Source organism: Gymnoscopelus microlampas (genome assembly GCF_963454915.1).
Source record: "Gymnoscopelus microlampas genome assembly, chromosome: 9".
NCBI classification, from domain to species: domain Eukaryota; kingdom Metazoa; phylum Chordata; class Actinopteri; order Myctophiformes; family Myctophidae; genus Gymnoscopelus; species Gymnoscopelus microlampas.
In genome coordinates this window covers 21,188,806-21,332,984 of record NC_139946.1, presented here as the reverse complement: position 1 = coordinate 21,332,984, position 144,179 = coordinate 21,188,806, and the positions used below count along the sequence as shown (strand labels likewise).

Sequence of the window (144,179 nt, the reverse complement as noted above, 5' to 3'; positions counted from 1 at the left end):
AAGCCACAAATTTTAAATAATGAGCATAACTGTTGGCTGACGCACACTCAAATCTGCCCTTGAGGCGGAAATTCTGTAGTAAGCAACTCCGCAGCCGCAATGGCACCTAGAGTTGCATTTGCTTGAAGGAAGTTTAGGGGGGAGAGGATGATGATTATGAGGTATGCTAATTAACACTGTGACTACTAATTAATTGGAAACATCACGGTGCAACGTTATTTCAGTGGCAGGTATCATATTCGTTTCAGATGCAGTGGTTTTGACAGTAGTCTTTGGGGGAGGTATTGTTGGGGTCAGCCATTGGGAAGGTAGCCTACGGCCTACAATTTACAATTTAGGCATTTAGCAGACACTCTCATATGCAAACTGATTTACTAAGTGCAAGGTTGGCAAGGTAAGAGCAATGAACATCTGTCAAACATCATCAAGGTAAGTGGGCAAGGCATTAGAGTGCTAATAAAGGACAATGAGCACCACCTGAAACCATTACCCTTCTATTATACAACATTAAAATAATATATCTTCCTTCCTCTGTTACAGAAATTGCGTATGCATTGGCTTAGTTAAAACTTATGGGCTTTAACCACATGAACCCTAGCATTGCTTTTCTGGGCATGTGATAATAGGCAAACATTTAGCAAAAATTGATGATTGTTTGGCGAAAAGAGGCAAACATTTAGGGAAATGGCAGATCTCGAAGCTCACAATGCCTAGCTCACAATGCCAAGCTCACAACGTGATGCGTTGTGAGCTTGCTAATTTTTGCAATTTGACAGACAACAGCATATGTAGGGTTTAAGAGGTTAAAAATAACTCCAAAACCACTGACCTGTTACAGTATCTGTAGCAGGTCACTGATTGCCGCTGAACATAATTTATTACCCGTTAAATCCATTTGCTTTCATCTGCTTCATTTCTTTTTCATTTGCTATTGAAGACAGACCCATGCCAGGTTACCATGCACTCCATTCTCACCTTGTATGCCATGATTAGTCCAGTGTGAAACACTAATAAAGACTAACGATCATATGGTGGACTTGTCTAATTGGGTCAATCAAAAATGATCTATGGATGATCATAGTGGAGATAAAGAGATGGAGAGAGAGCGAGGGAGAGAGAGTAAAGGGACAAAGAGAGAGAGAGAGAGAGAGAGAGAGAGAGAGAGAGAGAGAGAGAGAGAGAGAGAGAGAGAGAGAGAGAGAGAGAGAGAGAAACAACAGAGAAAGCCTTCAGTACACCAGTAGTTCTGCAACATGGCATATCAACAGGCCGGCAGATCCGGCCAGTATATTTTAGTACTAAGCTGTGTGCTCTTTGATTAAAAACCCAGGAGTCGCTTGATAGCCATGTTAGTGGCACCGCACAACTCACTGCCTCTCATCGGATCTGACATCTCTTCATGCAGCCCTTCACGCAGCTCTGATGAGAAGCCAGCGGTTTAGTTAAAATGTGAGAAAGGTAGCCACACGTCCACACGGCCCTTCTGTGGTGGTCCCACAAGGTTTTTGATTCCAGCGGATTCACGGCCGACGCTGTGCATACTGATGGCGTTAACTGTGGGGGCGTGCAGCAGCCCTTTCAGCACTATAGTATGAAAAGCACAAATGATGCATTTGTGCTTTCATTAGGTATAATCTCGCCACTACAGTATTATGAAATATTGCATCAGGATTTCGCGAAGGCCTTGTTTTTCTCCCTTATTCCCATCCCGCCCTTTCCAAATCAACATACTCCACAATCAAATCCAGGGCCAGGGTATCAAGAATACATGCAAGGTGATTCAATTATGTGTCTGTGCAATAGAAAGTTTAGCTGTCATTCAGCTTGAAGCTAACCATGGCAGCTCTATGGTGCTTTAATAGTGGATGGTGTTATACAGTATAGGAAGTGAATGCCACTGGTAATATGATGGCCTTGTGGTTAGAGCGACATGTAATGCAGTGGTTCTCAAACAATTTCCTGTCAAGGACCCCCAAATTGATCCATATAAGTGTATGGACTCTGTATAGGTGGAGAGATAACAGTGGAGAGAGTGAAACCTATGATCTAAATAGGAATTCTTAGACATTTTCACATTGGACTAACTTCTGGTGAACTAACAGTGAAATAAACACCTCTTAACCTGGCATCCATATTTTGGGCAGTTCATTAAAGGCAAAAATGACAAGCCTATACCCACACATCACAGTGCAACGCGTTCGGACCTTTTAGCCCCTGCCAAGCCATGTAGGTGAGGAGCCTAGTTTCTGTAGTGTGAGGCCGCTTGATCTACAAGTACATCCCCCATAAATGATGTACAAGTTCACCCCCTGGACATGAGATAGTATGTCACAGGGACTTACCACCAATGACTTATGACTCGGCCGGGGACTGAACACTCACCCAATCTCAGAGCGGACACTCTAATCACAAGGCCACTGAGCTGCTTCTGACCTTGTAAATTTGTTTTAAACATTACAAAAATATATATAAAGTAGGGTTTCTAGTGGTTAAACTGGAATCCCTTCAAGGACCCCTGAATATGTGAATATACAGGCGAAAATATACATGGCACATGCTCACATTATCATTCATTGCCAGTCTCTCGGTATACAGGCGTGCATACGTGCTCAAATCTATATGGAACAGGCACTCATGAATCATGATCATAATATGCATTGACAAGTTGTAGTTACCACAGCAACAACCTAAAGGAAACCTATTCCCAATGTTTAACATGATGAACAAAAGCAAACGGATATATTATGAAAGATATGAAAGATGTGAAAAGACCTAATCAAACTGTGCTGTGGAATAAAAGTAAGTCAGACAATAGAGTAGCCTTGAACATTCCACACAACTGGGCTTATAGAAGCATAGAAGTAGCCTATAGAAGTGTGCTGCAGAGAGGCGCAAAGCATGTTGCAACTGAAGCACCAGTGTCATCAGTAAAAAAATGACAACACAGATGGTCTGGCTGTCCACAGGGGAAACATCATAGGCGCTCTACCTGGTTTAAATATAGAATAACACAATGCTGATTATATTAGGAGAAAAATTAGTTGGAATGAATTAACCCATTCAAACCCGGGAACGCATCTGTGTAACCACGTAAACCATTATTTTATACTTTGGCTATTTAAAAAAAATCTTGAACATTTGTGCAAATCTGTGAATATATATACTTTTAAAGCAAACTTTTTTTACTCAAATCTTTGCTTCTGGGGGTCCCTGGAACGAAATATTTTGAGATGGGGGGTCCGCAGCCAAATATATATCATTTTCAGAAAACTGTTCGGATTTAGAAGACATTTTGTAGAATCAGAACCTCAGGCCTTAATGGGTTAATGCAGAACAGGATGAAAAGATGATTTTCACAGAAAATTACAATAGAGGAGGGCATTATATAAACAGTATGCCATTAAACACTGTGTTCATACCAAATGTTATTTATTTGCTACACATAATGATGTTTGATAACCTACTACTGTACATTGTACTACGGTATAAGTGGGTACGGTTTAAATTTGTCATAATTTGACCTCGTGGTAATCTTTTACGGCGTGCTTTGTAGGAGGCTAGCCATCTATAAGAGGGTCGGTCTGTGTGTGTTACTGCATGTGTGTTTGTCCGAAACTAATCTTGCAAACCACTGGACCGTTCAGCGACAAAAATGTTGTGCACACACCCAGTAGGCTGACTTAGTACCGACATGCATTTCTCTCACATGATTTTTTGAAATATTTTATAATGGAAGCTAAGGGGGTTGCATACATCATAGATATGTCATACAGTTGGTGCCTACTGAGTTTGTCGTTTCTCACGCGACACATTTTCATGCGGCGCACCCCACGCAGCTGATTCATGTCGTGCAGCTAATGTTGTTCCAAATGCAACTACGGGGTGGCGCTTTGGAGTCACTAAACAGCTGCAGAGGCATGTGCCGACAGACAGACAGACAGACAGACAGACAGACACACACAGACACAGACACAGACAGACACACAGATGTATTATATTATTATTATTATAAATAATGTAGATGACTAATGTCACAGGCTGGCCACATGAAGTCTGAGATCTACATTGTATCTACAAGGTTCCCTTGTGAGAGATCCACATGATTAGATTTGTTTTTATAATTGATACATAGAAGCCTTTTATAAAACTAGAGGTTGGGGCCGCATACATCTAGAGTTCAGGCACTACGTGGACCTCACCCCTACATCGCACCGCCGATCCGACCAATATGTCTGAGTCATAGTGTCGGGGGCTTTGTCAGAGTACTCGTTGCACCCGTCTGTCTGTGTCCCTTTTGTGCACATATATGGAGATCTCTTTATCTGTCTGTCTACCTGTGTCCCTTTTTAATTACTAAAACTAGTCCATACCCGTCCAGGGATATGAGCACCCAAAGTATGTGCAGTTTGGATTATGCGCTGTGCAGAGACAGTATATCAGGGATGGAAAGTGACTTTGTACTTGGTACCTGCAACAGTTCCAACACACACGCACGCACGTCCCGTCGCATCGTCGTGGACCCACAGCAAACACACACATACACCCACTCATAAACAGTTCCAACACGCACACACGCGCGACCCGTCGCGAACCATCCCCCCCGCCCTCCACACACGCGCGGCCCCGCACATACACACACACACACTCACGGTCGCGAGCGTCACGATCCCATACACCCACACCCACCCGCACGCACGCACGCACGCACGCACGGACCCGTCGCACCTGGATTAGAACATTAGAACTGTGAATCTGCATGCTTGTGGCATGAAGATGATATCCAAAGCGCCCTCCCTCTCATGAAACGCAGTGTGTGTGGACATGGGCCATAAATGAAAGTCTTTTATACGTTTGCAGCATTCTCTGTCTAACAGTGCCTGTGCACAGTTTGCAGTTTGATCATTCATCCCATAGCTTGGGGCACTATAACCATGGGGACGGCTGTAAGCATGGCGACAATAGCTCCCATAGCCCAAACTCCGAATCTCCGGTGTTGACATAAAAGCGCTAATAAACAGCTTACATTTTGGGAAAGAAAAAAACGGGCGTCATCATTTGGTACATATGGTAATGGTAAATGGCCGTGTGCAAATTCTGATCAATTGCTCCAGTCATTGAGGAGAACCGGGCAGGACAGACAGATAGGATAATTATGATGTAAAAAACATAATTTATGAAAAACACAAGGGGGGTCTAATCTGGGCTAGAGGGGTATATTCTGGGCTATAATATAAAACACGATAGCCCACTTTATTTTGAGCTTAGTGTGAACATACCCTAATGTGTTTTATCTGCACCTTTTTTATCTTCTAAGTGTACTTGTTTTTAGGGTCGAGGGTATTGTCCATTTACTCTATTTGTTCTATTTCTAAGGCTCTTGTGCTCTTGGTGTATTGGTGTATTGTTGTATTGCGGAGCTACAGTACCCAAACAGGGCTGTGTAAGAGTGATTGAACAGACTGGACATGTGACTGCCACTGACAGCCACAAGGCTGTTAAATTTTTAACCAAACCTTTTGTACTCAAAACTAGTAAAAAATTAATCACTACTCCACATGAGAAGTTGCTCTCTCTCTCTCTCTTTTTCTGCTTTGGTCGCGGTCATTAATAGCATATTCGACGTTGCCCGGACAGCGTGTAATCCTTTTTGACTTTCCATTCCATTTGCCTGGAGGATAGAGCAGTTTAAAAACATTTCAGCACACAGGAGCATGGCTAACAGGTAATCTGTCTAATTATGGCCTAGGAGGGTTTCCCCTATAAAATATTGAAAAGCTTCCATAACCTCTGGTTCACCCTCCCAATGTACACAAGCCTCTGAAACAGAGACACACTTTTAACCCATTAGCTCAGTGTCTTCCAGCTCGGAGGACCAGACTATCACATGCTGGCTGACTGGCTGGCTAGCTGGCTGGCTGGCTGGCTGGCTGGCTGACTGACTGACTGGCTGAGTGGCTGGCTGGCTGACTGGCTGGCTGACTGGCTGTCTGGCTGATGGGCTGACTGGCTGGCTGGCTGCTGGCTGACTGAGTGAGTGGCTGGCTGGCTGACTGACTGGCTGATTGGCTGGCTGGCAGGCACAATGGCGGGACCTTTCAGTAGTGCACCGTCATTCAAGCAGCTCAAAAGCCGGCAAAGCGAGGAATTTAAATGTTGCTTCAGTCTAAACACAAACAAAATGTAATTGAATAACGGATGTTGTGGTTGCCTGACTTACTGTGGAATTTGTGGGTGTATTTCTGGGGGGGGGAAAGGCAACAGTCTTAAGCAGTCCTAAATTCACAGAAATATTTGGGATCCTGATGTACGTATATCTCTGCTGTTCAGCAGCAACCAGCTAACTTCAAAACGCAATTTTTTCAGGAAATGAAGAAAACCTTATATTTTTTAAAACAAAGCAATGCTGCCTCATCAAAGCTGGTATAGTGACTTTATATATTGTCAGATACTTGCATTTGTCATTATATTATCAACACTTTACCCAAATCCAGCTCAAGTGGAGTTAGGAGTTTTGTCCGAGCAAAAATCCAGCGTAAGTGGAGTTAGGAGTCCGAACAGCTGACAATAGCTCCAATCGCTGCCGAGGGAGTGGTTTCAAATGGGTCTTAATTCCCAAAAGCTAACAATGGATCTCCAAGCTCACAATGCATCACAACGTGTGAATTAATGCCCTGATGCTTCATGACACTTATTATATAGGCCTACAATAATAAACAGGACTTTAAATATCCTCCTATAATTTGACAAACCTCTGTAGTGGTTGTGGCGAGCATGCCGGTCGTAACTTCAGCATGGTACAGGACGTAATATTCCATAAACCATATAAATATAATTTATGAATTATTACAATATATAATAATATATTGAAACTTACGTCACTGTAATAGTAACGCGAGTTCTTGTCAGACTTGCAATAAATATCCCAATAGTATTACTGTAAACAGAGAATAAGGAATGCCAAACGCTTTCTTAATAAAAGTAGTCTCAGAAATGTATTAAGGTAAATAAATGCATAAAAATGATCCGAAATGCCACTGCATTTCGTTGTACATCATAACTATGTGATCTATGTGCTCTTTCATTCAACGTTTAATGACAGGCTGGTGCTGTCATCAAAGGCCATGACTTAGACCTATGCAGGTTCCAATCGTAGGCCATACTTTGAGGGAGGCTGGTATGTAACCCCAGGCTCTCCATCAAGATATGTTAACTACTAAAGTACCAGTTAGATAACTTAGAACCAAAAGGAAAGTATTAGTTCACCCACTGAAATGAGGGCTTAAATGTTAATAGATAAAGTAAAACATAGGATATCGTGTGGGGAAAGAAATGAACAGGTACTTAAATGACACAACGCTGTCTGGACATGAGAAAGGGGAAAAGAATGGATCATGAAGCCTTAGGGAGGAAGAAACCGACCCATACATACAGCATATCGTTAGATGTTGCCACAATTCACATGTTCGAGAATCATACAACCTGGCTGGCAGGCTTTTCACGACAGTCCTTTTTTTCAGAGTCCAGAGAGAGCCGTTTCAGGGGACAGCTCTGCCAGGGTGCGGTGGTAGAGATGATTACGGAGTTTAAGCAATGGACTGCTACGGCAGAGGACTACGGTAACCGGAAATGATCAGCGCTCGATAGATAAACCTGCCGTCGCCGCAGCCTATTTTACTACGCCAGAAGCTACCGTTCCACGTAGTGTCTACAACGTCAAAAATAGGTGAGCTGCATAGACGCGTCACCATGGAAACCAAAAAGGGGTGGGAACCCGTCGCCGACGGCTGCTTGCTTAACGATTTTGACTGCTACGGCGATTGCGTCATAGCAGCCGCACTCCGCCTGGCGTCGCCGTACTGAAAAACAGAAAGCTTAAAGTCCCTATTGTCATAGGACTGCGCCCAACACATCTTCTCCCACCCCCCATGTCCTTTGGGATCCGAGTAGAAGAGAAGAAGAGCAGGAGGACAAGAGCAGGAAGAGAGCGAGAGAGTGCTGGTGTCTCTCTCTTTATAGGTGTGGGCCGGTTGATTCATTCTTAACACATCGGGTGCCAAACACGGTCTGAACCGTGTGTTTACATAGTGGTGGTTCCGAAGCTTCGGTGCCGAACACGGTCTGAACCGTGATTTCAGTCTTTTTTTTTTTTTTTTTTTTCTCCGCGCGGGCGGGGCTAGAGCAGCTCTGGGAGCACCCATTGTAATCCTGCGAAGGAAGTGCCAGATCGCTCACCGGAAACACTTTTTTTCCCCCCATCCGCTTCCTGTCTATTTCCTACTTTGAAACGCCTATATCTCCGAATCTGTTTCCTGTGGGGAAAAACGGTCATGCGCGATGCGCGATCCCCCCCCCGTTGTAACCCGCGAGGGGAATGTTATGGTTCCAGCCTGTAGCCAGGCTCATGGCAGAACATGAATCGATGCTTTTTTTTGCGTGGATTTGCTTGTAACGCACGCGGAAACTTTAAACAGCAAAGCGCAGTCAATGGGGAGAATGCTGGCACCCACGGTAAGTTGTTATGAAAAAATGCTGGCACCCGATGTGTTAACCACTTAACCCCTATTTTATCCTTCGGCTATTCAAAAATCACCAATATACAGCAACTTGGCGATCTGCTCATTTTACAACAACTGTGACAGATTTTGACAAATCTTGAAAACTTTAGAAAAACTTTGAAAACGTTTTAGTAAAAAAAAAAGAAGAAGAAGGATGTAAGGGTTAATGTGGTTAAAGCATATTGTAATGACATGAGAGCTGCTTCTAAACAAGCTGCAGAAATAGACGGCCGACATGCTCCACCATTAGCTTCCTCTCAGCTGGGGGTGGCATCCAAGGGTCCAGGTGTAAGTATTTGACCGTTCGCAAGGGGAGTCTTCGTTTCTAAGATAAATGGAGGCGCCTGACATCAGCAGGTCATCTGTAATAAGTACTCGTGATTAATGTCTTTAAAGAAGAATCACCTCTGGGACACTTTAAGCTGATCGGGAAACCACGCTGCGATATGATGAATGTAGTCGCTTTTGAGTAAAAATACACACTTTGAAGCCTTCTGGCATATGGGACGGCTCCTTGCCAGCCTAATCGCCTCAGGATGCGTAAAAGATTGATTTATTTGTCTTAACAGAATACATCTGCAACCAAGTATTAATGTTTTAATTCCTTTTTTGTGCAAAATGATGTTTGACCAACATTAATATCTTTCTTTGATTAGGACAGAGCAATTATTCATGAGTTTGCTTCTTGACACTGGAGCTATGCCATGTCAAATTTGCTTAGAAATTATGAACCAGTCAAAAATCTGTTATGTCCACGGGCGATTTCACTTTTGTTTTTCTTTTGTCCCCTTTTCTCTTTATATAAACCACAGCGGCTCATTCATCCTGGTTGCAAGTCATTCCTCAAGCTCGGTGTGGCATGACATAAACACATACATCATAGGCAGACCTCAGCTATGCTGAACACCTCGCTTGGTGGTACACATTTGATAACACAGTAACTTTTTGCAGTGCCTCCTGATCAGCAAAATGGAATGATATCGCAAATAGTGAGGGTATCGATGGAAGCGTGCAGTTCGATGATTGAGTGTCTAAGTCAGTGGTTCCCAAACTTTTCCATGGAAAGGACCCCCAAATAGCCATAGTATCTACTCTCTATCTCTACAGTAGCTGACCCCCTATTGTGAAATAGAAAAACGGACATAGCTAAAATAATGATGGGACTGAGAGTTATAGTTGTCCCGCTACATGTGGCCTAACTTTTTAAACTGAAATGACAACATGAATTCCTATCAGTTCAGTTGAGAACCTTTGAGATGGAAGGGTTACTCAGGGCTGCTCAACAAAAGGTTGAGAATCCCTAACTGATATATTCAAGAGATGCAGCAGTAGTCTACAGCTCCAAGTGGCTGACTGCATACAGCCAAGTGACACTGTCAAGTGGAGCAAGGCCTTGCTGCGAGCTTATGCATTATAACCTGACTCGTGTCATGCGTGTCATGCTGCACAGATGTGAAATCCGAAAGACCTTGAATGAATGAATGAAAACCATTCATTCTCTCTCGCTCCTTATACTCGCAACAAATTCTACGCTCCGTAGCAGTGAAGATCCATCTCTTATCCTGAACTTCATGTTTCATAGCAATATATTATATATTCTCTCTCTCTCTCTCTCTCTCTCCCTCCCTAATTTTCTTTCTCGTAAGAGAGGGGCTAAAAAATGGAGAAGAAGCACTGTTTGCTGATCTATGGCCATCACTCAAAATGTCCGGCCTCCTGTTGGTATGAGCGCTGGGGTTGTTTGACCACCGCCGTGGTTGCAATGCCTCCCACACGGGGGAGAATGGCATGACATTTACCAGAGTTTCACGGCAGTAATAATTTTGTGTGTGTGTGTGTGTGTGTGTGTGTGTGTGTGTGTGTGTGTGTGTGTGAAATGGCAGAGCTTGAATATACAAGGCTGAAAGGACCCACGCTGGGGCCCACCGGGAGCCCTTTACACTAGCCCGCTAAGTCCATTCAGACAGGGTTAGTAATTACAGGAATGGAAGGGAGGGGGGGCAGAGCTGAACTAATTCAAACAAGGTGGAAAGCTCTCGCGGTCGAAATGTCGGTCAGCTCACTGTTGGAGCGCGCGTCAGATTTTAACCAAGCAATTATGAGTCAGATGTTTGCCATCCGTCTCATATACATAAGTCAGCGTGGCCAGCAAACGACATCCATACTGCCCTCGACGTGCACAATGATCAATATCATGGTGACTTCATTTAAACTTTAGTGGATTAATTATAAACATGCAATGCATCATGGAAGGAAGGAAAATATCCACCAGGGCTGTGGAAGTCGATGAATGGAAATGGTGGATTTACAAGTAAGGATTTCCTGTTCATTTTCTACCATATTATTCTAACTGGACACTACACAGTTGGATATAAACTGAATACAAATCCAACATGAAGATCACGCCGCTTTATCATCAGGCAGAAAACACAGCAATGCTTACTAATGTTACTCACCCCGTTGTGAGTACCCACCCCTTGACAGCCATTATTTGGAGTTGCCCACAAAGCAATGCCATTTGCATAGCATTGTGAGGAATATTTATTTCCATCGATGGGCATTTTTCCATGCAAAACATTGTCGGTGAAATGCTACAGGGAGCAATAATGTACAGCTCCAAGGCCATCTTTTCTGCTTTTAATTGGCTGGCTTCACAGCAGCATTCATAGATGTCTCTGTTGTAACACAAGGGGAAAACTATGAATACCACTGCCCTTTCTTTATTCCCATTGACACCGTCATTGCACTACGGTGACATACTTTTGTAAAACCCAGAGAATGCAATATGAGTTACTTATTCAATCTAGATAGAAGTTTAAATACATTTGTAAAACCCAGAGAATGCAATATGAGTTACTTATTCACTCAAGATAGACGTTTAAATACAAAGGTAAGGTTGAGATTGATCCTCTGCACACTCCGGTCTCTAAATGCCTCTTTGTGTGTCTGTGTATCTCTCTGTCCGTCACGTCTTTTTATTGTTCAAGTGAGGTGGGTGGTGAAAAACAATCTTTGCCGGGTGACGCTGAAGCAGTTATAATCAAAAACACATCGGCTTCTTCTGATATGAGAACTAACTGACCCACACACGTGCGCATGGAAATCAATCATCGCGACAACAGGCCTCTCTTTATTGCAAGAGAATCAAATAATAATCTAAGAACTTTCAAGGACCTTCTATCCCTGCATCCAACTTTTTGTGTTGTTTGCTGCTTTTCTTCTTTTGTTTCCCTTAATGTCGAAACACTTTTGAAACTACATGGAGTGGAAAAACATTGGCTGGCAATTTGTTCCTTTTCAGATAGCCTTTTCTCAAGTCTTACTTTGATACAGCAATTGGCTGTGGTGGCTGTGGAGGAGGACGTGTTTGTGAGTGCATGCATGCGCATGTGTGTGCGTGCGTGTGCGTAATAGGCTTGAACCAAGTTTCTCTTACCTCCACATATGATGCATGCAGATATGTTATCTAACCATAACAGTTGAAAAGATGCACAGAATAAAAGCAATACTGTAGCAGGCTCCTATGATACAGTACATGTAATTTCAAGTCTGCTTCTTTTTCATCTGGCGTTGAGGAGTTTCAACGTCAGGACGTAAGAGGCTATTCTTCTCGAATCTCAGTTCTACACCCGGTAACCGGAAGGCTCGCCCTCAGCGGTTCTTGTGTTTTGTATTTGTTTTACTGGGGTTAAGGTTAGGAATAAGGTTAGGTTTAGGCATAGTTTTACTGAGGTTACTTTTAGGAATAAGGTTAGGTTTAGGTATAGTTTTACTGAGGTTCCGTTTAGGTAATACCTGGTGGCGACCGTTCCGAGGTCGCCGGATTTGACCCGGGGCGAGTGTTTTGGGGCGAACGTTCTTGTATTCCTACACCCCACTGAACATGCACCCCGACCAACCTGTGTAGTCGCTAGTGCAGTGACAGAGATTGACCTTCCCGCTCAGTTTCCCACCTGCTAAAGCTTTCCCCCCAAACCGAAAGCCTGAGACACTACCGGAGACCTGTGTGGATTCAGGGTCCACATTTTATTGTGGTCAGTTGTTGGGTCCATATCTATTACTGTGGATCATCCCGGCTTTGTTTTCTCATTATGCGAGTGAATCCGAGAAGAGCCATGATCAGCACTGATCAGGAGAGAAACACATTAAGCGATACAGTATGTAAATTGTGTGATGATTAGACTGGGGATGGGGGGATGGGACGGGGGCTGGCAAGTCAGAGCGGAGGAAAGGTGCACGCTAAAAATGGATTCCTCTAGAATAGAATGTTTTGTAGTAATTATAATTACTGTGTTTGTCAGGTCCATTTAATACAAGAGCCGTTTCGGATCTCAGGTCTCTCTCCTCTGAGTCTCCTTGGACATGCACTAGTGTTTATTAAAAAAAGAAATATTGCTTCCAATCGGATCTCGAAACAAATTTCCCAGGTTCATTAGGGTTCGGGTCCATCATTAAAAGACAAATACACAATCCAATTTCCCGGGTCCATTAGGGTTCAAGTCCATCATTTTGGACCTATGAAAACCTCTACCACCTGCCAATGCGGACAACTTTATGAGTGCCCGGCAAAGCCGAAGACACGGCTGAGGATTCTAACCACTAGTCTCTGTGGTGCTGGGTAGGAACTTTAATCCCTTTGCAACCCAGACACCCAGGCTTAGGTGATTTTGGTAAGATTATTAAAATGTACATGATCGCAAATTCATATTATATACTCAAATTGGCAAAGTAGCTGTCTGTCTGGATCTCCAAAAGGTTAGATTTCGCTTTTAGTTTGCATGTTGCAGTTAGGTTTCGCTTTCGGTTTGCGTGTTGCCAAATCATGTGCGAGAAACAAGCACCGGTGTTGCAATGAAGGTCTACACGCTCTACTGTCTCTGTCTCCGATTTGCGTGGCTACTAGACGGGAGGGCCGCGTAGCGGCCCGAACCTCTAGTTTATTTACATAAAGCATGTACTTTAGAAGAACACCCCTCCCCATTAACTACTTGGCGGAATTACATCGAGATACAGAATTCTGGATATCAGCCAAGCAGTGTGTGTGTGTGTGTGTGTGTGTGTGTGTGTGTGTGTGTGTGTGTGTGTGTATGGGAGGGGGGGTGGGTGTGTGTGGGTGTTAACTATATGAGTTGGCAAGTGATTGCCTGAGTGAGTGATTGATTGATTGAGTGAATGAGTGAGTGAGTCATTAAGAAAGCAAGTGAGCGTGTGTGTAAATGCATGAGACGGAGAGGCAGAGAGAGACGGAGGGGGGCCATTTCCTTCTGCTCGCTTACCTACTTAATCACTGACTTTTGGTATGACTTTTAACAAGAGACTGGTATCAAAGTCCAAACATAATATATACTTTTGCAAAACTTGGACTAAAGGCGGACTCCTGGCAGCTGGATCCTCTGCTGACAACTGTAATAATAGCAAGCTCATTCTTGCGGAGGTGTTGCCCGTTGTTAGTTATGCAGTTAATGGATGGAGGTATAGGGTTTCTGGTTCCTGTTGTTGCGGAGGTTAGGGGCCTTTAAAAGCCACCACGAGCCAGTTATCCAGGACTGTTCCTCTTCCTGTCTGTAATGAATCTTACCATGGGGTCTCTCTGAAAAGTTACCCTCTGAGTGACAGGTGAATATAGTAGATGTTATTGAAAGGAGATTCTGCTCGCAGTGCAGAATGCAGATGCTCATCAGTGAGGGGAGGGGGGTCAAAAATGAACTTGCTGTATCTTAACTTACTTGGAAGTACAATGCACTGCAGCCATTGTACTGTGTCGATAAGTTTGTTATAGAGCTGCTATTTTTGCGTGTGTGTCACCTATAACGACATGTTCATAATAGGGACGCCAGGTTGACAGTGGTTAGAGGCAGAGGAGCATAGATACAGTACATGGTTCAGATACTATAATAGTGTAACATTTCTGGCACGCATTGCTTCATCCTATGTGGGAAACGCAGTGGTCCCTGGGTCGGGACCCCCACAGGTTGAGTACACAGTAAGGACTTTTAAGACCACAATGTAAGGACTTTAAAGACCTTTTTAATACCTCACAAAATGGAAAACAGAAAAGAAAAAGACCATTACTGCATCAAAAGTAATCAACAAACTGTACTATAAAAACTGGTCAAACATTGGCCAAAATAATTGTCAAATAATATAGGAAAGAGGCAAACATTGTGAAAATAGCAGAGCTTGTAGATCTGCTATTTTAACAATATTTATCTCTGAACCGAGTCAAACAAAATTTAATTCCTAAAATCCTACAATTCCAAGTGCTTATCAGGGTGGGGGGACCCCAGTTCAAATATTATTTTGGGTTCAAACATAATTATTTCGGGGGGTCGCGGCCTGAAAAGGTTGAGAAACACTATGGAAAAGCACCCCAATCTTACAGATAAGCTTAAAAAATATATATATATATTCCACTGTGAAACAATAGATCTGCAGGAGCTGATTTTGACACCCCTCTTTTACGCTGTAGGAACATGTCAATTCAAGTTAGCGTTACGATGTTGGAAAATAGGTAAAAAATACCATTATTTGCCCGGCACCCGAATTCTGGATGGCAACAATATGTGATCACATTCCAGAGCTACAGCAAAGGGTAAGGGCACAGATGGGGCTAACGTATAATATGACTTTTTGAATGAAAGCTTTTCAAGTTTTGCAGGACAGACAAATTACATTTGTAATTAAAAGTACATACGGCATAATACATCTCTTTATTAAAGCTGCTATCCAGAACTTATTTAATGATAAAACAAATATTATAACCAATCTGTATTGTACAGTATGTTGATAAAATATAAATAACGCATCTGCAGTGGTTGGAGAAATGTAGAGTCATTTCCCAAAGTCAAGAAGTACTGCCTGAAGTACATAAGCGCAACAGGGATTGCCTCTTGAAAGAGTGGTAGAAATATTTGTCTCTTATGCGGGGGCCATAGTTTGAATACCAGGGAGGACATAAAAGTTACGGATTGTAGCTTTAATGAGCCTAAGAAAGTAATGGGAGTGCATTTTGAAGTATGATACTGTATATGCCTGAGATCAAATACAATGGGCAGTAAAAACATTGAGATTCTGTTGGTAAAACATCATTCTGTGTGAAGTACAGAGAACTGCAGCATTATAATATAATCCATAAAAAAACACATTAAATGTTAATGGATTTTAATGATTGATGCAAAGATAATTGGAAAGTGTCGAAGAATGGAGGTGTTGGAATCTAATAGTTGAGCCGTGGCAGGAATTCAATCAAACTATAGCATTCACAAACTTGACACAAAAATGACTTTCCACGCAAACACAGAATGATAAAAAACTGGAATAATCCAACTGCAAGAAGACGCAATTCCTTTTAACTTTACCCAGAAGCGGTTGCGTTAAAATGAATGATGGATGGACTTTATGAAATAGTGTTGCCTGCGCTGTAATTGCCACAGAGCTTGACTAAAAGTTATCATATTTCAGAGGAGATGGATATGCACTTCTTGGGATGATGGTATCATAAGGACCATTGAAATGTTTCTTGCATTTAAAACACTTGCTACTTGGACCTTGGACTTGTATGTTGTTGGCAAAATGCAAAAAAAAAAAATTGACACACATTTTAAAATAACAAAAGTCCAAAGAAATGTGACACTTAAAATTGTGCACTACAAAGTACCTATGTTCAATCATCCAAAGTTCAAGAGAGAACAATATCTGTCGAACAAAAGTAGCAAAAAAAGCCTATCTACAAGCTCACAATGCGCTGTAAGCTTGTAGATCTGCTATATTTGAAACATTCTTAAAATGAAAGTGTTTAAGTATGTCTGTTTTTTATATATATATATATTTGATCAATGAAAATATTTACAAGAGCTTGTGACTAAATAATAACTACATTGGATCTATATCACAGTTTCTTTTTCTTAATTTCCTGAAAAGTAACGGCTTTGGACATACTACATGGCTTCCACCAACAGCAATGATATTCTATCGAAAAACAAAGCACCTGCTTTTGCACACTAAATAGCAGACTATTAGCATTGCAAATCAGACCTAGATGGTTTCCATGACTCTCACATAGATAAACAAATTAATGAACGTGTTCAAATGAGCAAAAAGCTGTGCAAAGCTGAATCTCTGTCTCTCTTGGTGTGCAGATTGAGAGGGTGTTTCAGTAACTCTGGGTTCGAAGGTGAGCTAGACTGGATATATGTCTTTTGCCCATGACAGCAAAGAGCAAGACTTGCTCTTACCAGGCCTATATAATCTAAGGCCCCACTCAAGAGCCAGAGGTGAATCAATTATAAGCTCTCCAGTATTTAAATTAGCTTTACCTCCAAGTCATTTGAATACAATAAATAGGTCAGTGGAAACTAAATTGATTCAGCACATCCCATGGGTTGAAGCTGTAGCTCTTGGTCTGCACACTGGACAAGTGGCCTACCTACCTACGCCGTTCATCACATACAAAGTGTATGGACGTCTAGTGCTCTCTATTGAAGTCTAGAGGTCAATTCACTTTATAATTGAATTTGGTCAACAGTCGATCCCAATTCAAACTGAAAAGCAGGGGAATTGATCTGGATTTGTGGCGGCTCAAAGCAGGTGCAAAGGTTGTTAAAATATCGGACTGGATTGAATGGGAGATTAAATGGGTAAACTTGTAGTCCTTTAGATTTGTATGTAATCTAAAGGACAATGCATCTTGAGTATTCCACAAAGTTTGAAACAGCTAACCTCACCACTACGCTGTATTCTTATCACACTAGGAAATAGGAACTGACCACATCCCTGAGGCAAGGAGAATGTTGTAGGTCTGGTAGTCAATTCCAGACGATTTATTATATTACCCAGAAAATATCTTATATAAGACAAATCACAGGTTGGTTGGGCTGTTCCCTGCTTTGCAAGATCTGGTGAGCTAAAGACATTGATTATCAAAAGCAACCAGTTTCCCCATCAGCACAAAAAAGAACAAATAAAATTAGAAAAAAATCTATCTTGATGTTCAAAAACAATTATCATACAGAAGGGTCTCTTAAGACACCTGAAGACAACAAGCTGCCAATCACACAGCCAAACACCTCTTTGAACAGATTGCTATTCTTGTCACGTCACGGTTCTTGTACTGTACAACACCGCTGCAGAGCGCCGAGACAACCTGCACCACGGTGTCCTAGATTCACAAACAAGCTGAAACCCATATGCAAAGCATGCATGCACAGAACATCACTCGCTTCAAAACTGTACAGCTCCTTGCGCAACCACACAACCAGTTAGGAATCAATATTGTGACAGAGTGAAACAAAGTGAGCCACATTATCAGCTTTTAAGAGTTCTTTAACCAACGCATTTTGTCAGTTGCTCACAACGCTCTCAAAGGTTGGCGCGGGGTGTAATGCAAAGATTATAATTGCCTGATCTCCATAACACTCACTAAAAGTACACTCCTCCCACATGCATATATCTTAAGATTATCATGAGGGCTGTTAGCAAAGACATTTACAACCACGCAAATAATTAGCACAGAATAGAACTATAAATTGAAGGGGACTAAGAGGGAGTGGGAGTGGAGGGGGGGGGGGGTGGAGATGCAGGAAGATGCTTCTGCCGGTGAAGGCCCCCCCCCCACCCCGTGTTGCCTGCCGCTATCGACTACTACGCCTCAATATCTAAATAGAGTTAATGATTATTACATGAACTTGTAATGTGTAAAGGGCAGCAAGCAGATGGTCAGATGGAAATTGATGATAGGTTTAGGAGTCATTAGTAATGATGCTCTCTGGCAGAAGAAGTGCTGAGCTGCAGCATTTAGGAGGCAGCGATGTGCTGTGTCGGCTGTCTCCGTGGGTCTGCCCGGGGACCGTCATGTGGCGAGGACCTACTGCTGTGAATGTCTGTGGATACAGTAACATCCTCAGTGCTCTTTTAGACACTTTCGGCCTGGATATCTTTGGGTTATGAAATTATAGGTGAAAGTTTTCACAACTTTTTTCAAATAAGTATATATATATATCTTTTTTTAAGATCTAAATATTTTCAAAAATATGTAGATTGGCTATTTTTTCTATTCGTCGGACAGTGAAGTAGGACTCAGGGAGTGTACACATGGATCCGTGTGTACACTCTCTGAGTTACAAAGGATAAATTAACACTGAGGATGTTACTGTGTACACTAAGTGAAAGATGATAATGCATATGTGTACAGTATGTGTGTGTGCGTGGTAATTGTCAGGTGCGCTGTGACATCAGATAACATCAGAGAGCATGATTATTAGGATTAGTTACATACCGGGTGTTTTACACTAAGCCGGTGTCTAGCTAATTTATTATTGCTTTGCCCTGGTGTTTCTGTTGGCCATTCCAAACTTGAGATCGTTAGGAATGCATGTTACCCTTTGTACTGTACATCTCTCATAAGGAGAATTAGATGGGTCAAAAATCATATACTTGCATTATTAATCTGATCCTAGATTTGTTGTCAAATAAAGCTGTTTTAAAGACATGTAAAAGCTACTATATCTGGTCATTTTCTTTAATGACCCTGCCTATTAGGCAATTTGACTTTAACACAAAATGGCTTTGTTTACTACCCATTGCACAGCATTGCACTTTACACCCTTAAGCTAGGCAATAGCCATGCACCTCTACTATGAATTAAAAAGCAATTGCGTGCATGAAGCTTAACATGATGCTATGATATTCAGAGCATTTCATGATTAGCAATTAGAGGTCATTGTATTATGGTGGGTACAATTCAAATCAGACTGAAGTGTCTATTCACTTACCTACAGTACAATATCTGGGGGCATTACGAAAAAGAAATATCCCTCTGGATTCAGACATGATTAATGTCTGTCGCAGGCAGGGCTGCAATGGCAGATTAGGCATGATTATGAGTGGGCTCATTTATTTTCAACATGTCATTATCTTTCTCAACATTGACTAAGCAAATGGCAAGTGCATGCTTATGACTATGGATGTGAGTTGTTTGTTTCGTCATTAGTAGCTCACCAGAAAAAGAAAAAAAAGGGGGGGGGGGGGACATTTGTCGATGAGGAAAACTAAAACTTAAAGTGCGATATTTGATTTCCTGTAGGATATGGAGCAGAAATCAACAATGACACAGTATATTTATTTTTTATACAAAGGATTGGTTGTCAAATTTAAGCACTTTATCGGTACCGGAAATTTGCATAAAATGTAACACAAGTTTGCTGAAGGAATCCTAACACATAATCCTCAATAGCTTCACAATAGTTTGATGATACACACATTTACAAAAAATGCACAAACACCCATCCCTAATGCATCACATGACTTCTGTTGTTTTGCTCAGTGTGGTTATTTACTCACTAAAATCTGTGGGACCAGACCCTGAAACACCTTTCTGACATGATAGGACACCTGGCTCTAAACAAATGGGACATTCTGTTATCAAGCAGTCGTTTCTAGTCATTGAATTCCTAAAGGACACTGTAACTGAGAGGGGAAAAAATCAATAAAATGCGGTTTAGGCTATAAAAGGCAAATAGGTGAAGAAATACCATGTGTTATAATATAAGAGTAAGAGCTCAGGTTGAACATACAGCAGCTCAAATGTATATACAGTAATAAGGTTTTAAGAAATAAAACAAACTTGATTGAAACTTGAATTGAAATTGTTATATATTTCCAGATGTATACAGTAGGCGTTTGCCCCCCTTTTCCCCTTACTTTTGGTAAAGCTCCGCCCAACTCCAATCTCTGCCCTCCCAAAGCTTGTTTTATGCTACGTAAGCTAACAACACTGAAAATGAGTAGTTTTCATACGACACCGCCGTGTGATGGAGTAAAGATTTAGCTTGAATCATCCTCAACTTTTCTATGGGAATGGCAACCTGATTCAGCAATATCTTGTATTCGACCTTCACTAATTCTTCACCAGTTATGTTTTCATCAAAAAAAAGTTAATTATGTTGACATCAATTTCCCAACACCTGTTTTGCTGTATTACTACGTCTATTATCATATGACCATTCTGGTAAATTCTGTTGAGCCTTGTTGAGCCAATGTGAATTATTAATACGTGTTTCTCATTGACTTGATTGTCCCAAATCAAGACAAATAGAGCGGAATAGAATCATAAAATATTCACTGGGGTGTTGTTGGCTCTGAGAAGGAAATTAATTCAATTGTCACTTTTTTTCACAGGGACGCAGGTGTCCTCATTTTAACACGTCAAATTGACCATGAACACTCATTATATCCAGTAAATAATAGATCCATTAGAGAGATTCCAATGTATTATTTGAGTGTTAACCAATGGAAAAAGTATGCCATAGTATTGCTTAATAATAAACAATAGTATACAAAATACTAGTGAATTAAAATCTTACTACGGTGTAATGTCTTTATAACAGGTGTAACAACACAACTAAGCACAAAGCTTCCAATGTAAGCATACAGTAAATGGTCAGGGCATACAGTAGGTGTTCTGTCTCAGAAGCAGCAGAATGTGATATTCAGCCGCTTGAAAGAACAGCCAGCGGCTACAGCAGCCAAAAAGCCAAATCTTTTAATCCTCCCGTTGCACCCGAAGAGTCAAAGTTCAAAGTTCAGAGTACTGACAAGTTAACATCCGCTAACTTAATCTGAGCTCTTTCCTTAACCTTTCAAACATTTTCCATACTGGATACTGCAACATATTGTTGTTTTCCTTCACCCTGGAATAGTCTTACTTAGACTTGGAAAGCTTTAATGTCCTCCAAGGGGCAATTTGTGTTACTGTATACCACAGTAGGTAGGAACATACAGTATAGACATTTAAAAGCACTATTTTGAACATTTAAAAAAATCTCCTTTTTTATATATATATTTATTTATTATACGTTTTTTTTCGTCTTTGCCCATAATAGGGACACCAGGGTTAATGTGGTTAAGACATAGTACAAGAACATACATAAACAACATTGCATCCTTTCTTTTATTGTTGACACTAATGCCACCTCAACCCCTGCTGTGCAATTACACACAGTGTTAGCTCCCCTTAATCAGCAGCAGTAGCTCGTAAACTAGTATGTATCAAAGGCAATGCAAACCACAAAAGGGTATTGTACAGTACGAACTCAAATGCAATTGTGTGAGGCTGTAGGGCTTTTTAATTCTTGAGTAATTCATTTATGCTTTATGATGAATGCTTTATTTCCTGGTGATTAATTTCTGAATGCTGGTTTAGGAAGCATGCATAAGAAAATAATGCATGGAATTAATACCATCCTTCTGGATGGTTATGGATATTTGTATTTTTGAATTGTTCTTATTTTTTACCCCATTTAACCCAATTGTGCCTCATCCTGTATGGAGGGACTCGCAATAACAGAAATGAACTGCTATTCTCTACAACATGATGACTTAGTGCCATCTGGTGTTAATAAAAAATAAATCATATTTATTGGGGTTATGATGTACTGTATATGCTGCCAAAGAGACCTCAGGTTTCAACTAAAATGACTTTGTGGATCTGCAAATGTACTCACAAAATCACATCTGGCACATCCTGTCCTCCTCACAGATGTCCTTTATGTTATGTAAGCATTGTTACAACTGCATTTAATAGCAGTCATCTCTTCAGTGGAATTGCTTAGACACTACAACTATGACAAAAGCATAACTGGAAATTAAATAAAAAAATATAAATAAAGAAAAAAGCACCTTTGCTCAAGCTAAACCTTGTAATACAATAAAAGCAATTATTTTCCATATATAAATAAGGAAATAATTTATTTAACATAAATATGTATCTTGATCAATGAAGTTGGATTCATTTAATTTAATACAATAAAGGCTAAATTATAAGCATCAGATATTGTAGGCAAAATTACAGTATCTATCTTCCATATGTCGAAGTCTCACTTATCCCTAACACCACAGCTGGCCAACAGTGAAAAATGGAAAAAAAAGAAAAAAATGTACAGACTATATTTTTCCTCCCCCAAATTCCAATATGGCGGCTGTTTCAATGAGTGTATGTTTCTACCATACAATGACATGTTGGATTGTGGGAGTTAGGTGTTCATTAGCATATCAGTGACACAGATTAACATACATTAACATACATTACAGTTGAATTAGCCATAGCATGCAGTAGAACTTGGAGGGGCATCTAAAAACAAGCTGCTCTGAAGTTGATTCAAGAAAGGACACATGCTCTCTGCTCTTGCATAGTAATCTGGTACAGCTCAAATATCAAGCCCCTAGAGTGGTACAGTAGAAACACTATGATGCCTGAGCTCTTACATCCAGCTTATTCATTGATTTTACATATTCAGCAAGTTCTGCATCCTTGTCATGCCTTTTATTCTCATTAGCGAAGTATTGGGTTCTCTTGTAATGTTATAGCATTATATTCAGCTACCTTACCTTGATCAATGGGACTGCTATAAGCTACAGCACTTTTATTAGTGCTTCAGCAAAAAATGACACTTTTAATATGGCCGCTTTAAATGGAGAATTAAGTTAGGAGCCAGAACAATTCCACAGTTATTGTATTTATCCAAAGAATGTGAATTGTAGGATCATAAAAGAATATACCGTTACCCATGTACTAATTAAACATTTACTATTGTAACAATGCTAAAGAATACCATGCTATTCTGAAAAGCCTCATCTTTATGGAGAACCCAAAATCAATCAACTGATAGCAAGCTAATTCTTAATTTAGACTCCATCGTATGACAAAGGATAAATCGGGAGGTTACCTGGTTGCTACCTACTATGTATTGCTGGTATTTGCTGGTATTTTCAACATCAATTATTATTTTGAAGTGTCCATATAGCTGTGTCAACCTAAGTGCCAACGGTGAAACTTCTGAATGACATAGCATAACAAAGGCAAAAGTTTAAATGTTACGCGATCCCTCCCTCCCATGGAGCCAAAAAGCTTCTGGACATTGAATCAAGCCATGTCTTCATGAATAACATATCAATCAAACAAGCTGAAATACCCTCCCGGAGCCAGGGTCCAGCCCCCCGCCGCCCCAATCCTCCTCAGCCAATATGGAGTAAATCCACACACACACAAAAAAAAGAATTGATAAATAGAGTGAGCGAGTCTCAAAGTGGGGGATTAAACTAACACATCAAATGTCACAGATACTATTATCAGCTTTTTGGTCATGGCTCACTTCCGTGGCTCGCTATCTCCGCGGAACACACAGCAGGGGTCCTATCACGCCACAAACAGAGACTGGCCCTCGGGCCCAGGTACTAGCAGTAATATCATGTGGAGGCGCTCATGGTGATGAGCAGATATAATTCCCGTCCTACCAATACTCATCATTAACTCCGGACTGTCAAGCATATTATTACCAGCCCCTCGTTTGAGCCAAGGTCATATCACTGGCAGTGTGACTCAGCTTCTTTTCCACACAGTTAATGCTAATATGAATGGCCTCCATCAAAAGCGCTATATAAAGAGCTCTTAGAATTCTCTTAACCCATTCAATCCGGGAACACATCTACAAATGTCTTCTAAATCCTGACAGTTTTCTCAGAACCGTATGTTGCTATAATATCAGTGGTTCTCAATTCTTTTCATGTCAAGGACCCCCAAAATTATATATATTTGGTCGTGGACCCCCATCTCAAAATCGTTTTGTTCCAGGGACCCCCAGAAGCAAAGATTTGAGTTACAAATGTTAGCTTTAAAAATATATATATTCAAAGATTTGCAAAAAAAAAATGATTTAAAAAAAATAGCAGATCTACAAGCTCATAGCGCGGCACTCGCGCCATGAGCTTGTAGATCTGCTATTTTTTAATAGCCAAAGTATAAAATAATGGCTATAGCTAAAATCTAAAATGACACTGATGTGTTCCCGGATTGAATGGGTTAATGTTGCGATGAAATGAAAGCCACAGCCGTGCAACTGGAATGCAAGTGGCAGAGCAACCAGCATCTCTTGAGAAGGGGCCGGTATTTGACGGACAGCTTCTCCACCGTGTTGTGCCAGGGTTGCGACATCGAAAGGAACTGACGACTTGAATTATATGGTCATTACGCCAGTCGGGTCTGGCTCTATGGTCCAGCTGACACCTCCAACAAAACACAACCCATCACATACCAAGCTTTTACCACTTGAGAGCACGATTGTGATAAAAAGCTCTCTCTGTTTTCTTTTCTTCCTCTTTTTTTTTGCTTTCACAGATGCCATACCCCTACAGTATTTGGTAAACTGTTCAAACTCTTCTGGACACTTTAAACCAGCGGGTAAGAATGCAGCAAAACTGCATGAGTGATTCAAAAGAAAGTCATTTATTTGTGTAACCATTTTCCCCAAATTGTTATATATTGATTATTGGTCCATGTTGCTCAGTAAGGATTGAAACACATTCACTGTTATTATGTCAGTATGATTCAGTTTTCAAACCTCCCAACTTTAACCAGTTAAGCCGCATTATATACTTAATCATGACAATGTTGCACAGCAAAAATACAAACACACGCTCACAACACGACGCATTGCGACATGTTGTGAGCTTGCAGATCAACTATTTTTGAAAGAAAATACTGGTCAAAGTAAGATACAAGTAATAGAACGATGAAACCCACTTTACCCCTCTTCCCATAAATGTTTTATAGTCTTGTATGGAATTTTGCTTTATATTTTGTATATTTTGCAAGCATTTTGAGATTCCCTGTGCATGAAGTGTGCGATACAAATCAAATCACTTGCCTTAGGCGCAACTGTCACATAAAAGTTTTTTATATGACAGTTTTATTTCAATTTCATATGTTTGCACCCTGATTTCTAGCATGCACATGACATAAAACCTATGATGCAGCATAAATTGTGTTATTAGCCATCTTAAGGCCTAGAAGACAGTTTAATTTCAGAGAATACTGCCATCTGTACTTTATAAATATTTAATGACAAACATTAATTTCCGGTCCAAAAGTGATGTACACCACAGAGCGAGGCCCTTCGACTGTTCTTTTAAGTTATCTGATCTACATTCAGCTGTCAGCGTGTCCTCATATTTCATATTTCTCCCAGCCATGTGCCTGAATTGTACAAGTTAAAATGCAGAGGATATTTTAAGACATGGAACAAAGACCTACTGTAACTGCAAGCACACTGTTGGAACTCAGTGACAAGATATAGAGAGGAGCGCTTTGCCCTCAGTCCTCCCTGTGCTTACTAAATAATACAGGAGCCATGCTGTAATTGCTGTTTTTTAATATCATTAATTCATAATGACTGATGACCTGGAGGGATGTTCGCATTATGAGTCAGTAGGATTCAAATACTGTACATGAGTGCAGACCACTAATGTGGACCGTCCATGCCAAACTGTACACGTTTCTTTTTTTTTTTGCCATGCCATATTCATGAAGCCTGTTCATGTGAATATAGAGGCATTACATTTCCAATATACAATGAAATATTGCTGCAGATATCACATTTTACGGAAGCCGAACAACTGTTAAATATTTATAGGACTTAAGTTACCTACGATTCAGAAACTTGGTTTGTTTAAATTTCGTGCCATCAATCATTTTGTAAGAACCGGATTAATTGTTTTCATATGCTCTTCCCATTTGCATGAAAGTACAGGTTTACTGTAAAATATACAGTTCCACTTATTTAACCAATCAAAGTCTGTAGACATAGTAAACTGGACCTGAGTTGGTGCTGACCAAAAATAGCCAGTACAAGCTCTGAGCTTGTAGATCAGCTATGTTTGGCTAATGTTCCCCCCAGAATATGGATGTGGGGGTTCAAGTGGTTAACACCACAGTACATAACAACCACAGTCATAAGAACATCCAAAATTGAAATTGACCAATTAACTGGAAAGACATAACTGCTATTTTTTTCAATGCAAATTATATTGATTAGAGTGTATATAACTGTTGTAATATTAACGTCATTGTGTACAATAAGGTTTTCAGTGCATATGAATTATATTTCTTTCCGCAGAGTTCAGTACTACTTTAGTACTACTCCATATTCTACTTTGAAGGTATGCTGATAGTATTTAAGCTCTATTCCAGCACCTAAAAAGAGGGCTACTTTGTCTTGATACAGCGGATAATAATATACTGTATCAACTTACTAAACATTGAATGTTAACCGTTGTGCCTTTGAGGTCACTGAAGTAGGTGTTTCCGTAATCATTCACACTTTCAAAGCAGTGCCTGATTCACTTCATGAAGCAGGTGCTGCTGGGAATGTTTTGGTTTCAACACTGAAGGTGCTCCATCACAGAAATTGCACAGAGGTTTTAAATTCTGAATAAATAAGCATGATCTTGCTGAGATGACTCAAATCAACCAATATTCATTTGAACCACACGCCCTTTAAACTTTGACGTACAAAGAATGCAACGTGCTGAGCCTACTTTCGCCTGCAATGACATGCCCAGAATAGGGGCGTCAGGCTGAAAGACGTTAATGCATCTAACATTTTACCCTTTGGTATATCCTCACCTTAGACACCAAACATGGAGGTTAGAGTCTATGGTGTTTGAGTAGCTTTGCTTCCTTGGGGGAACTATTTATGCATCACACAATGGCTGCACCAGAAGAAAGCCTGACAGCCTTGGAGAAATGGGGATGTCAGATATCTGACTGGTTTAGTTTTCTGGTTGCATTGAGCTCTGTGTGGTTTTGGCCAGGGAATAGTGAGGCCTTGGAGAGGCTCAATACAGACATTTTGCTGATGTTCCATCGGCTCTCAGAGACAGTACATTTGACATTTTGACACCACTGCTATTAGTTGTGCCTGTCTTCACCGCTGGCGTGTCAGTCAGAATGAGAAAGATATTGGAAACCAAGGTCAGAAGGTCTAATAACGCTTGATTAATCACCCATGAAGGTCTCGCAATTAATTCTTAAAGAGTGGCTATTGTCTTTAAAGGGTTCTGGACATTTATCAGATACCTGGTACTTATCCAATTATTTTTGTACAAGCAACATGTCTTACTCTTTACAATTAGGATGTGAGGAGGATTTGTTATCCAAGTCAGGGTAACATGCATTACTGGCAACTTACTTCAAAATTAAAGTAAGGAATATATTATTTCATGCATTTTTTTTAATAACTACTTTCTAGAAGTACTGTAGACTCTAAAAGCTCATGATTCTAATAAGCTCTCTTGTTTCATTGACAATATGTTTTCCTACTACAGCAAATGGAACCGTGGTTAAATTGTTTAAATTGTTTCCTCAGATTTTGAAAGGGAGCATTGTGACAATTTAATGTCCCATTAAAATAAGAAAACCACATATTCGTTAATTAGCATAAATATACTAGAAAGATTACTCTGTAACATTACAAAAATGTTGAGAACAGCAATTGCCGTATCATTGATTTGATAAACAATGCTATTTAGCCTAGCCAAAATTGCGCAACCAAGTACTCAGGATATTGTGCCTATAGCTTGCCATTTAAATATTACCAACCAGAATTCATGATTGTACATTAATGGCACTAATATACAGCTGCCATGGAAACATTTTCACCTATTTTCATATTTACTCCCAAGACAAACCCAACATCGTTTTCCGTCCTCTACTGGGAGTATATAGTTCTTCTGTTTTCTCTCCATATCATTTATGATCATGTTATAATTGCACAATTTCATTGTGCCATGATCCTTTCAAATATTTAACACAGATCTTATGTAGAGGTTGTTCTTAGTAGTGCCACTACACGCCTCTGTAGTACAGTATGTCTCAACATGTACTCTCTGAGAGCGAGCGAAGGGGACAGTGGGATTGTGCGTAGGAGGCTATGTGTGTGTGTGTGTGTGTGTGTGTGTGTGTGTGTGTGTGTGTGTGTGTGTGTGTGTGTGTGTGTGTGTGTGTGTGTGTGTGTGTGTGGTTTGGGAGGATGGGGGTTGAGGGAGGAGGGGGAGGGCTTGTGATCTTGCACGCTGACTGAAACTGCATGCAAGGCCGCCATTCTAAGCCACTTAACAAAAGGGTCCGTCCAGCGACATGGCATGGCATTGAAATGACAGCGCTGCCCTTGCATTGTGTGACATGTCTCAACATGCCCTGGAGCAGTATCTCTTTAGCTCCTAGAGGTCATGGAGGATGGATGCACCAGTAATCTCTGACACTCACTCTGAGATGGGGGGGGGGGGGGGGGGTTGAGGTTGGGGGTGGATACTGAGGAACCGACACAAACTGGGAGCTTTAGATAATTTGGCCAGCCACCAGTGACCTCAAATGCGGAGACATCTCCGGGACCCATTGTGCTCCATCAAGCAAATCCTTCTTACTGCTTGGAGACTTTAGACAAGGAGACGTTCCCCCCACCCCACAGCGCTAAAGCCCCAGCCAAGAACACACTACTATATATTAATCTGATATTGTCTTTTTGTTGTTTAGGGAATAACGGGGTGGAGAGGAATGATTGATCGGTGGGCTTGAGAGACTCATATTGTCCGATCGGTCCATTTAGTGAGAGATCTTTGGATGTCTCTCCAGGGGACATGATCTCACAAACCCGAGGAACTAAAGTGTCATCATATACGAGTGCTGCAGCATTTCCTCTACCTTCTAAAGCAGTGGTTCTCAAACTTTTTCACCTCAAGGACCCCCGTGTCAAGGACCCCCCCCCCATACAAAATATTCAAAAGCTTTCAAAAAGATTTCAAGATGTTTTGAAAATGGCAGATCTACAAGTTCCAATTTGCAACACGACTACCTGTTGTGTTGCATCACGACAGTTTGTGAGCTTGTATATTGGCTATTTTCTAATAAATAGCTGATAGCTGATCTGTATAGGGTTAGTGCTTTAACTGATTTTGATGTGGACCCCCTTAAACCCCCTAAAAGACCCCTGGGGCTCCCCGGACCCCACTTTGAGAACCACTGTTCTAAAGCACCATCAAGCACACACATCTAAAACTATAGGTTACGAATGTAACCCCAGTTATTTGATTATTTATGAGCGAGATCAGGGGGGCGCTCTCCCATAAGCGAGACATGGAGTGAGTAAATATGAAAAATAACCCAGCAACAGCTTGCTTAGAAGTTGAGGGACAACCGTGATTCATTCATAGAAACATATTGGATGAATGATGATCTTGTTGTTCCATACTGTTATTGTTAGCACAGTCTGCGGGGCATGCCACATCAACATTTCACTCCTTGTGCTTGTATGGGTGAGTGACAAATAAACCCTCTTGAATCTTGAAATCTTGATGGATTGACAGTTGAACAGTTTAAAAATAGCCTATGCGTCAAAATACACCCTGGAGATTTAACTGGAAACTGGTTTAAATGCAAATGTTGCTGTAGCAGTATATTCGGTTTCTCGCTCATTAATTAATAGCTTGGGTAAACACACACAGAATCAGGCATCAAACCGTTGAGTATAGGGTTCGCCTCATATTGAGCCTTCAAACGGCAAGTCGAAACGGACTGGGTTAAATAGCGTCCTGACTGCATCCTTCCCTGAATCCCAAGTGGGAATATTATCAAGGAGGTTTGTGGTTTCATTGATTTCAAGACTGCAATCATCCTCCATCTGATGTAGTGGGCTGTGTGAGGAGGATAAGCGAGTCTCCTAGGCCCTGCTTGGCCCTGCTCCGTCTGATGGCAGGACAAGTTGGAGATAACCTCGGCACAAACCATCCACCTAATGAACATAACACTAGGTTCCCAATAACACTGTTATCACTCCTCATTTGGCTCTAGACAGACGATTGATAGATGAACTGTACAAACTCATTCTACTGATGTTTATATTTTACATAAAATCAAATTAATTTATGTTTTTGCTTAACTGTCTGATGTTTGTTTTAAAATGCAAATCATGTCGTGTTAGTTTCACTAAGGTAGCCTTTGAACAAAGAACATCAGTAAATGAATGTACAAAATAATTATGGAGATTACATTGATCAATCAAATGTACAATCAAATGTACTCATCATCAAAAGTTTTAAGATAGCTCATATTTGCCTGTGATGTTTTTGTCTTACAGAGCAAATTCTTGAGAGTGACACCATTTCAATATTCCCTCAGCTGAAATTGCACACCGGACAAGACATCTATAACAGCAGGAATCTCAACCTCACTGCAAATTATCTTTGTACAAGGCACTAATGGCTCTACTGACAGGAGCGAGTTTCAAACCATTAAGCAATTTGCGGTGAGTAAGGGCACACGGAAATAAATCAAATTCACGCGCTTTGAGGCTGAAAGTTGTCAAGATAAGAGGGGAAAGAATACACCCTGTTATTCTGAAGAAGAAGAAAAATAAAGAATAACTACGTTCAGGGAAATCAAAGCTCTGGCACATTTGGTTTTATGAAGCCTTAATGAATGATGATGTTTACTTCAATGGTCCTCCCTCTTTTGTGGAAGCATAAACATTTCAATCGACTTTACTTGAATGCTAAATAATTGAGAGAGAAGAGAAAAAATCCATTGTCTCTCTATTCATCCTTCATTCATCATGTTTGTATTTAGGTTTTAGGTCAAATTTAATACTGAGAAATATGCGAGAAAAACTGCAGCTAAAGTTTTGGCGCCTTGACATGTTTATGATTCAGGAGTGTTTATATATAGTGCTACATGACTTCCACCATGAAAATAAATATGATGAATTCATCAGCTCTGCCTTAATGGGCATGTATTTATGGAACTGTGAAGGATTCCAAAGCTCAAAGCTAAGTAAGCCCTGTGTGGTGAATGCTGCCAGACCTCAATCCACAAACCTCTGGGAGCAGCCTCTGTGAGAATCCTTACTTGTTTCCTGCGGCATTGTTCGGCGCTGAGCATGCCATTCGTTAGTGCCACAAAATAACAGAACTGCATACTGTGGTAGACCTATTATTATTTTATCAGTCACAGTAACCAAAATTTCCACCCAGGAAAATGAAGCACATTGTAGAGTTGATCAATCATAAAGCTCAACATATGATATCAAACAGAGATGACAAGTTCAAAGGTGAACTACTGTAAGTGATTTTTATTTATTTATTTAATTATTTGTTTTTGTTCAAATAAGTTGTGTATGTTCAGTAGGGGGGGTCTCCCTGTCTCTCAAGCTCTTCAGTAAACAGGAAATGCATTTTCAGGTTGTGATACCAATTGTATCCAATCAGGAGAGAGAAGTTATACAGGATACAGGATAAACAAGTGAAATTTGAAGTGATGATAAAAATAAATGATCAGACAAAATTGGAACTGGAACACTGTAACATTGGTTCTCAAAGTGGGGTCTGGGGACCCCCAGGGGTCCTTCGGGGGGGGGGGTTCCAGGGGGTCCCCAGCTAAATTTGTTAGTAGCGTCACAATCATTTTAACCACTTTAACCTTTTATACTTTGGCTGTTCAAAAATACCAGATATACAAGTTCATAGCGCGCAAGCTTGTAGATCTGCTATTTATTTAAAAAAATGGAATACTTTTTTTGAAGCGACATGGCACAACATATTTTCAGATGGGTGTCCGCAGCCAAATATATATCAATTTGGGGGTCCTTGACATTAAAAAGTTTGCGAAGCACTGCACTATAAAACTGAAGCTGATTAATGGGTACTCTCTCCTGATTGGGTGAAATTGGCAACTCACCTGATTTTTTTTTCCTTCTATTTATTAGAGGATTGTTTACGAGCCGGAGATACAGGGAGACCCCTGTTACTGAACCAATGATTACTATCTATATAGTGCTTAAAGGGATATTTCGCTTTCAAATAAAATACAAAAATATATATAAAAAATAAATGGCAAAAGTAATGGAATAATCACGGCCCCCTCACACATTAGAATTTCCTTCTAATGCGTGAGAGGGCCGTGATTGTTCCATAACCTTTTTTCATTTATTTTTTATATTTTTGTTTAATGTTTATTTTATTTGAGAGTGAAATATCTCTGTAACTATTTCCACAAAAAAAAAAGAAAAACATATTTTAACCATAGAATATCACTTACACTACCTTTATCTACTTAAACCCTATTGGTTGACCGGAATCCCCCAGGTGTACATACTAGGCCTCCTCCTGTTTTCACTCTACACCAATCTTCACAGAAAATAGCCAATACAAGCTCACATTGTTTGGTGATCTGCTATTTTTGCTGAATGTTCACCTCAGAGCAGGTTCATGCCCCCCCCCCCGCCAATAGCAATAAGTTACTTTCTACCAATCTGAAGTTTTTTCTTCTATCAATAATAAGACATACCCTTAGTCACCAAATAAAACGCTTAAATTCACCGTGCATAATGAATACATGCTAATGAAAATTAAAATTACATAAACTGTATTAATGCATTTTAATAGTCACTTCAAGCTCATTTCAAATATTCTAGGTAAGATAAATATATAATTGCTTTAAATATCATTTGTAAGTGGGTCCAGAGGGAAGATATCCACTTCATACGAACTCTAGTACGGTCCTCACTTTGGACTTAATGGTTTGTGGACTCTGTTACACTTTGTCATCTTTTACATCATATTGCTTCTATTGTTTTCTATTATGTCTGCAATTGTGTTTTTTTTTAATTTTTTTTAAGTTTATCTATTTATTAATGGTGAAGGCGTGTGACCACACAGGAAGGGTGCTACAGTATACACAAACTTTACTTTCTATATACTGTACATATATATGTATCGTAATGTAAGGTTTAAATTGTTAATTGTGAATTATGGCATTAAGAGTGCTTCATGTAGAATTTGTACTGTAAATGCTGAGGGGAAGTGTGGACAAAAAGATGATCAAAAATAAGAAAACCTAAATGAGGGTTTGTTTTAAATTCAAGTTATCATATTGCATATACATTATTTATAATTTGTAATTAAAATAAATATCAAACTAAGCCTTTAACTCCACTTCAACCCTTCTTTTTCTTTATTCTGTAATAACCACTAACAAACACATCTATTTAGATAAGCTGCAGAGAAACTTTTAGATGGATCCATTTCAGCACATTTTCCCAAAGGAAAAACAGAATAGGTTTCCCCCGGCCATGACCAACTTTCAAACTTAAAAAGCTCATTTGTTTTAATAAGCTCAAACCAAAAAATAGGGATATTAAGATAGAAACATACCAGAAGAAAGCACTTACTAGAGTGGATAATGAATAAATTAGATACATGCAAGCCAAGCTTTTTTTTCTTTTCCTTTTTTCTTTTGAGTGAAGATGTTCTACTTCTGTAGGTTTGCAACCACAGGGGATAAAAATCACTTTGCTTTCCCAGTCCCTTAGGCTGGTCAACAGCCGTCCATCCGTCCACCACACACACTCCTCCAGCCACAGCCCAGAGAGCACATAACCACAGCAGACATACTATTCACCACCATTCTGTTAAACACGCAAAAAGCACCATTTTACATCCTTATTAAAGACAACCGAAAGTACCCTGCCATTAGACAGGAACTCCGGTACACAACTCCATGGTAGTTATCCAACTTAGCAGCAGCAATATCACCACAATGTCAACAGAAACAATCATCCCCTGCAATAATGTCGAAAGGAAGCGCCCCCAATCTATCTTTATTAAATCAATATGGGTTTGATAGGCTTACCTGCCGTGCAGTGCTTTGGCCAGGGTTGGAGCTGTAAGTGTCTGGTGCATTGGGACACAGTGAGGTCTCTGGTTCACTTGTTGTTTGTCGGGGATGGGGTAGTTTGCTGTGTGGCTGCAAGCGACACTCCTAAGGGCCCACTGTGAATAGAGGTCAGGATAATAGACACACTCACACAACAAAGACTGATAATCCTGTCTCGCCCCACGGCTCCCATGTTGCAATCAGACATTTTAAGGGCAGTTAAGTTGCAGCGAGGGGCGGCTGAATGAACCGCGGTTAGGAAAGACTCCCAAGCTCCCATTATGGACAGTAACCGGTGTCAATTCACAGCAATTAGACCACTCAGATGTGTCGGCAGACAGGCCTCAAATTAATAAATAAATAACGTCGACCACAAGTGCTGGCTGATATAGCCTTTTGAGCCATCTGAGGCTCCCCATGGTCTATTTGAGTGCACAACACTCAGACCTTCAAAAAAGGGGGAGAAAAAAAAAGTGAGGTAAAGCCCCTCCTCCCCACTTATCCTGGATGACCTTTAAGTGAAATGCTTGTCTTTAGGTAGCAAATACTGCTACCTAATCTAAAAAGTTAGTAAGCGTCAAGTAGCACACACATACTATTTTAGTACCACAGACCAGTCTGGATAATACTGTAAATGTTAAGGGCAAAGGCCAACATTTTTATACTTTTGCTTTAAAACCAGCTATTTTCTGAGAGCAACACGGTCATACAACAAAGTATTATTCAGGCTTATATCTGACTTGGAGCAATGTACACAGCAATATCATCATAACAGAAAGATATACCTGCCAAATCGAACATTTAGACAGACTGAACTCGATGATCTCAGGCTTTAGAGCAAATCATGTCAGAATGCTTGCCTCAGGCTTACCACTGTAGAGTAATGGAGTCTCTCTAGGCTTACCTCAAAGCTTGACCGATACCTTTGAATTAATATTCTACACAAAGGCCAAGTTTGTTACTTGTGAAATGAATGTGGTATAGTCAAAAGTTGGTTTAACTGCCATAAAAAGTTAATATCATTTTGACAGTGCTTGACTTTAAACAACATACTGTATCATGATAACTGACTGAAATATTTATGCAGGAGCTGATGGTGGTGATCATTTTCAGAATTACTGTGGGAGTAGCTCAGAATTTTCATGGATTTGTTAGACCATTTTATATGGTTATGTTTTGGAACAGTACACTGTACATGCCTCTTTTGACTTTGGGCCTGACACAGCACTATTAATAGAAAATATTTCAAAAAAACATCAAAGGTTTGCAGCCCGAAGCCTCTGAATTTTCCTACAGTCACTCAAAAAAAGGGGAAGTCATTATTTCTGAATAAAGGCTCACTGGAGACTTGCTTGACTGAGTCCTCTTGAATGCCTCTCCTGTCAGTGTGCATAGATAATGTGCCAACGGCCTTTGATCTGTTCAAGGTGATAACTTCACAAGCATGTGGACAGTGTCCAATGAAGGAGGGGATTCTGGTCTGTCCAGAGATGTGTCAACAACTGTTACTATCAGAGTAATGCACTGAAGCAAAAAGCTACTCGATGATAGGAGATTTGTTTTAGAACCAGAGAAAGAAATGAACAGATGAGCGTTCACTTCTAAATACCAATGATGGTTACTCTACACAAATGTGCTTATTATCATCATAGGCAACGATTTTTTTTTTACCACGTAAACCGTATATATTTAGTTGACCGCAGTACCCCAGGGCTCTATGCTAGGTCTGCTAGAATATTGCTCTAACCCCTCTTTGCTGAAAATAGTCGATCTACAAGCTCACAACATGATGCAACACCATGCGTTGTATCTGCTATTTTTACTGAATATTTGTCCCAGAATAGGGATTCATGTGGTTAAGTTCATAAATAATCTTTCATTAAAGCCCATTACACATACTTCTAAATCTACCCATGTCTTGAAGCTTGGCATTATCAATGGCAAGTCAAATGAGAGGTTGGGGGCAACCCAATCCAATGGCAGTAATTCAGCTATTATGAGATTTGACTGAAAAGTGAGAGAAGTGTCCATTTTCCTCTCAACAGAAGACAAATCATATTAATGACAGCTGTCAGGCCGGCCCTTAGCAGCCAGGGCAGACACTCTAGATTGTGTCCCCCTCCACTCCGCCTGCGCACATGCACAGAAGCCCATAAAAGCCCCTTTCTGTGTGGGCAGTTCAGGGCAGATTGGGTGACTGTGCTGCCTGTACGGTCAAGACCCCGACACAGTTGAAATAGAAAGGGGAAAAAACAGAGAGAACACACAAAGCAACCCACTCAGAGGTCAATTCTAAAGACAAGCCCTCCTTTCAGCCAGGAAGAAAAATATGAGCCTGGCCCACTTTTCAATACGACCATGTGAACCAAAGTACACGGGCCGGATTAATTCAAGGGGTCACTGTGTAATGATGGGCAATATTAAAAACTGCTAGAACTCCCCTTTCATTTCAATTTCAGGTTTCAGCTGAGGCAATGAAGAATGTGACAAGGTGATGGCACAAGCCTCAGTAAGCAGATATACAGAATTTCTATTCAGCTTTGTGAAGTGATGTACAGTAGGAAATGAAACCCTTAAACCCTACAGTGTGTACAGTATACTGTATACTAGGGTCCCACAGGGCTCTATACTTGGGCCGCTCTTTTTTCCCCTCTACACAAAATGTCTTTGCCATAAATAGCAAATCTAAAAGCTCACAACACGTCGCAAGTTCGCAACATGATGCATTGTGGGATTGTAGATCTGCTATTTTCGCTGACAGTTCACCCTAGATTAGGGATGCTATAGGTTAATTAAAAACCACAAGCAACGCAACAGAATACTGTGCCACAGAGTTTCTTTTGGTTATGTCTACAAATGCAATTACATCTTTAGTTCATTCCATAGCAGTGGATGAAAAGCAGGTTGGGTTTTTTAGCCCAGGGATCTTATTAGTAGAGCCTCCCTGGTGGTTGAACTGTCAGGGAATAAGGAGGAGAGAGGGAGTCTCTTCCTCTCCAGAGCTGGCTGTAGTGTCATGAGCATCCTCTGCTGGTAAAGCAACACTTCAAACAGCCAGGCCTCTAATGAAACCCACCAGTGGCACAGTACACTAATTAATACACAACCTGCATGAATAACCCATATGCGTACGCTCAATGTTCAATCTGGAAAAAAATAAATAATGATATCTCACATTCTATAGAGTGCACTGCTGAGAAAAACCCCAAAACAAAACATCCTTGTGGGAATAATGGTTTGAATATCGATCAACCCGTTAGTTCATGCTATATGCAGATGATAGTGCACAAAACATTGTGTATTGTTCGCACGGTTGTGCAAATGAAGACCACATTTGTGGAGGCTGGGGAAATAAAGCCAGACATTATGTATGAGCCTTTCATTTTGAATGCGCTAAAAGAGTAAATAATGTCACCAGTGGGACTGCAACCCCTCATCACTGTTGTGTGGTGAAAACCTCAGGATTATAATCTTGTGAATTTTCATCAACTGAATTATATTATTATATTTCATGGAGTAAATAATACCAACCGTATGCTTTTGAAAGCCTTTGTATAAACGCCATTTTGCAATTAAAAGAGATACACCTGTCAATCTAAAAGTAAGACTACTCTTAATTCCTGGTGAATTGTTATTTGGAGATACTAGGGTTATCACTCAAAAATGGCAATATGCAGCAACGGTAATGCAATAATGTGCAGTGCGTGAGAGTCCTGCTCTGCTCCTGCTCAAAATGTCCCTGTAGTTGACTTAAATTTGAGGGGGGAAATGTATAAATACAATTACATGTTTATGTAGTTTATGAATCCATATACAGTATGTTTAATTGTTTTTATATTTATATTGACGTCTATTTTCTTTCTGTCTGTGTGTCAATCCATCAATTTATTTATTTATTAATTGGTTGAAATTCTTGGGGACCAGATTTGTTACACATAAGGTAATGCTCAACTAATAAAAAGCAGAGTCCTCCCTCTCGGAGTTTACGGTCCCATAAATCCGGTTTACGCACAACAGTGATTGTGCGTTCTCTGGACCTTTAAACCAAGACTCAAAACACACCATTTCTCCCATGGATAATGAACCTTTTTAAACCATTCTCCATGTCATGTACGCCCCCTTTTCCTCTTCTGTTCTTTGTTATTTTATGCGGTTTTAACCTTCTTTTAACAGTCTGTTATATTGTATGTGTTTTTTATTCGCATTCTGTACAGCAACTGTGGTTGTTTTTTTTAAATGTGCTTTATAAATAAAAATGGACTTGATTCTAATTGGCCACTAACAAACACCATTAACCACTTTCAACCTGGTGGCATTTCTTTATAGGCGAACATTTGTAGAAATTTCACACAACACATAAAACTCAAAACATAAATGGTGTATTATTACAGCACCTTCATCCAAAGCCCCTTACAGTGTGCATTACATTCATTAATCCATTCACACACTGACTCATCAGGAGTCACTCAGTGTCTTGGTCAAGGACACTTCCAACCGGGAACCCTCTGATTCCGAAGTGGCTGCTGTAGCACCTGAACCACTGCTGCCACATACTGTATGTATGCAACAACTGCCTTCTTATATGTCGCACAAAAATAGTAAAAAATAGCTGATCTACAAGCTCACAGCAAGTCGCGGTGCAACGCGTTGTGGGCTTGTAGATCAGCAATTTGTTTGTTTATTAATTTGTTTATTATTTTTACAAATATTTTGAAAGTAATAGTAAAACATATTGAACTAACGAAAAGTATCAACAAGAGCTTGTGACTAAATAATAATTACATTGGATCCATCTTTTATCCAATTCTCGAAAAGTAAGAGTTTTGGACATACAAGGTTTATGCCCGACAGCGACGATGTACAATAAACCGACACCAAGAATGGGAATGGTGACGTGTGCCCGTGCTGCAGGCACATCATGTACTGTACTGCATTTAATCCCAGGACCCCTGGCAGGGGATCTGCTTGCTGGATGGAGGCTGGCTGGGCCTTATGAAAAAAACGCCACCATCACCACAATAATAACTCATTGTCCAGAGCTCTCCTGAGCAGTGGAAGTAATCTTTCAATCTAACCCGTGAGGAAATACAGATATTTTGTGAAAGCACATGAGGGGATTAGGCAGGGTTTGGTACCTCCTGGGGGTACTGGGCCTGTGTCATGCTGCGAGCGCGCACACACGCAGCACCAGGGGCCCCATGGAAGCCCGTTAAGGATGGAGAGGATTTGGGCCCGTAGCAGCATCATTTTGATAAGACCCAAACAAAGCCATCAGCATGGGACCTGTGTAGGGGGTACAATGGTTGATTCTGTCTCCGCTACTGTATTTTTCTCTCTCCTTCTCCATTTACACAGTCTAACGAGGGAGAGTAGATTAATCAGAAATGTACAGGGGAAATACTTTTGGTTGTGGTAATGAACAATGTCAAGGACAACAGATTATGTTTCCAAACTGAATTTGCATAGTTTTTTGGGCTTGAATCCATAGTACTGATACCATACTATGTGATACTGCAATGTGCATCCCTTTAACCACTTAAGATCTATTTCATAGCGAAAATACAAGCTTATGTGTCACAGCTCAACCACATTTTTGGAAAATGTCTGCCAATTTCTTTTAATTATTGAAAATGACAAAATAACAGTAATAATAAAAGGAAAAACAGATTTTTTTTTTGTATATTTCCACATATGGTGTCATACACAAAAGACTGTTGCCATGTTCAAAATGCTTTTTGTTTTTTTAAACAGTATCTTACTCCTCCTAAGAGGCCACACAGAGGCCTTAGTTATTAGTTCTCACAACTGACACACACACACACACACACACACACACACACACACACACACACACACACACACACACACACACACACACACACACACACACACACACACACACACACACACACACACCTATTAACCCTCTCTGTGGCTCACAGTTCTGAGTTAATTCCTAATGAAAAATAAATTGAGTTCCTCCCCAACACTTTCATAACATTTGCCTGGCAGAATGAATGGGCCGCTTTATGAGAGAGGACACACTGTTGTTAATGATTTTATAAGAAGGGAGTCCACCTGACATCCTGTTTTCTATTACTAAGCTTTATTCAATTTGTGGAGCGCCCAGCAGGTGACCTAACCTATGAAAGGGCGTTCCAAATGGAATTATCAGGCCTCCTTGAAATTTTATAAATTCAGAATTGGCCTCGCCACTGGGGGGTCTCGTATGACAAACTAATGGTTTCACCTTTAGCTTTGCATAAATCAATCGAGCCAAAGGTTAGAACACGTCATGCCAAGGCATATCAGTGCTGTTTTGAAACGTCAGAACATGCAGCGATGTTGGGAAGTGTGAATGGCAGGTGCATGAAGTCATCGTTTGTGCAACCTGACTGTTTGTGTGTGTGTGTGTGTGTGTGTGTGTGTGTGTGTGTGTGTGTGTGTGTGTGTGTGTGTGTGTGTGTGTGTGTGTGTGTGTGTGTGTGTGTGTGTGTGTGTGTGAGAGAGGCGCACGTGCACGTGTGTCTGTGTGGGCAAAATAATAACATACAATACTTGTTAGTATTAGTGTATTATTATACAATTATATGACTATATACAACTAATATTGAATAAATATTAAAAAATGTTGATCACACAACTGAAGGAACAGGATGAAACTATTATTTGACAAGTTTGATCTAAAACATCTACATTTATATGAATATGTATATTTCACAAATCTGTAAAGCCCGGAAGTTTAACGCGCAATTTATACTTTATCCTACTGTCATCAGGCTGAAACTAGCAGACCTACAAGCTCACAACACATCACAGCGAGCGACGCATTGTGCGCTTGTAGGTTTGCTGTTTTCGGCGCGCGGCACTGTCGTACGACCAAGTCGAAATCAGGCCTAAAGCCGCACGGAACCTTTTGTTCTCGTTTTCCCGTCGGAACAGACGCAGCCGGCTTCCGCTGCCACTCAGTTCCAGTTGGTGACCTAACAAGAGGTTGACAGCGAGGGGACAAAGAGAGAGCCAATCAGTAACACTTGTTGCACCTGAGAACATGGAAATGTGCGAGAGAGTGCTCCGTTTGAGAATAATGGGAAAACATTGTCATGTAAAGATGTGTGGAATATGGATAAGATCACTCAGCTGTGATAAATCTCACGCAGGACAAATGCTTTTTATGAGGCATCGAAGCGTAAAAGGAAATTCATTTGTAAATTGCGCACAGGTCTTTTTTTTTTTTTTTTGTGCTTCAGATTCGAGTTGCCACAGAGCAATGGCTGTTTTTTTCATACGTACACAGCTGGCAATTCATATTTAAACATAATTAAATATTTGTCAATATTGTAATCCGGTCAAAAGTCTGACTTGAATAACTCTATTTTACTTCTACACTTCTTTTTCAGTTAAATAATATTGTGCCTATATAATACTTACAGTCCGTATACATCTAAAATCTTTATTCGGGTAAAACGTGAGGCAAAAGGCGTTTTAAACATTCAGAAACTGAGGTCAAGTCCTGTGCAGTCACTTGGACCAGACATTGTCAAACAGTTACAGGGGCCATCAAGCAAATAAATGCACCGTAATGAAAATTCATGCCACTTTTCTTTTTATTTACTCCATATGAACTCTGGGCCACCTTTCAAATAACTTGAGCATTGAGAATTGAGCATTTTATTCTGGTCTGGTGAGTTGGTCAGCTGCACAAGACATGGACCATTTAAAAAAGAATTTCTAAAATAAGCCAGACCAAAGATGGCTGACCCAATTCCTCTCCCAAAACATTCCATCATAATCACACTCAGGAACTCTGATCGTACTTTAAAAAAATGCAGAAACCTGTCTCAAGTGTGCTACTAAAGTCAGTCATACTCTCCTCAGGAAAACCCTTCTGACCCTGGAAATGTGACAAATAGAAGCTACGCTAACCTCAGGCACCTCAGTCTACCAAATGGAAATGGGCAAGCTACAGTATAAAGCCTGTAACCATCCATCGTTATCTTGTTAGCTATTATTCTATAATAACTTCTTTGATTAATCGAATAATCAAGAGGCACGTTTTCAAAAATATTTGGAAAATAATCATAATTATATATACACTGTATATTTATATATATATATATACAGTACCCTATGTGTATATCTCTCAATAGATAGATAGATAGATAGATAGATATTAACCAACCAAAGATTATTTTATACGTCGTCGCATAGCGTCGTGCAAACATTTTGAAAATAGCTGATCTACAAGATCACAATGCATCGCAATGTGACACATTGTGAGCTTGTAGATCGGCTATTTTCACTATTGTTTTGAAGCAAATTGTTTTGAAGCGTTTCGCCTAGAATGACATGCCCAAAACAGATTATTAACAATTATTTTATTAAGTTATCGATTATCGATATTTTTTTATAATCGATGAAATCAATTTGTTTAATTAACTGTTGCTTCCCTAGCATTAGATCCCTTTGATTTGGGTTGGTTGATCACCTAGGCTACACAAACGATGCAAATATTATGACATTTTATTTAGAATTGCTTATAACAAGACAAAGGGCTTCAAAGCACAGTCAACGGCGTGGTGGGTGGGGCATGGCGACGGACCTTTGGCATTTTCAGGACAGGAAAATTGATAGGAAGTTGAGTACACATGGTGCAGCTGCAAGATGTGTAATTCATTCATGGCCAATCAAATGTCCACTTTTCATTACTTTCAACCACATGAACCCTAGCAGCAACCCTATTCTGGGGAGAACATTTTCAGTTCACAACGCGTCGCAACATGTCACGTGAGTGTGTAGATCGGCTATTTTCTGCAAAGAGATTTGGTGCAGAGGAAACAAAGTAGGGGGACTAATATAGACCCCTGGGGGACTCCGGTCAATGAATAGGGTTTAGGTGGTTAAGAAAAGCGTGCTGCACTCTTGTGCATTGGCCTACGGTTACAGTGTCATGGAAGAAAAAACGTAGAAACATAATTTCTAAGGTTGTTTGGGAGAAGCAGAGTCATCATCAACAACAACAACAACAACGAAGAGCAGATGATTACAATATTGGGGGGGAATTCAGTTAACCAAATAAAAACGGGAAATCATCTGTGTCATTTTATATTTTTGCGTTGGCTATTCAAAAATAGCAGACAAACAAGCTCACAGCACATCACTTCATGCATTTAAAAGTTGCCACATGTGGGTTAGAATGTACCAAAATATTTGGTACATGCATGTAAACGTTGCCACACGTGGGTTAGAATGTACCAAAATATTTGGTACATGCATTTAAACGTTGCCACATGTGGGTTAGAATGTACCAAAATATTTGGTACATGCATTTAAACGTTGCCAACATGTGGGTTAGAATGTACCAAAATATTTTTACCAGCTTGAGGAATTCATATCAAAGTGAAACAGACAAGCATAACACACTGTATATAAAGTGGGCGCACCTCCGGCAGCTAAATCGACGGAAATAGCACAATAGACGAGTGCATGGCTGTATGCTGGAGATCCTCATTCACTGTAAAATTGTAGTGTGCTGCTGATTTTCAAACGACACACTCCCTACAGCACCTCTCCTCTCACATCACATCACGGCGAGTCCCCAAATACCACACACACGCAGTCAAGGAAAAATCTGCCACTGTACCACGCCTTGTCAGTTTGCCCAGATCCGCTGCGTGCCTCACACCAACGGCCTGCCCCCCAAAAATAGGGCCCTGAGAGTCTAAAAGCCCTGTTAGCGGACCCTAGAGGCTGTGCTGCTGCTTACCCCAACCAGACCAAAGTGGTTTTGAACCGATCGACATCCTCTCACTGGAGGGGCTACAAATGGAACATTTATAATGATTTTATTGTCGAATTGGGGGAGTACACTGTATGCTAGTGTGGTTTTCAAACTTTTTTCATGTCAAGGACCTCCAAATGAATATGCTTTGTGTTGTTAAAATGTTTCAAAAATATCTTTTCAAGATGTTTTGAAAATAGGATATCTACAAGCACACAATGCGTTGTGAGCTTGTAGATCGGCTATTTAAAAAAAGCTAAAAGTATATAGATCTATAGTGGTTAAACTGATTTTGATGTCATTAACTACTGTAATTTTGCTGGGGAACCCCTGGAATCCTCTCAAGGACCCCTGGGGATCCCTGGACCCCACTTTGAGAACCACTGCTGTATGCTATTTATACACCGAATGGTTAACAAACACACTTTCTAAACAACAGCACAAGCTTTGAAGTTAAATGAAAGTAACAAAAATATACTAAGTGCCTTTAAAAACAGTTAGCAAGTGGATGTTCTGTCCTGAGGGGGGCGCTACAGGTAAGGTCATGGTGACATCTTGTTAAAGACCAAAGTGTTGGATAGGCAGACATACCCACACTACCATCCTTAGAGCCTAGATAGGTACGTAGACAGACACACGGCCAGATGGCCTGCCGGCCGGCAGGAATAGATAGATGGCTTATGAAACAGAAGACAGATACAGTGCATATAGTAAAGCCAAAGTAAAAAGATGTTAATGGCAGTTGCCTTAGCAGGCCTCTAAAGAGATGCCAGAGAGAAACCAAGTTGCAGTCCAAGAACAAAAAAAGCCTCAAAGCAAAAAAGGCGCCTGAGTCATAAGCGTGAGCAAGAGTCATTAATCTAGCCTCGCTGCGAGGCAAAATGTACAGTATAAAAATATAGCATGTAAAAAAATATAATGCATCTTTGTTTAATAATGTGTCTGCTGCATTATAATCATAAATTTAGAATTTCACGGCCAATTCACACCATATTATTTAATTACTTCTGCATGCTTAGTATAATAACCTTGCTCTGTGGAGCACATTAATGTATTGGCTCAATCTCTGCTTAGTCAGTGTCTAAATATAACCACAGGGTGGCAATGTATGGACGACACTCACTTTCACAGGGTAACAACGTATGGACGACACTCACTTTCACAGGGTGGCAACGTATGGACGACACTCACTTTCACAGTATCCTGCCAAAAGGACAGATGTCTATTGCATGTTTCCACTGACATACATTCAATGCCAGTATATACTGGGGAACTAATTCAAATAATGGGGCATATGACAACATATCAACCTGGTTTCTAGTAATGTAGCACTAGCAAGTGTATCTTTTTTTTATTTAAATAGCCAATGTACAAGCTCACAGCACATCGTAATGTGATGCATTGTGAACTATTTTCACTATTTTCAGAGCTTTTCGAATCTCGCCCCTGACTACTCCATATTGCAATAAATAAAACTGATACTAACACTAAAACTAATAAAAACTATACGAAGAAATGTCCGTAGTGATTATTCTATTGATTACTTTTTCAATTAATCGAAAGCAGTGTTATTTAACATAAAAAAGTATATATCAATGAATTGATTAAGCATTAAAGGAGAGTGCCGGTCATTTTAGGTTGTGTGTTTGATGTGTCGTTGATTGTTTGTGCAGAACGACATGACGCTGGTTGCTTGTTTCTCTCACACACGCCAGGTTCTGTGAGAGAAACAAGCAACCAGCGTCATGTCGTTCTGCACGAACGGTAGCTCATGCGCGACATTCAGCGCATGTTTGAGTATCATGAGATGCCACGATGAGCAGTAGTAGAAAAAACAACAACTTTGCATCGGTTATAATAGACGATTTTCACTCTTACACACGTCTCCCATTATGCCGCTGTAAGGGGTCTGCAGAATGTACAACAGGGGCAGATCTGGAAATATTTAACGTTCCTTTGTATGTTGGTGAGTGACACATCAAACATACAACCTAAAATGACTGGCACTCTCCTTTAAGCCCTATTTTATATTATATTGCACAACGGTTTTGAGTAAAACATTTTTTTTTACATTATTGTTAATTTATTTGTAATGAATTACATTGATTTGTTTGATTAATTGTAGCACCCCTATCATCTACAGATACTAACTTCGGTGGCATTGCGTCTCCCTCTGAGAATGTGCAGGAACAGTCCATCACGGACACAGAGGATATAGCCTTGGATGGGAAAAGCCTTAATGATCGGGTGAATTTCACAGAACGATACGGCTTTGATACGGCAACATGAAATATGGCTGCTGCGTCACGCACTTCCACGCTACAAAGTAAAGCGTGGCCCTGAGCTCTGCTCCCATTGTGTGGATGTGACAGGAAGTGGGCCCTGCCCTGACTCCTGAGTCCTGAGCACTGTTAACAGGTCATGAAACGACTGGCTGGCTCTTGTCACAGCATCAGTGAGGGCCAGCAGGGGGACAGAGCAGGACGCAGGTGGTGAAGACAAACTTATGGCCAGCATACATCATGAGTCGTGCTGGAATTGACCAGCATGTAATGTATCACTCAGCAGACTGCCCCGGTCAGGGGGATGTATATGCAGTGGTGTAAAGTACATTTACTCAAGTACTGTACTTGAGTACACTTTTGAGGATTTTTTTCTTTACTGGAGTATTTCCAATTTTCAATACTTTTTACTTCTACTCCACTACATCTCGATACAAATATTGTATTTTTACTGCACTACAATTATTTGAAAACTTTAGTTACTGGTTACATTGTAGATTTTGATTATTATTACAGAACGCAAAGCGACGTGTTGTGAGCTTGTAGATGTGCTATTTTCAAATGATCTTTATACATTTAAAAACTTTTGGAATGGGACATTCTACATAATGAGTACATTTACTTTTAAGTATACTTTGATGCCAATACCTTTATACTTTTACTCAAGTACATTTTAAATCCTGTACTTTTACTTTTAACAGAGTATTTTTACATTGCAGTATTGATACTTGTACTTAACAAATGTGAGTACTTCTTCCATCACTGATAATATGTATGAAGTAAAAATAAATAAATCAATGCAGCAGTACTGGGTTAGAATCAGGGGAATCATTTGGGGTCCTAGGGGATGGCAAGCAATATGCAAATTGTTGCATATTAATCTGATTTTAGAACAGTGATGAGTGCATCTCAATCCATGTCCATCCATCTACATATGAAACAAAGAGATGTGTTTTATTGTCTGCTACCATATATTCATTAGCAGTGGTGGAAGAAGAATTGGGAATTGGGATTAGTAATTTACTTGAAAAAAATGGAAATACTCGACTAAAGTAAAAGTACCTTTACTCGAGTAAATATACTTGGTTACTTTCCCCCACTGGTGAAGACAAACTTATAGCCAGCAGCAGTTATACATCATGAGTCGTGCTGGAATTGACCAGCATGTAATGTATCAGTCAACACACTGCCCGGGTCGGAGTTCTGTAATATCCACAATGCAGTACTGAGAAGTCATTTGGGGTCCCAGGGGATGGCAACTGCCACCCTCTAGCGTTTGCATTTAACCTCAAATTCTGTCTGTTTATGGATATTTGCTCCGTTTCTGAATGGCCATCCATATGTGACATGTGACACATGTTAAAGGGCATATAAGTGGCGGCCATTTCGTGGTTCCGCAGATAGAAAACCCATTCATTTTTGCCATAGAGATTTCAAAACATATTTATATAAATTATTTCAAGCCTGGAACCAAGCCATGGGCTCCTGGTCAATCATGACCATAAACCATTTGATTCTGTGTCAATAAATATTTGAATATTTAATGATATTATATAATATATAGTATTTATTAATAAATTCTGTGGTTTTCAAAAAAATTTTTTACACAGAATCAACTGTTTTATGGTCATGATTCATCAGGAGCCTGGATGGCTTGGTTCCAGGCTTAAAATAATTAATATAAATCTCTATGGGAATAATGAATGGATTTTCTATCTGTGGCACCACAAAATGGAAAAAACGTTACATGAGGGACTTATATAGTGTGGAACTACAAAATGTACTTCTATCAGTCAATGCTGCCTGGGGGTAACCCATTACCTAATAGTATTTTCAAATATGACAAAACATTGCTCACAAAGATATTTTTGATATCACATATCAAAGAAATAGGTCCCGCACACTGTCTGGAACTTGCAAATATATATTTATATATATATAAAACTCTGTATTTAATAATATTTGATACTGTATCAAAGATCCCTTTGTGAACATTTGGGTCTTCCCGTTTGTCCTACGCACCTGTCACTAACCTTTGATGTGCATCGACCTTCTTCTAAAAATATGACTAACAAAAAAATGACTAACAAAGTATCCCTTGTTGCATGCTATTAATAAACTTTAATACATTGTCCTCAAACACTGACTGGTTGGGAGAAAAACAGCCGTTCATGTGCATAAATATAATTCGAACTGCCGAAGATCACAGGAATGACAGCCGTGTATTTCTGTTTTAGGGTGACTTCTCCCCCTTTGAGTTAGGAGCAGGGGGGGTTGTGTCACAGCGGTGTCAAAGTAGATGGGTGGCACTATTTTGGGTATATAATGATGTTGTAGAATCCCCCCCAGTTATATGCCAGCTGGCTCATCTGAACCTGAGCGCTGTGCTTGCTTTGTCTGTTAAATCCAGAGCTTGCACTGAAATATTTAAGAAGTTCATGAGACAATTGCTGCCATCTGTGCCCCGCTGTTCAGCCCTCTCGTTTGGCTCACCATAAGGCCAGCATCTAAGCAGAAATGTGTGAGAGAGGTGTCAAAATAGTTTTCTCCCGTGTGCTACACACCACAAATCTCAATATCCAGCTGAATAGTATAAACATCACCTTTAGTTCGCTCACGCACAAGCCCATGCAAAACTGCTGCTGCACAGACTGGCGAAATTTCCATATCCATGCGGGAGGATAGGAAACGAGGAAACATTTACACAAGACTGCTTCGACATAGTTGAAGAGACCTCTTTTGCCTAGGTGTTTTTTTTTTTTTTTTTACAGTGTCATTGTGTAGCAAGCAAGGCTCCTGTAAGAGCTTTAGGAATTTCTCAATAAATTTCTGATTTCCTGAGTCCAAAAAGCATTGGAGGAAGGGTGCAATCAGCCCAGGTTTGTTCTAGACAACATCCCTTCCTTCCTCACTGTAGCAGAGTGTCAAAGCGAGACATTCAGATGTGTCGCTTGCTTTTCCACCACCAAACACTTTCCCAGGACAGCCACTTTTCTCTGAGACATAAACAGTGAATGCCTTGCCTAAGCAATTCAATCTGCCTCCACAGATTGTGATACAGACAACAAAGAACTTATCTTCCGAGTGGAGCCATTCATCGATGAATGTGTTTGTGTGTGCCAAACAGAGGGAGACAGCATGAATAGACCTCTGTCACACCTGAATACTTACTTCTCTTTTATGACTCTTGTCACTGTTTCTAGTTCTTGAATTCATCTATTTGCCAACTGCCTCTACCAATTAAATTCAATCTCAAAAGCAACAATTCTAGTTGCAGATAGTGTTTAATTTTGTTTTACCTGAATATCAATCATTGTGAATATCAAGTAGAATTCTGTCTGTAAGAGTGAATTTAACTGGCAGTTACAGTTAGCAAACACCTGAATTCAAGAACTTGTGATAATGTTTGCTATGTACAAGTTCATAGTTTGGATTGAGTGACAATCTCCTCATGATTCACAAGCATTAAAAAGATGTGATGAGGAAAATGTCTGCAATGTGCACAGTGGCACAAAGTACCATTGGTGCAATTCAGTGAATTCACAACAAAGAATACAATTAATGTAAATACAATGTCAATATCAATATAGAGACCTATAGACTTAGTAATAGATTTTAGTCTAATTTAATGAAACTGGCTTTAAACGTGCCATTAGCTGGCTTTTAAACTGGCAGTGGAAGTTAAGATAGAAGAACAGGCATTCTGCCATCTAAATTGCTGGTTCATTGTTCTTATCACATCGTTTTGTTGTTGGTGAGTCAGTGTTTCACCATGAGAGTGTTGCTACCCACCCACACTCATTTCCTCCACAGAGAACTCATTTTTACATGGCTGGTGTCAAATGACCAAAAATAAAACCAGTAGCCATGTTGTTTTACAGCTTATCTTCAAAGACACACACTGTATGGACTCACAGCAACAAAGGGCCTTATCCTAAGGTTTACATTGCCGTTTTTTATACATCGGTCTATTACCACAGTCATGCTGAAAGAAATACACTATCATTTTAGGGCATTGTGCTGGCACAGCAATGTGAACAATGGTAACTTGAACAATTTTTCAACAGCTTTGAAATATTGCACATGATCTATTCAGGGTTGTACCACAGTATGTTATTGGTCAGATGTGAAGAATTGAATCAGGACACAGAAAGACAGCATGTACATGAAGAGGTGAAATATTAGGCTAATGTAATGCCGATCTACATACTCAAATGCGATGCCTTGTGAGCTTGTAGATTGGCTATTCTTGCAATTTGAAGTACAATTAAGTATAGCGTTGAAGTGTTTTTTTTTTAGAATATTTGCTGCTAGTGTGATGATAGCCATTATGAGTCAAAACAAGTTCACACCTTGACACACACCTTGACTTTTCACCATATTTCACCCTATTATTCACTCTTTTGTGGCAGCCTCCCTGACAGCAGCTTATCAAAAGCATTAAATGATGCAAATCCCTAGGGAGCCCACATCTATCAAATGTTCCAATACATAAACCGCATTAGGCCTTTAATTAACTGGTTAGACCGCAAATCCCCATCATTATTAGCCTGATGAATGTGCTGAAAAGATTCCTGGAAGGATTAAAAACATGGACGGCGGACGCATCTCCTTTGAAGAGAGTTTAAGATGGCCACTGAGAGAGAAAGAGACACGCACGCACACACGCGCAAACACACACACACACACACACAGGAATATGTGCGGCTTTGTGTACAGTCCTTGAGGAAGGGAGGGAGTCGTCCTTCAGTGAAGTCACCGAGGACTGATTTGGCCAATGTTTACTTAGCTACTGTACACGTTCAGCTGAGAACAATAATACAGGGGCAGTGCAAAATGGCCGCTGGAGTCACTATGTCAACAATGTAAAAGAGCTCAACATGAACTCCCGTCTCCACTTACAGTATGTCTTGTGCGAGCAAAATATGGAGAAAACCTCATACAGCAACTTTCTCTTTTTTCTTTTTGTGTCCATTGTGGGTCGGGACGGTGGCGTGTGCACTGGCCTTTTTGTTTGTGAAAGCTGATTAAAGTTCAGGACAGGAAGGGCCAGGTTTAGGGAAACAGGAAACCTGATGCAAGGAAACGGCCCACGTCACCAGCCAGCCCCCACAGCCACTGCTAAAAGTAAAATCCTGTCCCAGCGAAAGTATGGAGTCTTTACTCAAGTCCCAGATGAAACTTGTATTATTAACAGGTAAGTCAGCTTATCCGTCAGCCTCTCATACTAACTGTACAACAGCTATACTTGTAGTATGCCAGGCCTCCTATAGCCTAACAAGTACACGTCGTTGCTTTAGCATTTTCCACGTTAACTGTAATGTCTTTTTTTTGTGTGAACGGGACTGATGTGCCTTTGTGCTATGGATGATCGAAATTCGCTTTTTATTGTGATCGAGACATATTCTAAAATTATACCTATATAGGCCTACAGCTTAATGTACAGAGCATGTCAGTAACATTCTCAGGGTTGGATTCTCAATAGGTTAAAAGATAAAAAAATGGAAAATAAATACATTCACAAACAAGCTCATAGCGCGTCACTTCATGCCGTGCTATGAGCTTGTAGATCTGCTATTTTTGTAAAATCTTGAACATTTGTGCAAATCTTTGAATTTATACATTTTTTAAGAGAACAGGGGTCCCTGGAACTAGATATTTTCAGATGGGGGTAGTACATATAATTTTGGGGGTGCTTGACATGAAAAGGTCTGAGCACCACTGATATAGCAACATACATTTTTCAGAAAACTCTTAGGATTTAGAAGACATTTGTAGAATCCGCCTCAGGTCTTAATGGGTTAAAACATGTTTTGTAATGACAAACGCACTTTTGTTCACCAAGCATGGCTCTCCAGTCTGGTGGACCCATGCAGCTTCTATGACATTTGTGACTCGTGCCATCCGCTTGCTACATGCAAGGCCCTGAATGGATCAAACGATGCCTGCCTCTGTAACCATGGATACACCGGGGATGGAACCACCTTCTGCAATGGTGAGCATAAATATTAATATACTTTTTTGAATTAATGAGTTTGCTGTTTTCTATACATATATTTTGTAAAGCACACTGGCCTTCTTTTTTGTGGGAGCCTATATCGACATATAATATTTTAGCACAGCTTCCATGACACAAATATTCAGAGTTGCTCATACATGCAAAAAAGTTAAAGTTGTAATGTAAAAAGGAAAAAGGAACCTTGTGATTGCCATAGAGAAAAGGGTAATAAAGTCCCGGCCCTAGTAATAATAGGCTACATTTTAGAATGGCCTTATTTCAGTAAGCAACTTTACACTGAAAGGCATTAAAATATATGCCATGTATTGTTTAAAGTATCTTGTGCATTGAGTATTCTTAATGCATGCGTTGCAAGTATTCCAGAGCTGTGTTTCCCCCAAAACAAATCCTGGTGATAACACACTGTGATAAGGTTACTGTAAAATAAATTGTTAGATATTATAATGAGCTTGTTTGAATTTGTTATCATTGTATGTTTATGGCCAGTAGGAACCAGGAAGGCAAAATGTTTTCTATATGAAATAGAAGTTTGTAAACAACTAAGCTCTAGGCTTGTGCAGTACAAAGATGTGGTGCAGGCAATTCAAGAATAAGAAGGCAGAATATGCTTTATAGCTACCCCACATCAGGAGACTTCAAGATAAACCAATTTTCTACGGTTGTTGTGGCAACACAAATCAGTCGTTCCTCTGTGTGCGTTTGCCTCAAAACCTTTTTACAATGTTAATTGGATATGAGCTACTGAGATGTTGCTTTGAACACTAGTGTGTACACTGTGCAAGCTATGGTGAATCATCTCCCTGTATACACAGAATTCTAACTGGATTAAGCAATTTGACCGCAAAGGAATTAACAAAACAAGGACTAGAGATCTCTTGGGTTTTTTTCAAGTGTAGGCTACAATATAATTTTATGTATAGCAAAACTTGATTAATTTCACATTTCTCGTTCTGCTTCACACGATCCTGTTCATGTACATATTAATGTAACTTCAGACAACATTTTTCTTCCAACTAAATTTTTTTCTACTTCATGTCATCTTGTGTGCATAGTTTCTTGGGGACATGATTTGTTCTGTGGTGGTACTTTGTCATTAATTGTGACCACAAAACTAGCCGGACTCGCACTTTTTTTTTACTGTTTGATGACAAGATGTTGGCTCCAAAAACTCAACGCGCATGCGTTAATCAAAGAGAAAACATTACAGTGTAGAATACCCCTTTCTTTATCTTCACAGCGGTGGGTCAACTATATTTCACTTTGTCTTTCAGCCAGCATTGTTACTCTTTGTTATGTTTCTGTCCGGTTTTGGCTTAGAATTCCTGGAACCTTTTTTTTATATTTCCTGACCCCGATCACAATCATGAAGGGGTTCACATATTTCAAGGGCCCAAATGTAAATCAAACTGTCAGTAATATAAACAGCACAGCCGCTGATTTCTAAACAAAATGGTGTTATTAAATTAGAGATGAATGACCTTCCCATAAGTCGTCATTTCCCCCAAGTTTCAAAAATGAATTGAATTATTTTACAATAATTAAGTACAGACCTTCAAATTAAGCAATTACAATTTAAATTAAAATATTGCACTGTGTGTTATTTGATGCTACATTACCAATGTTTCAGGCCATAAAGCAGCAAGTGCCTTATTAAAAAGGTTGCTATTGAAAACAAACAAATGTAGAGTAAACCACTGGTTCTCAATGTCCGGTCCAGGGACCACCAGGGGGTCCAAATGGACCCTTACTGGTCTGTAACGCTGTGAGTGTATAAATGGAACCAAATGGACTCTTATGGGTCCATTTGGTATTTTACAGTATAGCTTGGGGTCCCAGAGATAACCCATTGTACGCATTTTGAGTTACAAATCCGTAAGTGTCCATTTGGACCGCTGGCGGTCCCCGCACCTGACGTTGAGAACCAGAGCAGGAAACTGTATAGCTCTGATATCCTACCCCAAGACAGAAGCTGACTGTCTGAAGTAGATCAATCGGTAACACTCACTCTTAAGAGCTCTTTCATCCAAGCAATGAACTACAAAAGCACAGTGAAGTCTACACTTAAGAAAAAAGAATAGAAAGGACAACATCAATCCATTTATATTATGAAATTCCTGCAGGTGTTGTGTTTGTGTGCAACAGCGAGGGGTTCAAAGGTCTGGAATGTCAGACGCTACTTCCCCTGATGAATATTGTTGTCACCTCCAATTCCGGGGGCAGAGGAAATCCCTTCCCGGATGGACTTTGCACACAAGGTGCAGCGGGGAGGAAGAGCACGGTGTCCATCATACCGGGACAAGAGAACACAACACAACAGTGGAAAGTTTTAGCAGGTCACTTCCAGTAACTTGGAAAATGAAGGTGCATTCAAAATGAAACTAGAGCAGCAGTTCCCAAATGACTATTAAACTTCCCAAACGCTGATTGGAGCAAAAGGCAACATCCGCAACAAACATTGTTTTTTTGTGTGTGTGCTTTCAGCTCATATAAAACAAACAATGACAAACAACTGAACAATTCCAAAATGTAAAATGAAGCCAGACACGCCTAAGCCAGAACGCCATAGTTAAGGCCAGGATAAGAACAAAAGTCCAAATGCAAGTCAAGATCAAAGCGCTTCTAATCTGTCACTGAAGAAAGTTAAGTGTTACTTGAGACCATTACCAGAATAACACAGCTGAATTGTATTGGAGTGCCGTCCATTTTGTCAAACAATACTTCAGAGTGGCTTTCAGTAGAATGTAGTCCAACATGTTATGTACTGACGAAAGATCAATGTACGCAGGGATGGCAAGTTTACTTTAGAAAAGTAATTCAGGGTTCAGATAGCTGATTACCCTCCTAAAACTGTATATAAATCAATTTGATTACTTAACCACATGAACTCTAGAGTCCCTATTCTGACTGGGCATGTCATAATAGGCAAACGTTTGGCGAAAACAGGCTAACCATCGCAGAAAAAAGACGATCTGAAAGATCGTCTATTTTCGGTGTGGGATAAAAATAACTTGACCCTGGGAGACCCCGATTAACGAAGTATAGGGTTATGGCGTTAATCAAGTTTTTATTATTTTTACCTGTTTCTTTCCCATGCTTTTCTCCTTGCTCTCCTTCCCTCTCTCACCCTTTTTTTCCTGCAAACTACAAATGGCAACAAAAAAAAATCACCCACTTCTTTACACCTGTAAACCTGTGATTTGACAATACAATGATTCTGATTCTGTAATGTAATGTTTTATGTTGTGTTTAATGTTGAGACAGTTGAAAAACTGAAAGCAAGTCGTTGTATGGGACACAGAAGAGAAGAAGGCTCTGGTGGGATTTGATTTTGGTATGGGTATCAGAAACAATACGTGGTATGTGAACAAATCAGTTGAGGTGCCAGGATGCCAACCCATTGTTATAAAAACGAAAACAAAACAGGAGTCGCACCCCCATCTCTCAAGTTGTTGGTACAAAAGACAACAACCCTGTATGCTGTAACACGTTACAGTACATATCATATCCCCTCTCTGCTCTTACTTTCCTGTCGAAATAAAGCAAAGCAAGAAAGCAAAGGCAAAAAGAAAAGAAAAATTCTGTTTTTTTTCTTTTTAAGAATAGTTATCATTTTATTTCCAAATTGGGGTTATATCATTCTGGAAAGAAAACTATTCATGTGAAGGCTGTTTCTACATGGCTTTCTCCTCCTAAGAACTAACCCAGTTTATCTTCTGCACTGCCCCGTCTTACTACAGATGACAACGAGTGCCAGAACGTGACAAATATCTGCGGGGACAAGGGGAACTGCACTAACACGGTTGGCAGCTACCACTGTACCTGTGTTCCTGGCCACGCGTCAACAGGAGACGACGAGTTCCTACCCAACGATGGCACCGAATGCATCGGTAATGTCACAATCAGAATCAGAACCACTTGATTTGTTGGATAACGATGCGCTGTGCTGCCATGCAGCGTAGAAGTCTCTGGCTGCCAGAGGCCCTTACAGTGTTAACAACATTGGATGATGACAGCTTTTACCAAGACTCACCACTTGTCTTTTAAACCATGCACAGTACAGGAGCATGGGGATATTTATGAATGTTTGATTCTATTTAAAGACGATTAACATATAAACGTATTACGTTATATTCATATTATTGAATATTCATGTTAGTAACACTTAAGTCCATTAAAATGACCTCCACGAGTGCGTGGCCAGTGCTCGTGTGATTTTGACTTGTTGGCAAAGGTGCAGAGATATGTTGACAACTGCAGTGGTACAGTATAGTAACAGTAGTGACACACATGGTACTGGCATAGCAACACATCAGATGTACAGGTCCACGAGACAGTGCAAGAAGACATACAGTATATCATTATATGCATTTAGACATCTGTCTTCAGTTACAGCTCGTATTTAAGTAATACGGCACAACTGTGTATAGGTTTAGGTGGCATCGTCATAATACTGTATACCCATACAGTATTGTTTGAAGGAATTTGGGGCATTTCTGTACTATTAAGTTAACTCTTAGTACATATTTTACTTGACAGAGCAGCATACTGAATAGTGTGCACTGCAGAGGAACAGTAGGTAATATAAAGCTGTAAGAGTGATCGATTTACAAGGTTCTACTTGGAATCCTTTTTGCCCCAATTCATCGTTGCCAATTCTCCCTATGTGTATAGTCACTGTCTCTGCCAACCCCCCCGCTTGATGGAGACCACATGTCTCCTCCAGTACACATGGAGTTACAAGCCGCTGAATTCTTTTCACCTGAGAGTGAGGAGTTTCACTGCTATTCCTCCCAGTTCAACCTCCTTAGTTCCACACCCATGCTGAACAACCTGTAGGATTCACTAGTGCAGCAACAGAGATTGCTTTCCCCTGCTGACTCCCCACCCGTAAATATGGCCAACTGAGTTAAGTTGGAGCGCCCGGCCAAGCTGGTGGCACTGTGGAGGAACTTAATCCCAGTCTCCATGGTGGTAGGCAGGAACTTTACAACTGTGCCCCCCAGACACATGGCAGAGTCTAGGTCTAGAGCAGGGGTCTTGAACGTTTTTCAGGCCAAGGACCCCTTAGCTGAGAAAGAGATGAAGCAGGGACCCCCCGACTACATATTGTATAAAAGTGTGTGGCAGATTAAACTTTTCAATAGATTTCATAGATAGCTTCATAGACTTGTTTGACAGCTCTATCGTTGTGTAGTGTTGTGTTGGATTGTGTATTTTCAGACAGTTAACCACTTAAACCCTCAAAATGTTCCCCTCAGAATAGGGATTATTTTAAAAAAAAGTTCCTATGTGAGCTTGTAGATTGACTATTCGCTGCTAATGTTCCCCACAGAATAGCGATTCTAAAAGAAAAACAGTTCCAATCAAACAGTTCCAATCACAAAGATTTGGCGCCCGCCCGCCTCTTGAAGACCCATGGTCTAGAGGATTAAAGTTACTAATCCCATATAAAATGCTTTAATTTGTTTTAAATGTTTGGCATCGATCATTGTGTGAGAGCGAGTGTCACTTCTTTCTTATAACAGTTTTCTCATTTTGAAATGGCATGTCTTCACCTGTGTCTTTCAGATATTGATGAATGTACAGAAGAACAGGTGTGCGGGTCTTTCTCTCAGTGCCATAACACAAAGGGATCTTTCTATTGCACCTGCCAACGAGATTACCTACCCAGTTCAGGCGCCAAGTACTTTCATCCCGACAGTGGTGCAAGGTGTAAAGGTGGGTGCACACATGTACAGTACATGAATGCATTCAATTAAGCATACAAATGCACAAAACAACACACACAGCAACATATACACATGCATATTGGATACATAATGACCTACACATACAGATGTACTGTACACACTCAAACACACACTCTCTCTCACTCACACACACACACACACACACACACACACACACACTTTTGTATTACTATACTTGTGAGGACATCGACATTTTAGGGCCGTGATTTTATGAATTCCATTTGAAAGCCTTTTGCCATTTTAGCAAAAGCAACGCAAGCATGAATCAGGCATAACTCCAACCTGAATCGTTTCGTAATTGTAAGCCTATACTCCCGAAATCATTTTGAGCATAGAACAACCATTTTTCTTGTGAGGACCAGGAAAATTGTCCTCAAAATGTCTTTGTCAAATTATTCTATATTCGTGAGGACATTTGGCCCTCAAAAGTATATTAATACAGTTGAAGTACACAAACACACTTTGTGTATCGTTTATTTTAAGTCCATCGGCCCTACTTTGTCATACTTTTAGTCATAAGACGCCACGCCCTATTTCTCTGTCCCTCCTTCTGTATCCAGCACCCACACATGCATCTGTATAGGTGCTTACGTAATCACTGTTATTCACTCACTCATACGCACACACACACACACACACACACACACACACGCACACACACGCACGCACATGCATGCGCGCTCGCTCCCTCAGGTAACTGAAAGGTTTGCCCCATGACGCAATGTTAGGTAAACGGTGCAATCCTAAATCTATGACAGATATGATTATCAGTGGAATCCAGAAATGACAGCAGTGACAGCATCAGTGGAATCCAGCATTGCAATGTCCTTTTCACAGTAGAATTTCCGAAAAATATATTTTCTAAATATCAAAGAATCCGTTCTTATGAATTGTTTTTGTTTTCATTGTTCCCAGAGCATCCCAAGATAAACTGCCATGACAGCGCCAGATGCGTCACACAGACTGTCAACAAAACCCTTGCATATGTGAGAACCTCTCTTATGTTACAGCAGTTGTTCTCAAAGTGGAGTCCAGGGACCCCCAGGAGTCCTAGAGGCACTTCCAGGGGGTCCCCAGCTAAATGTGGAACAGTTTAATTTCCCTATTCAGATCTGTTATCTCCTCATCTACAGTTGAGTATAGACTGTTGTAGAATTGTGTACTACATCTACACAATATAACAATAAAAATGTTCTCTTATGGCACAAAATATTTTCAAATGGGGGTCCGCGACTTAATACCTATCAATGTGGGGGTCACTGACATGAAAATGTTTGAGAACCACTGTGTTACAGTATTTGAGCGAGCACACCATGGTAGAACAAAACAAAAGAAAATATACATTCTGACACTGCCCTCTATTGGCAGGAATTATGTTGTGCCATAACACTGAACAGAATTCCTTTAACTTTGCGGATCCCACAAAAAGGATGTACTATAATGTACTATAAAGCAGATGGAAACTATAAAGAAGCTAAATTCCTTTTTAGTAATGCTGCCTTTTTTTCTGATGCATCAACATCTGTAGAGTTTTACTCCAGCATGTGCCTATACGCCGATACACATCTTCCTCTTTGGGGAGGTCTGCATGTCTGTTGCATTATTCAGATTTAATTCATCCTTATGTTTGTCCCCTGGGCAAAAGTAGCCTTTTGCCAAGCGATCATTGTTAAAAAAAAAGACATGCTCTTGCAGTTCATGACCTGCCCGGTTTAATGAGGTTTGAACAAGAACAACTTGAGTCGTGGTAGAAATATGTAGATGCTGATTAAAACAAAACTGCCTGTCTTTGATTTGAAGATGAGCACCATCACGGAGCCCCAGAGTCTGCTGGGGGAGATTGCCAACCAGACATCCGGCGCGCTGACCTCGGTGGAGGTGATCTCATACGTGGAGGCCTTGTCTCTGTCCACATCCCTGTTGAGGTTGGGGGGGAAGGATCTCGGCGCCAAACCATTCATCCTCAACTCGACCCTGACTGTAATCTTTTTTGTTTACTGTTCTTGGTCACATGCAGCGACGTTTGGAATGCTGCCTCGCCCGTGATTACACTTTGATTTAAGGTTTAGGATTACCATGCATCAAATATGATTACACATTGAGAAGTTTCAGCCTAGCTCTCTGATTGGTCAAAGATGTGTTCTGAAGTGCTGATCATTTCCATAAAGTTTTGTTTTAAAAATGTGTTCTATACATTGCTATGCAAAACATTTTAGTCAGTGGAGTACATTTACTCAAGTACCGCATTTAAGTACAACAATTTGTTTCCAATACCTTTGTATATTTACTCAAGTTAAGCTTTGAATACAGGACTTTTACTTGTAACAGTATTTCTACATTGTGGTATTGCCACACACACACACACACACGTTTTCGCCCACCACTGATTGTAATAACTATAGGGAGCTAGTTATGGATATTCCTGGCTTTATTCTTATTTGTTTTAGAAAAAAATGATGTCTATCAGCTAATTTGTTTCAATCCGTACACATGCATACACTAGCTAAAGATTGTAGGAATACACTTGTGGCTATTCACTGCTCTATGCAATCGACTGAGATGCTAATTGTATGGCTATTTATTCAGAGAGAGCATTTTATCTTATCTTTTTGTTTTCGACAGAAACTTGTGAGCGCTGTGAACAACTTGGTGGAGAAGGATGAGCTGGTGGCCTGGAACAGGATGAAAGCAGAGCAACGGGATCACACCATCACCAAGCTCCTGCACACAGTGGAGGAGAGTGCCCTGGTTCTGGCCAGCAGCTACAAAACTCCCACCGAGCTGCAGATCAAAGCCAGCGAAATGGGTGAGAGATCGTCATTCGTGCGGACAGTTCTCACTGGCGTTCGGGTGATATTAAATTGCTATTTCTGATGTTGCCCTCTCCGAATGTGGCGATATGTGCGTTTTGGATGATTATCATTTTTCATATCCTGTCATCGCCACCCCCCCTCTCCATCCCCACCCACCCACAGAATTGAAGCTCTTCACCTTTGATGTTCAGCAGACGCTGAAGCCTACGCTGTCCGTCTCCATGGGAGGAGATCATATAAATATAACTCCAAAGTCTACAACGGAGGAAGCTGGAAATGGTAATAATTAAAAAATAGCTGGATGGCTAGACAGACAGACAGACAGACAGACAAACAGACACTGTACTAAACACATATATTAATATGGATACTGTAGACAAAGACACAATGTAACAGATAGATCTAGATACTGTGAATAGAGTCATAATGAATAGATATATAGATACTGTGGAGAGGTAGATGTACAGTATAGAGTAGATGGATAGATTGACAGATAGGATACGGTAGATGAAGCTCAGTTTCTCTAAGCTCTCACAATGTCTGACAAATAAAAAGTTTGATAAAATGACAAAAAAAAAGTTACATCCCCTGTGTCATATCTCCTTCCCCTCCTCCTGTCCGTCAGAGAGCGTGTCGGTGGTGTTTGTGAGATATGACAGCATCGGTGACATCCTGACTCCAGGCACTGACCCAGGTGTGACTGACTACTCGCGCTCTGCTGCGACAGGGGAAATCACTGTCAACTCCCAGGTCATTGCAGCAGCCATCAAACCCACTGACGTGTACCAGCTTGACCACATTACCTTCACTCTGAGACACAACGAGGTGAGGTTTTATACATAGCACTCAGGGCTGACTACATCGATTTTTCATCTCCACGCTCCCTGTACAGCGATGTACATAACTTACTGCTAGAGTCCACTTTTTTGCCGCATGCTTGCTGAGCTAACAGTGTAGTTTTGCTTCAACCCCATGAGAAATTGTACGGGTAGGAAAGAAATCAAGTTTTGCTCTCTTTTTCAGCTGTCATCAATTAGAAGGGGATGGTCTCTTGACTAGTCCGTTGAGAGACATTAGGGTTTTCTCTTACAATGCACTTATTTGCGCCTACTGTGTAACAATCAAGAAAGTCTGCAGTAACTTTCATGGGACTTTTGCAACTGCTACCTCTGTACGTTAACATTTTATGTAAGCTAAAAGAAAAGGAGCGTGTCTCTTCTCTTCTCCGCTGCTTTAACCCAATCCTAATATTATTATGTGCTGTATGATGTAATTTGAAAAGCATTTTATCTTGTACTGCTCATAACATCCAACCAAGTTTGGAACTCCATGAAAACTCTGTCACGTATCCTGTTGACAGCTATCTGTGTCAATCCGGAGCCATCACTGCTCACTCTTTACTCTGGAGAAACGACTTTGTTATCCCATACTGGGATTCTGAAATAGCTTTGGCATCTGCAGTCCCCAGACAAGTAAAAGTTGAACGAAAGAGGAATATTTTGCACTAAAATGTGTGTATTTTAATTAGAGATCATAATAGAGTAATGAACTGTACAGTAAAATGAAAATCTATTCCTTATCGGACCCCTGGGGTCTTAGCTTTGCAGGGGTATTGTTGCTAATTGAATAACTTATTAAATGTTCCCCATTGTTAAGCTGAGTCATCATGAATGATCTAATGGGCCAAAGCTGGACCAGGATTCCTTTAATTACGCAGGTGGTCGGGCAGAGCTGGAAGTTACACACAAGGTTAAAAACTGGAACTTCTGAAATTAAACTATTCAAATAGCACTATACTGTAAAAGTGGGCACACACATCCCAAAAGAAAAGAAACACACAGGATGCTGAACAGAATGTATATAGTCCATAAGAGAAATAATACATAGTTTACAAACTGCAGGGCTCCTGTATCATATAATGTAATGCACCATAGAAAAAAGTGACATTTCTATGGTGCATTAAATGTGCTTTGGGTGACCTGCAGTGTGCGAACTGTATATTCTTTCTCTTTAACTAGTCCAACTGCAGCAATGCCTGAGGTATCAAGGGCCATGTCTACTGTACAAGGATCTCAACTAAACAAAGCAGACATCTCTTTATTGAGTATGCTTCAAGATCCTTCTTAAACAATCAAAACCCTAAGTAAGATTAGGTCCAACAGGTTTAATGTATTTAGCACAGTTAAAATTGCAAAACTAATGAAGGCTTTCTCATTCATTCTCTATCCCCACAAAGGCTGTACACGCCAAGGCTGACATGACAACGTGTGCCTTCTGGAAGTATGATCCCACCAGCCTTCAGGGTCACTGGGCCACTCAAGGCTGTGAGCGAGTTCAGGCCAACAGCACTGCTACCACATGCTCCTGCAATCACCTCACACACTTTGTCATCCTAATGTCCTCGGGACGGGCCAATGTAAGTGGCCATGTTTTAGAAATGTTATGGTTGCTCTGTTTTCACTGAGGCTATAATAGTAGTAGGTGGTTGCCTATCATCTTGATTTGTCTTGTTTGTTTCTTAGTTTTTATTTGTTTAAAAAGGTTGGCTGTTTAATGCATAATTTATACTTAGTTGCGCACCCGACACCGGCACGCAACTAAGTATAAATCAGGCTTTAGAAGCCCCTTGGGCTTGCACGAATAGTTGGTTTCTTACCTATCTTTCGAGTTTCTATTTTTCTTCGTCTTATTGGTGTTTTATCACTTTGTTTTGTGTCAATAAACTAAGTTTGAACCAAACAAAGAAAACTACCAAAGTCACTTAAAAGTATACTAGTAACTAGTAATACTTCTAAACCCAGTCATAACTTTGTGTTGCGATGCATTCTTAGATTGTAGAAACTTATATTTTGATGCCAATACTTTTCTACTTTTACTTAAATCATATTTTGAATGCAGGCCTTTTATTTGAAACAGAGTATTTTTTATACATCGGCATTTCTACTTTCAGTGCAGCTAAAACATTAAGTACTTCCTCCACTGCTTGTGCTCTCAGTTTGTGGCAGACAGCGACGTCCTGACAAAGATCACCCAGCTGGGGATGATCATTTCCATCATCTGCCTGTCTATGTGCATCTTCACCTTCTGGTTCTTCAGTGAGATCCAGAGCACCAGGACCACCATCCACAAGAACCTCTGCTGCAGCCTCTTCATGGCCGAGTTCATCTTCCTGGTCGGGATAAACTGGAACACCCATAAAGTAAGTTCAGCCGAGCGTTTCCAGAACACAGGTTGTGACTATGGGGAAAGTAAGAGTGCGATCGTACGTGTGTGTGTGTGTGTGTGTGTGTGTGTGTGTGTGTGTGTGTGTGTGTGTGTGTGTGTGTGTGTGTGTGTGTGTGTGTGTGTGTGTGTGTGTGTGTGTGTGTGTGTGTGCGCGTGCGCATGCTGTACTGGGCCATCTCCTCTGCATTTGATTACTTATGCGGTCAGTCATCCTTGCCTTGTTGTAATATTTCATAGTGGTCGGACTGTCTCCTGGCAGCATGGCGAGATAAAGACCTTTTTTCCCCATCTCTCTCTCTCTCTCTCTCTCTCTCTCTCTCTCTCTCTCTCACTCTCTCTCAGACTATGATATAATTTCAAACCGTACAGTAATTGCAAAATACACATCCAACACATCAACATAGATTACACACATTAACAAACAAACACAAAAAACAGATGTAGGCTTACATAAACTGCAACGGTAATTATTCTGACATATGGACTTCTTAAACTTGGCTTACTGATCCACTCTTGCCTTAATTCTCTCTCTCTCTCTCTCTCTCTCTCTCTTTTTTCAGCTTTTCTGCTCAATAATTGCCGGGCTGCTCCATTATTTCTTCCTGGCGGCCTTTGCCTGGATGTGCATCGAGGGGATCCATCTGTACTTGATAGTGGTCGGCGTCATCTATAATAAAGGCTTCCTGCATCGTAACTTTTACATCTTCGGCTATGGAAGCCCGGCAGTGGTGGTGGCCATCTCAGCGACACTAGGCTCCAAGTATTATGGTACCAATAAAGTGTAGGTAGATTTTTTTTTTAGTTATTAAAGATGTTCGGTCGAGATGTTCTATATCAGCGGTTAGTTCTCTAAAGCTTATTATCTCTGGATCCATTCCAGGTACAATGGTGTAAAAATCTAAACCAGCATACAGTATTTTAGTCAAGGTGGAAATCCAATCCCTACAATATTTTTAAACTTTTAAACTTTCTGTGTTGCGACATCCTCTGTCAATCAATGTGTGATGTTTTTTTGTTTTTTTTGTATTGCAGATGTTGGCTGAGCACAGAAAACAACTTCATATGGAGTTTCATTGGGCCTGCATGTTTGATAATTCTGGTGAGATCAGAAGCCTCGGTTGAATACTAAAACATTTATAGAATTAATCAGGAACGGATTGCTTCAAAGAGAATGAGTCATTTGAATTTCTGCGTCATGATTTGTTTTGCTTCATCCTCTACTCAGGTTAATCTATTGGCTTTTGGAGTAATTATTTACAAAGTTTACCGTCATACTGCTGTGAAGAAACCAGAGATCAGCCACTATGAAAACATCAGGTAGGCCTGAGTGTTTGTTGTATGAAAGGAGATCATAATGTCAAGAGTCCAGATCGATGTTTTGAAGTATTATTATTAGGGCATTATTTTAACTGCTTGCATTAATTACCATATCTCTTTGCTGCTTCACAAAGGACAATTTAACATCTACCCATAATATACTAAAGTCAAGGTAGAGTACAGCAGGTCAAAGGCATATCTGAAGAATTAAATTCATTATCTGCTAGATTATAGCATCATCTTGGAAGCATGTACTTAATATCAAATTAGTCGTTAGTCATTTGTTGCTTTAGAAGAAAGACACTTTCATCATGCAACCCAGACTGTTTTGAAGTCAGAATAATGACCTGTAGCACATGGTGACCACCAGGTCATGTGCCCGCGGTGCCCTGGCCCTTCTGTTCGTGCTGGGGGCCACCTGGACGTTTGGCGTGCTGCACATCCTACATGAGACCACTCTCACCGCCTATCTGTTCACCATCACCAACGCCTTCCAGGGAATGTTCATCTTCATCTTCCTCTGTGTCTTGTCCAGAAAGGTAAACAAGCCTACTCTCTAATGATGGGTCATCATTACTTTGTTTTGTTTTTCTGACATTGACCTGAACTAGGGATGCAACTATCGATTGTTTAAGAACATTATAAATGCATTTTACTGTGCAATTTAGTCATTATGCCAATTCCCCCCATATATTGTGTGTGGGGTTTGATGGGTCTGATGGACTGTGCCATGATGGACTGTACTATGAAAGTGCAACCGAAAGTGCGACTATGAAAGTGCAACCATTTGTAAGCTGTATATGTATCATACACTAAATTGTTGAAAAGATATATTTATTTGCATGTTGTTAAACCTCATATAAAGAAGCTAACAATAAAAGCCTGCCAAAGATCGTCGTTATCTCCCACCATCCTAATACTTGAGCATTTAAACTAAATGAAAAATAATATGTAGTACGTTTTAAAAATATATATATATTTAAATAAAAAATAAAAAAAATAAAAAAAAATATATATATATATATATATATATATATATATATATATATATATATATATATATATATAAATATATCCGCGATTTGATGTTTTACGGCACATTCTATCAGACTCACATACAGTACAGTCACTGTCAGTGCCAACCCCAAGCCTGTGCATACAGTGTAGACATTTTTGGGAGAAAATAAAAGGCCACTCGCGAGTCGCACCGGCACACACTATTCTGACCCTCCATAATCACACACTACAGCATGTTAATACCATGGTACCTGTTTAAATTCTACTGAAACTCATTATGCCATGAAGAAAGAGGTTTCCAGAGCATAGCTGTTTTGAATGCGATACAATTAAAATGTACATTTACAGGACAATATTATATCAAGTACAAGTACTATACTAGCGACTTCCTCCACTCATGATGTCATGATTATTAATACCCGTCCCAGACAGCTGCTTTTTCAGCAGTTATGGAGAACTTTTCTCATTTTAAGTAATTTCCATTGTTAAATATCTGAAATTGTCTGAAACTGTCCCTTATCTGTAGCCCTACCTTTAAGGGGAAACATACTTTACTATGAAATATCCAAGAATTCCATTCTAATCATTGTTGAGCAGGGCAGCGACAGTTTGGGGAAACAGGCTGATTACCGTTTTTGAGGTTCTGTGCATAAATTGGAATTGGAAAAACTCGGCATTTATCTTTCTTCTCCCATGTGTCTTTCCAGATTCAAGAGGAGTATTACAGGCTTTTCAAGAACGTGCCGTGTTGTTTTGAATGCCTAAGATGAACTGAAGCAATCAAAGCCCCTTCACCCTCCACTGCACAATAGTCAACAGCTTTGCAATAATCTTTATCTCCTGCATCTCAACACATCGTACAGCTGAAGAGATAAAAAAAAAATAAAGATTTCTAATTAGCAATTTTATGTAGCACTGGTAATATTAAATGTTATTGTTGTTGTCAAAAGCTGCCTTTCTATACACAATTTTATCAAAATGTAATGTTTAACTATTTTTCCATTGCTTTGTGATACAAGACATTTTCAAAATACAAAATAATTTTTTCTTGTATATTTTTGGGATGTAAAATTACCTTGCAATTATCTGCATTGCATTTCAGTTTTTTCATCCAGCCCATTTCATTGCTACTTGTTGATTCTTTGTTTGTAAAATTAAATTCTAAATTATTTAAATAAAACGTGGACAAAACATTTGCCATTTGTCATTTTAGGGCACGGTCACACCGAAGTTTAAGTCTTCCTATGAGGGCGGATTCTGCCAATGCTTTTCAATGGGAACGGAGCGGTTTGTTGCCATTTGCGGATTTCTGCAAAAACATGCTCTGTTCCCATTGAAAAGCATTGGCAGAATCCGCCCTCATAGGTAGAATTAAACTTCAGTGTGACCGTGCCCTTGTGGTGCATTTTTAACCTTCCTTGAAAGAGGACCACTACAGTAATTCATCTTTCACCATATGAAATACATGAGCTCATTTGGGATCACAAACCTTTATAAAGGCAAACAGCCCCATCTACTGGACACAGAGAGGAACACCATGGCTACATTGATAGCTTGATCCCAGGAACCGAGAAATTGGACTTCATACCTATGTTCCTACTATGAATAAATGTCTCTAGAACCATAATTATTATATTTACTAATAGGAGTCATTTATCTCCATTTAACCAGCTGCAAAAATACTATAACAATTTAGCCATTTAGCAGACTCGCTTACCCAAAGTGACTTATAAGTGCATGATAAAACTAAGCCAACTATGTTCTCTAGCTGTACCTGCACCCATGCCTACAATGTACTAGGTCTGCAACTATCAATTATTTGATTAGCAATAATTATATCGATTATATTTGATTAATCGAATAATAGAAAAGTGTGTTTATATACGTATTTATTCATCAACAAATTGACACAAAATAACTGAGTTTTTATAATTTACTACATAAATTGATTAGTCTGATTAATTATTTAAGGCCTATTTTATACTTCATTATACAACATTGCAGCACAGTAATTCTGAAAATAGCCAAATTACAGAGTTGCTATTTTCTGTATTTTTTTGTAATGTGTAAGTGTTGCACCGCCAAACACTACACTATTTCACATAGAGAAAGAATCTCAGGGTAACCTGGTGGCCACATCCAGCAAGGATTCACAGGAATAAATATCAGGCACTAGCTTTGACCCACAGTAAAAATAATTAAAAATAGGTAACTACAAATTAAGTAATTGGATTACATCAAGACCTCTGCCCAGATAGAAATCTAAACGTTATGATGTCAAGTCAATACATATAAAGATATATGTATATATAAACATACAAAATAAAGTAATCCCTTCACACACACACATACTTAAAATAAAGTCTATTAAAACTCCATCTATCCATAAATTCACATAATACAATGTCTAAATTCCTTGTGGTCATTACAAAAAACAAAAACATTGACACACCAGTGAAGCTGAAAGTGCAAGAATAAAACACCCCATTATTAGTTGATGCTGAAACAAAAAATAAGCGTAGAGGAAAATTAAGTAAAATGAGGCCTAAAAATGAAAGATGTATGAACGTCGAGAGAGCCGGCTCATAAGTATAATCACACAAGGGACTGGTGCCTCATGCAATCAGTAAGTAACCCAGAAAGACAGTAAGCAGTAAGAATAGGCACTCATACACGGCTGATTGCTTCCTGATGTCATCACCCTTCTGCCCCCATGTTTCAAAATTGCCGTCTCCTTCTCTCTGGCCCTCTGGGTTCTTTATCTTTAGTGGGCACTGGAGGCTGAAAAAAGAATCTCGCATGAAGAGGGACAATTCACCTCACTTTTTGACTGTGTCGTGGCCTGGAAGCGAGGCTTAGCGGCACTGCCAGGGGACACAGGCACAGCTTTCTAGCACATTACGTTCCTTCACTCCACCTGACTGAACCTCGCATGGGGAAACGATCGGCACGGAGAACAGCCCACCGTGTGCAATGGTCCATTAAACCGTGAAGAATCTGTTTACTCGGTTTTGTGACCAATTAAAATAATAAATAAAGATTTTCCACACAACTCTTGCTTTATCTGTAGTGACTGAAGTCAATCAAGCTTTATATCCCCTAGGTTTATTCCAGGAGAATTGCCTAGAACCTGTGTACAACTAAGCAGAAATTCCTTAAATAAAATAACTTTTCTAATACAACATGTGTTAGCACGTTTAAAAATGCCATCAATTTCTATATAAATCTCTGTAATCAAGTATCTAAGTAGGTCATCGTTGCTGGGGGCAGAAACCATGTAACTCCATATTTCATCTCAATGTCCTACTATCTTATACTTCGTTATATGACAGTGTCATGCTAAAGTAGCAATAATAACCGATCTACAAATGAACAATGCATTGCGATGTGTCATTATGTGAGCTTGTAGATCTGCTTTTTTTAATCCATTTTTGAAAGATTGCCTATATTGCCATGCCCAAAATAGGGATGTCAGGTTGAAAGTGGTTAGATCTGTCTGTGGATTGTATAAATATTTAGCGAATGAAAAGTCTTAAGAGCTTGTACATCGGATCCATTGGAACACAAGTTCTTTTTTCCATTTTGTAAAAAGTAACCGTTTTGGTTTAGTTTATATTTGACTATTTAATTTTCACTATATCCAGCACATGTCACTGATGTCGTACCGACAATGTCACTGGTCAGAATGGCCTTGACGGGGATACTTGCCTACATACCTTTGTCCCCATTGTGTTTACTTTATGTCTAGGCCAAAACTGTCTGCAGCCCATGCAGCTCAATTTCCTCATTGATAACAAATCATCACTGTCAGGTAGAAACCTTGTATCTCCATATTTCTACTTATTATCTTGTTTCATAAATGAATGCCCTTACTTGCAAAAAAGTAGTAGAAATAGCCGATGATCTGCAAGCTCACAATGTGTTGCGTTTGTGGCGCATTTTGAGCTTGTAGATCTGCTATTTTTGAAACATTTTGCAAGTGAAGTTTTAAAAGTGAAAGTGGTTAAGTGGCTGTGGCAATTTTAAATATTACACCAATGAAAAGTATTATCAAGAGCTTGTGAGTAAATATCTACATTTGATCCATTGGAACACAGGTTCTTGTCTCCATTTCCTTAAAAGTAAGGCTTTTGGACATACAAGGTTTACACACCGGTTACAATGGTGGTCCTGTATATAAAAGCAACCTTTTGAATGACAGGCCCCCACTCCTGGATTTTACCATGCGGGGGTTACTACTGTGTTGCCTTGTGGCCCTGGCTAGTAAGTTGTTACTGCTGTTACATGAATACTTATTCACATTATTGTCATTGTCATTAAAATCTTGTTTGTTCTAATAGGAGATGTTTCTATATGCCCTTTTGGTGTATATTATTTATGTAAAATTGCAAAAGACTTCAGAGGATTAGTTTATAAAATCCCACAGTTTTCACCTCCCTTCCTGTTTTTTTTTATCATTATACCTGACCTTTTATTAAAGTATCTCTACAGTATGTTTCATCGTAGAGCTACAAGTATTTTTGTAATTGCAGTTTTAGATTATCATTTATGGGTAGCGAGTTTATGACGGTTCAAGAAAACCAATAAGAGAATCTGTAATCTGTACGTCAGGATTAAAACATAGTTTTTTTTGTGCACTATTGTACTCTGACCATGATTTACTTCACTCGCAAATAACCAACATTCTAAAATGATAATTGCAATTTATTTTCTTTCTTTCCTTTTGAAGCATGTGAGAGCATCCGTTATGGTGAGTTTGCTTTCATCATAATAATTCACTGACCTGAACCACAGTAAGTCACTGCAGTGTGTTTGCTTTATTTGTACATACAGTAGATGATGCTTTTGTCTCTGTACTTCTACCTTGTAATATACAAAGAAAGGCATCTTTTATAGTATGGCTCCTAGTGGCCAAGCCATCTAGAAGAGGGTCTGTAAGTCCGTCTGTGAGTCTGTCTGGGGTTAAAGGAGTAGTTCACCCAAAGGTTTTCTTATTTTCTATTTCTTCAATTACACACCCCCATGAAGCCTTACATTCATGGAGATGATAGTTTTTGTCGCATTCCTGAGCCAATAACTTGATGACACCATGAATTCAAGGCTTTATGTACGGGGTGTGTAATAAATAAGTAATTTTGTGGGTGAACTACTCCTTTAATCTCACAATCCTTTGGACAGATCACATGTTTTATATATTATTTTATTTAATTGGGGTCAACAACGTGATAATTGTGTTATCCCCATGTTAAATAGGGGGGGAATTCGTTTTTAAAAGATGATGCATTGTGAGCATATAGTGCTTGCCAACGTGTCGTCACCACGGGGGCCGTGGCATAGTAGCTGCAGACATACTGGTGGGGGTCAATGTTAAGTCAACCTGTTTATACCCCACCAAGATGTCCGCGCTACCAAATGACACTTGTTGACGCCCCCTTCAGGGTTTTTTGGTACGCACTTTAGATCAGCTATTTCTGCCAATACTTTTTACTTATTTACTTTACATATTTTTATAGTATGATATTGCTACTTTTACTTTACGGAAGCCATGCCATTATTAGACCCTGTCTTGTTTCATGTGAAAAAGCTAGGGTTTCACTTCACTATAATTCACTGTTACATGTTTACATGTTATGTGATGTGGCGTTTCTATTTTAGTCATTTTGTTTCTTTTGGTTACAAACCCGATTTCTCTTGTGGAAAACATTTATATCTGTTATGAAGTCAACTGATAAATCATGATTCAGCACTGTGTGAATGAATTTCAGACCTAGGCCTGAACCATCAGAAAACCTACGAGTACAAATATGAGGGAGCAGTGAATATTGGACGAGGCACGCCAAACCATGCAGAGTCAGGAGTGAGATTGATGTGCAAGGTCAAGATCATTGGTGTCTCTGGCTCTGCACAAACCTTCATGCTTCAGGTAGGATCTTCCCTATGATTCATCATACTAAAGTAACAGCTTTCAAAGTAATAACATTGAAATTAACATTTCAAAGTGTTCGAAAAGTAAGCTGTCACTGACAGATTTACGGCGAGCACAGGAGGAATACGGAAAACCTTTGCTGAATCTGTTCTGTTTTACTGAATACTTTTGCTGAATCTGTTACTTACTGAATACTTTTGCTGAATCTGTTACTTACTGAATACTTTTACTTCAGGGATATTTAAATTGGGGCAAACACGCAAGTTGGTCTGGGGATTTGTATTAGTACCTTCTAGCCCACATCTCTAATCTCTAACTACTAACTGCACCAACTTTCATGCTTCAAATGGGAGGTTCCTCACTAAGTTTCATCATACTAAAGCAATAGCATTCAAAGTAATAAAGCTAACTTTTCAAATTCAGTGCTAGAAACGTTTTTTGCCAGTACATGCCGAATATACTAAATACTTTTATGAGCTGTTTTTTTTTTACTTGGAGAATATTGAGTTTACATGGGCCTGGTGATTTGATTTAGTATTTAGAATGTGTTTCCAACTACAGTAGATCTTCTTTTAAACACCTCTGTTGTTTATATATATATACATATATATATATATATATTGTTTTTTAAATTATATTCCCCGTTTCAAAGGTTTCAGATGTAGCCTTCGAGGAGTTCAATGGCTTCCCTAAGAAGAATGCCTTTGAGGCCTCTCCAAAGCTCACCAAACGCCTGGCTGCCCAGCTTGTCAAGCCCTTCGTGTTCCAGTATGGCAACGGACACGTCGACAACATCCGTGCTCCTGCTGACGTCTCTGACACCATTGTCAACATTGTGAGAGGCATACTGGGCTTCTTCCAAGTCACTGTCAAGACCACCCAAAGAGTCTACGAGTTGGAGGAGGTACAGTGTATGATGAGGTCACAATTGGCTTAAAGTTAAATTAAATGGGCCCTTTTATAGATATAACAAAAAATTCCAAATACAATATAACAAAAGATGCAATGTCTATTATACTAGCTTCTGCATATGTATACTGTATATGTATGTATCAGTATAACCCTAACCCTGTATCTGAGGAAAAAGTAGACTATGTCTGTGCCTGCAGATTAGCATCCATGGAATATGCCAGAGTAACTACATAGTTGAGGACGACATGGCAACAAAGGACATGACCATCACTCAAGTTGTCGATGTCAGTAAGTGCGACAAGAAGGCGGCAATCTACAGAGGAATGGCCAATGCAGTAGTCGACAAAATATCCAGCGAGGTCAGTCTATTTCACCCATTACAGTTATACTGTAGTATGTCTGAACCCTGATGTGCGCCTGTGTCACACACAGGAAACAGCCCATCTACAAGTGTGTGAGCCTACAGATTGTCTACTTTCGGTGCACGACATGATGCGCAACAACGTTATAAATCAGGCATGATTCTGTGAATGAGCAAAAAGGAAAGAGTCAATTGTCCTTGTTGCTTATGTCTCCCATAACAGAGAGGTGAATCAGTAATTTCCACTGTGAGATATATCTACACAGTCAAACCAACAGCAGAGGGAGGACTTATCACCAAGGCGAACGCCCTGGAGCAACAGCACTTCACCCCCTTCAACGTGAAGGGTGGCACCTTCAAGATGCAAGCAACGTAGGACAAACACAATGTGTGCATATAGTATTCTTTCCATTGCTCTTTATGGTTTTCTACAAAATGGCAACTGTGTGTGGTTCATGTGCTTATCTCACAGGAAGGAGATGGTGCTGCTTGGTGTGACTGACACCGTTGGTAAACCCAACGTTGGTACTGCACTGGAGAACAAGGGCAACCTGGTGTACAAGTTCATCAGCAATGATGCAAATATCCCCATTGTGATGCAGAATCTAGCAGACCCTGCACTTAAGGTACTGATGGTATTTTGGCTTTGTTTACAATAGCAATTGCTGAGTAAGGAGCTCAAGTCCTCCTTCAGCTCAAAATAACAATAAAGTGGAAGCATGTTGAAGGATCTGGAGTGCAGAATTAAAAACCATGCCAAAAATACTTTCAACTAATGAGGCTAGCCACACACAAACAATGAAGCAGGACATATTAGGGCTGGGCAATATATTGATATACGTGAATTTGTGAAATACGTACCAATATTGTGATATGACACTATCGTTTGGGATTTGGGATATCATAATATCGTAATATATTAAGAATAGTTCAAATAGCCTTTGACTAGCTCACAGGGTACAATATTTTCTCTATTTTTGAAAATGTTTGAAACATTAAAAATAATATTGATATCACAATAGGATATCAGCACAATATCGTAAAAATGTTGTGAAATTTGATTCCGTCCTCATCACCCAGCGCTAGCAATTATAGAGAACCAGGGCTGGGCAATCTCAGAAGATCAATCTCAATTTATAGCATGAAAAATAATGAAAACGGCCATGTTGGGACAAGCACACTAACACCAAGGTTAATGGTCTGCATTTCTATATTAATCTATTGCTGTAGTATGCAAATTCATTAGAGCATATGGCAAGAGGGCATGGCTCACAACACACAGTGTGTCTCTCACACACACACACACACACACACACACACACACACACACACACACACACACACACACACACACACACACACACACACACACACACACACACACACACACACACACACACACACACACACACACACACACACACAGTAAGCCTCTAATCTATCCTGTTCTACAATCAGTCAACAAAAGCATGATGATGGTAATGACCTATCAGCTGCTTTAATTCAGGACCACAAGAAACATTTATGCCAAAGTATCATTCACACAACAAATAGTCCACAGACATTTGACCCAAAGCAGAACAACAACCACTGTGGCCACAACTGGTAATGGTACATTACACTAGACAGTCAGTATGACCGGTGATTTGGTTTAACACATCACTCCAGAACTGACGACAAACTACTGAACACCTCAAACTACACAGGAAACCAGCCATTGTGTTGTGGCAGTTTGAAACCCAGGGCGAAATCCACACCATTACTCGTTTGTTAATATTAGCTTGTTACAGTAAATCGGTTGTTTCCAGCCTGTGACAGAGTATAAATGAACACAGCTAAGTGGTGTCGGACCTGTGTGTAAAACTCAGACCAGAGTCGGACAACCCGTGTTGACCAGTTTACACCAACAGAAAACACATTGGTTTTATCCAGGTTGTTGCTTCAGTGTGAAAGGCTATAGGTTCTTACCTTGATTATCTTCTTGCTTCTTTCATCATTGTATCCATAAGTCCACATCTCTTCATGGCCCTAGAGAATTGATTTTATTTTAGTCAAACTACTATGTGTACTCCAAACATAATCACACCCCTTTGATTTATCAAAAAATATGTTCTTTACAGCTGCCATGCCTGCTAGCCATGCAGTTAACACTGAGCCCATCTGTTTAGCTTTTTCCATATTGTAATGGATAACTCGTTACTAGTAAATATTATGTTAGCAAGATTGTACAATGCCAATGTGTTGTTGGATTTTTTTTGGACTACTTTACTTTATCTCTCACGCTCACGCACGCACGCACGCACGCACGCACACACACACACACACAGACACACACACACACACACACACACACACACACACACACACACACACACACACACACACACACACACACACACACACACACACACACACAGATTGTGAGAATAAATGGTGTTAGACCTATTTGTCAAAAAATAAATAAAGTGTCATATTTCTTCCCACAGGCTGTAGAAATGATCAAGCGTCTGGCTGAAGCCAATATTTACCAGGTTGACAGTGCAACAACTGAGGACACCATTAAAGTGTATCAGCTCCTACGCGTGGTCCCCTCTGAAGGCCTGGAGGCCATGTGGAGGCAGCTGGCAGGACATGATGAACACAGGTGAGCTTTCAGGTGATATGCTGTGGTGAGAACAAAATGTTTCATCCTCAAATTAAGATCACAATAGAACAATACCTAGACAGGGTTTCTCAAAGCAGGTGCCATGACGCAAGTCCAGGGGTGCCGCAGAATCACTTATAATATTTGAAATTTATCAATATCTTAAATGTATCAACTTCTGTTTAACCACGTAAAACGGACCCGAGTTGCACTGTACTTGGTAGGTTCTTTTTTCAATCTGCACCAAATCTCTTTGCCAAAAATAGCAGTGAAAACAAAGACACTTTCAAAGCACTATAAAATGTTTATCACTGACTGCAGTACTGTACATTGTGGGATGCAAGGAAGCGTAGTGTCCCAGTGCAATCACTCTAAGCTACTTTCACTTGGCTTTGAGCCGATAATGAGCCATTCAATTGTGCTAATTGGCCAGTCTTATCTTCTTGAGTTCAGGGAGAAAATCAGCTCACTACATTAAAGTTAATTAATGTCCTCTTAACATTTAAATCATAATGCCAATTGGGTGACTACTAAGGGATGCTTTCATTGCTCATGGTGTGCACATTGAACCAATCAATGAGTTTAACTACTACACTAGGCTATTTCACAACGTACAGGAGTAATATACCAATCAATTAATTACCCATACATTTTACAATGTACAGAAGTAATATACTGTACAGCAAAAAGCATTTGACTTGTTTGTCTTTTTGACATTGCTTTCTCTTTTGTTGGGTTTGTAAATATGCATATCCTCAAGAGTTAAAGCCATGCATTTCTATACAATCCATGGCATTACCTTTTACCTGTGGTTAGGCGCTGGTTTCTAGACATGATCGTTGAGGTCAACGACGCCAGAATCCTGAAGTTCCTGGAGCTGAGGTTCAAGGCTGGAGACTTGACACCCACTGAGGCTGGACAAACTCTTCTGCTATCGTTTAACCATCTTCAGGCTGTCCCCGACTTGGTTGAGATGGCTAAAGTGAGCTCTAAGAAAAAATGTGCACAGTGTAGAAACATGTTACCATGATATTGCCATACTTCTTCACAGATAGAAAGAAGTGACAAAATAGTTTTAACAGAAAAATGTCTTTGTTTTTCTTTAGGACATCCTGGCCATGCCCTTCAGTAGGTCCCATCAATATCTATGGCAAACTGTGGTGCTTTCATATGGCTCTCTGGTGAACAAACTCTGTGCCTATTCTGCACCGTGCCCATCGGCCCCTGTCCAGGTAATTAAACAAAAAACTTCACAGGGTCTAATAACGATGTGGCTTACCTGTGCAATCTTTAGCTATGCATAGGCGTGCGCGCAAAAAAAAAATTGAATAGAAATTGAATAAAATTCTTTATTAATAGAATTAATGAATTCTTATTTTTTCCCCTCAAAATATTAATGAGTTTATGTGATGATGGAAAACACAACTGCATTATGCTATTGTTAGTCACATTTATTCAACATTGTGTTAAGCTTTGTACCACTGTACCAGTGTTAGATTTTATCAGACATTTTAAAATGTAAATCCAGTTTCAATCGCCCTTGTTAGTTTTCATCATATTTAGTCAACCTCAACCTGTTTTTATTTAGTCAAGTTTTAGAGGACTAAAAGTCGAGCATTTTAGTCTTTAACTTAGTCCAACAAAACATTAAGTATTTACTATTTAGTTTAGTTTCAGTCAACAAAAACGGTTTACATTTTAGTCTAGTTTTAGTCAATGATAAATCTTTTAGTCTACTCCATTCCATGCAAACTTGCCATTTTGCCACAATGATCCCAGTACAACCAACCCAACACTAAACACCTGGTTATAGAACCAATGTCCAGTTCTACCAACTGATCCCAGTACAGCCTGACAACCTGATAATAATGTAGAACCAACCCACACTGATCCCAGTACACAGCCAACACCTGGTTATAGAACATGGGTCTTCAACTGGGGGTCCGGGACCCCTCGGCGGTCCTTAGATTTACAATAGGAGGGCCACCAAATGTTTGGGTGAAAGTGTGTATTTGTGTGTATTTATTTTATTTTACATTAACCACTTGAACCCTAGCATCCTTATTCTGAAGGGAACATTTGCCAAAAATAGCAGATCTACAAGCTCCCTATTTTCGGCAAAGAGAATTGGTGTACAGGGAAAAAAGAGTGAACCAAGTACAGAGCCAAAGGTCAAGTTTACAAATTACTAAGTTGAGGTACATTTCTGAAAATCAACATAATAGAAAATATAATGTGTAAACAAACAAACATCATGAATTTACACATCACTGATGATAGTGCTGTGAAATAAGTCTATGAAGCTATCTATGAAAAAGTTTAATCTGCAATAGTTATACAATATGTAGTGGGGGGTCCCTGCTTCATCTCTCTGACAGCTAAGGGGGGTCCTTGGCCTGAAAAACGTTGAAGACCCCTGGTGTAGAACTATATACTGATCAAGTAACATCCTAACAAGACAAGACCCCCCCCCCCACCACCACCACCACCAAACACACACACACACACACACACACACACACACACACACACACGCACGCACGCATGCTGTGTTCATGCATGTTGCTACAAGCTAGGCTAACGTTACTATTATTGGGTTCGGTTTGGCTACATGTTACAGGTACGTTAAAGACAGCTGACATTGCATTTGCAACATACATTGACCATTTCCACTCACATTGATTTTCCACACAATTCCTGGGGGCGGAGGGGCGGGATTCTATCCATCACATCAGTCAGTTGAGTTCACTGTTCTTTAGTCAAATAAAGCCTAATTATGTTCTGTTATTGTCGCTTGGCGAACGTAAACTTCATAACGTTGGATGGATCATGTTGCAAATACCACGACTCAGCGACAGAAGATAAACTTCGATGTAGTTTTGTTTTGTAACTTTTGTAACTGGGAGCGCAATAACTGTCAATTCAACTGTGTGTGTGTGTGTGTGTGTGTGTGTGTGTGTGTGTGTGTGTGTGTGTGTGTGTATGTGTCGCTGCACGTGCAAGCATCTGCTCGTTTGTTTTGTTTAGTGGGAAGAACGCTCGTCCCAAAACACGTTCGCCCCGTGTCTAACGTTGGCCTCCGTCCGCGATACAAATGGAGGCGAGTGTGATTTGGGGCGAGGAACGGTTACCACAGTGCTTTCGTCAAACTCAATTGCGGAAATGATATGAACAATATTATGAATATAATCCTATAGGCTACATAATATATTGGAAATTACAAAAAATAAATATAATAGCAGATGCCTTTACTGTAATATGGGCGGCTATTTGTATTTATTAAAAACATTCCTGAGCCTTTGTGTGTGCATTGCAACATTGCATCATTTTCACCAGATTATTTTTGGCTCGGCGGTAAAGATTTCAGGCCCGGTGCCTGAAATGGACTTCCGGAAACCCATGCCCAGAATAAGGACATTAGGTTCATGTGGTTAAGTAGGCCTAGTTAAGAAGAAAACACAAAAACAAGTAGGGCTACAACTATTCATTATTTTTGTACCAATTATTCTATCAATTACTTTTTTTGGAGGGGGTTCTAAATGGACCCTTACAGGTCTGTAACTCTGAGTGTGTACATATGGAAATAAAAGTGTCCATTTGGTTCCATTTGTATTTTGTACACTCAGTTATGGGGGTTCTTGAAATCAAAATACTTAGAGAATCACTGATCTAGTCCATCCAGGAATATGATGACACCATGCAGCACGTCTTTAGTGACAATTGTACTGAACTCAGCAGCACTTAGCTGAAAACACACACACAGTGACACACGTGTCGTTCGGAGCGGCTCCGAACCGAGTTTTGAGCAGCACAAGCAGCAGGCCTACATTATCATAAATAATGAATGTCATAAAATACTTTATCAAGTCAAGGCAATAATGTTCCTTGTAGTAACTTTGCTCGAGCAAATTAAACAACTGACTTTCCGCCTGGCCAGACCTGTTCAGTGGGAGAGGATAATGTGGCATCCAGCGAAAACAAAATTAGGCCTACCTAGTAAAAAAAAAAAAAAAAAGAATGTTAGCTAGCCTAATGCCTTCTCCACCAAAAGTTAATAGAAATATACTTGAAGACACAAGAAATATTAAAGTCACCTCTTGGCCAGTGGTCCTTGGCTTTGTCCTGCTATAATCGCTGAAGGTTGCATTAATTTCACTCAGCAAGGGATGATATTTTCAAAGTGGCGTGATTCTGACCGAGGAGCAGCGTTGCCAGATTTTGTGAGAGAAGCCAACGGTCTATGAAAACAAGCCCCAAAAGAGTTTGAGCACTTTAAACCTACTATTATAGCCTATACACATCGGCTATTTGCGACGCGTTGTGAGCTTGTAGATCTTTTCTTTAAAGGAGACACACCATGAATTTAAAAAACATATTTGATATTTAATATCATATGGTGTATGTCCCTCAAACCATTTTCAAAAGGTTTGAGCCTAAATCAACACTCAGATATACTCATCCCAAGTCAATTCTCTCAAGCTTATAAAGCACTTTCAGCTGCAATACCAAAACGTCCTGTTGGCTAGGGGGGTGCTGTACTGCGGTACTGAGCAATTCTGTCTGTCAAAATACATGGGCAGAAAGTTTGGTGAGGTAAGCAAACTTGCCATTCTGAGATGGCCTGTTCAGACACGCCCATTCTGAAAATCTCTGAAATGAGAATGAATGACTGAATGTTAAAAGAAAATATTTTTTGGGGTACAAGAGACACTGGGGAGCCAAAAAAATTAAAAAAAAATAAAAAAAAGTGAAATTCATGGTGTGTCTCCTTTAAAGATCTAGAGATACATTTAAAATAAAATTGAAATATTCTAAAAACATTTTAGCACAAATCTGGTATGGCTGTCCCTGGCACAAAATGTTTTCAGATGGGGATGCGTGGATAATTACCATTTGGTGGTCATTGACATGAACATGTTTGAGAACCACATGGGTTGAACAACATTTAAGAAACAAGCCCAAATAAGCTAATTCACGTTAGAAACCAGCCCAAAAAAACGCAAACCACAACTACCAATATTTGCAAGCAACTTTACAGAAAAACAAGCCCAAAGTTGCTTATAATAAGCAGACATGGCAACATTGCTAAGGAGTTCTCTGGTCCTCTGTGTCCCATAGAGACACACGGGCGGAAACGGAAGGCCTACAAATTCACGCCCACTTTTGAGACAGTGCCGCTACTCGGGGTCCGTTAGAACAATGAACTGCAGCTCTCAATGCAATCTCTATGAGAGGCATTGTAAAATACCGTCATTTCACTGGTTAACTACTGAAGCTGTAGCGATTTTTTTTGTGTTCTAATAAACTGTCCCATTTGTTTAATTTGTCCTTTTTAATGTCCCATATCTGTCATCTCGATATACTACCCACAATATACTATAATATACTCCATCAGTGTATCAAAACCGCTAGCATCGGAGGTCTTGATTTTTTTCTGTCGCATTATAATACGTCACGCATTCATCCCAATATATTCCGAAAGATGCGACATTCACAGCGACGGCTTGAGCGACTACGACGAGCGCCCAGTGTAATAACAGTGTATGGTGTGAACTGAGTAACACAGACTGGCACCTTTCTCCTTTACTGCTCCATTCATCTACTACTGCTGAAGTGGTTAATGTGTGTTCTATAATAATAATCCAAATCTATAAAGTAACTTGTCATTTTAACTAAAGTTTTCAAATAATTGTAGTGGAGTAAAAGTATAATATTTGCCTCTGAGATGTAGTGGAGTAGAAGTAAAAGTACTGAAAATACTCCAATAAAGTATAACAAAATACCCCCATTGTCCGTCCGCAGAAGACCGCATGGCTAATTTATATTCACGAGGATATGCAAATTAGCCGGTCTCAGTCCGCAGGCTAGCCACGTCTTTAGCCACCATCCGGGGAGAACATTCACTGAAAATAGCCGATCTACAAGCTGACAACGCGTCATGCTGTGATGCAATGAGCAACAATTATGCTCCCATCCATGCTGACAGAAACCCAGGCATTATGATATGCCTCGGTTACCTTCCAGGAAGGCTTAACCTTGGCCTTAAGAATGATGTGATTCAATCCCTCTGGTTCCAAATGAAGTATTGGCTGCACCCATCCACTTGTGAAGAAGATATGAGCATCCAGGGATCGATGGTTCTTCATTGTGTGGGTTGTATAGACCCCTGAAACCATTCAGAAGAAGTTTGGGAACTCCACAAGTGGAAAAAGTATTCAAATGTTAAAGGAAACACTACAACTGGATTTATGGCAGTTTAGATTTACAATATCAAGAAGTCAGACACAATCACCTGAGGAGCACAGGATTACATAGGATTACACTGCAATCAGTCATTTATTATATTATTCCTATTGATGCAGCTCCCTAAATTGAAATAAATACATTGTATGAAAACTGCAATAAAATAGATGAATTCCTAGGCATGATATGTGAATATACACGCACAGTGCCTAGTATGTATCTTTTTTCTAAAATACATTCATCACATGACAGTCTTGATCGCAATGTCGTTATAGTCACTGAAAATCCTCCTCTAAAGCCTGTACTTCTCCGCACATGGACAAATGCAAAATATAAAGTTCCAACCTTGTAGCCGCGGATGTTCACTCACCATTCGGAACCTGTGTGCACTGCATTAATCAGTATTTCTCAATAAATATGTGTTTTAATCCCGTCTGTGTCGGAAGTTCCCTGTATTCCGTAATGAGTGTACTGGCGGAGCGCATCAGGTGAAAGCTGGTATTACACTCAATGCATAAGAGGAAATTGAACGGGGTTCAGGCACAGACTGGATTAAAACACTTATTCGTTGAGAAATACGGACCAATACAGTGCACACATGTTCCGAATGGTGAGTGAACATCCGTGGCAAGGTGAGCGCTTTATATTTTATCTATGGCAGTCTTCCAATAGGCTATTAATACAAACCTGGAGAATCCACTAGATAATTGACGATGTCGGGATATGTCACGTCTGGCCATTTAGTTGGGTCATTTCCCCAGCTACTTTTAGGCAAGTCGTAAGGACAACACGCTAAACCTACTAGTTGTAATTTCTCTTTGTACCGTCGGAGCTCCGCGGCAGGTAGAGAATTCATATAACAAGCCATGTTCACATCATTCACCACATACACGGAGAATCGTCTATTCAAAACCGGCGCCGCTTGTAATGATTAACGACAGACACGTCACGGAAGAGCGACAGGTTATCTGTCTGTCAGCTCCTCTCCACTCTGTTAACATTATGGGTAACCCATCCGACTGGCAAATTAAATGTGAAACACTCCATCTATTGAGAAAACAAGAAGATATGTTGACAAAGACACTCCATACATTTGGAAACATATTTTTATTTAAATCAATATCGTCTCCAGTTAATGTAGGAATATTTGAAAAGTAGGCTAACTCTCATGTCCTCTCATAGGGAATGCATTGAGAGCTGCAGTTCATCCTTCTAACGGACCCCGAGTAGCGGCACTGTCTCAAAAGTGGGCGTGAATTTGTAGGCCTTCCGTTTCCGCCCGTGTGTCTCTATATTACTCCGTCTCCGTTTCAGGTAGTTCTCTGATTAAAGCCCCTCCACTGGAGGGAATAGTCCTTTCTTGTTTAGTGTCAGTTTTATTTGGAATTTTAACATAACGATTGCATCGTATTTTTAGAGTGTAATAGAGTATGTGCATGTTTCAACCATACAGGTTTAAAGAACAATTTCTCTCAAACTCAAAAGTGTGGGAAGTTCTGTGAACTCTTACAAGCTACATAATAGTCTATATTTATATGCATGTATTGCATAAAATAAGTCCTAAAGTAAATGTAAATCCTATAGAATTCAATAAATTATAGAATAATAATATAATTACAAAATATGGGCCTAAAATGTTGGTGCCATATTATATTCGGTTCCTCAAGTGTGATATATGATATATGATATTTCCCTCTACATTTCTTCTACTTTTCTGCCGAAAATTGCCGATCTACACAAGGGACCACAGCACAGCTTGTAGATCTGCTATTTTCACTGAATGTTAGCTCTAGAATAGGGATGCTTGGGTTCAAGTGGTTCTATCTGGATGACAGCATCAGCCAAAATGAAAGTGTAACAGTGACTAATTTAATTGTTATTCTTTGCTTACTGTCCATGCTATTGTGCATGTAGCCTCTGTTGGACATGGCCATGGATGGTCTGAAGAACCGCTCAGAGGAGCACATGGTCCTTGCTCTCAAAGCCATAGGGAATGCAGGTCACCCAGGCAGCATTAAGACCATCATGCGCTTCCTCCCTGGAGTGGCTGCCTCCCCTGTGGAACTCCCTCCCCGCGTGCTGAGTGCTGCTGTGCAGGCTATGAGGCTTGTAGCTGCTAGAGACCCTCACAATGTAAGAACACTAAACTGTAATCCTCAACTTCAATACCATCATTCGTTTTATTTCAATCAGGTGCATGCATGCACAGGGATGGTGCAGGATCACTACTAGAGTATCAATTGTCCCAATCAATTGATTAGAATGTGTGAAAGATACTAGGAAAAAGTTCTTTAGTCACTGAAAATGTTGTCCACTTGAGCATAAGACTCCAAGTGCACTAAACTTACAGTATATAAAAGGAGTTGGAGTTGATGCAAAGATACTGACAACTTGAAAGTTTCAACTGACACATATATAAAATCCAGTTATAATGTGCGGACCAAAGGACCAAAGGGCTAAAGGGCCACCCCACCATGAGGACATTATTCTAAATAGAATGATATTTAATGCATATTTCATCTTATTGCTGGCTGCACAATCAACCATAGTTGTGCTGGATTTCTTCTCATTACTGTGCTCTTGTTTGTTTCTAGGTCCAGGACATTACCTTGAGCCTGTTTGTGCAGACTGAGCTTCCTGCTGAGATACGCATGCTTGCATTCATGATCCTGTTTGAGACCAAGCCCCCATTGGCCCTGGTATCCACAGTGACTGCATTCTTACTGGAGGAGAAAAACCACCATGTTGCTAGTTTTGCGTATTCTCTCATGAGGGGCTTTGCGCGATCAAGCACTCCCGACAATCACTTCCTGTAAGCTTGAAAATACAACTGATATTTAAAAAAGAAATCACAGTGCGAATCAGGAGAATTGGACCCAAACGCAAAACGAGAAGCAGAGGCAGAGCCGTTCAAATGCAACCAAAACCAGGAGGAATAGGAGAAAATCAAAGCCCAGGGATAGACAAGAATCAAAACACTGGACATAGGATTTTTTTAAACAAAAAACATGAATAGTAGCCTAATGCAGGTGTAAGACCGTTGTGTTAGTATCGTGTTATAAGTATAATGCATAGTTTTATATGCATTTCGGGGGTTTTGGGGGGTTTGCCACGCACCCAGGATAGATGTCCCTTATTTTAATCTCTGGAAGTTGGCAACCCTAACCCCATACCTTAGCTTTTGCTGAACTGACGCCACTGCACACCTATCGAACACAACAGACTGAAAAGGAACAGAAACACAAACACACATAAATAGACACTGGTGAACATAATGGGCAACAGGATAGGTTAGAGCTACGGTTCACAAAGTGGGGTCCAGGGACCCTCAGTGTTCCAAATGGATCCTTACAGGTCTGTAACTCTGAGTGTGTACACATGGAACCATGCAAACTGCTTCCATTTGTACATTCTCAAAATTAAAGGTTTGAGAACCACTAGGTTAGAGGGAATGAACTGAGGTCTTGGGAACAAGGCCGCAAGGACTTTTTTGGACGGACCTTTTAGACAAAGTATTATAAATGTAATTGTGATGTCTAAAAAAAAAACAGGTGGACAGGAATGTGCGAGTGGCTGAAAGAGAGAGAGAGAGAGAGAGAGAGAGAGAGAGAGAGAGAGAGAGAGAGAACAGAGGCAGAGAGAGAGAGGCAGAGATGTCCAGGAATACGTTTCCACTGGCTGGAGAACATGGCCAGAGTAGCCAGGAGCTGATGAGGAAGGATGGCTGGAGCGGGAAGAAGAGCAGACGATGACAGTTACTGTCTGGCTACACATTGTTGTCATTGACTTTTCTTTTTGCCCTCAGCTCAACAGCCTGCAATGTAGCTGTGAAGATCCTGGCCCATAAATTTGGCCGTCTCAGCTATCGGTACAGCAAAGCTGTTCGTCTGGATTGGTTTAACGGTCTGTTCAAATGAATGAACCATAGAGCAGAGCATAATATGCTATACAAGTTAAATTCACTTTCAGAATTTCATTCAGTCATTTTATGACCATTTAAATGTCTTTTTCAATCAAGACAACTTCTTAGTTGGCACAGCCACAGAGATCTTCATGTTGAGGAGTGCTACAAGCATCTTACCAACAGAGATCATGATGAAAGGAAAATTCCATTTTATTGGAAGAATTTTGCAGCTTTTGGAGGTACAGTGGAGCTCAGTAACCATAATAATTTACAGTAACATTATGTAAGTTACGTCTAAGTTAATGTGTCTACCATCTGTGACATATGACTTATCAATTTCCCATTAATTTTAAAGTTTGGTATCCGTGCTGAAGGAATCAAAGAGCTGTTTGATGCCCTCATGCCTGGATTCCAAGGAGATCTCAGCTTCTCTGACTTCAAAGCTCTTCTCCATGTGGTAAGTCTATTCTACAAAAAACATATTTTTCAGCTTTCAAGTACTGCAAATCTTCAAAGCAAGAAAGACATCTATCAGGAAAACTTATTTGCTTTATAGAACAAAAATTTGATTGAAGAGTTGATCGTTTTTGTTTGGGTGACTGATGAAGTTGTGCCATTTTCAGCTGCAAGAATGGGAAAAGTTGCCGGAAGACAAGCTTCTCCTGTCCGCCTTTGTACGGGCCTCTGGACAAGAGATGTTCTTTGCTGATTTGAACAAAGAGGCCATTAATAATGTCTTTAAGGTGAGACAAAGGTTTCCTCTCACAATGGATCTGAGACTGTACTCATATCCCTGTTATTATTTTTTTGTATTGAGATTTGGAACCAGTGATGGAAGAAGTACTCACATTTTTTACTTAAGTAAAAGTATCAACACCTTATTGAACAAATAGTCTGTTACAAGTACAAGTTTGGTATTCAAATTCTACTTGAGTAAAAGTACAAAAGTATTGGCATCAGCAGAAGTCCCATTTCACAAGTTTTCAAATGTATAATAATCCTTTGAAAATAGCAGATCTACAAGCTCACATGTTGTGACCTTGTAGATCAGCTATTTACAAATTGCCAAAGTATATTTATATATAACATTTCAACATTTGTCATGTACTGTAGTGGAGTAGAGGTAAAAGTATTGCAAATTGGAAGTACTCCAGCAAAGTAAAAGCTATACTAGCTTCCTGGAAGATCATCACTTGTAAATATCGGTAGTTGCAAGTTGCGTTGTTTGTTTGTTTTTTAGTTTTTTTCCCCAATGTTTCCAATGTGTACCCCCAATCCCCATATTGGATATTAGAGATGTCCAATATTCCCTCACAATTGAGGAAATCAGTAAGCACACATATTTTAAAAAGGCTACTCTGTAGCCTTTTTTTAAAAAATATATATATTTGCTGTATAGTTGCATCTTTTAGGCTTGTTTTCATAGACAATGGTTTCTTATTTCTCTCGTGAAATCTGGCAGCTCTGATAGGAACTCGTCCCAGAGAGGAGAGAGGATAAGTAGGCTATATCATGTATTAATAAACAACCAGACACTAATAATGGTCCCTTTCTATAGTGAGGTCAGTTCTGAAAGGTCAATTTGTATCTGGCCTAATTGTTAAAAATGTTTACATTTGGCCTTCAGTCAGTCACGCAGTACAATGGACAACACGCAAAGTTAATTCTTGCAAAACATTAAGACATTTACAATTTTACGAACAGTAATACACATTCATGCAAAGTGCAGAACATGACCAAAGACATAGGTACAGTACATAGTGGACAATCTTACATTTGTGAAATATTAGGGCATATTTGACAAATGATAACTGTAGCCTGTGGTTGCCAGAGCTAGCAACCTGAAGTCAGTGGATCCTAAAAAAGGTGAGGAGAGTCAATAGAAGTTATGTGCATTAGGCTACATACTGTAATGTCACATACAATTATCCTGTCATTCATTGTACAACTATTTGCAGGCTATCAGTCCTTCTGCAGCCAAAGGAAGCCCTGTGTGGGGTATGATAGATGACCTACAGAGGGGCATTTTGTGGCACAAAACCAAGGCATTGCTGATCATGGAGACTCGATATATCCAAGCCACCACCCTGGGTTTCCCACTGGAGATCAGCAAATACTTGGGAGCTGTCAATGCCATCACAGTCAAAGGTAATGCTTCAAATTCTAAGAAAAGATACATATCCCCAAAGATATTGTAGAAGCAATATTGACTGATTTGGGTGATTACTGATTTAATCTGACCTGGACCGATATTGACTGTTTCATCTGTTTGTGTATAGCCAAGGCCACAATCAATCCTCCACTGACTGAGAATCTGGGTCAGCTTATGGCTTCTGAAATTTATTTGGAGACAGATGGTTTCATCGGGTAATTATATTCAATGTTCTTTGTATGTAATGTGTAATTTGTATGTTTTGTGTAGCAAGCTAGCGGCTATACCTGTAGGGTAATAGTTTTATTTCATTAACGGTTAAATATACCAAACACATATAGCTGCAACATCCTGGTATGGATTTATGCCTGAGGACCTGACCTGTGCTGTCTTCTTCTCTGACCTCACTTTTACGTCTCTCTTTAATGTTCTGTTAATACAAGCCAACATACTTGAAACAAAACATACATCCACTTTTCTTTACAGTTCCACTCATGATATGTGGGTGTTCCATGGAATCAACACAGAGCTCTTCCAGTGTGGCACAGAGTTGAAGAGTAAATTGCCAGTCGCTGTTCCATGGAAGTTTGCAACCAAGATCAACATTAAAGAAAATAAGTTTGAACTTGACTTTCCCCCTTGCAAAAAAGAAATTGAGCTCTTCTCACTCAGGTATGATGTGCAACAGGTTTTTTATATAGTTTTAGGCTATATTACATAGTTTACTTATTAAATGCAAATCTTAAACTTACTCTTAAAATAACAGATACCAACAAGGCGGTTCCCAAACTTGTACATGCCAAAAGACCCAATAGCCATAGCCTCTGCGCCTGCCCTATACAGTGAAATGGTGTAAAAAAATAAATGGACAGAAAATAGCCAATCTAAAATATACATTTAAATTGTTTATTTATGGTACAGTATGGTTCATTATGGTATGCAGTGCTAAGCAAGAAAACTAAAAAACAGCCAACATATCAACTTGCTGCCTTCTCTTTCCACCCCTCAGCTCCGATGTGTTTGCAGTCTCTAGGAACATTGAAGATATGGCCAAAATAACCCCAATGATGTACAATGCCATTGACACTAAGGTTGCTGAGGTCACTCAAGCGGTCCCTGCAGTTGTGACATCCGAGTCAGAAACGGTATACCATTACGCCTATACTTCAGCTTATCAACCTGTCCTTGGGCATTTAAAAAAATAATAGAAAAGACAAATCTCATCTAGGGCTGCAAATATTGATTTGTTTTGGGGAAATGTGAGGAATGTGAGAACACACAGTATACCCTGGTGTTTTTCATCCATCAGATTGTTACATCACTTCCCTGGCACCCACATACCAAGATGTGTGCTGAGAGTGACCTCTACGGTGCAGGCATCTGTGTGGAGTCTGAGCTCAAGCGAGACCTTTACGAGGAGTACCCCCTGTACTACTTCCTGGGATACACACATGCTGCGTTTAAACTTGTTCCAGGTATGAATAGATAAGTCTGAGCAATCTTGGTGTCAAGGTTGGTATAACCAAGACAATATACACACAGCAAAGTGAAATAACAGTGAATGTTGGCAGCAGTGGTTCAGGAGGTATAAAGGCCGTCTTGGAATCTGAAGGTTCCTGGTTCGATTCCCGGCTCACTGTAGCACATAATGTGTAACGGTGTTCAGCCGTTGCTGTCGTTATGAATGGATAAATGTGAAGTACATTGTTAAAATGCATTTGAGTTGTCGGGAATACTATAAAAGACGCTATATAAATGCAGTCCATTGACCATTTAATGCACAATGTGAGAGACAAGAGAGCTACTGTACAGTACATATGAAATCCAATGAAACAAACACAAATACATCATTAGTGTCCGACTGTCCATAAATACAATTTGCACTGTGGCTCAGCAGCAGAGCACGAATACTGTCCCATACTGTACAGTATGTGTCAAACCAGACTCCTCTTCTCTTCTTAACTTGTTCCATCCTCTTTCAAACATCAGCCCATGCAATCAAACCTGTTGACAAAATCCACATTGAGGCAAACGCTGCTTACGCTGGACCAAACAACACACATCCAGTGAGTATGCTCAGTACGCACCAACTGCTGAAAACACTGAAGAGGCTTTCCCAGGTATACTTGGCTGCACTTGCATGGCTATTATCACCAGCACACCTTTTCAACCTCAACCAATCAATGTTTGTGTACTTTTACCACCACTGGTTCACAGGAAGCCACGAGGAAGTTAAGTGTCTCATCTAGCAACCTCACAAGCAGCAGAGGCCAACAAGACATAAAAGAAGAAGTAAATTATTCCTTTAAAATGCTTCGCAAAGAATGACCTGTCAGCTGGGGTTTTACTTTAGATGTTATGTCTGGCAACAAGTACAGACACCAAGAAAAAGCTTGAACGCCTTTGTCAACAATATTACAAGGGGAGAATTATTTTTCTGAGACGAAGGCAGTTTCAACCAAGCAGTTTAATTGTCCGGACACATATTCCAATTATACTGGGTCATTGCCGCAGCAAAGTTGAACTATTATGCCAGATGTCACTCCAGTCAATTTACTCCAGTTCCGAAGCAAAGTTATGATGAATAACCAAAACATTAATACTATACCAGGACCACACCACAAAAACTCAGTGACCTGTTTTATATTTCATACTCCATCAAAGGGCATGCAGTCAACACCTGAAGCTGTGTTCAACATTAAAGCCCTGGCGTTGAGTGGCAACGCGAAGCCTGATGGATATAACACAGTGGTCTACTATATGCCCGAGGCTCTGGTGGACAACGTTCAGCTGATCACCTCCCAGGTGGCAGATGAGTCAAACTGGAAGATGTGCACTGATGCAACAGTGGATACATGCCGCGCTAAAGTAATGGTAAATAATAAAGGACATGTGTGTTTGGAATTCTTTATTTAGATTAGCGCTCAATTTTATCAGTAAACCGTACAAACTACAGCTGATCACAAGCCCATGAGGGTCCTTCTGAAAGGAGAAGGATAAGAGAGTCTTGCCAAAACTAATATGGTTCATATTCCGAAAGTCAATAAACTTCATTATTGACCAAATATGTGTTAAAAGTAAAACATGTCCCAGAGCTATACTGTTGCTTTGGGATATGAGCTATATTAGTTTCAGCAAGACAGACCATAATGTGTAAGTATGCTAAATGCATTTTCTGGTCTTGGAAGTTTCATAGTATAAGCTATGCTGACAATAAGAAAGTCAAATGAATTTAATTTAACCACCACCCTATACAGTGCCTCGTCAAACGAATGGCCTAGAATTGCAAAAAAAATGCAGATCTACAAGCTCAAGCTGCTATTTTTGCTGTCTTAAATACGATGTTTTTATTCGCCTTATAATGACATGCCCAAAACAGGGTCACCAGGGTGAGAGTAGTTAATTCACAAACTCTTCACGCAGGCTCTCATCCATGATGTTCTCTTGTGTGTCCAACAGGCCCACATGAAATGGGGAGCCGAGTGCCAGACCTACGAAATGTCCATGAAAGCTGCCAGGGCTGCACACCTGCCAGGCTCCAAGCCAACGCTCCAGGCCACTGTCCACTGGGCCAGGATCCCAGAGACCATGGAGGACATGGGCAGAAGGTACAGTAGAGGAGGGGCAGAGTTGTTCTGGGTGATTTTATTCTGAAGAGAGGTGAAATGGGGGAAGAGAAAGGGTGAAGAAGTAGGAACCATGCATGGGAGGACAGTGAGGAGGAAGTAGGATTTAGGAAATTGCGGCTGGCAGGAAGGAGGAAGGATGTGGAACGTACGTATACACGCACGACGCACGTCATTCTGGGTGATTGTGTTGTGATGGTGGAGTAACCACTTTCAACCTGGCGTCCCTATTTCGGCATGTCATTATCGGCAAACAAGCTTGCAAAGCATGGCATCAGCTATCTTTGATATTTCAAAACATAAAAAAGGAAAAAAACATCTATTTTTGCTGTTATTGTCACATCACATCCATGGCCTAATGAACGTGTCACATCACGTTGTGTATGTAGCCTACTTCGTACGACAAAGTATATAGGCTTACGTGGTTAAGGAGGAGGAGAGGGAGGAGGAGGGTGTTCGGGAGAAGAGTGACAAGCAGACAGATGAAGGATGACGTCTACCGGTATGTAAGTATGTAATGGCACCGGGTGACAGTGTCACAACAAGCCGGAAGAGGAGGAGGAGGAATGGTGAGAAAGCAGACGAGGAGGAAGGAAAAGGTGGGAGGGATATAAAGTTCTGGGGGATTGAATCGTATTGTGATGGCAATGAAGACATAGACAGAAGAAGAGATGGGAGAGGGGAAGCAGAACTTTTATATGCACGCGCACGCACGCACGCACGCACGCACAGACACACGCACGCACGCACGCACACACGCACACATTTGTATTACTATACTTGTGAGGACATCAACATTTTAGGATGACTAATGAATGCCATTTTTGCAATGTATTGCCATTGTTAACACCTAACCCTAAAGCCGAAGATAGCGGATCTACAAACTTACCACGTGTCACAGAGCTTGTAGATCCACTATTTTCGGTGTGCAACGTGACACCCGCACGCAACTATCTAAGTTATACTAACTAAGTATAAATCAGGCGTAATTCTAACCCCAACCCAAAAACGTAACCTCGAAATGTCTCATCCTGAACCAACCTGAATCATTTCCTAATTGTAAGCCTAACTCCCCACATATTTTCTAACCATAACAACCATTTCTCCTGTGAGAACCAGCAGGAACCATGTATGTCTATTTCTCTCAAATTCTACTATACTTTTGGGGACTTTTGGCCCCAGTAAAGTACACACACACGCACACGCGCACACACACACACACACACACACACACACACACACACACACACACACACACACACACACACACACACAGCGTGTTACAGAGAGAGAGAGAAAGCGCACTCAGCGTTAACATTCATGACAGAAAATGCGCACACATTTTATGGCTAAATGAGCTTTCTGCCTTTCCCCAGAATTGAACAATACATCCCAGGCATGGCATACTTCCTTGGCTTTTACCAGCAACATGGCAGAAACGCCAAGCAGGAGGTTTCTGCACAAGTTGTGGCTTCCTCCTCGGCAGACAGCATAGATGTGAAGATCAAATTACCAGAGGTGCGGGTGGAGCACAGTATATTCTCAATTTTTATGCATAAATCATGAATCCATGCTTGGCATCGAATTGATCGTGACGGCAGTATTTACATTTTTCCCCCTGTCATTTGCATGTGTCTTGTCATTAGTATACACTGCAGCGCCAGGCTGTGCCCATGCCATTAGCAGTTGCCAACTTCCAGGATGTTCAGCAGTACCCCACTAACACAACATTGGATGGCACTGGGTGTCCATAAAGACAAGTGAGATACATATAACTTTGCTTGATTGGGTGTAACTATATTCACTATAACTTCTGTTTTTTGTCTGTGTTGTGTTTCTTAATAATACAAATTAATCTTACAATAAATGCAGGGAATCTCTGTACGTATGTACGTCTGTAATCCGGTATCTCGAGAACCGTTTGACCGTCCGACTTCAAATTTGCCACACACGTCGCAGGCGACCCGATGGAGAGCAGTGCCTGGCGTCGAGTCGGTCGGATAGGCGGTTGTCCAGAACCGCCAGGAAAGGCTCTGGCCGTGGCCCGAATGAGCCAATTGATTGCCATGACAACCCAAGCCTAAGCTTGACTATGCCAATTCTCCACACATTCTCCACAGGCGTTTACCACTACTGCACAAGGACTTTCCAGAACCGCCGACCCCCCCCCCCCATATGCCTATATTTTGCCATGCCCATAAATGCCCATATACTGATGATATAAGGGATCTCCATATATGGGCATAAAAGGGACACAGGCAGACAGATAGATACAGAGATCTCCATATATGGGCACAGACAGATAGACAGACCGTTACAACAGGTATTGTGACTTTCATAAGGGGTATTACATAACGGGGTGGGGCATGCATTCCCTATTTATATTATTGTCTCTGCCAGGCCGAAAGACATGGCGAGAGAGTTTGTTTTGCACCCTGTCCGTCCGTCCGTGTGTCCATCCGTCCGTCCATCTGTCTGCGAGCAGCTGATCTCTCGCATCGTTGAACCGCTCCCTGCGAAACTGTGCACACACACTCCCTGGATGCCAATTCAGAACCTCTGGCCCAAATGTTTCACATGGGCCTGTTATAGCGCCCCCAGGAGGCCAATTTGTGCAAAACATTTTTTTTAATATTACTCCTACAGATTTTATCTGATTTTCCATATTCCATCCTTATTGGCTAAGATTGGCTTCCAAAGTTTGCAGGATTGGTTCGTTTTGACCAAAATGCCTCAAATCATCAACGCAGCATGCGATTTCCGTGAAATTGTGTCCGATTGCCGTGCAAAGCCTTATAAGAAATGGTGCCCCTTTTCACATTGGCATATTATAGCGCCACAAGGAGGCCACAATAACCTACTGTAGCTGACCTGACGGAGACCTGTGCTCTGAGGACTTTTTCTAGTTCCCAACTGGTGTCGTTCCAGAGCAGGCTGGCACCCAACGGTCTAGTAATAATAATAATAATAATAATAATAATAATAATAATAATAATAATAGTGTGCCCTTTAGTTGTTGCATTTGCTACAGTACATTTGCACATATGTAGAATTTGTCCTCTGCATTTATTTAGGAGCAGTGTCTACCATTAATGCGGTACCAAGGGACCAGTTAGGGGTTAGGTGTCTTGCTCAGGGGCACTTCGACACAGACTGGGTGGGCTGGGGGGCAGACTGGTGGTGACCTTCCAATTATAAGACAGCCTCTCTACCCACTCAGCTGAGGCCACCCTAACTTTTGTTCTTAATATTCAGTGTGTGGGTGGATGACATTTAGGGGTGCAACAGGTTGCTCACCAAAAATAGCAGATCTACAGTGCAAACTGTTATTTCCGGTACACAACACCAGCACATGTATACTGTAGCTGGTATTAATCAAATTAAGTATAAATCAGGCTTTACGTGTATGCAGTTTGTGCTTGTTTACAAAATATCATGTTTTCTTGCAGAAAGACAACGTGAGCCAGAGGGAGCCAAATGTTCAAAAGTGAGCGGGTAACATGAGGACCATAAAAGTTGCATCAGCAATTTCACTGCCTGTGAATTTCGGAGTATTGTCCTTTAGAAAAATATGGTCTATTCTTTTTTTCTCATCAATTTTAATAATACTGCATTTTCCTTCTGACAAGCAATTGAGTATATTCTTAAGTTCAAAGCTTTTTCAATATATTATATATAAAAAGGATTGTCCACATCCATGAGTGTTGCTACTACATGCAAAGAATCCCCAACTTAAAATGCACAGCTGCATTTGTCATTAACTTTTTTTTCTTGTTCTTTACCATTGCTACTACTCCCAATAGCCAATGTGCATCTCAGGTTTTCCCTGTTAAATATGACCTCAAGTCAGATAGCTTGGTTCTTTCTGAGCTCATAAGGAAATACTGTATAACTGTTAGTGTTAGCCTATAGTTGCTGAATACTTTGCAGAATCTCCATACAGCGCAGTTGTGAATGATGAAATTCCTGGAAATCATCAGAGGCTTGTTTCTAATAACAATCATGTACTCTTATTCAGTAGCCTAAATGTGTTACTATGACAACATGGACAGATTAACTTTTTTTTATCTACAGTATGGTGCAGAGGAAGCAGTATCCATTTCCTTTAGACAGATGTTTTACATTGAAATGTTCTGGAGGCAAGATAGAAAATTCACACTAACTAGCTAAATTAAACAAAATTATCGTACAAAATCTGTATACGACTAATAAACTTAAAATTTACTAGTGACCTTTGTAGATAACCAAGAGGTCTTAAAAAAGAGACGGGAAAAAAACAGACTTCATATGGCCACCCTGGGACGTCAGTCCTTCATGAAGTATCTATGACGTTGGACTCTAAATTTGGGAAAGGTTCAGCCCGATCCGAGCCCGATTGACTTCCATTATGTCAATTAAAGTTAATTGACATAAGATTATCTCCAGACTAACACACCAACTATACTTTTGGCCCTCAGTTCTTTTAAGTCACTGGCACTGCTATAACCTTTCTGTTTGCCGTTGCCTTTTTTTCATTAATTATTCTTCTGCACTGTAATTTAGCTTTTACAATTTTTCTGTTTTAATTTACTTTGGATTTTTTTAAATTCAAATGTCCTTTTACATTGTGTCCTGAATAGGCATTTCCTATTAAGGAGATGGTTGTTTTAATTTAATTTTTTCCTCCCCCTTTTCAATTCAAATGTCCTTTTATGATGTGTTTCCTTTGCTTAATGTTTTCTGTAAGCACATTGAATTGCCTTGTGGTTGAAATGTGCGAAGCTATACAAATACATTTGACTTGAGTTGCCTTGCCTTGCTTTATTTAAAATATACCCTTCGGACGGTAAGATTATCAAAGTCATTGATGACATGAAAAACGCGTCACGATGCAACGCGTTGTGAGATTGTAGATCTGCTATTTTCAATATATAAAAAAAAAGTCTGGTATGGGGGTCCCTGGCACCTGAAAATGACATGAAAATGTTTGAGAACCACTGGTTTAAACAACATTAGGAAACAAGCCCAAATAAGCAACTGCACTTTAGAAACAAGCCCAAAAAAAGCATTCCGCAGCTACCAATATTTACAAGCAACTTCACAGAAAAACAAGCCCAAAGTCGCTTATAATAAGCGGACATGGCAACACTGATGGAAACAGGCTCATGTGTACCAAGTCTGGATGACCTCCTCTCTCTGTTTGTTTGTTAAAGTGATTTAACAGGAGAGATTGCCCAGTAGCAGGGATGTGTAAATGTCACGCTGCCCTTAACGTTTACTGCTGTCGTCACACACTGTTACACATAGCCTAGCCTTCTATAAAAAGTGTCTGATGTTTATGGGATCAGAGGACAGTAAGGTTTTAACTGTAGTTTATGTAAGTTTTATGCAAATCTCATCTTGCTATAGGCTACACAGTAAAATCCTGAGTGTTAATTTAACTATGAGAGTGTACACATGCAAAATGGACCCATATAAGTCCAGTTGGTTTACTGTGTGTTGAATACAATCATCTAATTGTGATATGACAAAAAAAAAAATTGGCACTCAAAAGCCAGCCCACGCCAAACCACATAGAAGTTTGTGTCAAAGCAAATGCATTGTGTCACTGGCCACAAGATAATGACTGCATCATAACAAAAACTGTTGTACTGAAGTACTTGCCATCCTGCCAATGCTGATTTAGCCAGATGGAGTCCGATCAGAGTCAAGAGGCATTCTCTGAACAGGATGAGCACAATTATAATGGCACCATTATGTTCTATTTACATCTCAAGTATCCCGCGGCCTTTCCCACTGCCATTTGATGAACTGAATACCAGTCTGTTACAGTTCAATGCCAAGAACAACAGAGGAGAACGTGGATTCAAGGCCACCCTGACCTTGTTCCAATGTGACATGGTCAGGTGCAGTGGTGGTATTCACATTTCTTACTTAAAATAAAGTATCAATACTGGCTGCATTGTAGAAATACAAGTAAAAGTCCAGAATTTAAAAAAGTCCAAAATTATTAGCATCAAAATATTAAAGTAACCAAAGTAAAAGTACTCATTATGCAGAATGTCCCATTTCACAGGTTTCAAAAATGTATTAAAACATCTTTTTGAAAATAGCAGATCTACAAGCTCACAACGCATCGCGTTGTGAGCTTGTAGATCGGCTATTTTCAAATAGCCAAAGTTTAAAAAGGGCTGAAGTGGTTAAAGTATGTTTTGTAATAATAGTCCAAATCTACAAAGTAACTAGTAACTAACATTTTCTAATAATTGTAGTGGAGTAAAAGTATAATGTTTGCCTCTGAGATATAGCTAGTGGAGTAGAAGTACAAGTACTGAAAATTGGAAATACTCCAGTGAAGTGAAAAATACCTAAACATTTTACTTAAGTACAGTACTTGAGTAAATGTACTTAGTTACTTTACACCACTGGTCAGGTGAAACTGGTGAAAGAAGCATTAGAGAGTGAGGGATCAGGTCATTTGTAGATCGCCCTCCTCTTCATTGTTGCATGCAGTCTGATAGCTACAGTACATGCCTCGTTAGGGGAGACCGTCAGCCGAGCTAAAAGCCATCAGAAGATTGCCGTTTAATGAAAGCGTGGTTGCAGAAATGTATGTCTAATTGTAGCTATTATGCCATATTTTCTGCACAGCATACACTATTATCGCTGGAAGCCACTTATTTCGCTGGAACAATGAAGGGTCATGAGTGAAAAGCTTTATTCCAGAATGAGGAATATCTACCTTCATTTGAAATAAAGTGACTTACACACACTTTGCACTTAGAATTGAAAATCAATTCTAAGTGCAAATCAAAATATTGAAAATCAAAACAATTCATGATGTGATGAAAAGTAAAGAAAGGACAATTTGTGAGTTGTTGTTGTACGAAATAAGTTACAACACAAGAATTTAAAAGTGGATGGGCATGGGCAGTGTTCAATTTAGCTCCATGTATGCATTGCAGTTTGAGCACTAGAGGACAGTGTTTACCAGAACACTTTCTGGCACAAAAAAACTACAGCTTCGACTCCATTGTTTATTCAGTTCACAAGGCCATGCAGGGGATATTGACGTTTACAAGGAAAGTAAATATCACACTTTGGTGGAAAACGTGAACCACTGCACTCCAGGTGGCCTTTAGCTTGGCCAAGTAGTGGACAGAGTGACTGGCTTGTACACTGAAGGTCATACATTTTATCCCCATACCAGTTTTTGGGAAATTTGTAGGATATGTGTTCATAAAATGTTCATAAAAGCACTAATCCTTGATTCATGATTTAACAAACCACAGTAAAGCAAATGTATCACTCTGTTGATGTGCTTTGTTATAAGAACAGCCGGGCAGAGACGGCACGGCATCCATATTAATCCTCATATTACAAGATGCAAGGGATGGAAATAACCTTGTCTAACTAATACTACTGTATGAGTTCAATTATGGTTTTATGTCCAAAATAGTCACATTCAGAGGATATGCAAATGTGTGTACACAAGAACAAGGCTCCTCTGGGAACTATGCCCAGCATGGGAGCTGTTATTTGTGTCAAATCTCAGCTGGCGCATATTGCTGAACGGAAAGCAACTTTTGGTTATGTTTTAGGCAAAGTTTGTGGACGTGTGCCAACTACCCTGGGATATGTAATGCTTCTTAACATTTGATTCACATTTTGGAGATTGTTGGAGTTATAATGTAGAAGAGGACCTTGTTGGTAGGTATATGGATTCTCTTCTTTTGTTACCAATCCACAGCTCTGATGTAGAAACCTAGTTGGGATGTAAGAAAGGTGGGTGAGTGTTGTAGCACTGTGGTTATTAATGGGTGCCTCACATCTTAGATGTTATTGTATATTCAGCTCTACATGCCTTAGAAGGTTTAGAATCATCAACTCACACCACACCTGTTCTTAACACTATACTCATCAACTCTCACACTACATGACACTGCACCCAACCTTAAACCTAACCTTAACCCCACAAAAACTATGCCTTAACGCTTAAACACTCATCTGGTAACAATTCTTTTTCCTTCCAAGGTTAAACTCAATTTAACAGTGGTCAGATAGTTCATTTGGCTCATCGTTCATGATAGATTTGATGTAACTTTTGGCTGTTTTCTTAAGTTGTGGTTAACATGCACAGGAGCATGCAGTGACCCATATAGGCCTTTTAACCGATCCTAATATGCCTTTGTCACAGCAGCCATATTGAAATGAATTAGTAGGTTAATGTTACATGCTGTACAGGTGTTGCCAATGATAGGCTCCTAATTAAGACTCTGTTCCATTTAGTGTAGCAGAGCATTTCTGAAAGGCCATTTCCAGTGAGAGACCATACACAATAGCAGCACCCTGACTGTTAGTATAATCGGTAACACCTGTACAGGATGTACTGTAATATTACCCTAGTATTTATGTAAATATTGCTGTTGTGAAAAGGGTCTGAAAAATGGTTCATCCCCACTTTCTCTCAGGAGCCTGCCCTGCAAGATCTGAACGATATTCCACCCAAGCAACAGCCAAGATATGGATGGTTTGATTAAAAAGGGAGTAATGTACCCTTTTATCCACCTAATTCACTTCACCTGTTGCTGCTCTCATAATCCTAATCCATTTATCATCCATCTTTTAGAATTAAGCAAAAAAATGTATAGGCTCGTGTCAGTCTGCTATGGAAGCCCATTTCCACCTCTGAATAACAATTAAACAAGGCCTGAATTGTGATGTTTTATTCTTTTCTTCCTGCAATCTTGCAAAATACTTCTAATCTCAGCATCAGTTTTAATTCTTGCAATTGCAACTTTTCATCTCAGGATTATGAGGTTGTGTGATAGGCAAGTTACTTTCAAGGTTCTAATCTTTACTCAACTTCAACTCAATTTCAAATGTACATGTGTAAGAAAGTGGGTTCTGTATAAACTTCCACAAATAATATCAAATATACATAAGGTGTGTACTCGAAAGAATATATAGAACTACGGCAGAGTGCCTAACCTAAGTGCAATAAGAGACACCACTTAGCAGCAAGTATGTATTAAATGTGTGGGAATGGAGTATATTCACGGTCACATACTGTATATTCACAGTCAAAGTGTTAGTGCCAGTGTGACAGCAATGACATGCATTCACAGTAATAAAGTGATAATGCCAATTTGATGGCCTGTGTCTACAAGACTGACATGGCGACGAGGCTCAGTGCCTGCATCAGCAGTTCATTCAGCAGTCTGACGGGCCTGACTGTGGAAACTGTTATTTTGTTGGGTGTTTGATACAGCAGTACTGCCTGCCTGATAGCATCAGTGTGTGAAGAGATTGTGGTTGGGGTGGTGAGTGTCTTTGATGATCTGCTCACACGCACCACTTGTCGTATAGCCTGTCCTGGAGGACATATGCTCAGTAGGCACTGGGATGTCTGCACGCGGCACGACGCTGCATCAAAACGTTAGGCACCCCTGGTTGGAGCTGTGTATCTTCACGTAGTCAAGTGCCCGAGGAAGAGGAGAGGGCTACAGTGCACAGTCCTGAGGTGCTCCTGTGTTGAGGGCCAGTGAATCTGATGTGATGCCGCCCAGTCTCACCATCTGGCTTACGGAGTCCGGTATCCCTTCACATGTGTCAATTTTAGTTTACTCTAATTGTAAAGGACATGTCCGACGTTCGTGTCTGTTCAACCTGGGTTGAAAATACTAAGTGTGAAAACGCACAATAAAGCCATATTCCTAAAAGTATTGCACAGATTCTGAGTCACGACTACTAATGATGGTGATAATCTGTGGCATGCACCCCCCTCCCACCCCTTTTGTGTTACTGTTGTAGGTGCCAAAGTGCCCCTTTAAAACGTCAAATCAATGTTTTTTTCCCCCCTCACACGTTGCCTGTTTCTATCATCAGGCTGAAGAAGGCATGTCCTAAATGATATCATTTTGGCAAAAAAGACACAAAGCAAGACACTTGTGACAGATGTTCATGAATATGTGTGCCAGTCCTTTCCTGGTTGCCCCTGCCCTGGCCTTCTCTCCCCTCCAAGTGCCCTGTCAACCAGTCTTTTCCCAGTCTTCCTCTAAAGTCCAGGGAGGTGACATTTCTATTTTTCGTCCCTGACCCTGTACGTATACATGCGCACACTGGTGATAATTATAATTTCAAAGGCCCTATAGTCTTAATAGAACACATATAAGTCACGCTGTCTATTTTCATGTCTATTGGACCATGGCAACAACATAAACAGCTGAGTGTTTCCTTCACGTTTGGCTGATTGGATAAACACCAGCTGGAATTAATGACCATTTCTGTCTCGAAAACCCAGTATTTCAGGCTGACAGAACAGCAGGCTCAACACAGAGTTATAAATAGTCATTCTTCAAAACCTACAGCAGCGACACCCCCCTACTTTTAACTGCTGAGGTGTGACAATCGCTTAAGAGAACAATAGAGTAGACCTTTTCAGTGCCATAAATTCAATGTTACCCATACCACCCACCCAAGAATATCCAACCAATTTTGGTCTGAAGGGACAGAAGATGATGCAGTATGCCAAATTGTCAAGAGGGGGCAATGTTGCTCTTACTATTTGTTAATGGGTGTATTGTAATGCTACTGTGCACTCTAGATTTACTTCTTGTGAATATTTTATGTTGTAGGCTACTGTATGGATCAGTGCCATGATCTGGTGTTCCCACTTGACCTAGATATTTAGATATGCAGCCTACAACGTAGTATCACTGACATAAAAATGTACTACATACAGTAGCCTACTGCTCTTACTCCATTTCAAATCTGAATATAAATGTCATGTGTCTTATGAATGATCATGGTCTCCAGAACACTGTTCATTGTATTAAGCCAATTCTGTCATGTTTTGCAAAGGCAATTCCGTTGGTCGCATCTGTTCAAACGACCTCATTCCAGATGGGCCCGGGCTATTCGCAAAAAAAAAAGACCAAAGAAAAAAGAGAACAGAAAAAAAGAAAAGAGAAAAATAAATAAATAAATGAAGTAAGAGGAGGAAAAAAAGAGCTTAAAAATGTCTGCAGCACTGGATGGCCATACATGGTATAACAAGTTTATCTTTTCTCTTCCAAAAGTGCCAGGGGATAGGTGATAATGGAGCAGTGGAGAGACTGCACACAGCTAGGAGCTACAGTACCTCAGTGGTTCAACCAGTAAAGAAGTACGATGGTGTGATGATGCGTCTTCTTCGTGTGCAGTCTTACAGTCTCCCTGTCGCTTCAAAGAGATAAAAAAAAGGGAGGGGCGAGGGGTGATCCTTCTGCTTGTAAAGAACCGTTGCTATAGCAACCTCACTGTTCATCAATGAGTCTAACAATAAAGGGGACCAGGGTCTCTCCACTGTATAGACTGTGTACACATGCACTGTATAATATCTGTCTCTCTCTCTCTCTCTCTCTCACACACACACACACACACACACACACACGCATGAATATACTGTACCTGTACACGTGCGAGCACGCATGCACGCACGCACACACACACACACACACACACACACACACACACACACACACACACACACACACACACACACACACACACACACGCACACTACTGACAATGTGCAAACAAATAACAGTGATTTATACACACATGGGGGGGGGGGGGGGGTGAAGGGGGGAGTTTACTCCCGGTCTCCAATCATCATCTGTAAATGGCATCAGAGTTGTTGGTGTCAAGGGGAAATGATCCAGACCTCCATATGTTTTGTTATATAAATAAACACCACATCAGGCGTATAGCCTATTAGAAGGAAATAAACATCCACACAAAGTTGTAATCAGCAGCGGGTGACATGACAGCATGATGTGGCGATTAGAGCGATAGATAGTGTGAGTGGAAGGTCAGAGGTTTGATTCCTGCAAAGGTCAAGGAAATCCATCCTTGTTGACACGTCCTTGAGGAAGACGCTGAGGCCCCCACTGTACCTGCTGGGGGGAACGCTCCCTCTGTGTCAGCTGACCCCTTCTTGCAGTGATGGAAGAAGTACTCACATATTTTACTTAAGTAAAAGTGTCAATACTGCAATGTAGATATACTCTCTTACAAGCAGAAGTCCTGTATTCAAAATACACTTAAAGTAGCAAAAGTAAAAGTACTCATTATGTCGCGATGCGACGCAATGTGAGCTTGTAGTAGATCGACTATTTTCAAATGGCCGAAATATATGTAGGGCTGAAGTGATTAGTGTGTTTTGTAATACTAATCTAAAATCTACAAAGCAACTAGTAACTAAAGTTTTCATATAATTGTAGCGGAGTAAAAGTACAATATTTTCCTCTGAGATGTAATGGGGTAGAAGTAAAAGTATTCAAAATTGTAAATACTGAAGAAAGTAAAAATACCTCAAAAGTTTACTTAAGTACAGTACTTGAGTACATGTATTAGTTACTTTACACCACTGCCTTCTTGTCAACATACAGTACAAGTGGGTGGGGGTGACTCTTTTGGCATACGTGTGGATCTCAGAGAGATAAGCCTAACTGAAAATAGAACTGCAATTTCCCCATGTGCCACATGGTGTGTTGTGAACCATTTTCTGAATGAATGCAGAATACGTAAAGGATTGAGTGGAAGGTAATTGAGTAGAAAATTCAAATTCGCTATTTTGTTCGGTGATATACTAGCTCTACTGTATGTCTTCCTGTGATAACATTCAGTCAAATATTCATAGGAATCTGCACTCAAGTGAACGAAGACCATAGACCATAGTATACAGCACTCTTGTTGTGTAATGTGTGTGTGTGTGTGTGTGTGTGTGTGTGTGTGTGTGTGTGTGTGTGTGTGTGTGTGTGTGTGTGTGTGTGTGTGTGTGTGTGTGTGTCCCACACACGCGCACACACTCACTCACTCACTCACACACACACTTCAGTAATTGCCATGTTTTTAAAAACACATTAAAATACTTTCATTTACGCTGATTTCCCTTTTCTTATTTGGACAAAATAACGATCCCTTGTTTTCTCACTCTTCTAATGGTTACCCCCCAAAATGTCATCATTAGAGGACTGTGATCTGTATTTGATCTCAACATGTCTGTATCATGTGCCATTGTTCGGTTTCATATAATGGCCCAAATGGCAGTGCTACAGTGCAGTGCTTTCAGCCCCATCTAAAATGCTTTAATCATGCTTTGTTGTTGTCTTTTGAGCGTGGCCATGATATGTTTTGTATACGGGAAGGATCATGCAGAGATAACACCCCATCGCTTGACAAAGATAGCAGATCTACAAGCTCACGACAACGTGTCGTTTTCGACGCTTGCCACCGTTGCATGACGAAATATAAATCAGGCTTAATACAGCTTGGCTCCTCAACATAATGACTTAATTTGCTCGCCAAACTTTCGGAATGCAAATTGATCAAACAGCCATGATGCAATACCTTGCAACTTATCAAATGTGACTCAAGGTGGATAAAATATTGTGATGTTAGAGGAAGACACAATATCCTACCAGTCACCTTCATAGGATACACTGTCAGTGAAAGGTAGCATCATTAATTATTATGCCATCATTTAAAATGAATGTGAACATTTTGTGATATAATCCAATAATGTACAACTCTGGACACCCTGAGAGTTGTGGCAAAGAGGATGTGATTTAACCACTTAAGCCAGCTGGGCCGTGGTGGGCCGTGAAGATATTGCAAGTGGGCCCCCAAATAATTGACAAAATACTAAGCTTTTAATGATGATAAAACATTTATCTAAAAATATGTACTGTATAATGTAAAGCAAAAAGTCATGTGGACAGTAGTGCTATTTTTGCTATTCTTGACACACGCACACACACACACACACACACACACACACACACACACACACACACACACACACACACACACACACACACACACACACACACACACACACACACACACACACACACACACACACACACACACACACACACACACACACACACACACACTTAAGTTGTATGTGTAAGCGATAAATATCATAATCTGTCATTATTGCTTTGACAAGCTTTTTTGTCACTCATGCAAAGTGTGCCAATTCAGGCTGCCAGTGTGAATTTATCACACTAAATGGACAAAACCTGCATTGTTCATTATTAGCCAGATAGCCACCACCAAAGGGCTGCTTTTCTCCGCTAATAGACTACGGTTCCAGTTCCCTGGACAAGGGCAACAAAGAAGAGCAGACTGCATTCATGTTTTCAAGGTGAGTTGAAATGATAAAAACCACTCTACTGACAAAGGTGAGGCTAATAGAATGACTCAACTAACTGTTCCTTCAAGTTTGGTCACGAGAGACATTTAGCAAGCATGTGACTGCCCTCTGTCTTTCTCCTCTGTCCCTCTGCCTGGGTATTGTGTCTTGTATATGTTCATAGTACCACAATCACCAAAAGAGAAGGCAATTGACACAATTGGCAGTTGTTCGTGGGTGGGAAGCCAGTAGGGTACTGTGTCCTTGACGATGCACTAGTCGTGAATCCTACTGGTTGATTGGGGCATCTGTTCAGCGGGGAGTGGAGCTGGGAGAGAAAGCAGGACTCTCCCACTGAAACCCCTCACTGTCAGGTGAAGAGAAGCGGCTGGTGACTCCATGTGTATTGGAGAAGGCATGTGGTTGTGTACAGCACACCCTCTCTAGGCCCAACAGTGGTTGTGGGTTGGCAGTTACAGTGCAGGGACCACCGCAGGACATAAAAACAGAAAGACGAGGTCTAATGACGGCGTGGCTCCCATTTGGATCTCAGACTGTGTGTGGTCAGTCTGCCATGACATAACTGTGACATACTGTATGATAGGCCTGCCCTACTGGCAGTGTGCACAAGAAATGACACTTATTGTTTCTGTGGCATGCGATATTAGCTCTGGACAAACAAGCAAACAAACAGACCTATAGATGGTTAGCCTCCTGCATATCAACTCTGTAAAAAGAGAGAATATTTAAGTTATGTTATTTGGAATGGTTGCATGACTTGGCATAAAGTCAGGACCACTGCCAGGCATTTGAAATAGCACGAGGGCATTCTATTCACTGTGCTGAAGCCATTATTGGAACCCATGTAGAACCAATTTGTCGCTGACTTGTTAAGAATGACTATATTTGAAAAGAGATGGCACAGTAGTCAGTATGTCAGAGAATATGCTATCTTCAGCAATAACCTTTTCAGGATTTCTAATCTTTCAGATTCTTCAGTTTTGTCATTCTTTTTCATTTATTTTTTATGGAGAAATGGAAGCAAGGATATAAGGAGGGCTGACATAGTGTACAACACAGGTCTCATGCCAGAACCAGTTTGTCAAAATGTATCTTTTCTAGAACCTATATGTTACTGGATTGAATTTTAGCCAATTATTGGTTTGACTTTGAGAACTGAACTCCTCAATGTCAAGCTGCTGTCTGCTCAGAATAGACTAATCAGGGTCATAGGTTTGGGCCCTCGGTCACACATAGGTAGGAGCAAACTCAAAGAACTCAACTGGTTTCCAGTGGAATCTAGGGTCACTAAGATGGTTCATAAAATCATTCATGGTGTGGTCCCAACAGTTTTCTTTCACCACTTAAACCCTATACTTAGTTGACAGGAATCACCCATGATTAGGCCCACACTAAATATCTTCGAGATCTACAGTGAACTTATAGATGTGCTATTTTTGCTAAATGTTCGCCCCCAGAATAGCAACACTACAGTTCAAGTGGTTCAATTTTGTTTCAATCATGTCAGGGACTCATCCATCTTCACAAGAGCCAGCATATCTAATGTGTCTTTACTCTTTATGAATTCAAAAGTCTTGTTTGAAAGGCATCTCTTTACAGGTGCTTTTTATGGAATATGGTTGATATAGTTACTGTATATAGTTACATTATATATGGTTACTTAAGCTGCATTTTTGGGGGTTAAAACAAAAGGTTTTTGTTGATGGGTTAAAGCTCTATATTCTGATAGTAATGCTTGCTAGAGTGTCTGTTCAGTAACAGGGGTCTCTCCGTCTCACCAGCTCTTTAATAAACAGAAAATATATTTTCAGGTGGGTTGCCAAATTTCAGCCAATCAGGAGAGAGTACCCATTTATCAGCTTAATTTTTATAGTGTTCTTTTGTCTGCTCATTGCGTCTGCGTCATTATTTCCAATTTCACTTGTTCATCCTGTATCCTGTGAGTTCTCTCTCCTAATTGAATAAAATTGATATCCCAACCAGAAAATGCAATTTCTGTTTACCAAAGAGCTGCACTCTATAGCAATGAGTGCTACCACAATATAGAGCTATCTAACACTTATTTTAACAAATGGAGATCACTTACCCTACCTTTAATGTGAGGTATTTCTGTTTAGTCTGCTTCACATTTGGTAGTCAAACCATTTAAACCCCAGCATCCATATTATATATCTCTGCTGTTCGGCAGAAACCAGCTAACTCCAAAATGTTAATTTTTCAGGAAATGACAAAAACAAAACAACAAGTGGAGGTTTTGTCCACTTTTATGTACGTCAGCTAAATGGACCTCAAAGCTCACAATGAGGTTGGAGGTCAAAAGGGGGTGGAGCCTGGAGTCAGCAAAACCAGCTATCTCCACCCCCCTTTGGTGGACTTGTGTGTGTTTAATCAACACAGACGTAAAGGGTGTTCAATAGCACTGATTTATGGAAAGTTGGTTTCTGCCGGACGAAGTTGGTTTCTGCCGGACAGCAACGATATTGTAAATAGCCGACCGACAAGCTCACAACGCTTCGCAATGCGAAACGTACAAGAAATCTTTCCTCTTAATGTCGAGTAGAAACTTTCCCTGTAAAAGCTTCCAGCTGTAATAAAGTTTACTACAGCATAGATCATTATAATGTTTTTGTAACATATTGTACTGAGAGCATGGCTGAATGTACCCAAATGCGAATCGTCAAAATTACTTCGGCATTGCTTCTTTAACAAAGTAGTAAAAACAAACTGATGCATGTCATAAAGATTTATTCAGGTAGTTGATACTGAAAAAGGAGGGGGAACATTGTGTTGAAGCACATCATTTCTCCAATAAAGATATCCTTAATCGGGAACGATGCAAGTCGAGTACAATGAAAGTTGGGAATGCACGCCCCAGCAGATATAAGATAAGATAGATAGACGTAAGACCTTGTCTTACAAAAAGAACAGCTAGAATGAAAATACGCTTGATCCAATGTCTTCAGGAACACCCCGTAATCTGGGCCTGAGATCCAGATGGTGGCCGCATCCCATTTGCTTTTCATTAAATTTGAAGTCACCCATCCCTCGGATAGGTGACTTACAAAGTGCAAGTGATACAAGGTAGACATGAAGCCCAGCATCTGCCTAAACAACATGCTAGCTAAATAACATTCTTAGCATTTGTGGACAAGTAATAACATACTGTAGCTGTGAACAAGTAACCAACATACATCATAGTATAACAAGCATCTATCACAAAATAGGCAACAAGAAGTGATACGAGTACTAAGGAATGCTAGGAGGTGATCGGTACAGTATAGTCAGACTGTGGCGGAAAATGCCACAGCATTCTGGATCAGTTGAAGGGCTCAGAGTGAGCATGCCATCAGACCAGCAAGCAGGGAGTTGCAGTAGTCAAGCCTGGAGATGACTGAGGCTTGGATAAGGAGCTGGCCACACTCCTTGGTGAGGAAGTGTCTGATCCTCCAGATTATGTTTTAGCCTTCGTTGTTATGAGGGTCACTTTGTGCTATAGGGAGTAGGGGCTGCTGCAACAAACTGAACCGATACAGCCTAAAGAGTTCCTGTGAGACTACATTGTTTCACGCCACTTCATGCCAGTCAGAATGAAGCAAGATGGAGCCTACCATACATGCTATCATGCTTTTGTCTCTGCTACAAATTGTACAAAACACTTACTGGATCAGGAGCACAAACATTTACAGTACACATACAGTGTATAATAAAATAATACTATAATACGTATATAATACTTATAGAGGAATGGGAGGTGGTGTCAATGATAAGACATAATTGCATTGCATTAGTAATAATAATAATAATAATAACTATATGTAATAAAGCACCTATCAAAACAGCAGCAGTGTGTGGTACAATTGCTTGTGTTTTGCTTAAGACATGTAAAAACACCATTACAATAGTCAAGGTGCAAATAAATAAAACCATGTATGGTGTTAGTGAACTCAAAATGTATGATCCTGGATGTACATAGTTTAGGCTTGAATCTGTACGATGCACAGATAACATCATACAACCCACAGAATCATACATTTAACTTAGATGGCACGCCTCAGGAAGAGGCTGGGGAGGTGGATGGAAGTTTTATAACAGACAGCTGCAGGAACAGAGCTGAGACCAATGCTGAGCATGAAAAGCGAACAGTGTTCAGCTTAAAAAGGACGCCTAAATAAATATATGGCCATTTTTGGATATGCCCATATATCCAGTTGTCCAGAACCGCCGATCCAACCATTAGGCCCATATATACAGGGCATGGGCATATACTAATGACTCCAGGGATCACCATATTTGGACATAAAAGGGACACAGGCAGACAGACAGATACAGAGATATCCATGTATGGTCACAAAAGGATCACAGACAGATGGGTACAACAGGTACAATGACAAAGCCCCATGACTCAGACATATCGGTTGGCTCGGCATAACGTAGGTGTGAGGTCCGCGTAGTGGCCTGAACCTCTAGTTGAAGACAATGAACTGACATCCAGACAAGTGACTAAATGGGACAAGTTTTATGGTTGTTGGGCTTCACCAGAGGATATGCCTACTGCAGGGGTTTTCAACCGGTGGTCCGCGGAGGTATTGCAGGTGGTCCCTGGCCAAAAAAAAAAAAAAAAAAACTTTTTTTTAAAAACTTTTTTTTTTTTAACTTTTAATAACTTAACAGGAGTTCTTACTGTATTGTGTGTGTGTAATATGAAATGTGAGCTTACCATAATCACAGTAATCCTTAATCATATTCCATCATATTCAAACAAAATCGCTGTATTTTATTAGATATTATATTGATATTATAGCTATTTTCTCCAGCTCCCTGTGGTACATGAACCCCCCACCACTATTGTGTGGGGTGGGTCTATGATGGACCCGTCACGCACAATAGTGGTGGTCCCCAGGTTGCTTTTAGTCAGGATGGTGGTCCCGGGTCGAAATCAGTTGAAAACCCCTGGCCTACTGTAATTGGGTATTGCCTGCAAAACAACAGAGATTTGATGGCTATGTATAACGTCTAGGAAAATAGGATTGGACCTGAACTTGAACCTGGGGCACGCCACAAGTTATAAGCAGAAAGAGAAAACATAGCTGACAATTGATACCAAAACAATATGATTTGTCAAATATGATGAAAACCACTGCAAAGCAATCCCAGATATGCCAAACTACTGCTGTAATCTATCAATAACAATATCATGATCAGTGGTGTCAAATGCTGCACTCAAGTACAATAAAGGAAGTATGGAACTGTCACCAGTGTCAGCATTCATGAAAAGATCATTTGTGAATCTAATTAAATGCACTCTCAGTACTGTGGTGCTGTCAAAATCCAGACTGAACATTTTCTTTAAAATGATTATCTTTCACGGCTGCCAGTAGTAGTATCAATGTTTTAAAATGAAAGGCAATTTATAAATTGGGTTGTGTATCGAAGTGTCCTTGCGCAAGACACTTAACCCCTAACTGCTCACAATGAAAAGGTTGGTGCCTTGCATGCTTTCCTCTGCCGTTTGTTGTGTGAATGTGTGTGTGAATGGGTGAATGTAATGCAAATTCTCAAGTGCTTTGGTCTGGACTGCTATATAATCAAATAAATGCATACTCACTGTAACTGCCCCTCAGCCTTGTAAGTATGGGTAATGATGAGACAGTAGAGTTTCATACTGATGCTCTTTTATTCTCTCCGTAGCACCGTGAAAACTATAGAAAAAATATGACAAAAATATACATGGATGTCAAGTCCCAAAATACAAAAGTCATTCAACAAACAGTAGACCAAAATAAGCTTAAACTGACAACAAACAAATAATATAATCTTAAATGGGGCAAATAGGCAGTCTTAGGACAATAACACATCAGTAGGCATGAAAGTAACCTTTGTATACAAAACCTATGCCTTAGGTAGACTTTAGACTTAAGACTTAAGACACAAGACTGTTGCATTCATCATGCAAGGCATTAAAGTTGTTACAGGAAAGCAACAATATACGATCTTTTTACCAGGAAATAAACATCTCTTGACACACTATGAAATGTTCATCTCACAAACCTCAATCCGCCTTCCAAGGGGTGTTAAACATGAAATAGAACTTATTATTTATTTATATAACTCTGACAAAGGTTCGTTTTCATAGGGGTATAATATAAAGATTTTGCACTGGCTGTCGCCATCTTGGTTTTAAAGGAACTCTCGCGAGATTCCCACAACGTGACTATGTAGTGACTGAAAGCACAGAAAAGCAATGGGGAAACTCTGCCACCTAGTGGACCTTTTGTAAACCACAAATACACAAAACAATCAAAATGTAGCAATAAAACACAACCCATGGCATCACAATTAGATAAACAACCATCAATCAATGGGGATGAATAACTGTAACTGTATAGTAAATATCGAAAACCCTTTGGTCGGTGGTCATTTACACTCACCCCATTATGTAAAAACTCAATCTAACGGACCCAGACCAAGTTTCACGTCATAAAACTGAGTCATATTTAAAGTCAATAGCTAAAGATTTAGAGAGATAATCTATATCAATATTAAAATCACCAACTATGAAGAATTAAATAACTAGAGCATTGTTAACAACTCTGCAACTTCTGAGGCAAACTTATACTATTTGTAGAGAGAGAGAGAGATGGAAGGAGCGCTACTGGTATCCCTCAAACCACCGGTGCTCATGAAAGGGAATACAATGAATGAGCAAAAAAGGACAGAAAGTGCCAAAAAGGCACAAAAATCCAGGTCCAGGCACTCAGGTGGATTTGAAATTAAAAAGCCTTTATTGGGCAATGGGCTTACAGAACATTAAAAAACACCAACGCGTTTCGGAAGTGTTTGAAGTGAACATATTTGATTACTCGCTCCGAGGGTGTACTGTACAGAACATTACTACATCATTTGTGGATTGGGCCAACACTTTGTCAAGTGAGAAAAGCATCATCCGATTTGGATAGAGATTCCCTGAGGGTGGAGGACTGATTTTGCTGAAATTGCCTGAATGGGATCCATCATAGACTCATCTGGTAGGTCATTTCATTCACCTGGTGTCATGTCTAACATTGTCACTGAAAACCAGGAGTCATCTAGGTCCGCAGAAAGGGAGTTGAGAACATGCAGTGGTGGATAGCAAGCCACATAAGCACAAGCTTACATCCATCATGTATGAGATGTCAGATCACATCAATACATCCCAACGTGTTCAGGAAACCAGAGATGTTCTGTATCTTAAATAAGAAGGTAACAATATGACTTGGTATGGCTATTGATTCCCAAACTTGATATGGGAATCAATGAACTAGGGGACAGCTTCTATAAGCTGCTGTAGGCCTAGTGAGTAAAGGTCTTTACAACTTGAACTCACAATGCATATTTTATATTGTTTTTAAAGTAAGAATGTTCACGGTGAGCATATCAGCTGACAGCCTGCTGTATGACTGAGAATAAGCCTTGATGTTGTCTGATGCTGTGCAAAATGGCAATGAAGTATGTAGCTTGTAGCAGGAAGTCACCGTTCGGATTGTAGATCCTTTAACAGGTTGACTACAATACTAAAGCCTAATTATTTTTAATTAGAATTTGGAGTGTTTCAGTAAATCTACAATAACCCCCACTTACACTTACTCATGGTAAATGGGTGTTCTTGAGGGGAGGCATACGTAAGTCCGACATCCCATTTCTCCGACTATGTGGCATCCGCGTGCTGTTAGGGTTAGGGTTCGGGTTAGGTATAGGGTTAGTATAGTAAACGTCGGAGGCATGCGCTGTCGGAGGAATGGTCTGTCGGACTAACGTATTGCACCCGTTCTTGTGTAAGATAGCTTTCAGTTTCACTTCAGAAGAAGAATTCAAAGTTAACAGCTCTAACTTTAGGGTCAACTTCTTTATGAGGCACAGAAAGAACAGCGTTAAGTTGAAACAGAAATTCCAAGGGGACTCATTGACTGTTGACTAGGTTTATCACACTGAAAGCCTTGAGGCTTTGAGTGCCTGTTCTCACTTCATGCTGTACCTTCACACCACTTCTTAATGACCATGGGTCACTTCCCTTTGGGGGTTGCAACTGCAGAGTAATGCCAAGCGCTGAAACACATTTATTTCTTTACCAGTAGTGCTCCAAATTAAAATCATTTAAAGATTATTTTCCCTCTGAGAAAGTCTGCTGCTCCTTGCCTCACCTATGAGGTTTTGTGCTGCATAGCAAACCTTTGCTCTTAGCAAAATAATGCTCACTGGTACAGAGCTAATCGATGGAGAAAGATTAGGGGAGTAAAAAGGGCTCTTTCATTTGATCAGTGGTTTCATGATGCAACATGGACATTTTTGTGCAACTTCGCAGATCTGTAGATCCCATAACAGAAATAGCCAGGAGGATGAGACATTTTTGATTACCGGTATTTCAAACAATTTATATATTTATAAGTTCTCTGTGATGGAATATAGAAAGCGCTTGGGGGAAAGACAAGAATTTCTAATGGTGAGCTGTATTCGTGGTCATCAAAATTTGATTTGCACATTTCATCCACATCTCAATTATAATGCAAGGAAAATAAGAAAAAGTCAAAGCTCAGTAGAAGTGTGATATATTAGACCGCATCCATCAAAGACATCCAATCAAACACTATCTATAAGAAGATTAGCCTTGCATGCGTCTGGCCTCTGAATCTCATGGATATTTTATGCATGCCAGTGTAACTTGATTGATACGTAGAAAAGACCTCAAATTGACCCCTCACATTAAACATCTCTATCCTTCACCAAAACATCAATACCATGACCTCCATTTAACATTGCCCCCATCACAGCCAACATGTCCAGCACACACAGACACACACAGACACACACACAAGCACACGCACACGCACACGCACACACACGCACACACCACTTTCCTCGCTCGCTCTCTCTCCATCACCCAACGCCTCAAGAAGAAGAAAAGCCTGAAATGAATTTTTGGTGTGCTTGTGCCCTTCAGTGTACACCGTCTCCCCGGGAGGCTCAATATTTGGACGATAAAAAAGCAGTGAAGATGGATTAATTACCTCGGTCACTTTCCGCTTGCTGCCCAGGGGACTCACTGCAGGACTGAGAGGCTCGCCCGCACCCCACTGCTTCCTCCATCTGTTGGTAACACCTATGGTTCAACCAGTGCATCTCCTTGAGCCTAAAGGGGCCACTGGGCCCTATTAAGAATACCTGGCCTGACACAGCAACTCTGGGGACAAAACAATGGTGCGGGTCCAGGGCTAGGCTCAGAAAGAGGGAGGGTGAGGTTAAAATCCTCTGACAGCAGTGTCAAAGCCGACAGACATGCTTTTCTCCCCTGTGAAAATGCCACGGGTCCCTGCCACATCCTTGGCATCCTCCCCCTCCCTCAAGAGTCAATGTCAGAGTGGCAATGAAATGTCCTATTTTTTTCTCAAACGCCTGTCACGCACAGACAGCCCGTTTTTTTTTCCCTCGTTTTTTTCCTGATGCACTTTTCCTCTCAGTCTTCTGTGATGACATACTTCTGTCACCCCGCTTTCTCTGGTCCTACAGGGGTTTTCGACGTGTTTTGAGTGAGTGAAGTGTTTTGATGGACGGCCTTTGAGTGTTTGCGTTTGCGACGCCTCCAGCATTTGCCACTCTGGCGTCGCCCCGATTTGAGAGCGCAGCACCTGGCGTCCCGACGAAATGCTGCCGGCTCATCTTAGCCTCATCTCCAGCTTTAGCCAAATGAACCCTATCAAGAGAATCCAATCAGAGTTTGGTGAGCCATAAAATGTTCCGCGTCCATACTTTACATACTCTGCATATACTCTCTGTAGCCTATACACACAAACACTCCTCCAGCTTTTTTCCTTCTTCCAGCATCCAAGCGCAAGAGATTATGCTTTGTCACTCCCTGACGAAGGTCAACTGTTCTACTATGGGGGCATTTTTACTACACAGGTAAAACTCCCCATCATGTTCTCTTTCTGTGAGGTAAAATGCCCTCTTTTATGGCATAAGTCTCAAAATGGAGCCTGCAGGCAGTCCTCCACAACAGGCAGAAATCAACTGTGACACTCTCACTTGCACAACAGTTGCCTCAGTTCTCTGTGAGAGCTCAGGGCAGGGTTGGACAATAGCATACAGATATATAGATAACACGCACAGACACACATACTGTGTATAAGCTCTTGTGTGTGTGTATATGTGGACAGGTAGATATAGAGCATCTGCGATGCACAGTATAATGTGTACAGTAGGTTAGTACATATGACTCACTCTTTAACATATAGAAGTTCAGCCGTATATGGTAAATAATCTAAAGGTGTAACTGCACTTCTGACACAGTAAACAGGTACAGTAGACCATTCTTAACCTTTTGGAATTCAAGGACAGTTTGATTATGCATTATCATTTGGCAGCTTGTGGGTATAGAGGCCGTCTGGTAATCAGGTAATCGGTCAAGTATACTGTACGCGTCGAAGTCCCGTGCAACCCCCAACAGCTCCACCCGAGCGCTCACCATGACCATCAGAGCAGCCATCAACTGGGTGAAGCTGAAACTGAAATTCCCATGCGGGATTAATAAAGGTCTACCATATTAGGCCATGGAACCCAAAAATGCATAACAATAAATGATAAACTTCAGTTTTCTGCAAATTAAATTTCAAGATTTATTTGAATTGTTCAATGCTAATTTAATACTGCATGTATGAAACAGTACTTTGTGTAACAGTTAAACTCTGTTGCATAGTCAAACCCACATTCATATATATATAAAAATAAAACAAAAAGTTGGGAGAAAGGGAGAGAGAGAGAGAAAGGCAGAGACAACGAGAGCATGGGAATCAGAGAGAGAAGAGAAGAAAAGAGGGGAGAGAGACTGACATTGATAGGCAGAGAGAGGAGATGGGGAGAGACAGAGACAGACAGTATCCCAGATGTCTCTGGGATGATAATTTTTGACATCCATGTCATCCTCTCGAGTATCTTGGAGATAAAATGCCAAACAGCAGAGGTTTGACTTGTGCATAAACATAAAAATGACAAAATATGCTGTTCAGGTTGTTCCCTGAGAAAACATGCAGATAACACCAACACGTATCTCCAATCGCCTCCGTCTTCATTTGTACCCGAAATTGTCCCATTTCCAAGGATGTGACAGCGAGAACATTCTTCACCCATTAATGTGCTTTCCCATTAATGCACCACATGTCAGTGTTGAATTTAATATTTCTGTTCTCATTCATTGCTTGGTAGGAGCGGATTGAAAAGAAATGGGCCAGAACAAGAGGTTTAAGATCCCTCTCTTTAAAGTAGGACCCGGACCAGTCCTCACACAGAGCCCCTATCCCCAGGTAAATGATCACTGTGTTCTGGCCCTGTGCTTTCTGCATAGATATGGGCACTTGCTAGCCATTTTGTACACCCCCTTCCTGCACTTGTCAGCCTTGACACAGCTTGATTAAACTTGTCAATGCTCTTCGTCCTCGCAGGCATCTGTCCGACTGCCGGGGAAAATGCAATCACCTCTGGATGCACCCACGGCTGCTGACCCTTACCACTCACCTCAGGTCACCCTCATAGTGTGGCACTTTTATTCCTGCCTTGCCATGCTGCTAACCTCAGCAGCACTGTGGAAACACACTGTTATCATATTATTTATGAGGGCCAGCCTTCTGAGATGCAACTCAAGCAAGAATGCCAATTGAGCTCTCTCCTGCTGGCCTAGCTTCCAGACAGGCCTGCCTTCTGGGCTAAGTGCTTGTACTCCCTGTGCAGAGGGCTGTTATCTCTATACCCTGAACTTTATGTTTTGTTTTGTATTGTTACATACCATGTAAATAGTCATTAAGCACACACTGCAGGTGGCTAGGTGCCCCTTTGTCTTTCGAAAGCCCTGTGTTTTGTAACTCAGAAGGGGAACAAACTATAAACTTGATTTCTGTGTTTGAGAGTGTCTCAGCTCTGACAATTCTGTGGTTTGTTTGCATGAGTTGGAGGATTTAGCTAATACGTCTAAGCCCCTGCTGCAGTTCCCCCGCGGCAGCACAAGGATACGGTTCCTGGGCTACAGACAATCCACCGATCTGTTCTCTGGGATGTGAAACACTGCGCTTCACTGCTTGTTTGTTTTTGACAGATTAGCATGTTAGCGGAGAGTCATTATTTCTGGAGAGCAAAATAATCTGAGTTGACTGTCCAAAACCGAAACCTTTATTTATCCTTCATCGAATGATACAGATATGTTACTACATGTGTTAGTACATGAATGAAGCCTGATTCATGTTTTGGTGAAAAAGTCGCTCACCAAATTCACCACATTTTTACTAAAAAGGTGTAAACCATTTTTGTTGCAAGACACTTTTTTTACTGAAGCATGAATTAGTCTTAACACAACAGAGTTGTATACTGCGGTCGTAGTCAATCAGACATTATCAATGGCTTTGATCTTATCATTACATTGTAGTATCTAATAGAAACTGTTTTATTAGCTACCAACGCATCCTTTATTTTCATAAGCAAAATGTTTTGTTGTTTGGTTCTTGCCACTTTCATGGCTATATACATTGCCTGCCGCAATATAGGATGGGAGGTAAAAACACATTTGTTTTGCATGGCCTGTACAGTATGCTTGAGTTTTAAAGATGAATTGACTATCGTCAGATCTCAACACAGTTGACACTTTAATACTTTTAATTTGATAACGACTTTATTGCAATTCAGACCCTACAGTATGTGCTAATTGGAAATCAGCTGTCATACCTTTATCATCGATGTGAAAACATTATAACAGAGCTAGCTTAAAATGTTCCTTGTCTTAGCAAGATAAGCTGTCTTAGGTTAACAATAGTATAGTAAATAAGTTACAAATACTGTACTTTCAAAATATTAAATTCCATCTCCCTTTTTTTCTCCTTTGAGAGAGCTAATCTTGTCTCAGTGTGTTTCCTAAAATAACCTGTCTGAATGAAATTTCATCTAATAAATCCACCTGGCATATGCGCAGCCCTGCCGGTATCTCTGAGAATGATTGCACATGCAACTCTGAGGAGAGACCTTGATTATGTTCCTTTGCATGACAAAGAATAGGCTGATATAGAAACATTCATATGGCTGAATAGTCAAAGTGAATGGGGTGTCTTTTGTTTCGTCGTATTATTCGCAGACAAAAAGAGAGTGAATTCATTTTCTACATTGTATAAACTGGTATTAGAGTTAAATCGGATTAATCGTTTTTTGGTGGGGGGGGGGGCGGTACAAAATGCGATGCTATAGCCAGTTGGTTTTTAACCAAACCACATCCATTATCATAGTGAGCTATTCAGGGCTACTGCAACTTGTAATCACTCATCATGACTCAGACCAACAGCACACCAGCAAGCCTCTCCCGCTGTTTGATCCAGAGGCTCCCAGAACAGGTACACATCACATTGTGGGCTGCATGTATGTCACAATCAGTTGATAAATGTGTTGCAGACACATTGCAGAAATTGCCTCAGTCTCCTGTGCGCTTTTCTCCCACTGTCCTCGGACTGGCCAGAAGCAGAAAGGGGGGGGTGGCCTGGGGGATGGGGAGGATGGCTAGTAATGGGGGGGCGCGAGGGGGCGGCGTCATGGGAACACGCTGGCCTCGGCAGCATGTCCCTTTCCTTTCATGCCTCATTCATTCACTTTATCACCTCATTAGAGAAATGTGAAGGTGTGGAGAAGAGGCCTTGTCACCCTGAAACTTAAAGGGAGGGTTCCACTCTCCATCTCCTCCTACCCGTGGCCTCTCTCCTCAGCCATTGCCTCCGTGTGTGCCTGGGCGCAGGTTCAGTGCAGGGAGCTCCCTCCACCCACCAACCTAAACCCCCCCCCACCCGGTGAGGGGCTGTGAGCTGCCATATGAGCCCACTTCATCAGGTGCCATGAAGCACGCATGACTTCACCACTGGAGATTCACTCATGCAGTAGGAGGGCGTCCGGGAAAAATGAGAAGCAGTGGGGTCAAACTGTACAATTGCAGTGATGCATCGGCGCTGTATATTTTTGCGTGTGTTGCGTTGGTGAGTATACAGTACGCTTACAAATACACACATAGCCTACTGTACAGTATTGACATGTCTCTGTGTGTGTCTGCTGCAGGCATGATATACCCTGGCTCCCGATCTATCTTAACATTCCTCCTGCTGTCGAATCGCCTCGCACTAAAATATAAAATCTCTGTTGATGGTATAGAGTGGATGAATTGACCCTGCTCCCCGCCTTAAAAGAAATCATCGGTCAGAGTTGCCCTGGATACATAACACACACACACACACACACACACACACACACACACACACACACACACACACACACACACACACACACACACACACACACACACACACACACACACACACACACACACACACACACACACACACACACACTCCAAAAACAGGAACAGTGGCATTTATATTCTATAACAAGCCCCTTCCATGGTGGTGCCATTAATAACTGGTACAGTCCAAACTGATTTGAGCTAAGGTGAAAGGACAAAGCGCTATAGCCCTTTTACAAAATGGAGATGGACCTTTTCCATTAATGTGTCAGGGTCACGTGCAGTCTACAGTAGATGGACTGAGGCAGGCGGTGCGTAATGTTACAGATTATAAGACTCCTATCATTACACTTTCCCTTTTCATTGATTTGCTCTGGCCTGCCTCAGTCCCGAATTCCACCAGTATAAATTGCACGTGCATTGTTGGGATATAGCCTCTGAAGAGGCCACAATGCAATTATTCATTAGCTGCTTGCTTAGGTCAAATTGCTTTTTTGCCTGAAGAATAGACTGCAAGCAGCACTGATTCCGGCGATTCCATTTGATTTGAGTGCATTTGCCTTTTCAAGTCAAAACAAATAAGCTGATCATAAGCAAAATATTTTAATTATAAAATGAGATTGCTATTGTCTGAAAAATGCAATATCTCCAGATAAAATGATTGTTGCATGAAAGAAAACAATCCCTCGTTCACTATCGTCTATTCTCGACGTCATTGTTAGAGCCATATTTTTCTCTTAATAGTAATATTTCAGGGCATGGATTTTATAAGAGGGCTTTAACCTCGAAGTGTAGGCCATAGTAAGCAGAATCTCTGAAGTAAAACCAGTCTATATTATGGATGGGTTATTTCACAACACATGTAATACAACTTCTGTGTTAGCACACCATGGAGAGAAACATGAACTGTGTGAGTTGGCAGGGTATATACAACATACAGCAGCTCACACAGGTTGGATTCAAAGTCCTTTTCCACCTCTTCCACTCCTGACATCACAAAACCGCTCAATTTGGGATTCAATGTTAGGGACAAGGCAGATTTCGTTTTTCAAACACTTTTATATTCAAACATATTTATTGTTTATGAGAATGCCAAATTATAACATAAGTAGGCTACTGTTTTTTTCACATTACTTGAATATCCAGCATTTAAAATGATATGATGCCTTGCCTTTAAAAGCTCCCAAACAAGTGAATTTATCACACAACGTCCGACCAGAAGCGGTCTCCGTCAGGTACCGTACATTAATCAGGACACGTGAATGTGCAGGTATACATTATATAGAGAGGTCAGGTGTCACAGCCATCAGAGTGAATAGGGGACACCTGTATCTCTGTGATACCATATTGTGGTAACACCATCAATAGCCTCAACCAATGAGAACAATTTGAGAATAGTAATTCAACATAGATATTGAACCGTCAACTGGTATAGTGTAGTGTGGGAAATATAGCAATGTCTATCACTCAGCAACATGTGTGCTGAGTGTGCGTTATAAGTAAAGTATACAAAACCAAATAATGATGAAAATGCAGGATTATCCATCATCCAGTGAATTGTTCTCACTCTTTGTAGCACAATGAAAAACATTGTTTAAAACCTACTACTATTACTTTCTCTCAAAGAATCATAGCTACAAACGATGTCGATGAAATACCGTGGCCTTGGAATATGTCCTCATTAAACCATAAAGAAGCTTACACTTCCTTAACACTTTTTTTGTGATTTCTTACCCTTTACCAGAGTGTGATTATGCCCCATATGCACACACACAATTTCGGCCAGACAGGCAAGATAATTTTAAAGTGCCTTCATGCACCTGAAAGAGTTCAAAAATATCTATTAAATTGTGAATTATGTTATATGATGAGGAAAAGGTGTCCTATTAAGCATTGCACAGGTTCAATTAAAGATAGAATGGCCTCAGGCTATGAAAAAGGGCTGACGCTAATAAGAGAAAAACTTCAAATAGTGGTATCAAGAAGCACAGCAAGCATTTAGATAAGGATATATCCTTATTTCAGCTGCTAGTGATGTGTGCTGTACTTGTCCAACTGCGCTGGCGCGTTTCTACACAGAATTCTGATTTGCTTCAGTGTTATCACATACTGTAAGAGGAAAATGGGTGATGCCTGTTCTTTCAGTATTATTAGTAGGCTATAGCACATAATATATGCTTCTTTGTAAAGGATAGTGGCCAAATTACACAAACGTACAGAGATATTGTATTTTGACATTCAGAAGATGATCCAAATGGATACAAACTGCTTTTTGAAATAAAGAAACGGGCAACAAACACTGATGTCATTACGTATTAACATAATGTGATTACGTAATCACTCTGATATTCACAACATATCATCCTTCGCTCCATCATCAACATCTGTAGGCCCTCCACTGACATCTGCATGCCATAATGATTATTACCTCACTCAAAAACAACCTCAAGCCTGTTTGACATAGAAAAGAAAATTGGACACATAAATCTTGAGGATCAAAGTCTCTCTAAGAATATACAAAGTCTCAGGTGAAGGGACGCAGGCGTGTGTGCCTGATGTGTTCCATGAAAAACCTATTACCGTTTGCCTCACCAGGAGCAATGATCTCAATCACTTAGGAACCTCATTAAGGTTCCTGTTTCTTCTCTTTGTGCAGTCTGACAATAATTGTCAGAAGCCATCCGGGCGCTGTGCCAAGCAAATGTGTGCATAGGATGCACCAATCACTTTCTTCACGGATTAGGCCTCATCCACTATCAATGATCACGGATTAGCGATCTAATCTGTCACCCCATTACAGACAAAGACAGATGGATATGGTTACTATAGTGACAACATGTTAACAGGTCTCAGTGGGTCTTGTCTTGGTGTGCAGACTCCATTTTTGAATCACTTTACAGTCAAACAGTCCCATTTTTTAATACGGGTGCATCCCAAATCCATGTTCTCCCCAGTGTTATTTGTCCTTGAGTGGCGGGTCGCGTGGAGCAGGGGACCTCCCTCAGGGGATGGAAAGCATTTCATTTCGCATGGACATGTTCACCTCTGTCCTCACAATCCCTCCGAGGGGTTGTCAACCGTGTGTGGAAATGAAAGAGGAACTCCAGCTCTTTTCCGCAGTCAAAACAAAGTGAAAAGTACATTTGTGACCACAGAGCAAGGCTTGTAACAAAATACCACAGCTCTCCGCAGGTCAGGGAAATTTCATGTTGTGTTTTTCCCTGTTTTTGTTTCTCTCTCAGTTTCATGGGGAAAATAGCCAGAGGTGTAGCGTCACCCCCTCGGGAAAAAGGGTCAACACAGAATTTAGAAAAAGACAACTTTTGCTTTGCAAGAGGAATGAAACTGCAATTAACAGTCTAAACCCCCTCGGTATTCGAAATCATGGGTGAATGAGATACAGCAGAGTCGCTTTGTTTTTCTTCAGCCAAGCCAGGGTCAGCCTTGCAATACGAATACACATAAGGCTTGGTCGAAGGGCCAGACAAATTTGATTTGTATGCTTGCCTCATCCAATCTTGAGGCTGGCCTGAACTTTTCAGAGGGATCACCATGCCCCCGGGCCTCTCATCCGCACCAAAGCTTGGGCATATCACTTCTCATTATTCTACACTGAATCTTCCAATCTAGCAATTCGCGGAGGAATACGACACATCCATACTATAGCTCTCCTGAGGTCGATTTGGAAGGCATATTTGGCCTGAAGGAGAAAGTCAAGGCATTACCAGGTATTTATTCTGATAATTTGCCTTTCTATCTCCCCCCCCCACACACACACACACACACACACACACACACACACACACACACACACATTTTCATATTTTAATGAGCATTAAGCAGGTATTGTTATGCCTTCATGCTACTGTAAGTGTACAATGTGCCCAACCCCCCCCCCCATCCCCCATTATGATAATTCATAATAGATCGGGAAGCTATCATGAGTTTTATTTATTCATACGTGTTTGTGGAAGCTGTATGTAACCCAGCGGGGAATACTAATTAGTCAAAACATTCCTCAGGGATGTCTCAGGTAACAGGTATTAGATTAATTGGAGAGTCTATTAGCATCAAAAACCTTCTCAAAACCAGATGCAAAAACTCTGCAGCAGTTCATTTCATGCATGTCAATGAAATACAAAACACCTGTAACAGCACTGACATGAATCTGCTAATGAGCAGCAATTCCGATGTCCCTTTTTGATATGCATAAGGTGGTGCAGGTAGTTAGAAGCACAGGCTCTAGAGGTGCGGTAGGTAATCTATTTCCTCATGCCAGAAGGTCAGACAGATTAAACCCTGCTATGAAGATCCCAGCTTTCCATGACAGCTGTCTGTGGGGGAGCTGAGCAGCTCTAAAAGAGAACTCTCAATGAGATGTAAAATTAACCGGTGTACCGGTGTGAAGGTCATGAATTAGGCACCAAAGGAGGGGAGATTGTTCATTCTTTTAACTGATGAATTTCACAAGGTCTAAAGGCTAATTTATAATTTGTTGAACAAAATGATGTGTTTTGCAGTAATGCTTTAAAATAATTAATAAGTAATATTGTCACATGACATGGTCATTCAACAACGTATAAACAAACAGCTAAATTTGCCTTAAGACTCAAATGCACAAAGGGGCAGCAATGGAAAATGGAGAACATTTAATACGGCATCATCCAGCTGGTATATGCAGATGCATTGTTTTGCCTTAAGACTTAATAGGTATTGGATTTAGTCTACATATTTTTGGATAATGCATGCAGAAACCTGACCAATTGTTGATTCATCCTGGCTTCTTCGCTAGCTCTCTGTGGAATCTTTCAGAAAAGATATGCTGTATCACTTCAAAGCTGCCTGGTCAGTTTTATTTCATTATTTATGTTTTGACCGACCACAGGCTTGCATAAAGCTGTATCTAGTTTGCAGCAACAAAATTACAGATATCACAGAGGTCAGTCATTTCATTTTAAATCGGATGCCTCCTTTAGGATGCATGTAACATTGCACTGAAGATTTACGTTTAATGACCTTATTTGTCGACGTTTGGAATACCTTAAAAGGTCAGCTGTCTTGTTAAGATTAATTGTGGATAGAAAAACTTGAATCTAAAGCCAAACTGAATTAATGTTACCATAAATATAGCAAGTTGATACCAAATACATTAAATTAGCTTTTTCATAGCATTAGATGTTATAATGCTATGAACCTGGCAGATTTACATACATAGTACAGTATGTATTAACCTGGCAGATTTACATACATACACATTGTTCCACATACTGTACTGAACTTGCTTTAGACTTTAAATCCATGATGTCAGAAGCTTTCTGTTGTATAAATATTAATCTATACTGTACTGTATGTACAAGATCTCACCTCACTGTTAAATCCATACGTGCACTTTCTAATTGTGTTAAAGAAAATGCACCTTTTACTGTCAATTACTGACATTATCCGGGCTTTTAGTGCTTTACTGAAACCATAGACCAGGTGAAAACAACATGTTTTTGTATATAATATATAGCCTACTTGGAGAGGAGGAGAAAGAGCAAGGCCGAAACAGTCACTCTGCTGATAGTACCCTCCATTGATATTCCAAAGTGCCTCTTAAGTTCAGTCCAATTTTCAGTTCAAATGCCACCCATTTAGTGGGGAAAAATGTCAGGTTATAGGAGACAGGCCTGTGTCCTTCAGGATGGAAAGGGAGGCGCAGTGGGTACACCGACTAATGGTCTTTGTTAATGTGCTGTCAGGCAGCGCTGTCCTTCAAAAACACACAGAAAGTTACCGCTTCCTCTGAGAGATATACAGACAGGTACAACACATATCATGTACTCATTTTCTCAAAAGGTTTGAATACAAGCCAGTGTGTGTGATCAGAAGGTTACCGGTTCGAATGCTGTATGAATAAGAAATGTTCTCCTTTGTCTCAACAACTATGGTTGAGATATTCTTGACAACAACTAAGGTCTCATTGGACAATAAAACTGTGGTTCTACTAGGCAACTCCAAAGTAAACTGCATGAGTCTATAGCAGGGACATACGCATAAATAGTGAACCTTCCCTGGATAAATAATGGGCACAATTACATGCAAATGAATAAATATACAGAGGCATAGAATTATTTCAATATTATTTCATTTGCTGAGGTAAAGGACATCGTTTGCGTAGAGGCATTCAATTTGTAGGCCACGGTGACGAGGGTTGGTCATGCACCGATTGTATATTTTGAACATTGCATCCATTATGAAACGACATAGTAGCTCCACCACAACTGTAGCACTATCAGTTAATCAATCCAAAACATTGCATGACCTTTGTCTACCTCTCCCAATGGAGAGAGGTAATTGCAGCGATGTCCAAAATACAATAAAGATGGTGGTGCATCTAGTGTCCAATCTGCTTTTTGACCTTCTAAACGTTATATCGTTTTAACATACTCTACCATAGATTGGTTAAATTAACATAAGTCAGAGATTGTAGCTTTAACAAAGAAAGGTTTACTCTGGGTTATTGATATAGATCATTTGCATACTGGTGCATCCCTAATAAAACCTAATGAAAGTGTAAGCATGAATATAACTCACAGTTTTTTAAACAAATAAAAACTCAAGCTTGATGGAATCGTGTTATTTTTAGGTTCTGTAATGCTTGATTTGTAACGCATCATTTACTTTATGTTACTGGATAATATAAATAGTTTAATATCATGCTCTTGGTCTTCAGTAGTTCATAAGATACTGCTGACGAGGTACAAAAAAACTCTGTGGACAGTAATATAGCTGATTCACTGAATTATACTGTACATTCAAATCCTGAATAATTAACCACTTAAAACCTATATACTTCATTGACCGGGATCCCCCAGGGGTCTGTACTTTCTTCCCTCTACACAAAATCTCGTAGCCAAAAATTGTCGATCGACAAGCTCACATGTTGTGAGCTTACTATTTTTCGAGGAATGTTCACCTATTTTCACAGAATGTTTCCCTACCCAGAATAGGGAAGCTAGGATAGGCTTAAGCGCATTACTCATTCAACAACGTGGACATTACAATCTGAGATCACAAAATCATATCTCATCACGTTATCATGTGAGAACTGAATATAAGAAACGTGTTTTTAGCTACTGTATGCTGCACCGTTTTCTTGGAATCGACTAGAAAAAGATTTGAAGCTAGATTGACACTTTAGAATTGATCGTTTTAATGAACAAATTGGAAACCTGCTTGCCAAAGAGTGCACATTTTTTATCTTTCTAGCTTTTCTTTTTCAGATGCTTTTATTTGTATTCTATTAGTGTATTATTGTTTTAATATGTTGTAGCCTATGTATGCTGCCTTCTTGGCCAAGGCCCAGTAAGAAAAGAGATGGAAATCCTTGTGTATTACCCTGGTTAAATAAAGGATAACTACAATAAAATGTAATTAAATTAGCATCTAAAGTGAACATTGTGGATTGAGAAGGTCTTAATAGACAGTATTTGATACAGCTGACTGCCTTGAGATAACAATGTATAATCAAAATTCTGCGCTTTTATGTCCTTCCCAGACGCTTGAGGTATGATGGCCTTCTAAGAGAAATCCTTAGCATACTATCCATGATGAATTTAAATGTCGGCATCATGCTCTTGTTTCAGACAAAAAATGTAGACAATTCTATGAAGCAGCAATAAGGTCACAGAAGCTAAAAGGAGTGAAGAATCAGAGGACAAAATGAAGCATTTGCAACCTACGTATGGTAGAGCTCTGCTTAAGCCAACACCTACAGTACTTGATCTCAAAAGGAGTATAATAAATGCCCACTAAACATATTCCTGAATTCTGCTGTAGGAAAGACATTGGAGTCTGCACTGCAGGCACACGTTTTTCAACTCTGTCCAAATTGTATTTTTAACATCTGAAAAATTCACATACTTTAAACACATGTCAGGAACGTATTTAACATGGTACTCTACAGTATTGTTTTACTTTTTGTAGAGATACTGTGTATATTCCAAGAAACGTTATGCAAATCAAATGGCTGAGTTTAGTTACAGTATTATGAATGTAACTCACTTATGCAAATTACTGTTTCTATGTAATTGGTATAGCAGAACTCTCAAACATTTCTCAGGAAGAGCGAGGGTTTTCGATTGTCTGATCTTGCTGAAGAGAATAAAGGACCAAAGAAATGTTGATAGCTGAAAACTGGAGGGGGAGTTGGCTATGCTAGCTTACACAATCAAAGGAGACAAGCAGCAACCGCAGCTTTGCCTGTGGCTGGTGAAAACCTTAGGCACAGAAAAGGAGGTGATTCACCTTCCTCTCTCCACACCAGGAAGCTGTTAGATGTACTACTTTGACATGCAAACAAAGAACTTTGTTCATTTAGATGCACATTGTACTGTAAAAGCCTTACGGGTCCATTTGGTTCCACTTGTACACCCTCAGAGTAAAATGAACACTCAGGATTTTACTGTGCAGACCAACATTTTCATCTTTTCTTTTCCAGGTGGGAGTTTTGTTATATTGTACTCTGAGAAGAAATATGTTTAATTTCCTACATGTTTTTATTTTATTTTGTCTTGTTGTTGAGTGTTGAATGTTTTTAAATGGACCACAATGGAAACATTTGTACATTTGTACTTCTAAAAAGGTATTTAAAACAATCTGCTAAACATTGTAAAAGAAACATTCAATTCAAATCAAAATACCCAACGAAAATGTAAGGAGAGACAGAATGAAGAGATAAGTCTCATTATTACGTTGCCTAAAGCATGCTAGGTAGTACACCATGGACAGCTCTGCATCATATGCCAACTGGGCACTCAACTGTTCCGGACAGATGTTCTGCATTTAAGTAATGAGAATTAAAAAAGAAACTGCCCACGTTGTACAACGTTGTCCCTAACTTAGCACCACCTGCCTCATCTCATTTACTTATTCATGTATTTAACACACTCGCGAGCACACACACACACACACACACACACACACACACACACACACACACACACACACACACACACACACACACACACACACACACACACACACACACACACACACACACACACACACACACACACACACACACACACACACACACACACACACACACACACACACACACACACAGAACATATTTTATGCCTGGTTCTATAATAAAAGCACCTACCACAACCAGCCAGTCTCAGCACCATTTGAGGAGGTCAGGCCACTAATCATATCATATCGGAGACCAACGTGACCCATAAACCAGTCATTCTCAACCCTTTCAGACCGCGACCCTCCAAAACAATCATATTTGAACTGGGGAGTGGGGACCCACCACCCTGACAAGCACTTGGAATTGTAGGAGTTGAGGCATTATATTTTCTTTGACTCGTTCTACAGATATTGTGAAAATAGCGGGTGGTGAAGAAACAAGCTTGTAGACCGACTATTTTCCCAATTTTTGCCTCTTTCTTATATTATTTCACAATTTGTGAAATGTTTGTGAGTGTTTGACCAGTTTTTATAGTATAGTTTGTTAATTACTTTTGATGCAGTAATGAATGGTCTTTTTTCATTTCATTTATTTTCTTTTTTTAGGTATTAGGTATTAAAAGTCATTAAACTGTCACTTTACTGTCATCTGGGGACCCCCCCCACAATCATGTGGGGACCCCCCTGGGTCACACAGGTTGAGAATCACTGCCTTAAACCTCAGAGCATGTGTGGACAAGTAGCGGCAGTGTTTTGATATATTTTCAACCTATCCCTCTCCCAAGCTGTGGCCCACACAGGCCTCGAAAGGTCCACCATGGTGCCCAAGCAACACCACAAGGTATCATGTATTGCTGAATTGCTGGACACCTGCCCTCACCTCTATTGTCAATACATGGTTTGAGAGGTTAGCGAGAGACTACATCTGCTCCATTCTATCTGCCTCGCCTGACCCATGGCAATTTACATTTTGTCAAAACAAATCCACCAACGATGCAATTGCCATGACTCTTCACACCTCTGTCTCACCTGGAGGAGGAGAACAACAACAACAAATGTGTACAAATGCTGTTCGTGGACAACAAGTCAGCATTCAACACAATAGTTCCTGCCAAGCTTGGCACAAAGCTCAGAGACCTAACCCTAACCCTAACCCGACCATGTGCAACTGGATACTGGACTTACTGATGAACCACCGCCAAGTGGTGGGAATGAGCAACATCTCATTCTCTGAATTTTCTCTACTTTCTCTACACGCACAACTACATGTCCACACACTGCTCCAACGTCATCATCAAGCATGCTGACCGCATTATAGACCTGTCCTTTAAGTAAAGTGTTACCTGGTAGTTATAATGTGCTGTTCCACTGAGTTTATAATGCATTATAACCAGCACGTATAAATTATATTATTATTATAATACTTTGTAAACCTTGTTATAAGTTGTTATGCATTATACATTATAACAAGTGTTAAAATGCATTATAAGTGCATTGTAATGCAATATAAATGTGGTTATAACACATTATAGACCTGACCTTAATATAAAGACTTACCACGTTTTTTTTAAATGTTTGCATTTTGCAGTTTCTGAATTTGTTTTTAATTTAGTTTTTTGATATACTTTTAATTAAACAAATTGTAGGAAACATTAAATGCAGATGGAGCCAGAGTGTGCAACACTTTTTTTCCTCTTTTAAGTTTCCACCTCCAGACTGTTGAACAAGCGCTGAGTATTTTAACCATGAACCATATGTTTATATTCGCACTGCTCATATTGACATAGCTGACCTGTTTTCCTGTTTTCCTCTCTATTCTTTCCTTCTTACTTGAAACAGCAGGGTAAATTATGTTGGGAGCTTGTACAACAATTTGTTTTACACCTGTAAACCTGTGATGTGAGAATAAGGTTGAAGTTGAAACATTTCTATCCTGTTGGGAGTGGTCTCTTCCAGAATGACAATGCCCCCATACTGAATTATGCAGACTGAACTTTTCACTCCGATCACCCCTCTTTTATTTCCACAAGTCTGGCTGTACAGCACATCCAGAGGAATTTTCATCGCAGGCATCACACTGTGTCTCAGATATCTGCTGCTTCATCCTATTTTATTCTTATAAATCAGGATAGCTTTCTTGCTGAGCTACACTACGAACCATATATGAAGTGTAGAGTCTCCTGGGGAGTACCGATCAGCTATGACTCATGAATGCTGTAGCTTCAGTACCACACAGGCAAAGCAGAGGCAAGGGGCGGCCCAAAATTCATCTCTGCTGGGGGGGGGGGACTATGTATATCAAAGTGTTGTTCCTTCAAATTGTGTTTTGCCCACTACATGTACTGTATGTTATAAATTTGCAATTGGACAGTAAGGTGCAGTGTGAAAAGTGTATTACATTACACCCCCACTCAGATAAGTGGCTGTCTTTGAGCTATGCCATAATGGAATGTCTTGAGCTTGATTCAGGACAAAGATAAGGGGCATGGGGGCTTATCCTAGTTTATGTACCCTGTAGTGTATCGTGTCAGAATGTTTTGAAAGTTGAACATTATTGTCAAGACTGTTGTCTTTCAATGTTCATGAAATGACATGCCTTATCTCTCTCCTTTATGGCCCTGTGACCACAGCTGTCACATTCACAACAAACTGAAAGAACCTTTGTGGTCAATGGTTAAATGGGAGATTGTGTGTTGTGCTACCGTAGCTTATTAAAACACTTCATCTTTACCACTAAAGGCTGTATCTTCTCATCACTATGTGCCTCTCTTACACTTATGCAATTTTCTGCTTTATTAAAATGGCCATCAATAAGATCTATTTCCAGCATGGCACCAAGTGCTGGTTTTAATTTTCCTGTGAAACGGCTGTCTCCCACTGGAGTCTTTAAGCCTTTATCTCCTGGGACATTAGAGCAGAGAAGCAATCCATGCATTGTGACTGAAGGACCAGCAACGACTGCTGATAAGCCACGTGGAGGAGGAGCTCTGAAGAAAAAGCACCTTGAATTTCATTTTCAGTGTATACTACTGTAGGTGTTAGTGTTAAACTTTTGATATTCAGTTATCGCTCTGATCCTCACCAACTTAAAAATGCAAATGATGTTATTTCTAACAAATGTAAAAAAGAAAAAAAAGAAATGAATAATTCATAATATCATTACTGAATAAATAAAGGATTCCTGTGTTCAAGGGTATGCAGAATTATATCTGCTTCTAGTCTGAATATACGATAAACAAGGGCTGTCACCATCTACGTCTTGCCTGTTCATCTGACATTTTTCTCAGTAAAAGTGAAGCTGCTGCTAAGAGTTGTCCAGTTATTATTAAAGAACCCAAAACAAACTATAACAGGACGCTACTCCCCAACTCCCCCGCTTTTAAAAGCACCATTAAATGCACAACGTTAGCTTCCACACACAGACACGGCAAGCCGTTTATATGCATTCCATTGTAGGCTCAAAAATGTACGCTGTGCATTGTGCACTGGTAAACAGTCATATACCACTCTGAAAGAACATCAACACAAGCTTCCTCACTACTGCTGGAAAATCTAGTCGCTGTTATGTTTAAACCTGTATCTGCGTCGTCAACCGAACCGGAATGTTGTGTTAACGTTTGTTACTCGTTGAATACTTAATATATCATTTTGACACTTGCTTTGGCAATGTAAACGTATTTTGTCTCATGCCAATACATCTCATTTGAATTGAAAATATTGAATTGAATACGACGTCTGCTACTATGATTTTGGCACGGATTTGTTCATAATAAAATAGCATCGTCCCGTGGACGCATTGATGGTTGGTTTAATGCGTCCTTTCTTAATAATAATAATAATATGTATCAGGGACGTGAGATGCGGTTCAGGAGAAAGCATCCGTTAAGGCAGACAACATGTTCCCATTGCCCTTAAAGGGAATTTGAGTCCTTGTGGCTCCAAAACTTATCTGGGGCATCCATGGCCTTGGGTCTCTTCTAATGTAGCAGCTGATTACATTCACAGGTCTAACACTGTGACTGGGCTGGAAGCTATGATTATAGCTTTGGCTAATAATAATAACAACTAGCCTGCTAGGCTGTGACTGGGCTAACTTTGGCTGCTGTCACAGTGTTGCCAACAATCACTTGCATTCTACAGTTCGTCTTTATAGTGTGACGTCACCACACCTTCTCAGTAATAATATGACATTACACTGGGAACTATAAGACTGTTCACAATAAAACAGTTTGTTACGTTTTCTTAGATATCACTTCACATTCAAGACAGCCCTGTCACAGAAGCGTGCTTACTGCTTATGGATCCCACCACAGTTCTAGACCCACTGTGATTGGCCAAGAGTTGCTGTGAGTTAGTTCCTCTCTAGTCCATTCAAACGCCATTTGGTTACGTGGCCCCGGACCTCCGGTCCCTAGGGGGCGACACAATAAATAACACCACAGTAAATACAGGAGTTATGATTCTGTAAGAAAATATTTAAAAAAGAAACTTAATGCCCTCTTCACATTCACTGTGTGTGTGTGTGTGTGTGTGTGTGTGTGTGTGTGTGTGTGTGTGTGTGTGTGTGTGTGTGTGTGTGTGTGTGTGTGTGTGTGTGTGTGTGTGTGTGTGTGTGTGTGGTGTGAGGTCTGGGTCCCCAGGGGGTGAGGTGATTCTGGTAGGTCCTGTTTGTTAAGGAGCCTAACGGCAAAGGGGATGAAGCTGTTCCTGCCTCTGTTTGTTTTGAATACAGGGGCAACACACAGTGAGGGCAGGATCTGAAAGCAGGTGCTGAGGTTATGCGTTGAGTCCCTCACAATCTTTACTGCTTTCTTCACCACCCTTTAGTCATAGAGCCACTGAAGGGTTGCGCACTGCTCCCTGCAGAGCTTGGGCCCCAGGATTACCCTCTGTATCTTGCTTGGCCTTGTTGGTCTCTGAAGAGCCCCCCCATACCAAGCCGAAGGGAAATGGTGAGCTGTATAGCAAAGATAGCAGCCGTAGACGCTGCAGAGGATGAGAGGGGCTATGTCTCTCCACAACCTCTCCATTGAGTGCCAACTGTGGGGCAGATTCAGCCTTACTCCATAAGTCTATCAGGAGTGCCTTTGCTTTCCTCACGTTCATCCTCAGAAAGTGCTCCTCGCACCCTTGGTGTAGCATCTCTGCTTCTCTGTGTCGACCTGTGCAAACTTCACAGTGTCATCTCCAAACTTGCAGTGTTATCCAGATATGTCATGCCCTGTCCAAACCCCTCAGGTTATTGGTGTATAGTGAAAACAGGAACGGGGACAACCACTGTCCTTTGGGGGGCACTGGTGGATGTGATCATGACAGGAGCGGTGGAGCTGCTGACAAACTGTTCCCTTTTGAGGAGGAAGTCCAGAGGATCGTGTGGGGATCCACCTGGACCTGCATGCAGTTTAATGGCCCAGGAGAAATCCACAAACATGATTCTGGCAAATACGCATGGCATGTGTCTGTAACACAGTCATTTTGTCTGTAGGCAAACTGCAGCGGATTGAAGGTGGGGCTTACTTGTGAGAGGAGAGGTAGCACTAGTCTCACTGGGCACTTTACCAAGATAAATGTTATGGCCACAGGTCGGTAATTGTTCAGCTCTACAGGATGGTTCGTCTTGAGGATAGGACTTATCTCGGAACGCTTCTACAGTGTAAGGATGGTGATCTCCTGGAGAGCAGTTGAAGAAATGGCAGAGAACTCTGACTGGCTTGACTGAACATTCCTTCACCACCCTCTCTTTAATGAGTCTACGCTCCGGGGCCTTGGATGGATTGAGCCTCCTCAGGCTCTGACTCACCTCTTCCTCTGTTAGGGTGATTGGCTGACCCGGCACCTCCGTCATCTAACTAAGGAGTTCTTTTCTCAGTGTCAAACCCACAATAAAAGGAGTTCAGGTCAGTGATAAATGCTTAGTTTCTCCCCTCTGTTTTGATGGGGGCGTTCCCTGTGAGAAGAGAGAAGCCTTGCCAGGCACGCCTCAGGTTGAAAAGTTAGAAACACGGCCTCCTCCCATTCCTTGTAGTGTCCTTTGCCACAGAGGGCTCTCTCCTCTGCTCTGAGCTCAGTAGCTCCTCAAATGTTATTTTCATCTGAGCTGTCTTGTTGTTTGAGTAACAACAATGTTGGATGTATGAAGTCACCGCTGTGATGGACTGTTCAATGGAGTGGTCCTGGGTGAGAACCTGCCAGTCTGTGCAGGCAAAACAGCCCTGCAGGCTCTGGACTGCCTCACTGGACAATACACTTAAACTGTTCTCTGTTTCACCTACTCTTGCATCAGCTTTTGTCTGTATGTGGGCAGCACCTGAACAGCGAAATGGTCTGAGGTGCCAACGGGTGATTTCTGTAGGGATCTATAGCTATACCTTTGATGTTGCATAACACAAGTCTATCTGCTTCTCCACACTCTTGTTTTACATGCCCACGTACTGCTCATACTGTAGGTTGGCAGCACAGAGTCCAATTTGCAGGTAAATCCCCCAGGATGATCTAGGGTGCAACCAGGGGAGGACGTTTCTAGCTTCTCTGGGCAGACTGAGAGGCCCTAGCTGTATTAGTTGGAATATAAACAGCTGTCACAATCAGCTGCCTGAATTTCCTGGTAGGTGAAATGGACACAGGGAAATGGACAGCAGTTCCAGCATATCTGTGCAGCATATCTGTGCAAAGGTTGTCTTTAACTTGCACAGAAGCACACCATTGTTCTCACCTCCTGTGTGTGTGTGTGTGTGTGTGTGTGTGTGTGTGTGTGTGTGTGTGTGTGTGTGTGTGTGTGTGTGTGTGTGTGTGTGTGTGTGTGTGCGTGCGTGCATGCGTGCGCGTGTCCGTGCGTCCGTGTGTGCGTGTGTGTGTGTGTGTGAGAGAGAGAGAGAGAGAGAAAGAGAGAGAGAGAGAGAGAGAGAGAGAGTGTGCGTGTGTGTGTGTGTGTGTGTGTGTGTGTGTGTGTGTGTGTGTGTGTGTGTGTGTGTGTGTGTGGTTTCAACAACTCGAATGCCCAAAAAGGAGGTAAGTATTGTGCTGGCTCTGCTATAATTGGCAGCCGCCATATATGGCAGAGTATGCTGTCCTTTATGTGGACATGAATACATTTTTAAAATAGTTTTTTAGACATGGTTTTGAGGTGGTTGTAAATAGCGACAAACAATAGCAGATCTACAACCTCACAACACATTATCTAACGGTCGTTGGTTCAATATCAAGGTATTTGGACACAAATATTACATATATATATATGATATTTGATTTTGTCCATATTGCCCAAGCCCTATCTTTATTTCTTTTCACATAATCTTTTGGTATTGTTTCAGCTCGTTGCTTGGTATACCAAAGGAATACCAGCTACTGTACCAGGAAACTTTGCCTAATGGAAAGGCAAAAAAGGTGAGTAGATTTGAGTGGAGATGAGCCACCATGTAATGGAAAAGCGATAATACACTCGTCGAGTTAAATTAACACTCAGAAGAATCCATTACATACTGTGGAAGTGCAGAATCTTTGAATGTGAAATCAATTGCCTTTACAACATGTTTTATGTTCTGAGGGAGATTACTGTTTTCCACTCTGTTTTTGTAAGCTTAAATCCCTGAAACCACACTACGGGGTCTATTTAGTATAAATACTCAGCATCCCCATTTCAGAGTTTGCCGTGATCGATTGTCACACTTTCCTAGTGAATGCCATCCATTATCATAATGGATGAACAAATCACTATTACAAAAACATGACTGTGTGCTAAACCACTTCAGGAAACAAAAGCTTTCAAAATGCTGCATTACTCTTGCAGCTGGAGCTGTGAAGAGGGTATTTAAACTACCCTCTCGAGGCAGCCAGAGTTTGGTCAAGCTGTATTAATTCTGTGCAAAGTGCAAGAGGCATAAATTAAAGGACAGTGAGGTTGCAGAGTCAGAAGGAATGATAGCACAGGTTATTTTTGGATGGTTCTCAATGATTTAAATGAAAATGGTTGAGGGTTGCTGATGCGGGCCACAGTAGTTTGAACAACATTATTATCATGCCGTTAAGACACAATTGTACTTTTAAAGCCCTTGATTAAACAACCAGCAAATCCAATCCAGTAGACAAAAGTCCATTGTTCTGTGATTACAGTTCACTCTCCCTGGTGGCCCATTGTTGTGCACATACCACACACGGCTCAGATATTACCTACAGTATCTATACTACAATTTGGCAATAATAATAATAACAATCGCCTCCCTATCTAGCAAACCTGCCTTCACTCATTAGCCACGCCTCATTCACAATCACCCGTATCTACTACACCTGCCTCCACTCACCACAGCCAATCCTTGCTGCAATCCCCTCAGTATAACGAGCGGAGCAGCGTGGTGTTTTTTGGCCGTTTTATTTTTTTTTCACGTCGTTTGGTGCCCCCCCACAAGGTTGGTGCCCTGTGCTTCAGCACCTGAAGCCCGTTGGATAAGCCACCACTGGGCGACCCGACATGTAACCCAGTGAAGCGCATTGGACATGCTGGCCATTCATAGGTGCTGCATCTTATTACGGCTAGGGTCAGACACATGAACGAGCGAAGACGGTTTTGACCAATGGGCTCGACTCACAAGCTTGCACACGAGCTTGCGCACGGGGTTGTGCACGGAGGTGAGGCAAAATGCGTCACCTTCATGACGCAAAACACGTCACATTTGACCCAAATAGACCTCGCCCGTCACATTTCACAAACCGGAATTCTCGCTCTTCTTCCTTCTGTCTCTAATTTCTTTACGAATCCAAGGGGGCAGTGACTGAGCAGAGACGACCAACCACTCCCTGAGTAGAGCAACGATGGCCCTGAGACTACGTCCCCTGAGACTATGCCCCCCACCCCGAATCTCGCCCTACTTTGGGTTCCTCATCCCGTTCCACACTCATGTCATTAAGTTTCAATAAATCGTTAAACTTAAGTAGAGGTGTGGTCTCTTACTAGTAAAATAACAAGTACCGTAATAATAATCGCGTGGCTTCTATGTGGATCTTGGACGTCACGTGGACAGCCACGTCATCTATGATGTTGCATGTCGGTACTATGACTGAGTCATCTCCATATTTGGGCAAACTTTAATCCCAATCCAACCTCCATTGATGGCCTACAATTAAAGTTAATATATAAAGCTAAACATTTTTAAAAGTATAAAACAGTATGTGAAAAATATTCAGGGAGTTCCTGTGCTTCATTGGCCTACTGGGAGTGTGCACAAGTAATTTGGTGCCAATCGGTCCAGTGGTTTTTAAGATTAGCCCCAGACAGTCACGGATACAGACAGACAGACAGACAGACAGACAGACAGACAGACAGACAGACAGACAGACAGACAGACAGACAGACAGGCAGGCAGGCAGGCAGACAGACAGACAGACCTTCTAGACGGCTCGCCCCATAGGAGCCACCAACCACGCCATAAAAAAATATATGTTGATGACATTGCACAGTAAAGTGTACTGTATCTATGAGGGGAACTTGTCACTCAGTGTAAAATGGTCAATTTTGTGATGTGTCACTTCATTAACTTGCCATCAAAGGAACCCGGCAGCTCACATTAAATTCACTCTAGCTTTAAAAAGATGGCCGGTTATGAAAGCTCACAAGAAAGGTCTAAAGCATCCATTACTCAAAGCACAGTCTTTACGACAGTTCACTGCCTCATCTCTTTCATCTTGTTCATATTTCCAAGGGTTATTATGAGTAGAATATTAGACCCTGCCACTCTTCTCCAACAAACACACACACATACACACACCACACACACAAGCATCCCTCCTGCGCATTGCACTGCCACTAAATAGAATCATTATAATTATAGCTACATAGTACATTTTCTCTAGTAATTTGAAGGGCTCAGCGGAGGGGAAAAACCCCAGAGATTGACTTGAGAGAGATGGAATACATGTTATACTCTGAATGCAAACATGCCAGTCACAAACGATAACTACCAGAACGGTGGTATGAGTGTTGTTGATGTTATTAACTGCAGAGGGAGCCTCAGATATGGAAATAATGCTGCAGTTGAAGCATTTCACAGGGTATAATGCTGAGTCTGTGTGTCTCCTGAGTTGCTTTTTTGAGATAGACAGGAGGAAGAGGGAGGCAGTGTGGGGGAAGCGAATAGGGAGGACACTGGTGCGATGCTTGACCAGCATAAATGGTTCGTGAGGCCAGCAGATTAACCGCTATGCCCTCAGCCTTTATTTGATATAGTTACAGTGGAGAGAGAAAGCAAACACAGAGACAGTAGGGGAATGACATGCAGCAATTGGTCTGGCCAGAATTGAACCAGGGACTCGCTGTCAGGCACCAACCCTGTTTAATATTTATAACCACTTTCAATCAGGCCACCTATTTTGGGCATGTCATTATAGGTGAAAATAGTCTCTCGAGTCAGACCATAGACCAATTATTTGTTTATAAGCACAGGTCCCGGTTTCATGTAATCAATTCCCAAGAGATCCCCAAACTTGTTGTTTTGGGGAGTGCTGGTTTCAGTTCATTCAATGGCCTCCTGTGTGTAGACTAGTGAGACGCTCCCTGGCAAGACAAATACTGTATACTTCGTCAGGCAACGGTGTTGTGCGCTGAGAATAGCTGACATACAAGCTCGCAACGCGTTGCGGATGCGACCGCTGTGAGCTTGGAGGTCTGCTATTTTCGGTCGTTCTCTGCACACGATGGAGTATAAATTAGGCTTGAGGGGCTTCAGCTGCATGACCAAGCAGAGGCTCTGCTGCCATGATCGTAGGGAGTGCTCCCTCCGTTCTAATGACAGCGATTGGAGGTGGTGTTTGGAGGGCACCTGCTTTGAGAATCGCTATTATTGTTTACACACAACAGAAAACAAGGAGTATAATATAGTGAGAGATCACTCTTAAGCCTTCTTCCTCCACACTGGGAGGAAAACAGCATCTGAAAGTTTGATGGGATGCATTTTCACTCGTGAGTGCTGTGACCACTTTTCCATTGCGTCTTATGAGCCGACCTGCGCGTGCATGCTGGTTGTTATCAGTGTTGACGTTGTCTGATAAGGGGTCTATTGGCTCACACAATTTTCAAATGCTTCCGTTGTACAGTCTGTACAATGGATGCGCTGAAAATGCGAATAAATACAGTTGATGTCAGGCTTCCCCCGCTTCCGTTTCGTCTTTGCAGTCATGTAAATCAAATGAACTATCTAGGTTGCTACTTAGAAGAAATGGAAATACAACAATATATTTTAAAGATATTTTAAAATATATTTCGAGAACGTAAATGACAGACAGATCACATCTTCCGTTCACGACTTTCAGGAGGCATAGTTAGACTCTCTGTATAGCATTCGTAGATTGTGGAAGAGTTGTCTGGCTTGAGAGACTAAGGAGAAAATAAAATAAAAGATTACATCGCAATGCGACACGTGAGCTTGTAGATCAGCTATTTTGGCTAATTGGCATACAGGGCTTAAGTGGTAAAACTATTTTGTTTTACATTGCAATCACTGAGTGAATATTCAGAGAATGATTAGCAGTAGTTATGCCTACGCATGGGAGGAAGGATTCCAAAAAGAACGATTTAGATTACATTACAGAAGAGACTTGGTTCTTTTTTCTCCTGCTTGAGTAAGTAAGTTTCTCATTAGTCAGAGCAGTACTGACTGAAGTGTTGAAGAACAAAGTAAAAATCTGTTATTCCACTTTAAGAACACTTTCTCCTTGTTGAACTTGAATTTACACTCTATGTCTTTTTCCGGAGCTATTACTGTATGTAAATCCCTGCGGGACTCACTCTTGACATTATGTTAATGAGGTATTATAACTGAGACACATCATCTGCGCCATCAACTGAACGGGATCATGCCAATATTAACATGTCACCTCAGAGAGAAATGTGTGTCATTTCCATGGTGATGGCTGTGCCAACTCATGCACTAAGCATGTTTATGTAGGGTAAGTCAAGGGGCTCAGAGTAGGACAATGCAAGGGAGGGGGCCGGGGGTTCCAAATTATCTAGAGCAAACTTTGAAAGACCATTGTGTGTACAGTATGGTATGTGTGGAATATTTCATCACAGTGCTTTTGTGTATCTTCTGTCTAAATATAGCCTATTATTTGCCACTTATGAATGCTTTTAGTTTGGACTGTTTCCCTTCTTCTCTCTCTCATCACACTATATCATATATATGTGTGTGTGTGTGTGTGTGTGTGTGTGTGTGTGTGTGTGTGTGTGTGTGTGTGTGTGTGTGTGTGTGTGTGTGTGTATATATATATATATATATATATATATATATATATATATATATATATATATATATATATATATATATATATATATACATGCGTCATCATCACCACCAGTAACTTCTTCCACCACACTGCCTCCTCAAAAAAAGCTCAGGGTGCTCATTTCCGAACAGGGGGTGCTTCTCCAAATCGATATCTTTAATTGCTCTTTCTCAGGGTTTCTTGTTGTCGTATCAATACCTACCAGATTTAACTGCTCCATCACATCACCCAACAAGAAGAGAGCCACTGGGAACAGGTTGCCGGGGAAACGGCCGCATGGCAACAGGATCAGAGCCTGGGGGTTGTCTGCTGCTGCCTCTACGTCCGCTCCCATTTTACATCACATCTCCTCACTAGATGGTGTAGAGAGCCACTGGAGACTATACAGTACACACACATACACACACACACAGTCACACACACACACGCACACACACACGCACACACACACAGTTCCTCGCACAGTGGGGCTACACCACGATCAACAAACCTGGGGGAAACTATAACGGCGACGAAGTGGTGGAAATAACGGCTGCCTTTTTTTGGAGTGGACAAGGTTTTGTATTTTTCCTTTTCTTTTCTTTCTTTGTGAGATTAGAAGAAGACTTTTAAGGGGGAAACGTAATAACGCCGAACAACCACCGCTGCGATGGACATAATGTTTGCGGTGCAGGATGCGTGTGTCTCCGGTCAGTGGCTCACTGCGATCATCCTCAGCCTGTGCTGCTTTCTGCCGTCCTGCCTGCCCGCCGGCGGACAAACTGTGGACTATTCCTCGGTGGAGAGTGTGGTGAGCAGACAAGGCGACACGGCTCTGCTGAGGTAGGAAAACATAACATACAACCAGCAGTGTTGCCAGGTTGTGTGAGAGAAATAAGCAACCATGGTCTATGAAAACAAGCCCAAAAGAAGCGACTATGAGCACTTTAAACCTATACACGTCGGCTATTTGAGAAATAGCCCATCTACAAGCTCACTGCAACGTCTTGTGAGCTTGTAGATCTGCTATTTAAAAAAAAAAAAACGAATCTTGGGGAAAAAGTGAAAAACAACACAAATATTTTATGGGGGTCCCTGGCACAACATATTTTCAGATGGGGGGTCCTTGGATAATGAAATGTTCATTTGGGGGTCCTTGACATGAACATATTTTAGACAACACGCATCTACTTCACTTTCCTCTCTCCCGCTTCTCTCTCTGGCTCCATCCCTGCTGCTCCGCCGGAGGAGACGAGAGTTAAAAGTAACAGAGAAAGCGTCACAAAACACCCCAAACACGACCGTTCGATGCTTTGTTTCGCATCATTTGCATATTTGAAACAGTGTAAAAACATTTCACAGCGGCAGTATTATAGAAACACTAATAAGACCGTGTGTGTGTGTGTGTGGCGCTATTGTTTTCCCTCCCTTCCTCCCTCCATCCAAGCCAGTCTATAGTCGTTGTTTTCGTCTGCAGGGGGGTAGTCGGTGCACCAGCAGGTGCAGGACGCTGGGTAATCATTATAAGATTAATACGTAGTTCGCCACAGACCTACCATTATACGAAGTTTGTAGAGTAGTTTCTCTCGACATAACAACGTGCAATGTGTTTATTCATCAAGTATTCATGTTTTGGTAGTAGTGGCAGTGTAGTGGGTCAGTGTATAGGCTAGTCTTCTCCCCAACTTGACTCTCGCTTTCCGCCTGGACGATGTTTCGTCCGCTGTCTTTTTAGATTATGGGGTATATAGTACAGCCTTGTAGATTGTTCTAAACGGGATATATGTGCTCTCTGTGACACAGAAACACTATATCCCGTTATTTCGACCTATAATACAAGTTCGACTTGGCACAAAATGCGATGTCATCGCTTCATATAAGAAGAATGTCAGAGCTGCGGATCAGATTCAATCAGCAGTGTTTTAGCCCGGAGTCTGCGTTCCTCCCATCATCGTATTTGCATACAAGGCACCTGCCTGTTTAGGATAGAAAATGAAACTGTCAAGGGCCCCTTTTGTGCCAGTCCCTCAAGGAGTTTGTGCAACTGCACAGTTTTTATTATTTCTTGAATTCAGAAGAGTGTATTTTAAGTATCAAAGCCAACATAATTAGACTTTTATGCATGTCTGTTTTATCAACTGTTTCACACAGAAATGTTTCAAACAATATATTGCAAAAAGCAGATAGCCTAGTAGTTATTCAAATCTGAATCCTGCAGAATTCTGGAGGGACTATGATACAATTGTAAAACTAGGCTATACTGTGGTATGTGAGTGGTTACTGTATAATTCTTGTTTTGTCAGCATGTATTTGGCAGGTTTTGTTCAGTTATAAAAAGATATTCCTCATCTTTGATAATTCTGAGGAAATGCTGAGGGGGGCATGCCTGCCCCATTTGAATACGAATCCTCAGGGCTGTCGACTCAGAGAAACACTGGGTGT

At 40.6% G+C, this 144,179-nt stretch overlaps 3 protein-coding genes across 4 annotated transcripts in view; all 3 read left to right on the top strand.

The window, feature by feature from the left end:
- Positions 1-51,266: 51,266 nt before the first annotated feature.
- adgrl4 (adhesion G protein-coupled receptor L4) lies at positions 51,267-67,477 on the top strand. Its single transcript, XM_084066673.1, has 16 exons — positions 51,267-51,349; positions 51,998-52,147; positions 55,909-56,058; positions 57,740-57,889; positions 58,837-58,907; positions 59,722-59,901; positions 60,544-60,727; positions 60,897-61,013; positions 61,360-61,559; positions 62,971-63,150; positions 63,730-63,933; positions 64,520-64,740; positions 64,992-65,058; positions 65,185-65,276; positions 65,647-65,815; positions 67,001-67,477. Exons 1-16 carry the CDS (start codon positions 51,304-51,306, stop codon positions 67,061-67,063), a joined length of 2,244 nt encoding a protein of 747 aa, XP_083922799.1. The 5' UTR covers positions 51,267-51,303; the 3' UTR covers positions 67,064-67,477.
- Positions 67,478-70,516: 3,039 nt separating this feature from the next.
- Positions 70,517-93,815, top strand: vtg3 (vitellogenin 3, phosvitinless; the record flags this gene model as incomplete). Its single annotated transcript, XM_084066013.1, has 25 exons — positions 70,517-70,556; positions 72,059-72,216; positions 72,872-73,123; positions 73,329-73,490; positions 73,716-73,864; positions 73,965-74,118; positions 75,979-76,136; positions 76,953-77,118; positions 77,243-77,368; positions 84,294-84,512; positions 84,974-85,191; positions 86,185-86,282; positions 86,398-86,522; positions 86,639-86,740; positions 86,907-87,026; positions 88,242-88,431; positions 88,563-88,650; positions 88,922-89,107; positions 89,445-89,580; positions 89,745-89,910; positions 90,425-90,555; positions 91,100-91,309; positions 91,895-92,043; positions 93,438-93,579; positions 93,708-93,815. 25 exons carry the CDS (start codon positions 70,517-70,519, stop codon positions 93,813-93,815), a joined length of 3,753 nt encoding a protein of 1,250 aa, XP_083922139.1.
- A 48,434-nt stretch (positions 93,816-142,249) lies between these two features.
- negr1 (neuronal growth regulator 1) overlaps positions 142,250-144,179 on the top strand; it is a 203,260-nt gene continuing 201,330 nt past the window's right edge. For both annotated transcript variants that reach the window (XM_084066297.1, XM_084066296.1), the window contains exon 1: positions 142,250-142,580. In XM_084066297.1, coding sequence (XP_083922423.1) covers positions 142,408-142,580 — 173 coding nt within the window. In that variant the 5' untranslated portion in view covers positions 142,250-142,407. The remainder of the gene's footprint in view (positions 142,581-144,179) is intronic.

What these genes read in the sequence shown, in the direction of transcription:
- adgrl4 (XM_084066673.1), top strand. Translation starts at nt 51,304, where the DNA reads ATGGAGTCTTTACTCAAGTCCCAGATGAAACTTGTATTATTAACAG. An exon ending in CAGTGGTGCAAGGTGTAAAG is followed by an intron (nt 57,890 to 58,836) that starts GTGGGTGCACAC and finishes CATTGTTCCCAG; the next exon opens with AGCATCCCAAGATAAACTGC. An exon ending in TCACTCTGAGACACAACGAG is followed by an intron (nt 61,560 to 62,970) that starts GTGAGGTTTTAT and finishes ATCCCCACAAAG; the next exon opens with GCTGTACACGCCAAGGCTGA.